We start from the raw sequence: 130,304 nt of genomic DNA on the forward strand, positions 1-130,304 counted from the left end.
CCTCCAGAATGTCAGCCTCCACCCCAGAACTTCCGCTCCCCGCTCGCTGCTGCACGTCTCTCCTCCGTACTCCCTGAGTGTGTACAGCTCAATACGGGCAGCAGGGGGCGCTGCCGGCCTTGGCTGGCGGGCGGTCCCAGAAGGCGGAAGCTCAGCCGCATCCCAAGGCCATGCGCCTCTTCCTGGATTCCCGGCTCTCTCCCAGGAGAAGGCGGGCCGTGCTTATGCCTGAGGTCTCCTCCCTCTCAGTCTGCGTCTCTGCAGGGGAGTTAGCCCTGCCACAGGGGAGTGGCAGTGCAAGGGTAGGAGGCTTCCATGGCCAGGTCCCTGCTGGCGGATGAGCACGCCTCCGCCTCTGCCTGTGGTCTGGCGGTGGTGGCGAGGATGGAGAGTGAAGCGGTTGGTCCCTGATTGAAGAGGGGCTTGTGCTGCCTCCTTCTCCTGTCCCTTTTGTGTGTCTGGAGGCCCCCCTCCCAGCCACACTGCAGTGTTCGCATCATCGGCGGTAGGTTCTTCTCATTGGGGCCGTCTCAGGCACTCTTTCTAGTCCCTTCTTCCTGAGCACAGCTCCACTGGGTGAGCTCCAGGTCACAGTTTTCTGGGTCCTTCACGACAGGCCGAGCGGCTTGTCTTTTTGGTGGTAGAAGAGGATCCCCGGCCCCTGGCCGCCAGCTTCCACAGGCCTGCAGGTAAGGCCCTGAGATCTGCGGGCCAGCAATGCGCCGCTGCACGCAGGCCTTGCCTGGCGCCATGACCAGCCTGTATTCTACCCCACCTTCCCCTTCCCTTTCCCTCCTCCAGGTCTCCATCAGCTTCTGCAGTTGGAAGAGGCTGTGAGTGGGGCTCAGGCTCACTTGGGCGAACAAAGCACGTCCCTCAGGGTGCCCTTGCCACGTGGCCTGAGTCTAGGACCCTCGGGATCGGGGGGCGGGGGGCAGCCCATCACCATATATGGCCTTGTACAGCTCCTGTTCTTGGCCGCCCAAACCCTTACTTCGGAGGCCTTGAGATCTTTGCTGCAGTCACCCAAGACTGGGCATTAGGACCGGGAATGTCCCCATTGACGTCCCCTTTAGCCTGAGCCCTTAAGGACATCAGTCGGTCAGTACCTTCCTGCGACCACCGTCCTCGGAGCGTGCCAATAGTGTATCCCAGTCAAGATCCAAACACCTTGCTTCCTGGGGAGGAAACTTCACTTCCAGAAAGTACTCTGAATTTTTGGTAATTCGTGATTTCCATTGCTGGCTCGGGGGCCCACCTGCTGCCTAGCCCATGTGGCACAACCAGGCGGGGGCCAGTATGGGTCATCTGCCCTGGGTGTCCGGCAACATTGGTCTAGGGTGTAACTTTCTTCCGGACAGGAAATCCAGTAGTTGCTGGTATTTGGGGCCCAAGGCAAAGGCCTGAGAATCACCACCCACACTCCTTTCAGTCCTGTCCTGGGAACTTCATGGTAATTAGTATCTTTGGCAAACTTGAATACAGGGGAGTGTGTTTAGCATGTTGGTGTAACTAGCCAGTGCTGAGCCAGGGAGAGAGTGTAGACAGGGAGGTCGGAGAGAAAGGACAAAGGCCTGGAGGAAGAGGGCCTCAAAGCCCGGTAAGGATTTTAAATTCTAAGTCGGGGAGCGGGGGTAGGTATTAGCTTCCTACTCCTGCTATAACCAATTACCACACACACTGTAGCTTAATATAGCATTTACTCTCCTTAAGTTCTGCGGGCTGAGATCAAAAATCAGTTTCAGGGCTTCCCTGGTGACGCAGTGGTTGAGAGTCCGCCTGCCGATGCAGGGGACACGGGTTCGTGCCCCCGTCCGGGAAGATCCCACATGCCGCGGAGCGGCTGGGCCCGTGAGCCATGGCCGCTGAGCCTGCGTGTCCGGAGCCTGTGCTCCGCAACGGGAGAGGCCGCAGCAGTGAGAGGCCCGTGTACCGCAAAAAAAACAAAAACAAAACAAAACAAACAAAAACAAACAAACAAACAAAATCAGTTTCACTGGGCTGAAGTCAAGGTGTGGGCAGAGCCACGTGCACCCGGAGGCTCTGGGGGAGAATCCTTTTTTTGCCTATTCCAGCTTCAAGAGCTGTATTTCTTGCATCCCTTGGTTCATGGTCTCTTCCTCCATCTTCAAAGCCAACAGTGTAGCATCTTCAAATCTCTTCTCTGTCATCACATCTGTCTCTGCTTCTCTCTTATCAGGACTCTTGTGATTACACGTGGGGCCCACCAGGATAATCTCCCCATCTCTAAATCTTTATCTTAATCACACCTGCAAAGTTCCCGTTGCCCTGTAAGGTCACATCCACAGGTCCCAGGGATTAGAACCTGGATATCTTTGGGGTCCACCATCCAGCCCATCACACAGAAAGTCCTGGTGCGGGGGGCGGGGGTGGCAGTGAGCAAGGGTGTGGCGGGATCTGATGTACCGTAACAAGGGTCCCTCTGGTTCTGTGGACAAGTGACCGGAAGAGGCGGGGGCAGAGCAGGTGACCACACAGGAAGCTCTGCAGTGCCCCAGGGCAGAGACCTCGGAGGGCTAAGTGACCTGAAGGAGGGAGATTCTGGATGTATTTTGAAGACAGAGGGGAGAACATTTGCTAATGGGTTGGAGAGGAGAGTGAGACAAAGGGTTTCTCGGCTGAGCTGGGTGAATATTGTTGCTACTGATGGGAACGTGGGAGGACGGACAGGCCTAAGGGTCCTGCGTGGAAATAAAGATAAAAAAGAAATTTTGGACTTGGGCACATTTTGTCTAAATGAAAAGCAAAATAAAAACAAACAAAAAGCCAAACATCCCAAGCACAGGGTAAAATGAAATTTGCTCAGAAACTCGCCTCCTGAGATTGGCCGGCAGTTCAGTGGAAGTCAATGTAGGGGGCTCTTTCTATGAACACAGGGAGCCCGGGGCTGTGCCTCCTGAGCCCCCCACCATGGAGGGCCTGGTCCTTGATTGACGGGGGCTGCCTCTGGTCCTTGCTCAGGCCTGCAAGACCCAGGCCAAGAAGAGGATCCTTAGTGGGAGATGCCAGTGACTCGAGCCATGCCAAGTTTGGCTTCACACTTGGTCCTGAAACCCTCACAAGGATGAGTCAACCTCTTCCAAGGTCAGCTCTCTCCTTTTATAGCCCCGCCTTCTGTTTCTCCCACCCCAACCGGAACCTCCCAGCTCTGAGCACAGATTCTTCACTCTGTCTCTTTTCTTAGACATTGGAAGCTGGACTACCCACCAGGAAGACCTTGACCTTTCAGAGAGGGGAGCCCCAGACACCAGGATGCAAGGAGATCTTGCTGACCTCATCTGGAGGCTAATGAAGCCCAGTCTTAGAAGTACAGTATCCTGGTTCAACACTTTGGAAGGGGAAACTCTTCCCATTGTTTTCCTGATGAGCCTACAGAGGTAGAAAGAGGAAAAAAGAAAAGAAAAACATCGGTGCAGAGGATAACCTCTCAATAGGTTATGACAGTAGACTCGGTCAGAGGTACTGAGTAACTTCAGGGAGAAGATTGACACCTGTTTTGATGAAGCCCCAAGCACTGTGAGGGTTAAATCCATCAAGAATCTGAAACAGAGCAGCTCTCAACAAAACAGGAAGACAAATCATTTATGAAATTCAGCAGAGAAAACTTGAAGTAACTGATTTGAAGTGGAAGCAGCTTGGGGGCTGAACACTGCACAGTTAGGTTTAGGGAAACAGTAGATTGGCAGCCAGATACCAAATGAAAACAGGTCACATCTTCTTGTGGTTTTTTTTTTTTGCAGTACGTGGGCCTCTCACTGTTGTGGCCTCTCCCATTGCGGAGCACAGGCTCCGGACGCGCAGGCTCAGCGGCCATGGCTCACGGGCCCAGCCGCTCCACAGCATGTGGGATCTTCCCGGACCGGGGCACGAACCCGTGTCCCCTGCATCGGCAGGCGGACTCGCAACCACTGCGCCACCAGGGAAGCCCCCTTGTTGTGGTTTTTAAGCCCCTTTTTCCTGTCTGTTTGTCTCCTGGGTCTGGCAGGACTGTGTGTAATCTGCTACATAGCTACTTATTAGTACCTCTACTCACCAAGATCTGCCACAAATACCAGAAACTAAAGCTGGGACTAATTTTACCTTATGAAAAGCATGAATTCAAGTTAACTCAGTTAAAAGAAGTTATTTGGCAACTTATCCTATAATAAAAGCACATATGAATACTAGATTTGGAAGGCATCAACATGCAGATATGATATAAGCCACTCTTTATAATGGTTGTTGAGGATCTTCTATAGCTTCTATAAGTTATTTGCCCAGTATTCATGGTGCTTGAATTTTTATTTCTATAAGAAAAAGAATGATGCACATTTTGTACAATTTGCAGGAAAAATGTTTTAGAAGCTTCAGAAATAAAATTGACCTTGCAGAAACATAGTGCAGTTTTGTTTGTTTCTTTTTTTCTTTTTCTAATAATTCATTAATGTCAAACGCATCATTGCAGATGTATTTTCCTGGTACAGTACGTCACTGCTGCCCGAGGTCTGATGAGAGTGTGGATTGACATTAAAGAGGTGATAAAATGAATTTCATTTACCACTGATTACATGTGGATGTATATATATTTTTAATTTATTTATCTATTTATTTTTGGCTGCGTTGGGTCTTCGTTGCTGCGCACGGGCTTTCTCTAGATGCGGCGAGCGGGGGCTACTTTTTGTTGCAGCGCATGGGCTTCTCATTGCAGTGGCTTCTCTTGTTGTGGAGCACGGGCTCTAGGCACACGGGCTTCAGTAGTTGTGGCACATGGGCTCAGTAGTTGTGGCTCATGGGCTCAGTAGTTGTGGCTCGCGGGCTCTAGAACACAGGCTCAGTAGTTGTGGCGCACAGGCTTAGTTGCTCCACGGCATGTGGGATCTTCCCGGACCAGGGATTGAACCCGTGTCCCCTGCATTGGCAGGCGGATTCTTAACCACTGCGCCCCCGGCAAAGTCCCATGGATGAATATATTCTTGAAGTAGTAATTGGTTGGTTCTGAACATATGAAAAATTAGTCATATATTAAACTTTAGGGAAAGAACTATGACCCAGGTTACTTTTTAAAGTTAACAGATTGTCATGGACATATCAAGGTCTTCTAGAAGAGATTAATCAGAATGCTCACACTCTAATCTGGGAAGCTGCTTTGCCTTGCTGTATAATACTGTGTTCTAAGAATGTTATGAAAGCATTATACACTTGAAAAATGTTTTTACAAGGATAGAATGAGAATTAAGACCTTCCCCCAACTTTTGTCCATTGTCTAAGATTTAAATATTTTCCTTTATCCTGATTTTAAAAGAAATCAACTTTATTGAGGCATACTTTACATAAAACAAAATGCACACATTTTAAGTATGCAGATTGATCCGTTTTGGACAAATGTATAAACTTGTTTTACTACTACTGTGGTGTTGTTACTGCTGTTATTACTGTGTTCCTCCATCAAGATATAGAACATTTCCATCATTCTGAAAAATTCCATGATGCTCCTTTCTAGTCACTCATCCTCTAGCCAATCAATCTGTTCTGAAAAGAAAATTTAAAAGCAAAGTTTCTTCTTTTCTCATCTATTGCTTTACTCCAACACAATTATGTCTCCTTTTCTTTCTCTTTCATTCTTTTTTTTTTTTTTTTTCTTATTTTTTTTGCGGTACGCAGGACTCTCGCTGTTGTGGCCTCTCCCGTTGCGGAGCACAGGCTCCGGACGCGCAGGCTCAGTGGCCATGGCTCACGGGCCCAGCCGCTCCGTGGCATATGGGATCCTCCTGGACGGGGGCACGAACCCGTGTCCCCTGCATCGGCAGGCGGACTCTCAACCACTGCGCCACCAGGGAAGCCCTTCTTTCATTCTTGTTGCTCTAGCAGCCTGGCATTTTGTTGAATTAAAGCACTGAGCTGATTATTGGCTCTACTGACTAAGGAGAGAGAAACATGCCTTATTATTTTTCTATTTTTTCTCAGTGACCTTTTCACTCTTCATCCTCTGAAATCTGCATCCATCCATCCATCCCCCCCACCCACCTATCCATCCATCCATCCATCTATCCATCCATCCATCCATTTGTCCATCCATTCATCACCCACCTATTCATCCATCCTTCCATCCATCCATCCATTCATCCATTCCATTCATCTACCAATTCACCCACCCACCTGTCCATCCATCCAACTTTTTTTGAATGTCTGCTCTGAGCCAAAGGCCACCAGGAATCCCATCTCCACTTGATTTATGTTCTAACAGCGAAGACAGACAATTTAACAATTATGCTAAAAAGGCAATGCATACTACAACAGGGAAGTATGGGACACAATGGGTGACATAGCAGGAGTAGCTGGGAGGGATTCTCAGGGGAAGTGACATTAATGGTGGAGACGTAGGACAAATATCAATGAGTCGGCTAATTATTTCAGGAACATTTATTGAGCACTGCAGGCTGGGCACAGTGGTAGCTGCTAGTGATTCAGACAGAGGTGAGTAGGGCAGACATGGGACGTTTCTCATGGTATACACATCATCGTGGAGTTAGCCCAGGCGGGGCTGGGGCAGTGGGATGTTTTAGGGAACATCTCAGTGGAGCACAGGGAAGACAGAACAGAGTGAGTTAGAAACACTGCAAATTCCACATGACCAGAATATGAATGTCAGCCAGGAGGGGCGTTCTTGATAGCCTTGCAAGATACAGCTGTGAGCAGGGGCTACAGTAAGCTGTGAGCGGCTTGGCTGTCAGTCGCTGTATAGAATGGTCATCCGATCCCTAATCAGAATCTTGAAAGAAGGAGAAACGGTGCATGTAGGGACCGCATCTCAGTCACTTCCAAATAATCTTCTCTGGCTTTCATAAACGTAGTCATGATTAAAATGACCTTTCACGAACAGCGGGAGGGAGTGCTGAAGAAAGTGAGATATGTGAGAATAAAATCCATCTACCTGATTGCCGTGTAACTTTTGGTGAGTCACGAGAGTGAGAATTTCAGATGTGAATTAAAGATTGCCAAGCGTGGCGGCATACTTGAAAAAAAGTTCCCTACATGTCCTACTTTAGAATCAGAAGACACGAGAATTGGAGAAGAAAAAAATGTATTTCTTATTATATCCTAACTTCTTCTCAGATAATTTTAAGGTAAATTCTTTATGTAATTTCCATCTGAATTGTTGACCTTTAGATGAACTTTACTTGATAGGCACTTAATGCAAATATTCCACAGGATTCTTTAAATGCTGTAAAATATGACGTACCCCAACTGCCGATGCACTTTTGATCATAACATGCCTGTATAGTATATTTAATCCTTTGCAATGAACATTTGAGAAAATCTATTTAGTTGGTAGTGAGTTCTGTACAATTTCCCCTAAAATTAAAGCTCTCCAAAAACCCACATCTCCTGCGGGCACTAATTCTCACAAGATTCTGGACATGAAAAAAATCCTAAATGCTTGCTGACTGCAAGTCAATGTTTATAGCCCGAGTATTAATAGCCACACGAAATGTATACTTCTCTCATCATTTACCTCCCTTTGCTTGGATGTAGCATACATTGAGGGGCTGATTTTCTTTTCTTGGATGGATGGCTCCAAGCTACTTATCATCAGATGAGAAATATAGTCTATGAAAATCTCTTTAAGGAACACAACCAATCAATGGCAAAGGATGCGTCCCGTGTGATTCTGCCTGTCTGTGTCTGTCGTTCTGCATTTTACTGAGCCCTCTCGCTAGCAGGGCTAGCGAGATGCTTGAGTCCCGGGCACTCAAGCATGCGTGATTTGGGGCCCTTCATAATCATCGGCCAGGTAACCAGACTGTGAGCATTATTGGCTTTGGAATTTCAGGTGAGGCTGTACCTGCCACAGAACCACTCATCAGACATCGTCCATCAGGAGTGAGGCTGTTTGTTGACTTGTGATTTCTACTCTAGGGTCTGACGGCTTCCCGGGCAGTGGGACCAGCCACCTGTATTTCCCCAGTGGTGTAAGGGGAACTGTTGGAAATCTGCATTAACTGACACAATTCGACTTTATTCCAGGGTTATTAATGGTATGTTTTGTTTTGCCACATCGCGTGGCTTGTGGGATCTCAGTTGCCCCACCAGGGATTGAACCTGGGCCCCGGCAGTGAAAGCCCGGAATCCTAACCACTAGGCCGCCAGGGAACTCCCTCCAGGGTTATTTATGAAACAGGATCCTGGACCAGCACACTTCCCAATTCAGTTCTGCTCTGCAGGGGCTCCTAGTTATTCAACATGATGACAAATAACAGCCCTTCCCCCCACCCCCGTGGTTAATTAGTGAATCTCCTCAACAATCAGATTGTTGGAAATGTGGTGGAAATGTGGATTTTCCAACATGTTTAAACCTCAAACGTATATGAATTTAAAATATGCAAATGCTGTTGGGGAATGACAGAATGAGGCTGCTTGTACAAGGAAAACAGAGGAGCAAGTGAATTTTCATGGAAAAATGCCTGATGCCTATCTCGATGAAGATTAACAACATTTGCTCTAGTTCGGCAAATAAACATGGGGTTGTTTAGGCCTTTGGGGGCTGGCCGGGAGTTCACCACCATTTGTAATAAGAGTTCCAGGTGAGATTCAAAGAGGAGGCTTACAGACAGATTTTCTGAACATAACTGGCCTTTGTAACTTAGAATCTTCCATGGGCATCTTTTCTAACAGGAAAGAAAACTCCTTAAATGAACAATCAGAGAGATTGTCGTTTAGTGGGTCTGCTGGCGAAAAGGGTTTTCATCAGAGTATCCTCTCCCTGAACAAAGGAAAGACTCAGACTTCTGATTTCAGTTTTCTCCATTTTCCCCTTTCCTAGGTGATGCAGCATTAGTGTGGTTGACCCTCTGTGAATCACAGCAAGGATCTGGGAGTTTCCAAACTCAAACTGATGAAGGGATGCGTCCTTCTGAGACTGCAGAATTCAAAGGGTGCACAGGTTGACAATTAGAAATAAAATGACAAACCAGGTAACTTTTCCGTAAAGAGCATATTGTGTTGATTTATTATAGAATGCAGTTAAAAAAAATATCTTGAGGTTAGCCTCTCCAGTTTAAAAGCACTTAACTAGGGACACTTGAACAGCTATGCAATGGTCTCTCCCTCATCTGCCCCGACCCCCCACCAAGTACTGTAAACAGGGTTTTGAGAACATTCAGTCAATGTCTTGATAGGAACAGCCACATACCTTTGCTTCTTAAAGAAAACCATCTTCCACATTTCCAAAGCATGCATTGTTACTTGGCATTAGGTATTTCAAAAGGACAAACCTTGTTATGGTATTGTAAGGCCAAAATAGAATACCTATTGACCAGACACACACATGACAACTAGAAAAAAATTACAAACATTTAACCTAGTGTGACAATTCCGTCAGGAATGAATGGGGAAAGGCACTGCATCCTTCTCATACCACCACGCATCTACTGTCCACTTCACATGCTTTGAATTCAGGTCCTGTCAAATAGCTGAAAGGCATTTTCTATAACATACGATTCACAGGGAGGTTAATACATCTTACACTAGTCTTCCACGGCCGTATTTCTCACCCAAGGGCACAACAGGTATGAATATATGCTATCAGCTTTATTTACAAGTTTATCTTGATGTTTCAGTGGGGTTAAAAAAAAATCAATGATCTCAACTGAAAGTTCCCCCCAAAAAGGGTTTTGGCTGTGATTCATATGTATAAACCACCACGTAAAAGAAATAAATGAAACCCATTTATTGTCTGACCTAAAACATCTACACTAAAATTTCTCACCCACTAAAAGTTGGCAGTGAAACTGCTCTTTTCTGAGTTTTATAAGCGAAACGCTATGTAGGAATTTCAGATCGACTTCTTTTGCAAAAGCACAAGCTCTAGGTCGCATCAAATAGGATGCTGAGTGGGTGTATTACCGGTAGAATCCCCCTGTGTGTGCTGTTGCAAAGACAGTCATTGAATCTGGAAAGGTGACAGATTTTGCAAACGCTTTCCTATCTTCCCCAAAGATGTAAAACAACAATGGCATAACTCTATATACGACCAAAGGTTAGTTCTGAAAATCAGTAATACACATGCACAAACATTAGAACGTGAGGGGGAAAAATGAGACACTACAGTTTCCACATTGCGTTGCTGTCTTCACAACCTTTCTGCACCAGACACCTTATGGCTTCACGTGGTACCTTTTCCTACCGGGAGAGAGAGTCTACCTTGTAGGCTGGTTAGAAACAGAAGGCTCTCCCTGGACCCACTGATCAATCTACCCCTGGCAAAAACAGAACCTACCAGAAAAGAACAAGTACAAAACACTATCGTTATTGGTTTTCTCGAGACGTTCCCAGAAGTCCTTGTGCAATCACCCCAAACGCAGTGATTGGCTCAGGACATTCCCAGGAGCCATGAACATTGACTGATGCGCAGCGTTAGAACCAGAAGACAAAGCCTCGATTCTCTTCTGAGCAACATGGAATTTCTGCCACAGCGGTCACAGGCTGCCGTCTCCAAAGTTGTGACTGGGCCGCTTCCACAGTAAAAGATTCCTTCTCGTGAGTATGATTCAGAACACTTCGTCCGGGTGCCAGTTCAGCTTAAGTGGACGGGCGAGTACTCCGGCCTCCTGGTCTGGATAATTTTGGGTTTGGGTCTCTTCATTCTTTCCACCTCGTCTTCTTCCTCGTTCTCCTGGTCGCTCTCACACACGTGGACCACCACACTGGGAGTGGTGTCGGTCGCTGCGTGCAATTCATACTTTTCCCCTAGGGAAAGAAAATAATTGCAGGGTAACTCAGGCAAGGACCCGAGGGTCAAAGAGCAAAAGAGCAAACGGATGCGCACGTAGGGGTCAGCTCGGCCAGGCTTCCGTGGGCATCCGATGGGGACTGAGGGCCACAGGCAGCCACACTCTGGATTGGTGTTTCTTTGGTGCCTCATTCTATATCTCACCACCGTAAATGACTCAGCTTTCAATCAAACACTCTGAGTCCAGGCATATGGAAGGTATGGAAGGAGTGTATTTTTTAATTATACTTAGCATGTTCACCAGGCCCTCTGAGCTACCCAGAGGACTTCCCCGGTGTGGCGCAAGGAGCACCCGTTCAGGAAAAGACGGTGCATGAATAAAGGCGTTAGGAAAGGACCTCTTGAGCCCACGATAGGGACAGGAAGCGTGGGGAGGCCCTGCACAGCCCTGCACAGGTGTGCTGGTTGAAACAGGTGTTCTGAAAACACTTTTGACCACACCATATCCTTTTTCACACAACTATCAACCCCTTGAACCAGGAGTGTCCTGCTGCTCTCCGTCAGCCTGACTTTTATCAGGTTCAGTCAAGACGCTTTTACTCATAAAAAAGGTGTTGCCTCTTCCCTACCCCACGCGTGAGACTGGAATGCTATTGTAACTGCGGCTGGAAGAGCCTCAGCGTTCTCGGGGTGGGGGGAACTAAGGTGGAGGGCCAGGGAGATCGCTCAACATGTGGGTGACGATCCCCTTTACAAACCCCTGTCTACCCGCTGAGGAGTCACAATCCAGAAAGCACGGGGACAGGATCATATTTGCAAAACCTTTGCAATCTTTCAACTGTTGAAAGAAAGACTATTCAAGGTCATAAGCCCTAAGTAAACGAAGGGCAAATTGATCTTATGGCTATTTTCCAGAAGGGTTTCTCAAACAAGCCGTCTGTAAAGAAGTGGTAGGTTCTAGAGTGTGAAGAATGCTCGCTAGCATCACTTCCTGCCTCTGGAGCAGTTTGACGCCTCTCCCCAGGTGGACGTCCCCTTCCTCCCTTCTCTAACATCCCAGGAGGTTTCAGCCCTCTGCTACCTAATACACCTTGACCTGGAGCTGCCAGGAGGAGCGCTGGCCACTTCCGTCTTGACCTTCATGCCACGATGACCAGTAAGTAATGTGATTCTTGCTTTCTACCACAGGGGGATTTTCCGTCAGAGCGATGTTTACAGAGATGTCACCTTTTCCATGTGAAACGGCTAATGGTCCAAGAAAATAAAACCGTCCCCTCAGAGGAACACCAGATTGCTGGTCAAGGGGAAAGCCGATGGCCTCAGAATTTATTGCATTTGCTCCACGAATAAGGCAGAAGGGGGGCTCAAACCTCTTTACCCCCAAGAACCCCGCTTGCACCTGCCAGCTCACCCAAACCCTATCAGGTAGGACAGGGACCTCCAACATGGTACTGTTTCCAGAAAACATGTTTTGAGTGCTGCCCACAAGCTAGGCACTATATGAAGTGCTTTTCACACGATGATCTCGTTTACTACTCCACCCAGTAATACCCATTTTCTGGATGAGAAGCCTGAGGCCAGAGTACCTTTCTTCCTAAATGCTCACACCTTTGTTCCTTCTGAGGACCAGAACCTCTTCTTTCCCTGGCAAGCTCACTAGGGGAGCACCCCTCCCTATTGGGCTTCATGACTGGGGCTCTTTCTCCACTATGATCTATGGGTCTCTGTTCCCTCACACATTCAAAAGGTCAGGGGAGAAGGAGATCAATAGATGAAATTACTTTAACTAAAAATGAAATGTCTAAAAGTGGGGAAAGCCTGTTTTCCCTTTCCAAAATCCAATCACTCATCCCCGCCTGGAGCAACAGGACGTGAGGCCGGGTCTTGAGTCCCTCACACCGGCTGTGCTCAGCGGGTGAGCGGATGGATTCACATGATGCGGCCCAGAGGGGTCATGGTACTTGGTCCCCTGGACCAGCGTGCATGCTTTCCTAATGGATGAAGTAAGAGGCAGGCGTGCACGCTCCCACCCCGGGGCATGGGTTACTTCGATTCAGAAGAAAGCAAATAGAGACAGTTCACAACACACACTGGCACTGATCACGTGAGAAGTGGAAAGAGCAATGGGGTCGCAGCCACTCCTGCTGCAGGCGTGTCTCTGCCTTGACCACAATCTCTCCACGTCTCCTTGCCCCCTCTCCACCCGAGGACACTGCTTACCTGGCCCCAGCTTGGAGATAGCATATAAAAGGTCATAATTTATGACGGGAGTAGCGTCTTCCACTTGTTTCCAACCGACCGGCGGCGAGGCAGGAGGAGAGATCAGAAACTGCTTGTCTGGGTTTGGTGGAGCCAGGTGTGAACTTCCTATGTGTAAAGTCTGAGGAGAGAGATAAATGCAGGTGGGTGTTCCTCGGGGGAAGAACTGAAGCAGCAATCGCACTTAATAGCAGCCTACGGAAGACAGGTGTGAAGGACAAACCCATGTCCAGACAGCTGAACAGGTGCAGCCCAAGGGTGAATGGCAATACGGTTTCTAAGGGCGGGGAAGGGAACTTGGATTATGGTGCAAACATGATTAGAGACCCCTCTCAGGACAGGGACTCACAGGCACTGGGACTGCAAGTAATTATGCTTGAATTAGACCGATAGAAAATATACAGAGATAATTTTAGTAAACATGGGAAAAGTAAAGCACTGTCCCTGAGGTCAAGAGGGATCTCAGCATCAATTGCTTCCAGCTCCTCATATTACGGTGGCATCACATCATATCACAGAAGCTCCAAAGGCTAAGCAACATCTCTAAGATGACCCAGGACTCCTGCCCACCACGCTCTCAGGCTTCCCTCCCTCTGGGGCTCTGAAGCAGATGCCAAAAGTGAGGAAGGAAAAATACATCTACCTTCCAGGATACATATTTAAAACAATAATGATAAGGAACAATGACCAAGATCCTAGTTTGGGCTTAAAAATTATACCAGTGCTTAGAGGGCTGTTTGGAGACATCTTACATCAAAATGTTACCAGTTTGGATTTTCTTTGTTCTTTAGTATCCTCCCCCCCCCCCCAGAAAAATCACAATGAACATGCATTTACTTTAACAAACTAGAAAAAGTCTTGGAGAGACCAAGTAATTACTTATATAGAAGGGAATTTGCCCCTAAGGATCCAAGGTTGAAGCCTGCGCCTCGCACTTACCACCATGGGGCAGGGTATCCCGGCTCTCATTTACCCTGGAAGGGCAAGTTCACCTTCGCGCAAGGTCAGGAAGCCCCTCTACAGGACCTGCTCCTGTACTGGCAAGGGGAACTCAGGGCCCCAATGGGGGTCTCTTTCACCAGGGAGAAGCGTCCGAAGAGCCCCTGCCCCGCCCCCTGCCAAGCTGTTAGACTCCGGTAACATCATCAAATGGAACTTTGTGAGCTACCTAGAAGGCAGTTGCTGGGGGACGCAGGAAGGGTGATGCAGGAGAAACAGCAAACCCGCCGCACAGCTCCCGGGAATGCCCTGGGGCCGGGACCCCCGCTTACCAGAAGTATTTCTTAGCATTTGCTACCTGCCTGGCGAACCCATTTTTTTTCCTTGCAGGCCGGGTCTGGCAGCCCCGTGCTGATGCGCAGGGCGGGCTTGCAGATACCAGCTCTCCAGGAGTGAGCGGGCTGCGGGGACCCAGCGCAGAGCCGAACCGCTCTGGCCCGGGGGGTGGGGGTGGGGGTGCGGGGGTGGGTCAAGGGTAGCCACGCCCACGACCCTGCGGTCCTCCACCTTCCTGAGTCAGGAAAGGCTCTCTTTCTCCCCTCATCACTCAACTCAAGAAGGTCATCTCTGAGGGCACTTTCAAATACACCCCGATGTCTTCTTAAAATAGGTGACATGAAAAATTTCGAGTATGAATCTTGTCCTTCTCAAGATGATTTCTTGGAGTTTTAAATCAACCTATACGTAATGCATGTCTAAGCTACTTTTAAGGGTGGGAGGGAGGAGGGAGAAGGATGGGTATCAATGAACTCGATTCACCTGAGCAAAATATAATTTCATTTCCTTTCCAAGAAATTCCGTCTTATGTAGCTGGAGTCTGGCATCTGCTGCAGATAATGGGTTGCTGAAGTTTATTCTGACTCGTTTGAAGCTCTTAAAATACTGAAAGGTGATATCTTTGTCATATGTCCTAAAGAGGGATTCAAATTTGGCCTGAAAAGTAAAAATAAAAGGAGTTGAAATTTACCTGCATATGACCTTTGACTGGATGACTTCATTACATTTCTTATGGAGGAACCAAATTATTAATCATGTCAAGAACTTCCAACTTTTTTCTTAGAGAAGAAAGAGAACCCACCTTTCTCCTCTGGGGAGATTCTGCCCTTTTAATTTAATATACGTGATTTTATACAAAAGTAAGAATGTACGATTTACTAAATTCATTTAATCAGCTGAAAAATTACCAATACTTCAACACTTCTTACAGTCACGGAAACATTCTTTTTAAAAGTAGAAGGAACATTTTCATTTGGTCATTTGTCACCCTTCTGGCCTGCCAGACCCTATTGTCCTGTGACCTCCCCCAATCTAGTGAGCTCCAATCCCACCACACAGCTCAGGGCATTGCTTTGTCCATCAGATATTGCTTTTGGACTTAAAAGCACTGGAGATAATTTCAAAAAAAAAAAAAAACCACATTATTATTGAATTGGTAACTAATGAAGTTAATGAAAAGGCTTGCATTTCTTAATGTAAAGGAAGCAGTTTTTAAAAAATTCCCATTATTATTTTCCCATTCAATCTGTTACGTTTTAACTCTCTAAAATAGTAGTGGTTTCAAAAATTAACATTCTGCCAATGAACCCATTTCTGCACTCTGGCTTTAATATATGTACAGATCTAGCTCTAGTGTTGAAAGAGCTAGTGAACACTATGAAACAGCATGAGCTCTTAGAATTGAAATGCCCAAGTTCAAGGACTAAAAGCCTAGATTCACGAGAGCGTTCATCAGCTCCTGGGAATAGCTCTAGGGAGCGACCCCTGGCGGGGTCCTGGGTGCGGGTGCCCTTGGGGGGACCTGGGAGGCCACTGAAACCTTTCTGACCAGAGAGGGAGGTGATGGACAGTCTTGAAACTTCCAGGAAGATTATGCAGGGACTTTTAGTCACCGAACTTTCTGAATCTTTTTTCAGACTAAACTGTGAGGATGGTGAGAGGCAGATGGGGGTGGGATGGCAGACGGTGAGAGCCCAGATGGGGCAGCATGCCCTCCACCCAGGTGACTGGTGAGAAGGGGAGGCCCTGGAGCCCACAAGTACCCTGGAGACCTATGCAGAGCACGGTGCTTCTGCAGAGGGGAGAGAGGATTCCCAACAAGAAGGGAGAACATCTTCGAGGATATTCATGGCTAGAAAGCGGGGGAGGGGAGGGGCCCTCCTGTCGGTCAGTGCCTGGTCCCCAGGGCAGGGCTGTAGGCAGGTCCTGCATTCCCTGCTGGCTGGTGTCTCCACCAGGCAGGTGGCTCAGGGGGAGTGGGAACAGCTCACAACCGTTCTCTCTTCGAATTCGCCAGCTTCTCTTTAGTTGATGGAAATGTCTGTGACTTTCCCACGAGGGGTGTTGCAGAGGCAAAGAATGAGAAAGAATGCACAGCAGATGTTTCAGCTGCGATTTCATCTGGCTGCACGTGGCTTGTTCTCCACCCCTCCCGAGCACGGGGCAAGTCTGGGGCGTAAGGGTGTCTGCGCAGATCTGGAATTTCACAGGACCTCATCCATAGGCACTGTGACCAACTGCTTAGTTTTAAAGTTATCATTCATAATTTAAGAGAGATGACTTTGCTGAATATTTTTAGAATACAAGTCAGGGCTTAGGACCAGAACCCAAGAGAACCCACACTATCTTGTTAATTTCATATTGCTATTATGTTATTAGTATTCTCTTATAAAATAATCTTATTTGTTCCAATAACCAATAGCTAGTAATTATAGTTATTGGATGGCATCTCTACTTAATTAAGTAAATCAGTGATTTCACTCATATAAGGCTAACATTAAATACATAGACTTTGTAGTACTTTTACACGTAGAACATGCTCTAATATCTAGTTCAAAAACTAGTCCCAGCTTGCAAGCATTGTACACAGTTATGGAGTTAAATTTGATTAGAAAAAAAAAAAGAAACCTTCTGATGTCTCAGTAGGGCTTTGGGTATAAAGGTATAACGTGATCACCGCCCCCCAAACAGAACATACAGAAGTCATTCATATATAATATTGTTAGAGATCAATTAGATAGCTTCGTAGCTACTGATGAAAATCTTACATTTTAATCAAATGAAGAAGAAAAGCATAGTAATTAAAATTACTAATTATATTAATAACCATCAATGAGAGCTGCTTCCCAGGAGGTATACTCATCCCACACTTAAGTTATGTATCCAGTTTTATTATTTATTTGCTATGGCTGCATTTTCTCCAGCTAGAGAAATCTGGAAACTTGAAGACAGGCCCTTGTAATTCCTGCAAACATTCAAATATCTTTCCAGTATTGATTTCCTGAGATAAAAATCAATGTATCCTGAACTCTAAATGTCAAAGTGAAACATTCTGTTCACTGTCAGAAAAGTCCTCCCTCCAAAAGTTTACTTATTGATAGAACCCACACAGAATGAAAAAACACCACGCCAAACCCTCCCTTACTAACTGGTCAAGGGACACAGATGCTTTTAAATATTGAGAGCTTTAAAAATTCCTTCACAGTTAATTCCTCAGGCAACACCTTTTGATTTTAAGGCTCAAAGCATTCTGGATGTATTTCAAAACCCCCAAACCCACAAGACAGCCACATACCCCACCAAGTATTTCAGCTAATAGTCCCAATTAACATAATAGTTTCAAAACTCTCAAAAATCACATTATATCAGAAGCCTTACCCTGGTTTCACTTTCGCTGAAGATCTCACTGTTTGCCACACAGGCAATCAGGGAGCTAAAACTGTAGTTAAAGTTTCTAAAGTGCATCTTGCTTCTTTACAGAGAAAGCTGCAATTCCCGCGGTCAAGCCCCAAGTAAGGTTCCTTTACCAGAGGCTGTAGGTTCTTTCTCGAGCCCTCACTTATAAAGCGCCGAGGTCCAGCCCCCACCGGGAAAAAAAGCACCGCTTCCAGAGCATCCTGTTTGGACACCAAATTCCTGAGTCAAGTCCTACTTGCTCACAGGCAGGCAGAGACAGAGTGTAAGTTTCTACTGGAAAGAGGTGACGTCAACACCTTAGTCATTTTCCCTATGTTAATTAACTTTGCTTGGGGAGGATGGAAAAAACTGCCGAGGTTTGCTGTGCAGCTGCTTTATCTACCCCTCTTGCAGCATAGTTTCCACTGGTAGTAATTCCATTCAGCCACTCGGTCACCAGGCTCCTCGGCTGAATGGGACGACCCTTCTTAAGATGGAAAATGTGACAGAGGAACAGGAGGAAGGTCTACAGCAGTAAACAGTAATTAGCCTCCAGGGAACTCTCAAGGCTTGGAGAAACCTGGAAACCGAAGTCTTGGCAAGTCGTTTGATCCCTGTAATTTCCTGAACACTTAAATCAAAGTTTCAGATGCTGGGGTATTAGAGAAAACATTTTGAAATCAGTCTTGGTCAATGAACCCTGCTTTTAAAGAAAAAGTGGACTTCATTTTGAAATGAAGTCTTTTTTTTTTTTCTAATTAAACTTTATTGGAGGAATGTCCTAATTCCCACTTGTATTTCACAGTGAGAATGGGAGAAGAGATCCTAGGATTTTCACTGGAAAACTTTATTATTGTAATTTGAGAACCAGGAATATGCAGCACGTTGATCATTTTCTAATAGCTGCTAAATTCGGGAAAAGATACAAAAATATTTTAGAGGATCTAGCCTCTGAAGCTGAGAAAAGAAACATTCAGAGGTTGTCTGCTTAGAGACTCATAGACTGAAGGTTTTTGTTTTTGCTTTAATTAGGAAAGGAAGAAGAAATAGAAAGAATGTACACTACAATTGAAAAGTTAGTTCAGTTGGCGTTTTTTCAGGTAAGATGTCGGGTCTTGGAGAAGCACACTGGGTGTCAGGATGCCAGTTCTGTGAAAAGGCTGCAACTCTTTTTTTGCAACTTTTTACTTTATTACTTTTTAAATTGAAGTATAGTTGATTTACAATGTTGTGTTAGTTTCAGGTGTACAGCAAAGTGATTTAGTTATACATATCTATATCTATTCTTTTTCAGATTCCTTTCCCTTATTGGTTATTACAAGATATTGAGTGTAGTTCTCTGTGCTAAACAGTAGGTCCTTGTTGGTTCTCTCTTATATATAGTCGTATGTATTTGTTAATCCCATTAAAAGGCTGCAAGTCTTTGAACTTCCAAGTACTTTGCTAGTTTAGGTCCCTATGGCAGTGTGAGTCCTAGGTCCTTCCTACTCAGTATCACCTAAATGCAGTCTCATTATTTATAAAAACATTCTCTAGTCTAGAGGCGGACACCTCTTAAGCTTCCAAAAATTAAGTGGAATCCTGCTATTCACATTTAAAAATTAACTACAAAGAAGCATTAAAGTCAGCCAATAATAAAAAGAATATATGCAATGGGAAAGAACAAACCAGAGCATTTATCCCTCCATAAAAGGAAATGCGAAGTCTTCTTGCATGAGTGAGCACTGCTTAATCTCCATGGATGGTGCCCTGCTGCCAGCTGTAGGGTTATGCAAGAGACCAGTTATGGTGTTTGCTTTGCCAAATTACCCGTAACTGCCAACCCAAGAGATCTAAGTGCATGTGTTCTAGAAGAGTTTCGAACGCTGTGAGATAGTATGGCATGCATCAAACGCCAAGAGGAAGTGGTCCATTGGGTGGTGCTTGGTTCCGGGAACTCTGCCCTGGGATTGGCTGCATTTCCGTGCACAGCCTGCAGCGTACCCTGGAGGCACATGCAGGCTTTGGTGGTGGCCTGGGGGTGGCAGTGGGGGTATGGGAGGCCAAGGGGAAAGGCACGGGAGGTAGAAGGCACAGAAGTGCATTCCACTCCTCTGGAGCGGCTGTCCCTCCTTTTCTCTTTCTCCTGGAGTCCACCTTGGCGAATAAGGGTTAAAAGGAGATCAGACGAGGAAGAGGAGGTTAATTTCACCATCTCCTCATCCTAGTAAAACTCATGACATGAAGCTCCAACTCAGTCGTGTGGGCAAATCTGGAACATTTCTGTTCATCTGAGACAACAGCACTGACCTCACCCAAATTTACAATTGTGGTTTCATTAATGCGGATGGGATAAAAAAAAAAGATGGTTCAGCTGTCTTTGCTCCTAGAAATAAATGATAAATGATAGATCTTTCATTAGGCTGTCCAGAAAGCCTCCCAAAACATGCAATTCTGTACGTGCCTTTGAATTGATGGTAAGCTCTATCTGAATATTTAGGGAACTTGAGTGCTTCCATTTCTAGATCAGAGAAAGGGGCTCAAAGTTGTGGCCGACTGTCGGGAGGCTGGATTGGAGGCTGGCAAAAACCACCGGGTCACAAAGTGTACCCGAGAGAGATGGCACCTAGGGTCCAATAACACAGGCTACCCGCAGCGTGAGAGGTACGGAGCATGGACCCTTCGTGGTGCTCCAAAGCCCCGGCTGGCCAAGGGGACAGACACCTGTCCCTGAACCCAGAGGGCCTTCCTTTTATCGGCTCACCTGACAGTTCTTGCTAGGAATGTCCACTCTTCGACTGCACGTCTATTAGACATGAACTTGCACTTCTAAACGTCCTATGGTATTTGTCTATCCCTTGTGGTTTGAAAGGCAAGTACTTTTTTGATTCTTGTTTGCAAGTTGGATGTGAGTGATTTGAAGAAAGCAGGGCCCACAGCAACGTCTCATTAGAACTCTTGAAAAGCATACTAAAAATTGCACTTAAAATAGTAAAACAGGGGCTTCCCTGGTGGCGTGGTGGTTGGGAGTCCGCCTGCCGATGCGGGGGACGCGGGTTCGTGCCCCGGTCCGGGAAGATCCCACATGCCGCGGAGCAGCTAGGCCCGTGAGCCATGGCCGCTGAGCCTGCGCGTCTGGAGCCTGCGCTCCGCAATGGGAGAGGCCACAGCGGTGAGAGGCCCGCGTACCGCAAAAAAAAAAAAAAAAGTGAAACAGAAACCGGAAGTTAGAGAAGAAATGAAATGCTTGAGTCCGCTGAAAGCTTTAGATGTTTTGCATTTCTTCCATTCGCGCCATTAAACATCTTAAATGAATCTCTTCAACCTGCATTTGCTTCCTGTGGTTCCAAGCAGTGAGAGCAAATGTTCATTAAGAAGTTTCTATTCTCAGTGAGGAACAATTGAGGTTGATGTCGAAATCCATCATTCCCATCACAGCGCTCTTAAAGCATAGAGAGGATGACCTCAGCACGCCCATTATAAACCCCAAGGAGTTTACAGCTACGCCAAGAACGTGCCACCAGTGAAGCCTTCTACAGAATGACCACAGAGAGAAACCGAGTTCTGACTTTGCTGTGCAAATCAAAGCTGAGCGAAGAAGAAATCTGCAGATCTCCTGGGAGGGAAAATGGCACACCCGACTGAGATCAAAGGTATCAGAGAGTTTATCTTGAATGCCAATTAAGCTTGTGTTTTAACGGAGCTTTTAGCTTCTGAGATAATGGGATAGCTTTACTGTTATTTAATATTCGTAACCCTTCCCTTTATAATGTGGAGCATTGTTCCCCCAACCTAAGTTACTGTACACAGGGGCCTCTGAGTCATCTTTATCACTTCCCAGTCTAAAAGGTGTTATTAACTGAGGGGACACTTCTTGTTCTCACTTGGAAACCAGGTTAATATCAACTTCCCAGTTGCAGTGAAGATTGAACAATCTGACATAGGCAGAGTGCCCAGTATAGTGCTTGAAACACAATCCGTGGTTGATGCATGTTAGTTGTGTTTCTAGTTCCCATTTCGTCGGTAAGGATACTGAGGTTCAGAGGGCCTCACTGGGTTGAGGAGTCAGGACTCACCCCGATCCTTTGACTGCAGATTCCATGGAACTATGCTTGCCTCGCAGCAGTGCCCTTTGGTACTTCCCCATCTCCATTCTCTCAGTCCCTCTGGCATCCTGGATGGCTTCCTCTCCTACGTGCCCCACTGGTCAATAGAGGGGTCTCTAGGTTCTCTGTAGCATCCTCCACCTGGCACTCCTGCACACCATCTCAGGCAGCTGTGGCCAATTTCTTACTGCTCCAAAATAGTGCGTAATTCCCACAACATAAAACTTCCCGAAGCTGAGCTTGATCACGTTCCTCTCCTACTGTAAAGATTTCAGTGACTTCCCATTGCTCTGTAGGTTAAAGGGGAAGATTTTCACTTGGTATTCATCCATGTGTCGATCCATGCATCTATCTACCCATTTGTTCTTTCACCCAAGCACAGTTCCAGGTGTTGGGGGTTCAGAGATGAAGACAGACACAACCCTCTGCCCTCATGGAGCTTACATTCTAGATGGGAAAAAGGAAAAAGAAATGAGATAAGTGGGTAAAACATATAGTGTGTTTAGATAGTGGTAAGTGCTGGGAATAAGGCAGAGATGAGGGATAGGAAAAGCTGGGAAAAGGAGAAAGAGAGAAAGACAGAGAGAGAGAGAGAAGAAAAAGGAAGGAAGGAAGGAAGACTAGCCAGGGAAGGCGTCCCTGAGAAGATGACAGGTGGGTACATCAAGACCCGAAGGAAGTGGCGGAGTGAACCGTGAGATGCTCGGAACAGCATCTCAGGCCAGGGATCAGAAGGCACAAAGGCCCCTGGCATGTCCAGGCCCAGCAGGAGGCTCAGAATGGCTGTAGAGGAAGGACGTGGAGAAAGTGGTTGGGAGCAGGGCCACGCGAGACCTTGAGCCATTGGAAGGTCTCTGGCTTGCATGCTGGTATCAGAGGGTTTTGAGCAGAGGAGAGGCATGAACTAACTTCCATGCAACAGAACCACTCCAGTGTCTGGGTTCAGAAAAGAGGGAAGGGACAGGCTGGGGGCATGGCACCCCTGAGGCACGAGACCTTCTCTGACTACGGAGCCCATGACTCCTCTAGGCAGCCCTCAGCTCTGCCTGCTTTCCTCAGTTGTCAGCCAGCTCCTCCCTAGTCTCTGCCTGCCAAACTTCTATTCATCCTTCAAAGCCCATCACCAAACATCCGTTCTCCAGGAGGCACCCCTCCGGACTTTATGTTCTCTCCCTCCTTTAACCCCTGTGACCTCCCCCCACCCCCCCACCCCCCAGCTCTCAGTGCAGTCTGCCTGGCATCCTAGTTATATTCTTGCCTTGCAATCTCCCTACTACAGTGAGAGCTGCTTGAGGGTACCACTGCCACTCCCTGGAGATGCGGATAAATGCTTGTGCAGTTCAGGGACTACACCAGGGAGGGTCCATCTCAGACGGGCCAAGAGCCAGCATCCACCAGCCATCAAAGGGTCAAGGCCATCTGTGTTCCTAACTGGAGGGTTTCCAGTGCCTCTGGTTTGAACAAAGACCTCCTTATCATTGCAGGGGGTGGTAAAGGTACAAGTTTGCTCAGCGGGTGCTGGTCCCATTCCAGGGTGTACTTCCTCTGTCCTTGCTGCATGGTGGCTCGCAGGATGTCCAGGCATGGGACTGCACCACCAGCTCCAGACTCTGAGGCCTCACCCCCCCAGACCCTCCCAGAGGCCTTGTGACTCTCCTTAGGGGTCTACGGCCGGGGTCTCGACAGCCCTTTGTCGTTTGGGCAGAACGTGTTTAATTTAATATATGTTCACTTGTCTTTTTTAAATGCCTGTTTTTTAGGGTGCGTTTTATAAGGTGCACAGTAGGGAGTAGAATTTGTATAGAAGTTACAAATAAAATGCTTTTATTGGCAGATGTACCAAAAATCTTTCATCCATGAGGTTCATGATCAAAAATGTTTGAAGGCCTATTGTCTCCGCAGTAGGGTGATTAAATTCCCAATTTTCTGCTTTTTTGTGACGATCATGTGTAAGAAAGAGAACAGGAAGATATTCCTCTTTCTGATTTCTAAAGGCGTTTCCATTTTTGTTCTCTCTGAAGGGTAATCAGGGAATGGGCTGGGGAGCGGGGCAGAGCCAGATGTGGGCTCGGGAATTTACTGCTCATAGAATTGCTTTATTACTGGTAAGATCTGCTCGGCCACAGAGAGGGGCCTTGTAGGAAAGAAAATGTAAAACAAAGCTGATAACCTTTTTTTGTGGGACTTGGAAGGTTCTAACCAGAACTCCTTAGACAAGAGAGTGCCCTTGTCTCCCACGACAGAAGGTGATGCCTATGAATTCTAAATCTGAGCTGAGAAAACCATCTTTAATGAAAATCACCTTTATGTTTAATAACCATTAATCTTCTGAATCTGTAGGATAACACAAAAGAAGTGATATTAATACTAAACTTCAGCCTGGGTCATTTTTGATACTTTGGGGAAAAAAAATGGAAAAGCCTGAAATATCATTTGATACTTTACACAGAATAGTACAAGATAGTATACAAATAATTTCTATTTCTGAGATAATGTGGAACTTCCTATTACTTAATTTTTTTTTTAAGTGGCTTGTTGGGCTTCCCTGGTGGCACAGTGGTTGAGAGTCCGCCTGCCGATGCAGGGGACACAGGTTCGTGCCCCGGTCCGGGGAGATCCCACATGCTGCGTAGCGGCTGGGCCCGTGAGCCATGGCCGCTGAGCCTGTGCGTCCGGAGCCTGTGCTCCGCAACGGGAGAGGCCACAACAGTGAGAGGCCCGCGTACCGCTAAAAAAAAAAAAAAAAAAGTGGCTTATTGACACCAGTGCCACAAATGATGGAAGCAGTGGTGAAAATGCTAAACGCGTTTTAGTAGAATGGCAATCATGCTCTGTTAAAGCTTGTGGTGGAAATGAAGGAAAACTGCAATCACCCTCAAAAAAAAAAAGAAAGAAAGAAAGAAATGACATAAAGTAAAATAAAACAACCAACTGATTGGGGAAAAGTAGGGAGGAAAGCATGTTCAAATCGATACCTTAGAAGAGAGGTCACAGTTCATCCAAGATTTCATCTTGTTTGTTAAATTCCGTGTGCACTTGAAATCCCATTAACTCTTTTTTTTAAATTTATTTTCATTTATTTATTTTTTAACCTTTTTATTTATTTATTTTTTTTACATCTTTATTGGAGTATAATTGCTTTACAATGGTGTGTTAGTTTCTGCTTTATAACAAAGTGAATCTGTTCTACAAATACATATGTTCCCATATCTCTTCCCTCTTGTGTCTCCCTCCCTCGCACCCTCCCCATCCCAGCCCTTTCCTTATTATCTCAATCTTTCCCTAGTACATGAAGGTTAACCGCCCCCTCTGTCACTTCTTGGAAATGCACTATTTGCAATGCTTAAGATGGAGAAATAGCCATAGGCAAATCAAAACTATACTTCATGACTTGAAGACCAGCAGCCCCGGATTAAGGGAGGTAACATTTATTTAAAGCCAGCTGGGGCCAAAGCCCCCCTAATAATCCATCCTCAATTGTTCTCTTTATTCCTTTCCAGACCCACTTGGCTTTAATGATTGATTTTCACTTCTGCTTTGAAGCTGTTCTGAAGCCAGGGCCCAATCCTGCAGTGACAAAAACGTGGACAAGAACACTGGTGCAGGGGCTTGGCTTCCCTGGTGGCGCAATGGTTAAGAATCCGCCTGCCAATGCAGGGGACACGGGTTTGAGCCCTGATCCGGGAAGATCCCACATGCCGCGGAGCAACCGAGCCCACGTGCCACAACTACTGAGCCTGCGAGCCACAACTACTGAAGCCCGTGTGCCACAGCTGCTGAAGCCCACACGCCTAGAGCTTGTGCTCCGCAACAAGAGAAGCCCCTGCAATGAGAGGCCCGCTCACACCAACAAAGAGTAGCCCCCGGTCGCCACAACTAGAGAAAGCCCGCATGCGGCAACGAAGACCCAACGCAATCAAAAATAAATAAGTAAAATAAATAAATTTATTAAAAAAAGAAAATAAAACACAGTAATGCTAAAGAAACAGAATGTTGGGGGAGACTATGGTCTAATAAAACTCAACTTTAAATAAAAAAAAAGAACACTCGCGCAGGGGTGGGCTGGTGACAGGCTGCTCTTGTGTTCCTCAATCACCAGGACCTGGTTATCTTCCATTCCAGCTACAAACAGCTTTCACAACCCCAGACCGATTCATTCCCACCCAGTAAATCCCTTTACATTCAAAGGATGAGTTCGACACTGTTGTGTGAACGCTGACAGAAAAGTCCTGTTCCTCTCATTCTATGTTCCATACTCATCTCAGAAGAACGGACACAACTAAAACCCTGGGGGGCATATGTGCTGCCTTGAGGCAGGCCCGGATCCTGTTCCGGTTCTGGTAGGTTCTCCCAGGGAACCTGGCACAGCGCTGGGGGCACGCAGACACCCCCTCAATACCAGGTGAGTGACTGGCCAGACCAGAGTCGAAGGTCAAAAAAGAGGAAGGGGAAAAGAATGAGGTCAAACCGAACTCTGTAAACCTTTAGCACCAGGTGTGAAACCCAGTTTTCCATAACTTGGCTACGAAGAGTTTGTATCCACACCCAGTTTTCAATCTCATGATCTCAGCTCAGAAATCGTTGTTTTGCCAAGTTTGGGAGAAGAGAAAAGTATTACGTGTTCTTACCTACTCTTTCCATTACCACCCCCAGGCCCCATTTCCATGTCTGTTGTTGGGAAGTTACTGACAGCACCACTGCATATGCTGTCTTTTCACACTGACATTGCCTTCATTGAGGATTATTTAAAAGTCTGATATAAGTCGCCTGAGGAACTATCTCCTGTCACCTCCATGCGGGTAACACAGTGATTCAAAACATACTTAACAAACAATAAACTCTAAACACAGGACAAACAAGGTATCACCACAAATTGGATATCATGCTTTTCACCATGAAAAGCAAGAACAATCATGCCAACTTTGTTCATGAGGAAAATTGGGGTGTTTATGGCAAGTGACTTAAAATTTGCACACCCATCTTTGCACCAGAGCATCTGAAAAGTGAGAGCTGCCTCCTTTGCATCAAGTCTAGAATGGCCAGGTTAGTTTACTGGTTGTGAACTGGCAGCCCCCCTCCCCTCAAATAAAAATATTAGTTTTCAACATTTAAACATTGGGAGGTTTCACATAGAAATAGAATTTCTGGTTTCTTTGGGATTAAAAAAAAAAAAAGGCAATAATGGGCCCAGAGGTCTGTTGGGCAACGGCTGAACCCTTGGCTAAGCCCCTGCTTTTCGAATACCAGTGGCCCTGTCGCTCCTGACCCCAAAAGCATCTGAGTTTTTGGCCTCTAGCTTAATTTAGTAAGTCATCAAAAATAGATTAGTCACCTGCTTTGAGCCAGATACTGAGAGGTAGGGGTACGCACAAAGCAGCTTACCCATCCATATCCCCGTGGCTCAAAATGTTCTGTGTCACATAATCTACTCCAAATAATACATTGAGAGAGTGTGTCCCTCGCTCCTCACACAGCAATTCTTTATTTTTTTTCTGGCTCAACACATTTCTACGGGTGACTACCCGGGCATTTGCAGGATGTTCTCTCTACTCCTGAAATTATACTCTCATGCAAGTGAATGGTGGGGACGTTATTATAGGGCTGACCTAGATTCCGCTCAAACCACAGTTGGTTTCTTTAGCAATCATTAGGGCGACATGACTGTGCCATACCAGGGAGGCACACAGCACGACTGAGAATCAGAACTTAACGTATTTCTATAAAACTGGCTTACGATGAATGAAGACAGAAGGGTTTTGTTACGACCAGTATTCAATGACACGGTTGGAAAGATGATCTAAAAGTAGACTGAGATACAGGTATTCTCAGGGTGTGCCTGTTAAGATAGTTTTTCAAAAGATCATTTTGAGAAGATAGCATTTTAAACTGCTCTTGTAAGACTCTAGGATACAGTTTGATCAATATTCTTATGTTGAACTAACTGTCGGAAGACGGAGGCTGACTTCACCCTTGAGTCTGAGCTGCCCTGGCGCTTCCATCCCGAGGGAGGTCGTGGTGGCACTATTCACCCTGTGGAGGAGAAATTACGTGGCACATACAGTGATCAACTGTCAGGGTCTGCTGAGCCCCACTTCTGCTCTTACAACCCCCCCACCAACCAAAAACCGAACAGTTATCCTCTGAGACAGAGCTTCTTGTGCAGGAAGTTTATTAGGGGGTTCTTCTGGGATCAACACCCAGGGAATGAGAGGAAAGCGGAGGGGAGGGAGGGGAGGGGAGAAAAAGAGGCTGGGTAGAGGGAGAGTAGGGCTATCATGTGGTCCCACTGGCAGCCTCGCTGGTTGGTCCTGTGGGGTGTTCTGAAGACAGGATGACTCTCATTGGAGCAGAAGGGGTGGGCCTTGATACCCCACATTGGTCAGCTCTGGGATGGGGGCGGTACCTTGAGAAGGAGGGGACTTAGCAGGGTGGCTCTCAGCTGAAGTCATCCCCAAAGGGGGCAAGTGACAGGGCAGCTGGGGGACAAATCCAGTATTCTTGAAGGGACCTGGGTGTGTCACTGTGTCCCTCAACCAACCAACCAATGAACCAATGAAACAGACCCAAAGTCAACGAACCAAAAAGACCCGAATTCAAAGATCTGCACCCTAAGTTAATCATCTGAAATTTCTGACAAATACGACAGACTTTAAACTGGACACCATGAAAATACGACTGATTCCACTCCAAATCATTAGCCCATCTCCCCAGGTAAGGAACTTCTAAAGGAATATGGTAGTGAACTGTAGTACACTCGATAGTTTAAACTTTCAGTGTAAACCAGGTCAACTAAAACCTTGAATAATGACTCAACCGTTTCCCTCCTAGGAGTTTATTCTAAGGAAATCCTCAGGGCTGTGGGCAAAGATTTAGATGCAAATACCTTCCCTGTTATTTGCATATTCTTTATGCAAATTAGAACAAGCTAACATTAGAACAAGCTAACCATCCTATCAGTGACCAGCTAATAAGTATGCTGAATCAATGACTATAAAGCCACTCACACCTCACAGGAAGGAAGTGAAAACTACTTAACGACATAAAACGATGTTCACAACTTGCTGTTAAGAAAAGAAATGCAGGTTTCAAAGCAGTGTTTACTGTTGTGACTCCAATCTGGTGAAAAGAAAAAGCATGCACGTTAGTATTAAATAAGATTGCAGCGTTTTCCTTCTTCGCGTCTTTGGACTTACTAGAATTTCTACAACGCACATTTATTACTTTTGCAATAACCAAACGGCTTTTCTCTTTCCCGTCCCCCCACTATATGTTCTATATCAATGGTCAAGGAAACCATGGTTAACAGATACACTAAGTAAGGTGGAACGTCAGTCAGAGAGGAAATCTACTCCTTTCTTTGCATAGCAGTCTGGTGTCATGAATTTTAATTCCTTATGAAACCATTCCCAAACCTGGTATTTTTAACTCATTAATATTTCGGAGTGCCAACTGTTGGAAAAATCCCATGTCTTCCTTAAATACCTGTAAAGACAGGGATTTCACCAGGAAATATTTATTTTGCTTTTCTTTTGATAAGCTCTCCTGCCAGCCATCTTTATCTGGTGAAACGCCCAACTCATCAGCTGTATGTGCTGAAGCAGTCTCCATGGAGTCGAGGTCAAGCACCGGCCAGCACAGGGTCCTGCGATTCCGTCCGGCTCCACAGTGTGGGTCGCTAGGCTGAGCACTGCCTTAGTGTGAGCAGACCTCACACGGCACATTCTGCAGGCTCCAGAGTGTGCTCATCAGAGAATATCTGATCTTGGGGGGAAAATCTCCCATCTGGGTCTTTCAAATGTTCCCAAGGGTGATGCCTTCTCAGAGCAAAACTATCAAGTTCTTTCCTGTCACTGCCATGTCACCACATCTACTGCTTCCTCATCTGTGTTTTTTTCCTCTGTTCTTCTGTCCCAGAATCACATCCAGGTCTTTTTTTTTTCCTCTCCCTGGGACAGTCCTGCCCTCTGCATCTCCCTTCTAACAAGACTGGAACGTACCTAATGAACTTTTCACCGTGACTGCGTTAATGATGACAGCTATTTAATGTATAAGACCTCCCAGAGAATTTGTATTTAATCAGCAACTTCTGGAGATCAAAGTCTCAGCCCCAATGGAAAGCATCACTAAGGGGAAAGTTCCACGCAGCAAGTCAGTTATAGGGAAGAATTCCTTGGACAGGTGGGCTCTTCTGGGGCCGGGTGTTGCCTACCTGGAAAGGAGACACACATTTTTTGAGCATCTACATTGAGCAGATTCTTGTCTGGGCTGTTTGGAGTTAAGAACAGACTTCCATGCGTAAAGAAAATCACTCATTTTTTTCTTGTTCAACCACCATTTAACAAGGATCTACTCCGTGCCTTCTCGAACTCCACCGCTCCGTCAAATTACACCTATTACATATTCTCATAACACTGGGGACCTCTAGTTCTTAGTACTTATCATATTTTAACTGGTTTCCTCCACTAAACTAAGGGCAGACCAAGTCATGGACCCTGGAACACTTAGGACCCCCCATAAATATTTGTTGAACCAAGCATGCAGCTAAGTACCTGACTCTTCACTGCAGACACAGAGAAGAGAAGGGCATGACTCTTCCTTCAAGAACTCACAGTCAAATCAATCGTGAAATTCTTACTAAGCCGTTACCAGGTGTCCCGTACTCTACGAGGGGGTTCGAAAGCCTAAGCCACAGCGCCTGACCTTACAGGGGCTTAAGATTGAAGCTTGGGAGATAAGACTGCCACTCCAGTAACGTGGTAACATGCATGACCCCATCTGTGTTGCAGGCAGTGAGAGCTCAGGATACTGGAGGTGGAGGGCGGTGATCAGTGATGATCCTATCTCAATACCCCATTAGTCCAGTTACAGAAAGTCCTGTGGATTAAGGCCTTGAGAATAGGGTTAGATTTTAAATAGGTGGGGAAAGGATATATTCCTGTATTTTCTCATTACTGCTTGAATAAAAGGTATTAGGAAAGTTAACATTTTCTTCCTCCACTATTGTGCAGAATCAAATAAGGAGCTGCTTTTATTAAAAGACATATACACACTAACAAACGTAGTAAGGTAGATAGCTAGTGGGAAGCAGCCGCATGGCACAGGGATATTGGCTGGGTGCTTTGTGACAGCCTGGAGGGGTGGGATAGGGAGGGTGGGAGGGAGGGAGATGCAAGAGGGAAGACATATGGGAACATATGTTTATGTATGACTGATTCACTTTGTTATAAAGCAGAAACTAACACACCATTGTAAAGCAATTATACCCCAATAAAGATGTTAAAAAAAAAAAAGACATATACAGTTTGTTCATTTTGAACAAATTTCTTTGAGTGCCTGCATTTGGTGCGGCACTGGTTAAGTGTTGGTATTTGTTAATCTCATGTCCTGGATTTCTTGGGAAATCCTACTTTTGTTACTTTGATTTATTCCTAAAATACAAACGATTCGTGCAATACATGTGGCTATGTTTTTAACGTTTTGGTAAAAATATCAAAATAAATGAACATATTAGACAAAAATCTTCTGTTAGTTCACATAGCCAAACTGGGGCTTGGGGAATAATGTATCCATCAGTGTGAGGGCAGAGGAGGATGCAGGGGGCTACTCTAAAGGCAATTCTGGCAGATGGCATTTTCTGAAGACAGCTGCCACAAACCTCCTATCCCACATGCTCTTGTAGAGCCTTGCCATTCCCCCGTCAAGGGGAGGGGTGTGTATCCTCCACCCTTGAATGTGGGAGGGCATGTGTGAGTGTCTCAACAGACACTGTATGGTGGAAATCACACCATATGACTTCCGAGGCTAGGTCATAAAAAGCCGTGCACTTCCGCCTTGTTCTCTTGGAATCTGGTCACCATGTTTGTGGGAAGCCCAGGCAGCCCGTGGAGGGGCCCACGTGGAGAGGAACTGAGGCCCCTGGCCCAAAGCCCTGGCTGAGCTCCCAACCGACCTGCCAGCCATGTGAGTGTGACATCTTGAGAGTGGGTTCCCTGGCGTCCAGTTAAGCAGATGCCACGTGGAGGAGGGAAGACCCATCTCCGCACAAACTGCAGATTTATGACCAAAATAAAGGATTGTTGCCGTTTTAAGCCTTTAAGTTCTGGGTGGTTTCTTTCCCAGCAATAGTAACTGGAACGACATTTCAGAGATGGCAGAAGTGACAAGGCCTCTGTAACTGATTAGACTTGGAAAGCAAGGAAGGAAAGACCAACGTGACTGACCGCTTTCCCACCCAGAGTAGGATCCTTAACAGGCAGAGTGGGAGTTAGAGGAAGGGTAGGTGAGGGGTTGAGGCTGGGACGGTGACTTTGGCTTCTTGCCATTTATATAAAGTGGCCTGCTTTTCACCTGTCCATCGACGAGAGGTACATAGAGTGTAGACTCTGGAGGCAGCCTGTCTGGGTTGGAGCCCTGGCATTGCCGTTTCTTAGCTGTGTGACCTTGGGCAAGGTTCTGAACTCCCACGTGCTTCAGTTTCTCTGTTTGTAAAAGGAGGATCACGATAACAGGACCTACCTCATAGGGTGGTTGTGACATTAATGACCTAATGTCTAAAAAGGGCTTGGCACAGAGGAAGTTCTAGGAAAATGTCTGCCGTTGTGATCCGCAGAAATGTGGGTTGAAGAACGGCCTTACATGGTGAGGTGGGGTGAAGAACAGCCTCTCAGACATCCATGTCCTAACCCCTGGAACTTCGAACATGTGACCTCACATGGCAGAGGGGACTTGGCAGGCACAGGGTCCTTAAGGACCCTGAGATGGGAGACGATCCTGGATTGTCTGGGGGCAGGTCCTTATAAGAAGGAGGCAGGAGGGTCATCAGGGGTGGACCCAGACATGATGTTGGAAGCAGAGATCATGGTGATATGGGGCTGTGAAGCAACGCTGTAGCCTCTGGAACCTGGAGAAAGGCAAGGAAACAGATTCTTGAGTTTAGCCCACTGAGACTGATTTTGGAGTTCTGACCTCCAGCACTGTAAGCTAATAAACCTGTGTGGTTTCAGGCACTAAATCTGTGGTACTTTGCTACAGCGGCAATAGGAAACTAATCCCGATTTTAACCTTGAGGAAGGTGGCTTTATAGAACACGGAGCAGATAGAATGAAAAGAAGATGGTTTTGGAATCAATAAAACATCTCTTTATTCCTCGTCTCCTGACTTAGCCTTGGTGGGACATTTTCTCTTTAATCTTAGCTTGCGGAGTAGCTGAAGCCCTGGCTCTGCTGTGAGCACTGACTCCAGCCCTTGCTTGCTGGGAATCCATCAGTGGGTGCGAGCCAGCAAGACCGCAGTGGTTCTACACGGTCAGAATCTGGCCTGATTGGCTTGACATCCCTCCTGATTGGTTGGCGCCCACAAGCTAACCAGTTGCTATGAATTTCAAATATTACTACCTCTAGGCTTAAAACTCTGAGTGTCTTCTTCTGTAAATTAGGCGCAATCGAAGTCAAAGGTGGTGGAATTAGTGTAGGTAAGTAGTTCTCACAATGTGATTTCCAAAGCAGCAGCATCTCATTACCTGGGAATGTGTTAGACGTGCAAAATGTTGCCTCACCTACTGTAGCTGGTAGAATTCTAAAATGGCCCATTCCCCTCCTTCCCCGGGGGACACGGCAGGCAGGACCATGGCCATGACGGATTTTACCCATGATTAGGTTATGTTACACAGCACAGTGTTTTGTTTTAACTTTTTTTGGGGGGGGGGGAGGAGGTGCTGCATCGTGCGGGATCTTTGTTCCCCGACCAGGGATCGAACCCATGCCCCCTGCATTGGGAGCAAGGAGTCTTGACCACTGGACCGCCAGGGAAGTCCCACAAAGTCCCTTTGTGAAAGGGAGATTAGCTAGGCTGAGCCCTTCAAAGCTACCAGGCTCCTTCTGAAGGCAGAGATTTGACGTGTGAGAGGAGAGATCCCTTGTCGCTGGCTTGAAGGAGGAGGGGGCCAAGTGGCAAGGACGTGAGTGGCCTCTCGGAGGGAGGGTAGTCCCGGAAGGAAACAGGGATCTGTTCCCAGAAGCAGATTCTTCCCCAGACCTCCGGAAAGGAAGGCAGCCCAGCCTATGGCTCAATTCTAGCCTTGTGTGACCCAGAGCAGAGAAGGCAACCACACCACACCCTGAGTCCCGACTACAGACCTGTCAGCTAATAGCTAATAAGCGGGTGTGGTGTTAAGCCACTCAATTTGTGGTATTTCATTATGCAGCTAAGAATTTACTCACTGAATCAGAAGCTCTGTGTTTTAGCAAGCCCTGCAGGTGACGGCGAGGCACACTCAAGTTTGAGCACCTCTGGCGTCCGTAAAGGGCCCACACAGCAGGGCCTGGCGCCGTTAGGTAGCGTGAGCAACAGCTGCGGTTGTCCTATCATATATTCTAAGGATCTTTCCGCTCCTTAGTTGCATTTGAAAACGTTTTAAAAAGCACGAACGCACAAAATCTTCCAGATGTGCCCTTTTCAGGTGTAAGATCAGACTGATCCCAGGACATTCTGCAAACACCAGACAAGGGGTCCATGCAAACTTCCCTTCTCCCCTTCAACCTAAGAGTCCAGGGCAGCTGGAGCTAATAGCCATAAAGCAGCGGCAGAAGGAAAGGTTGAAGGCAAGTGGGCCAGGGAAGGCAGGACCACATCCCATCTTCTGAGAAGCTGCAAGCAGGGGCAGGTTGACCAGAGTCTCTGAAACTATAAAAGCAGGACCTACCTCCTTGGGTGGTTATGAAGCTGTAAAGCCATGAGCGGGACTCAGCACAGGGCCTGGCACAGGGATGGGGGGGTCAGGGGAACTGGTCCTGCCTTTGTCCCCTTTATCATCTTCCTCCATTTCATCCTTCTGCATCCTTCTCACTTCTCCCAGCTTTTTTTTTACTCTTTTTTTTTTTTTGCGGTACGCGGGCCTCTCACTGCTGTGGCCTCTCCTGTTGCGGAGCACAGGCTCCGGACGCGCAGGCTCAGCGGCCAGGGCTCACGGGCCCAGCCGCTCCGCGGCATGTGGGATCTTCCCGGACCAGGGCACGAACCCATATCCCCTGCATTGGCAGGCGGACTCTCAACCACTGCGCCACCAGGGAAGCCTTTTGACTCTTTTTTTGATTAGTGTTAGCATGGTTTATTTTTTCTACCCACTTATTTTTAATCTATATGTACCTTTATATTTAAAGTGGGTTTCTTATGGACAATATATGGTTGGCCTTGTTTTTTGATCCACTCTCACATCTCTGTCTTTTAATTGGTGTATTTGACTATTGACGTTCAAAGTGCTTACTGATTTAGCTGGATTCGTATCTGACATATTTGTTAGGATTTCTCTCTCCTTTTAAAATCCTTGCCAGTTTCTTACCCTGCATCATTCTTTCCAGCTCTCTGGTTGGTTCCTGTGTCATCCCCCTCCCCCCACCCCCTCTACTCCTGTGAGGACTCCTTCACAGTGGGCTCTCCTGAGGGTCCTGGTGCAGGGTAACACGTGGGGATGGCCAAGGACGCTTTTGCGTGAGCTCAGGGAAGCCTGTTTATCTGAAGGCATGGCTGGAAGCTCCACCCGATTCTCTGCAGGATGGTCCACAGACAGGACCTGGAGCACAGAGAGGAGGACGCATCTTGGGAAGGATGCTGGAAAGTGAGCCTCAGAAAACGCACTGCAACGTCCTCTCCTCTGAGACGTTCCCAACTTGGGTGTTAGAAATGGCCTGTCCTTCTCTCCGTCAGCCCTTCTATGGCCTCCATTTGCTTTCAGGAGAAAACCTGGCATCATGACCACAAGTGGCTCTTGCTGCCTCTTGGTGCAGGTCCCGCCCTCGACACAGTCCAGCTCCGGCCACTGTCCTGGTTCATCGATGCTGCCCAGGCTGGTCTTCAGGTCTCAGAACCTTTATCCGGGCTGTCGTCTACCTAGAGCATCTCCCAGGCATCTGCTATGGGCTGAGTCCTACTTGAATAACAATATAAACATCACTCCTCAGAGAAGCTGCCCCTGGCCCCACAGACACGGGGAAGCCCTCTACTAAGTACTCCTTTTCCTTCCCGGCACATATGACAACGGTAATTGGTCTGGGGTTTAGGGCTGGAAAATGACCTTCCTGCTGCTTGCCACACTGCCACATCTTGCCCGGGTCCCGGCTCAGCAACTCTCTGTTGACTGAGTGACCGAATGAATTAATGACCACGCTCTCTGTCAACTCCAAAATACTGATCTAAAAAGAGGAATTTAGAAAAAAGAAAAGAAAAAGATATCTGGTAGTGCTTTTAAAAAAAAATATTTATTTTTGGCTCGTTGGGTCTTCCCGCTGTGCGCGGGCTGTGGACCCCCTCCAATCACAGCGAGCGGGGACCCCTCTTGCGGCAGAGCACAGGTTACAGGTGCGCAGGCCCCGGCGGCTGCGGCACACGGGCTCAGCAGTTGTGGCTCGTGGACTCCAGAGCACAGGCCCAGCAGTTGTGGCGCATGGGCCCCGCTGCTCCGCGGCACGTGGGATCCTCCCGGACCAGGGCTCGAACCCATGTCCCCTGCACTGGCAGGCGGACTCCCAACCACTGCGCCACCAGGGAAGTCCCTGGTAGCTTTGAAGACCTGTAAATGAGTGAGTGACGGAAAATCTGATTTGGGGATTCCTTTCCTTAGTCATTCAACAAGCATCTTTCTGAGCATCTTCCCTGTCCAAGGAGCCGAGCTGGTCTCCGAGAGAGAGCAGGTGAAGCAACACCGCCTTGCTCTCGGGAAGCACCCGCTTTAGGTCAGAGTAAAAGGTCGGTACTCGGAACTACCCTTTAAGTCTTAGCAAACAGCAGTATGAGTGATGCGTGCGGAAGAAAGGGAGCCCAGGGTACCACTGGGTGCAGGTCGGGAAGCCTCGTAAGGCTGTGCTACACGAACTCCAAGACCCATCCTTGAAGGCCAGTGGGCAGTCCGATAGATGGAGGCATTTGATATGTGGACGAAGCTGCTTCTCCAGCGCTGTCAGCCGTGTGAGAGCCACTGGGACCACCTTTCCGGTGCTCTGTGCCTGCAGTTGGGGGTGGGCTTACTGGCCGTCTGGGTCAGCAACCCCGGCGACTTCTCAGTGGGATGTGAGCTAAACCAGGAGGCGAGAGCAAAGCAGACTCACAAGAGCAGCCCCCCTCTACCCTGGCCTTGTTTCCATGTCATGTCACTTCAAGTTTGCTTCTCGCTCCGGTCGGGAGACTACAGCATCACACAATGGGAAGTGTGGGCTGGTCCGCACGTGCCACTCACCCTTCCAAGACCCAGCCGGAGGACAATCTGAACCCCGACTTGACATTTTCCAACAAAAGTTTGTACCAGTGACGTACAGTGGATCCCCACTGAAAGCTGATCTGAGCCATGACTAAGAAGGTCATTTTGGAAATGAGGAAGCGTATTTTGGGCTCCTTGTGGTTTCTGATGAAAGTTGCTGCAATGTGGGACACGGGTGGAAGAAAATTGAGAAAAGAGATGAGTTCGCTCGGCCTGTCCCTGTGAAGAACGGGGGAGATGAATGAATGGGAAGATCCTTTATGTCCTAAGAGTCTGTGAGCCTATGGCTTGTCTCAGCGTTTCTCAACGCTTACACTCACGACATTTTAGACAAAACAGATTTTCCTGTGGGGTCCTGTCCTTTGCATTCTAGACTGTTTCAGTGACCCCCTCCCAGATGCCAGCAGCTCTCCCCCAGTCGCTGCTGCAACCCCAGCGTCACCCACGGATCTGCAAACGTCCCTGGGAGGAGGATTTTAGAACTCTGGGATCTAAAATCAAGCAGGTTTGTTCTAACATCCTAAGAACAGCCCCAGCGCGCCAAACACATTCACTTAACGTCTTGTTCAACAGGAACGAATGACCTCTTTTAATATAGAGCTCCTCTGAAACGTGTCATTTCAACTGGGTCCAAAGGAGATACTGTCCGAGTCTCAACTGCTCAGCTGAACACATGGAAAAATGTTGGGAGAGTTCAGTGCATCTTGAATAAGAGGAAATCCCTCAGAGATATGACATGCTCTTTGATCATTAGAACGATGGTAAAAGAAAGTGATTTACAGAAATAAAATGGATAACGAACATTTTGGTGACTCAGAAAATGCCTAGAAATCACATCAGGCCAAAGTTCACTTTTTCCATTAAAACAACCCCAAAACTCTGCCTAATAACAACGTCCCACTCCAAACATTTGCCAGCAGGCTGAGAACTTACTACATTTTGGCTCTAAGAGGAAATGACGTAAAAATACTGACTCGATTCCTTGTTCACAGTTTCTTCCTTTCCGTTAGGTTTTGTTTTAAATGTAAAAAACATTTTCTTTGTTTCAAACTAAGCAGGTTTTAACTTAAAATCATTTACTGGGATAATAGAGCATTAAATTATTTGAAAAATCCCAATAATGCTGCTATTATATTGTCAACAGGTGTGTAACTACTATTTATTTTAGAAGCAGATACAAAGAAGGTGCTACACCTATGAACATGAAAGAAAAATCGCCGTAGCTTGAAACTGTCTTTGTAGTTTGAAGGTAAACACAGTGTTCTCAAATACTAAGTTATTGTAACTCTCCAGCTCAGAAAGTAGAAGTCAGAAGGCATTCACCGCACCAGGAACTGAAGAATAGGAGGAAGCGTGTTCAAAATAGCAATGGGTTTTTCCCTGAGATGTATATTTTACAAGAAATGTTCAATTCCATTTTAGATATGGAAACAGTGTGTTTTCCCCACTAAAAGGGGAAACAGGAAGGGTATAAGTAGCTTCTCCCATTACTGTATCCTATCTGGAAAATTTAAAAGGTGGAGAAATGATTAGTCATAAGTGCATGACTTGTTAAAAATGACTTTCTGGATAACAGGGACATACCTGCATGAATGAACATTTCCCACAACCTCTATATTGGGATCCTTACTTTGGAAAGGCTTACGTGGTAAGCAAGAGAGTGGATTTTGGTGGCGGTGTTTTGTTTGGAACCCAAAGGGTCACGGAAAGATTTCCACCAGGCTGCAGCCATGCCACCCCCAGAACCAAGGGGCAGTGGTGTCAGGGAAGGACTAGGGTCCCCAGCACCCGGGCATCTCAGGACCTGAGCCCAGGCATGGGGACTCTCCCAGCACACCTGAGAGATCGGGGTATTTCCAGTGGAGCCAAGAGAAGAGCTTTCATGGGTGATCTATTATCTCCACAGTTCTCTCCTCACCTTTTCCCTACCATGTAGGCAAATACCCTCTAGGAGATAGAAAATTTGGAAACAATGGTCCCAGCAGAAAAAGTAAAAACCTGTCATGAAGGGGCCAGGAGAATGAGAGAAACTAAGTACCTCTCCCACTGCTATGGACTGAATTGGGTCCCCCCAAGTTCATATGTTGAAGCCCAAACTCCCAATGTGATGGTACTAGGAAGTGGGGCCTTCAGGAGGTGATTAGGTTTAGATGAGGTCATGAGGGTAGAGACTGCACGATGGAAACTAGGATCCTCACCAGAAGAGGGAGAAAGACCAGAGTTCACTCTCTCTTTGCCACATGAGGACACAGCAAGAAGACAGCCATCTTCAAGCCTCACCAGCAAGGTGAAGAGAGTTCTCACCAGAACCTGTGTCGTGCGTGTACCTGATCTCAGACTTTCCGGAGTCCAGAACTGTGAGAAATACACGTTTATTGTTCAAGCCACCCAGACTATGGAGTTTCGTTACGGCAGCCCGAACTAAGAAGACTCACCATCACTCAGCTTTGGAACAGGACTGTGAACCAAAGTCTATGGATTCTAAGCTCATGTTCTTAAGAACTGCACTTTTATCACTTTGTGAGAAACACTGAATTAAGACATTCAGTATGTTTTAATTACAGGGTGCTGTTTGCTTTCAAAGCTATATATGAAACTTGTTTTGCATGGTTAGATACGTGCTGGATGACTCAGATTTCTGAAACATACAACAGTTGAATCAGTTTTCTTAATAAAATGACATCTCTCTGATTTCTGCAAAAGCTCTTTAATGACCTCTTAAACTGGGAAAGCTGAGTTTTCATATTTAAACTTGGGGAAGTGCAGATTTCAAAAGGGTAAAAGTGATCCTGCTCAGGATTTAAATTCTCTGCAATATTGAAATGTGTGAAATATATGAGCATAGAACTTTTTTTAAAAAAATTGAAGTGTAATTGCTATACAATATTATGTAAGTTACAGGTGTATATATAGTGATTCACAATTTTAAAGGTTATACTTCATTTATAGTTATTATAAAATATTGGTTGTATTCCCTGTGTTTTACAATATAACCTTATAGCTTATTTTATACTAATAGTTTGTACCTTTTAATCCCCTACCCCTATCTTGCCCCTCCCCCCTTCCCTCTCCCCACTGGTAACCACTCGTTTGTTCTCTATATCAGAGAGTTGAGCATAGTACTTCGGTACGTGGGCCTCTTACTGTCGTGGCCTCTCCCATTGCGGAGCACAGGCTCCGGACGTGCAGGCTCAGCGGCCATGGCTCACGGGCCCAGCCGCTCCGCGGCACGTGGATCCTCCCAGACCGGGGCACGAACCCGTGTCCCCTGCATCGGCAGGCGGACTCTCAACCACTGCGCCACCAGGGAAGCCCGAGCATAGAACTTTTAAAATAGCTTTATGGAGATATAATTTAAATATCATTACGGTTTTTTTTTTTAAACTTATTTATTTGGTTTTTAAAAAATTTTTGGCTGTGTTGGGTCTTCGTTGCTGTGCGCGGGCTTTCTCTAGTTGCGGCAAGCGGGGGCTACTCTTCATTGAGGTGCACAGGCTTCTCATCGTCGTAGCTTCTCTTGTTGCGGAGCACGGGCTCTAGGCAGGCACGTGGGCTCAGTAGCTGTGGCGCACGGGCTTAGTTGCTCTGCAGCACGTGCGATCTTCCCGGACCAGAGATCGAACCCGTTTTCCCCTGCATTGGCAGGCGGATCCTTAACCACTGCGTCACCAGGGAAGCCCACCATACGGTATTTTTTATATCTTTGTCTTTATGTTGTGATAAAACTGATATTTTGCTTAACATCACGAGAAATAATGCTTTAACTGAAAAACATTATTCATGATCATTTAAAAGGCTCTTATGAATGTCTACATCTCTCAGTAAATCTACTCATGTCTAGTGCAAAACGGGCTGGCAGAAGAATGTCAAATTCTGTTTTGGTGCCACCTAAAGAAAACTTTCTTCCCAGCTGATATTGTAAGACTATCACGGTACAAAGCAATTACAAAGAAAGGCACGCTTTTCCTCTCTGCGCTTATTCCGTATGCTGGCTTCTTATTTTGTGTAGGTTCCATGATGTTGCTGACTCGCGCTGCCAACAAACCGTCTTGTGGTCAACAACCAGGAGAGGGACCGTGAGATTCCGTTTGCCGGATGCCGGGATACGACCAAATAGTCGTGTCTGAAGCTCGCCTTCACTTGCCTTCCGTTGCTTCTGCTCTTTCCTGTCTCCCTCCTACATGATGAAAGGCAGCCATGTGTCTTTGGCCAATGACTAAGGCGCCGTGCCCATGCCTGCTCTGTCTGGGTCCTGGCGTCTTCTGACTCAGGCTGTCAGTGGCTCTCAAAGGTACCGGGGGAAAGTCGAGAGTCAGATGGCCAGCAGCCATGGTTACAGCTGCCTGCGTTCAAAAAGGCCAAATCTGCCCGAAGGCACTTTCTAGGACAGCCTATAACTCTGTATAATTATTATTTTTATTTCTTCATAGCAGTGGTCATTTTTGCACCTGGTGGTTTATGTGAGTTTGAAGATGCAGCTACTACATGATGTGCTGTGGTTGCTCGAAATCAGTATTAGTGGTGGGCGCCTAAGACCCCAAAAGGACCGATTATGGAGGTAAACTTGGAAAATTAATACTCTCTCCCGGCCAAGGTGGTGTTGGTGCCCCTCCCGTCCAGGTTAAACCCTCACTGCACAATACCGCCTTGCTTCCAATATACCTAAAAGCAAAAAGATGAGGGTTAACTCTACTAGTGGGATCTATAGCAGCAGCCCCTAAAGGGGCTGCACAGGGTGGAGAAAATGACAGGGGACGGGAGGTCAGTAGCCTTGATGGCTGACATGCTTCTGAAATTCATCCATTCGTTGAATATCTACCACAGGCCAGGCATGGCCTAGGCCAGGTGCTGGGGCCCAGATATGACTCTACTGTGGTTCCTTGAGGAGCCGGGAGGCCCACAGGGCAGACCTGGCCACCCAATCTGACCCCAGGAGCTACGGAACACAGAATCCAGGTGTATTTCTGAGGGCCTGCCCCCAGATGCTCTTCAGGTACAGGACTGCCCCTGAGTGGCGAGGTCGGCAAGTGAGAACAGGAGAAGCACGGCCAAGACTCCCAGGTGGTAGGGGTCCACGCTGTTACCTTTAGAGTATCCTAGATGTCCTCCCAAATCCATCTTCTCCCACAGTGAAAGCCTCTCAGTGGCCGGAAATACCACTTAGAGAATGATGTTGCTGTTGCGATTCTTACTTCCACAGTAAAATTCCAGATCTGCCATCTCTCTGCTAAGATGGTGACAGAACCATTCTTGAAAAGAAATGGAAGGACTGCAAAATAATCCAAGCCTAGGAAATAATTTTGCAATTTCAAAGTGGTTTCTATGACCTTAGTTATAGGCTGAACTGCGTCCCCTCCCAAATTCCTATGTTGAAGCCCTAAACCCCCTAGAACCTCAGAATGTGACTGTTTTTGGAGATGGGGCCTTCAAAGAGGTGATGAAGGTTAAATAAGGCTGTTAGGGTGGGCTCCCATCCTATAAGACTGTGTCCTTATAAGAAGAGGAAATGTGGACACACAGCAGGACACCAGGGTGCACAAGACAGAGGAAGGACCACGTGAGAACAAAGTGAGAAAGCAGCCACCAGTAAGCCAAGGAGAGAGGCCTCGGAAGAAATCAACCCTGCTGACACCTTGATCTTGGACTTCCAGCCTCCAGAGCTGTAAGAAAATGAATTTCTGTTGGACAAGCCACGCGGTTTGTGGTATTTTGTTACAGCAGCTATAGCCTAGCAAACTAATACGACCTCCAGCTTAAGAGTATATAACCATATAAACGATGCCCATGTTGAACTACCACTCTTACTAAAAATCCTCATATGAGGTCTCTGCAGAAGCACAAATTCATATCTACGGTTTGCCTGAATGTTTTCAAGGAAAAGTGTCTGGAAGAAAACGATTAGACAGAGATGTCAGCACTGGAACGCGCACCCAGCTACCCCCAGACACAATTAGTGGCGCGCGCAGAGATTTGCCATGTATCTGATGGAATTCACATTCTGCCACCATCCAGTACCAAGCTGTAAGTCAGTCATTCATGTATGCAAAACCACAGAACTCTCTGATGTTAATAAAGTAAGACAGGCAACTCTATGACAATGATTAAACTCGCCTTTGCAAACGCCACATTTTTGGCAATAATTTGGAATGGAGCTTTTTTTTTTTTTTTTAACTAAACAAAGACCCAAGGAAAATAGCAGAAAGGCGTTCAAAGGCACCCATTACACCAAGGAAGCCATCCACGAGGATGCACGCATGCCAAGAGTGCATCCTACATTCCGAACACTGTTTCTTTTCAAATGGGCTGTGTGAAAGGTTGCTGGCTGGCTTCTAACTGGAAAAGTCACAGAAATTTACCCTTGCAGAAAATATCTATAATTGTTTCTTCCTTGGAAAAAATAATGACAAGCCCTGAATCATATTTCCTAGGATCTTAAAATAATGATGTTGATTTGCTGGTTTATTTGAAAATTCCATGGTAATAAAATAAAATAACCAATTAAAGATTTAACCTATTTCCATAGGAGCAGTCAAGGGAAAAGGAGGCGGCAGAAAGCAGCTGACACTCGGCTTAACGACTTTTCGGCGAGTCCAAAACCCACGTTCCGACAATGGGTAGTTCTGAAATACAGCAATTGCTGGAAGTGCCTAGGCTGGGATCCTCCCTGAAGACCATTCTTTCCTCTTTCTTTCATTAAATCAGCCTTAAGGAATTCTTAAACCTCTCAAATCTTCACTTGTAGAACTTCTAGCATTTCTCCATTGGCCACCGAAGTTGAAATCCTTTCTTGTCCTTCTGAGCCCAGCACATTGGAGGCTGAGGACAAGTGGGCGGTGATAAAAATCTTAGAATTAAGATTAAGAGTAGGGCTCGTGGGTCCCATGAGAAGACTTAGATGACCAACAGTTCTAGAAATTTTCTTCATACTAAGAAACAGTCCAGTCAGTGGAGAAAAGGAAGGAATGATCAGATCTTTACAAGGCAGAGTCCGGGGCAGACAACTGTGCATGTGCTCAGAGCATGAAGTATATAGTAAGAGATGTTAGGTGAAGAGGCCAGCAGGGGAGTCCTGCCAGGTGCCTATGAGGGTCCCTCCACCCTGGGGTGTTTCCCAATCCTGCTGGGGAGAGGTATGAATGTCATGTATAGAGACTCGAGGTTGTGGACATACAGAGCTCTGCAGGTATTAGCATCAGGTGGTGACACCCTTTAGGGTTGGGATTTTTGCTAACTCTGCAGATACAGTTTGTTTATGCAGCTCTGGCCTGGATGGTCTAGATACTCACAGGGCAGCCCTGAGCCAGTAGTCCTGGCCTCACCTGTGAACTTGTAAGAAATGCAGAACATCGGGCCCCACCTGAGATCCACTGAAGCAGAGTCTGCATTTTCACACGATTCCCAGGTGATGCCCACACATGCTATCAGTCTGTTCGGGTGCTAAAACAGACTAAGACTGGGCAGCTTATAAACAACAGTTGTTTATTTCTGTCGGTTCTGGGGGCTGGGAAGTCCAAGATCAAGGTGCCAGCAGGTTTGGTGTCTGGTGACGGCCCAATTCTTGGTTCATAGAGGGCTAACTTCTCATGGTGTCTTCACATGGCAGAAGGGGCAGGGAGCTCTCTGGGGTCTCTTTTATAAGGGCACTAATCCCATTCGTGAGGGCTCTGCTGTCTGACCTAATCACCTCCCAAAGGCCCCATCTCCTAATATTATCACACTGGGGGTTAGGATTTTAATGTGTGAATTTCAGGGGAGACCAGCATTCATCTGTGGCATACAGTGAGGTCTAGGCTGGAAGGGGAGGAAGAACACGCCCACTGTTACCATCTGATTGCTCAGTGATACCATGTGACAAGGACATGAAACCATCCTGGGTTAACTTGGGGACAGATGATTCTCTACACCTTGCCAGATGGCCACACATGGCAAACAAGGCAAATCTGGTTGGCAGGATTCTTCCAGAGGGATGTTTACCAGGTTGCCAAGGGCATCAGAGTCAACTGGACTTTCACTGTTGTTCAATGGAAAGTTGGGAATTCACATGCAGGCTTCATTCTTCATTGAATTGTTCCATTAGATATGCTGGTTAAAATATACATGCTATATTTCTATACATATATCTCTATCTCTCTCTATATCTATATGTATATATCTCTATATACATCTATCTCCCAAGCTGTAATTAGTGAATGCTATGTGTACCTATGAAGTCTAACAGACAGGGAAGAGGTGGCTTGATTACTTGATTATCTTTAACTGACTTCTATTGCCAATAAAACAACAAACTTATTTCCCTCCATGTTTAGTTTTAGTGGTTGATTATATTTTCAACATTTTCCCCTAGCAATGTAGCTTTATGAAACTTATATGATCCAAACTTTTAATCCACTCCATTTCCCCAAGGTTCTCTTTTCTCTTTAACAGGATGATAGAAGGCCAGATCACACTGCCTCCTTCTCAACTTCAGAGCACCCTTCTAAAACACACGGGCTTCCCTGGTGGCGCAGTGGTTGAGAGTCCGCCTGCCGATGCAGGGGACGCAGGTTCGTGCCCCGGTCCGGGAAGATCCCACATGCCACGGAGCGGCTGGGCCCGTGAGCCATGGCTGCTGAGCCTGCGCGTCCGGAGCCTGTGCTCCACAACGGGAGAGGCCACAACAGTGAGAGGCCCCCGCGTACCGCAAAAGATAAAATAAAATTAAATAAATAAATAAATAAATAAATAAAACACAGCACAACACAGGGAGAAGCAACTGTCTTGCAGACTGTAAATGACATTGCCTTATAAGCAGCAACACCAGGAGTATGAAAAAAGGTATTAGAAACAAAAGGACAGATGCCACCCCTTTGCAGCAGCACCTCTGTCAAGACCAGCTGCTTTTCCGACTTGACCTAGCAGCCTCAATGGGCTTTCGGGTGAATGTCCGTATCCCCCATGGAGTGGGAGTGGAGTGGAAATGCATTCGAGTTGACAGCAGGGATCCACAAGTACTGAAAGGGCTGTGCTTTCACTCCATGGTACTTTTCAATTTTACCTCAAAACTTATGATTGAAAAAAAAAAAAAAAGACTCCAGGTGTCTGGAGCGTTCTGCCACATGATTTGCAGTACATAAAATCATGGAAAGTCACACCACTTCCTGATAGCGCACAGCTCATGCTGGCCACCGAAACCTTTCTTCTGACTAATTCATTCCATGCTGTAGTTTTCCAAGGCTGACTCATAACCATATCCTACTTTTCTCATTTCCTGAAATGATTCTGATGAAGGTTATTCCACATAAAACGTGGAATGATATATAAAATCCAGAAACCTAGGTACAATTTTAAAATCTTAACTCTAAGTCCCAAATAAACTTTTGTCAGAAATTCATCAGATGGACCCATGTTTCTGGGTTTCACGAGGACATCACACACTCCAGCAGATGAGGCTATAACACAGTACTGGGCTCGCAATCAAAATTACTGAACTCAATTCAGAAGCAGATCTACTTTTAATGAAACAAATAGGCTATAAAGCAAAAATATTTTCAGGGCTTCCCTGGTGGCGCAGTGGTTGAGAGTCCGCCTGCCGATGCAGGGGACACGGGTTCATGCCCCGGTCCGGGAAGATCCCACATGCCGCGGAGCGGCTGGGCCCGTGAGCCATGGCCGCTGAGCCTGTGCGTCCGGAGCCTGTGCTCCGCAACGGGAGAGGCCACAACAGTGAGAGGTCCGCATACCGCAAACCACACCCCCCCAAAAAAATATTTTCAGACCACAAAGGGGTCTGAAGTCGGGATAAAGTACGATGAGGATGCAAAAGGGATTAGAAGCCGTATAGAGCCTTCTGTTTTATAAGATGGGATCATCATCAAGCTTTATTTAAAAGAACATTTCACTAGTTAATCCCCAAATTTTTTACATTATTACCAAAAGGAGCATGGAATACTTTATTTTAGTTTTTATTCTTTTAACATTGAGTACTCTAAATTGCCTTGATTTGCCCGTGTTTTAAGGAAGATAAATGCTTTAAAATTACTTTTGTTCTCTAAAAAAACAAAATCCCTTAGAAGCAATACACATTTCGACTCTTTAGTCAGAGTTTCTGGGAAAAGAGTAAACAAGCCAACTCTTTACTAATTATTTCTCATACTCATCTTCTATCTTTGAGACTTAGAATTACTTTTATTTTTCTAGTTAACATCCTGAAAAGTATGTGTTTCAATATAATAAAAATGTGAAAGCATTTTGAATCATGCAATCATTATCTTATCAGAATCACTCAGCATTTCTAATACCCACTAAGGAACATTTTTGGAAAATCTTTCAAAATGAGTTACTCATTGGGTGCTGAACCCCTAATGAAATGATGATTCCGGAGGCCAGGGTCAAGAATGGCAACTAAAACCATCAGGTGAAAAGCAGACAGGGAATTTTATCAGCTGGATCAGATTGACCACAGTTCAACTCGGAGATGGACTGATCTGACACACAAAAGGGGAGACAACCAGACATTATGCACCTCTCGATGGACGGCAGTAACAGGACATCTCACGTAAACAAAAACAAAACTAACAAAACACTGATTTGACCACTTTCCCAGACCTATGGGTTTACAATAAATAGAGGGATAAAGGAATGTGCTAACAGGGTGCAATTGCCAGGAAATGTCTAAAAAGGGACTTTCTACCAGACAAATGACCCAGTCTTCAAATACAAATGACTATGGATGGGGAACCCAGACATTAACAGACAGAAGAGATATATCAACCAAGGGCAATCGGTGCATCTTATTTGAACTCTGACCCAAACATGCTAAGGACAAAAATAGATTCATGAGTCAATTTGGGAAATTGGAACATGGAATCGGTATTTGATATTAAGAAAGTACTTTTATGTCTTTTTTTAAAGAAAAGAGTCCTTATCTGTTAGAGATGCATACCTTTGAAATGATATGATGTCTGGGGGGTATCGTTAAAATTACCCCATGGTGTGAGGATGGGAAGGGGAAATTCCATGTGGTGATCAATGCTGAGACTGGGTGATGAGTTGAGTCCATGTTGAGTTCATTAGACTATTCACTCTACTTTTGTAAGTGTTTGAAAACCTCCGTAAACAAAGTTATTTTTAAAAAGTAGTGAAGAATTGATAGGGGATTTAAGATAAGGTCAGCACTACCTGTACTAATGTTAAACAGACATGGTATAAGATGGCTTTCCTAATAAAATGTATAATTCACAAAAGCTGAAAGTATGTAATTTTTAAGTTTTAGCAATTTTTCAAGAGAGCGAGGTCTCTGATGAAAACTGTCATACCCTGACACAAAGTATACAACAGAACTCTCTTGGACATGGCTTATTTTTTTGCAAGTATTGTCCTACAGACAACAGGGAAAATATTTAGAACAACTCTCAAGATGCTGGAAAATAGGTACAAAGAAACATCTCAGTCCACCTTTCAGATGAGGACCCAGTAGTATCGAAGTTTTTGTTTCTTACTGTGTAACAGACCCGGGTCAGGTCAGTCACATGACTAAGGTCTAAGGACCATGCTGAAAAGGGTGCTCTAACTACACGGTTGATGAAACACTGGATGCTTTATGGTTCTTTAAAGCTGTGAGGACCACACTGGAGCCATGGGTAAGGGTAACGTCCACTCGACCGGATACGCCACGGGGACGCCTCATGCCCGCATGGCTCACTCCAGCCACCCATTGCAGAGGCACTAACTCATAACTCCCACGACAATCCAGTGAGGTGTGGAGGTGGCAACTGTCTGTTTCTATTTCATCTATGAAAAGACTGATGCAGATCACATGATCGCCCAAGTCAGAGAAAGACTCAAGAGGAGGGCCGGAAATAAAACCCAAGCCAACACTTGGAAAGCCCAGCATGTAGTGTTAACCATCACGATCTACTTTGTTCCAAGCCTGGGGAAGACGCTGAACTGAGTGACATATTCAGATGCATATTAGCACATATCAGGTGGCGGGTTTTTAAATTTCCAGATAATTTTTTAAAAGAAGAAACATTACAACAACTTTCATATTGAACCCACTTAGAAGATGAGAAAGGTGGTGTCCATTTTTCACAGGAGAAGATGACGTTAATAGCCTCGGCAGCCAACAATGGTAACGATGAAGAGGAGGGGAAGCAGTAGCTCTCAAATTGGCACCTACCAGGTTCGGGGGCGGGTACGTGGCATCTGTTCTCTCTCTTCCTCCTTAAACTTCTCTGTGAGAGAGGCGCTATTGCTTTTTCACAGCCGAGGAACTGTCTGCGAATTAGGCTAACTGAATTAGGCTACAGGTCATGCCGAATCCTCCTGGATGTTTGACTTGGAATCAGAATCTGAAGCAAAGTGACAATGAAACTGTACCCGGCCGAACACAAATTCTTAAAATGGTGAAGAATGATCCATCATACCTGGTGGCCAACTATGTTGACAAGATCAAGCCGTCAAGGAGATGCCTGTGGTCCCATGACCTACTAATGGAAAAAGCTTAATTCTCTTAATGCTGCTGACACTTCACGAGACATTTGGCCACTCCAGGGAAGATGCTACCCCACGTGGGCATCCTGCACTGACAGGCGGACAAAGGAACACGCTAGAGAAAGACAAAGATGAAAAGGTTTGCGAGGCCAGCGACCTTCTGTAAGAAAGCAGGCCTCAGGCTCAGGCCCTGTTCCTTACCTTATACACCACACCACCTCCACGTACAGCAAAACACAGTGACTGAGGCTCGGAGTGATTGATGAGGTGGAATCACCTAGGAAAGGCATTATCAAGGATTACCAAGAAAGGAAATTCTCAGGAAAAATCCTTTCAGCCCTATTTAAGATTAAGGCAGGGTTGGACTGTCCATTTTAGACACTGATCCCCAAACAGTTAAACATTAAACTTCTAATGATCAGAACATTATATCCTTTTTCTACAGAAAACCTGGCTATCTAAGGATTTTGAAGAGCAGAGGTTTTACGCTGGTTTCCCAAGAAGCTATGGCATCTTAGGACACTGGTCCAGGGGTCAGTTTTGGTCTTTAGCCCCAGCTTTGGCAAAAACAAGTTGTGCTGTGCTGGGCTGAACATTTCACCTCCCTGGATCTGTCTCATCTGTTGCAAAATCAATGGTAAAGGAGCTCCAAAAGGATGATAGCAGGGAGAGGAAAGATCATAATCACCTACAACATAATTCAGCTTATATAATGGAACAAATTGTGGGAAAGCAAGGCAGAGATATTAACACTCATGTATTCATATCTACGCTAATGGAGTACTATAAACCCATTTCACCTGAATACTAAAAATAGGCTTCTGAGTAATCATAATAATTTTTTTAAAAAAACCATAAATTACTGTCATCCTAGCTGCATGAAATTTCTGTTGGAATCACTGGAAATTGTGAGAATACAAAGATAGATAAATGTAGCCTACTTATTCCAGGAATCGTTGGAAAATTCATACAAGGTCAGGATAAGGGGGGAAAAAAAAGAAAGAAAACTTGCCTGAAAAATTAAGTAGTGTCAGGAAGCTTAATATAATCTGTGTTTGATTCACAGCACAGGATGCTTTCTGTAAGAACTCTTATCTAACCCTGTTTGTTCTGGACAGTGGCTGGTCCGCTTGTGAATGATGAGTTCAGACAAGTTCAAGTTAATGAGCTCCATGAAGAATCCTATTATGTAGGCGTTTCTATAACTTTCATAGGCAAGGGAGAAGATAAAGAACTTGTTTGTAAGGTGAACAAACGTCCTGCTGGCAATGGTCTAATCAGCCTAATAACGCTTTAGATGCTGTGCTCTCAAAGATCCCCTTGTTCCATGGATTAAGTCAGTCAAAAATCCAGAACCGGGTCCCACAGAAGGTACTGACGATCTTCTGAGAACGTACCTCCCATTTTCCTGTTTATTACGCAGGCTCTGAATAATAATATTTTTAAGTTACATTCAACCTACACTGTGCAGTTTACAAGTCTTTTCACGTGTACTAACTCATTTGAGTTTCCGGAAATTCTCTGGAGGATATAGGGAAGGCATTCTCATCCTTACCTTTGAGAAATGAGGCTCGGTGAGCTCAGATCACTTGCCCAAGGTCATGTAGCTCCTACTGGCAACATCTACATGCATGTTCATGCCTTCTGACTGTTTATTACCCAGAATGGCTGTACCCAAATACACCTTCTTGTAAATCCTTAAGACAGTACCAAAAAAGGCATAGTTGGGGTATACACACATGCCCTCAGATTTCTGTGGTGAGTCAGTAAACATGACTTTAAAGGGAACACTGATTTGTGAGCTCATTCACGTCTTAGGCTCTGAACTGAGATAGGGTTAACTGACCGGTACAAATTTTTTTCCCCCAATTAATCTTTTAATCCAAGAAGTAAGGTTCTAGGCATTCTTGAGCACTCTAGCACAAACCCAAATCTGCCTAAACTATTAACAGAGGTGCGTGATTTATGACTCTGACAAGCATGCTTTAGTCTGAAGGTGTGGGCTGATCAAAGGCACATGCTGGCACAGATGCAAGCAACCCATGAAGGGGCATAGGAAGGAAGCACCCACACTGAAAGGGGCTGGAAGTTTCTGTGAGAAGCTTAGTTTTAGAACTCCTCTGTGGAGAAATGCAAATCAAAACTACAATGAGGTATAACCTCACACTGGTCAGAATGGCTATCATCAAAAAGTCTACAAATAATAAATGCTGGAGAGGGTGTGGAGAAAAAAAGAATCCTCCTACACTGCTGGTGAGAATGTAAATTGGTGCAGCCACTATGGAGAACAGTATGGAGGTTCCTTAAAAAAACTAAAAATAGTGTTACCATATGATCCAGCAATCCCACTCCTGGGCATATATCTGGAGAAAACTCTAATTCGAAGAGATAAATGCACCCCAACGTTCATAGCAGCACTATTTACAATAGCCAGGATATGGAAACAACCTAAATGTCCATCAACAGAGGAGTGGATAAAGAAGATGTGGTACATATATACAATGGAATATTACTCAGCCATAAAAAAGAATGAAATAATGCCGTTTGCAGCAACAAAGATGGACCTAGAGATTATCATACTAAGTGAGGTAAGTCAGACAAAGACAAATATCATATGATATCACTTATACATGGAATCTTAAAAAATGATACAAATGAACTTATTTACAAAACAGAAATTGACTCACAGACATAGAATACAAACTTATGGTTACCAAAGGGGAAAGGGAGGGGTGGGATAAATTAGGAGTTTGTGATTAAAATATACACACTACTATATATAAAACAGATAACCAACAAGGACCTACTGTACAGCACAGGGAACTCTACTCAATACTCTGTAATAACCTAAATGGAAAAAGAATTTGAAAAAGAATGGATACATGTATATGTATAACTGAATCACTTTGCTGTACACCTGAAACTAACACAACATTATTAATCAACTATACTCCAGTATAAAATAAAAATTAAAAGATAACCAACAAGGACCTACTGTATAGCACAGGAAACTATACTCAGTATCTTGTAGTAACCTACAATGGAAAAGAATCTAAAAAAGAACATATATATATATATGTATATGTGTGTGTATATATGTATGTGTGTGTGTGTGTGTGTGTATATATATATATATATATATATATATATATATATATGAATCACTTTGCTGTATACCGGAAACTACACAATACTGTAAATCAACTATATTTCTTTTAAAAACTCCTCTGTGAATAAAAATCTTTTAAAAACTCCTCTGTGAATTGCTCCATATAAGAATATCAACCTAGACTTCTGTAAGAACTTAACAAGCAGGATCTTCCTTTACTATTTTTCCATCTTTTACATTTAGAAGAGACAGGTAATAGCATAAGACTAAAAACTGATGAAAAAGAACAGCCGCAGACAATGAAGGTCCATATTGATATTCATCTCAAGGTGGTTTTTTTTTGTGGGGCAGCCATTTACTGGAAAATATCTGTCCAAAAGGAGGGTTGTTATACAATTTTAAATAATGAAAATAGGGTTTTATAATGGAAACTATTTTGCAATTCTTTAATAATTTTAATACTTAATACGATAATTTGAAATGTACCAGAAGAAAATTTGGTTAAAGTGACAACAAAAACAGAGTGTCAAAAATTGTAAACATTGACATAATTTCACAAAGACATCAGGAGAATGATACATCTGTTTAAGGAGCACAATGAGAGACTGGGGGAAGCTACATGGAGAATTAATGGCGAAATAAAGAAAGAAAAAAAGAGTAATATCCAGCAAAGACTCTCTGAGAATACTTCAAAACTAATGCTGTGCTGAAATCGTGATCGGTGTAAACACAAGATAAAAGCTCCCAATCTACGCCACTTTCTATGCACCAAAAAACTTTTTGTTAAGTGGTTACTTTAAAACTTTTATTTTTAGTACAGAAAAACTCCCCAAAGTATACTCGTAAGCCGTGGTTGGACGATTTTTGATGTTGAAAATAGTGATCTAGGGAGTGCCCTGGCGGCCCAGTGGTTAAGACTCTGTGCTTCCCAGCAATCCCACTACTGGGCATATACCCTGAGAAAACCATAATTCGAAAAGAGTCATGTACCAAAATGTTCATTGCAGCTCTATTTACAATAGCCCGGAGATGGAAACAACCTAAGGGCCCATCATCGGATGAATGGATAAAGAAGATGTGGCACATATATACAATGGAATATTACTCAGCCATAAAAAGAAACAAAATTGAGCTATTTGTAATGAGGTGGATAGATCTAGAGTCTGTCATAGAGTCTGTCATACAGAGTGAAGTAAGTCAGAAAGAGAAAGACAAATACTGTATGCTAACACATATATATGGAATTTAAGAAAAAAAAATGTCATGAAGAACCTAGGGGTAAGACAGGAATAAAGACACAAACCTACTGGAGAACAGACTTGAGGATATGGGGAGGGGGAAGGGTGAGCTGTGACAAAGCGATAAAGAGGCATGGACATATATACACTACCAAACGTAAGGTAGACAGCTAGTGGGAAGCAGCCGCATAGCACAGGGAGATCAGCTCAGTGCTTTGTGACCACCTGGAGGGGTGGGATAGGGAGGGTGGGAGGGAGGGAGATGCAAGAGGGAAGAGATATGGGAACATATGTATATGTATAACTGAGTCACTTTGTTATAAAGCAGAAACTAACACACCATTGTAAAGCAATTATACCCCAATAAAGATGTTAAAAAAAATAAAATAATATAAAATTGGAATTAAAAAAAAAAAAAAGACTGTGCTTCCACTGCGGGGTGGGGGGGGGGGTGAGGGTTCGATCCCTGGTGGGGGAACTAAGATCCCACATGCCACCCGGCCAAAAAAAAAATCAACAACAACAACAAAAAACTAAAAAAAAAAAAAGGAAAAGAAAATAGTGACTTGCCTGCATATCCTCTTTACTTTAAATACCATTCTGATGCTCTCTATGTAAACAAAAATACATCTGAATACTTTTCTTTTCCTCCAAGAGTTAAAAATATTGTTGTTAGTTCTACTTGGCTTGTTTGAATAGTTGACAGCAGAACTGCAAGGACGAGCTCTCTCTGGAAAATGTTTCCCTCTTTATGGATTAGATTACATAAAAGTTAGTTACCTGAGTCATCTGTTTATGAAAAGAAGCCAAAAAGGAATTCGTACACGGTGTCAACAGCAATAAAACCTGAATTTTAACTCAGAACTGTTCTGTCAATATTGTCCCATGTCAGGGCACCACAATGGTCCTGCTGTTCAAATAGCTGATGCACCCTGGGCTGGCTCCTGGCCCACCGAATTTTCCACAGGCGCATAGGATTCGGGATCTGGCTCCTTCAAAGGCTCAAGATCCTATCTTTTCCAATTCAGGGAACTACCCAGAAAATTCCACGTCGTGCGTGACGCCAGTGCAACACTCCATTACATTCTCTTAAATGTGACTGCATTAACTAAAGCGGGCCACTCCCAAATCGGCCTCATATTTTCTGTGATTTCAGGCAGAACAAGCGCTTCAAGAAAATCTCACCGAGTGCCCTGTGAATTCCATTATGAGGGCACATAAAATAATCATCTTGCTCAATTTCCCTCAGGGGTAATCTCCGAAGGTCACGTTTTGGCTGTAAATCAATAAAGACTTCCTGGAGCCCTGATTTCATCTGCAGCAATCAGTTTGGGAACATATTCTCATGCTCCTGAAAAATCAGATTACTCTATATTCCATAATGATCCCCAAATATTCTGAATATTTGGTCATCACTGGTTGAATACCTACTACAAGCCAGGCGCTCCCAGGAAGGCATATTTTCTGGGCGGGGGCGGGGGGCAGACACACAGGGGGCACAGGAAGAAAGGCACGTGGCAACGCCCTGGGGAGGCCCCGCAAAGGGCAGAGGGATTACACCAGTGGGAGAACAGGAGGGAGGGAAGGCGGGGCCAAGGAGCCGGCATCCTCCCACTGCCTTCTTATACCTGAAGTGTCTAGGACAGCAACGTCAATATACTTAACACTGCTGAACTGTACTTAAAAAAAAAAACAAAAAAAACCCAAAGATACGAGAACCGAATCTAATCACGAGGGAACATCCGCAGAACCCAGACTGATGGCCATTCTATGAAATGACAGGTCTGGTACCCTTCAAAAGTGTCCGGGTCCTGAGAGTTCAGGAAAGACGGAGGGGCTGTTCTAAAAGGAAGGACACTCAAGGGATCAGACAGCCACTCGCCACTCGTGAGCCTCAAAGGGATCCTTTTACTCCAAAGGGTGCCACTGGGACAAATGGAGAACTTTGAACGAAGTTTCAGGATTACATGGCCGTAATGTGTCAGTGCTTACGTCCTGATCCCGATAGCTGTATTGTGATTATTTGGCAGTGTGTCCTTGTTTTAGGGGATGTGCTACTGTATTCAGGGGTGGTGGGCGCGCCTGGCAACTACTTTCAAATGGCTCAGAAAAAAAGTTACTTGTATTGAACTTGCGACTTTTCTATACCAACCACCGCAAAAAGAGAACTATAAGGGAGGCAAATGTAGAAGTTCAGCACGGTGCTGTCACAGGGTGGTGTCAGGGCTCCGGGCCGCCCAGGATTGAACCCCAGCTTCACTCTGTGCACTGTGTACCCGCCACTTCGGGCAAGTTATCTCACCTCTGTGGGCTTTAGTGTCTCATCAGTAAAAAGGGATAAGAACACCCGGGTGTTAGCTCATACCGTTGTGGAGGGGATTCAACAGGAAACATGTAAAGTGCTCACCGTGCTGGTCCTATTAAAACAAGCACATGTGTTAATTAGATATCCTTACCCCAAATAATCAAAGATGCTGCTGGTGGCGCAACCACGTCAACCTTCCGCCACTAGCATGCCTGGCTATCCTTGTCACTCTTCAGCTCCACCTTTGCTGGGCACATCAGGAGGGACATCTTCCTTCAACAAACCTTTTATCTTAACTTCTACTCACCTCAGCGTCAGGCTGGGTGTCATCACCACTGTCGTCATCATGTATTGATTAGGTGTCCACTGTTTTCAGGGAAAAAGAATGTTGGAAGACAGGCCCTTGCCTTTGCAGAACTAACATCCAAAGCAGAAAGCCAATTCGTTTGACATTAGCTGTTACAAACCTAAGAACTCACTGTACACTCTAGTGTGAAACTTATCTTGGAGCCAATATTGGCACCATATTTCTGAGTTGAAATTCATGATTTATTGCTGTTGACACTGGAAAGTGGCTCAGCCTTTCTGGAAAACAAGTCGGCAATGTGCAACCATGTTTATAAGGTCCATAATCTTGGACTCTATGATTCCATTTGGGAGAATTAATTCCTATATCAAAAAAAAGACAAATAGTCTAAAGATGCTTAAGTCAGTGCTGTTTATGATAGAAAAATATCTGGGGAAATGCAGCAAAATGGGAAGCTTGTTATCTGCAAGAACTAACCGCTAGCATTCACTGAGTGCTGGGTGCAGAGAGCTGGTTTATTAGGGCCACAGCCCGGGAAGTGTGAAAAGGCAGGGACCTTCCAGGACCACAAGGAACTCAGCGTGGCTGAGCACACGTGGTGTGGTGGGAAGGATGGTGGTGTGGGAAATAAGAAATGAAGTCAGAGAGGCAAGCAGGGTCCAGGCCAGACCTTAGAAGGCTGTAGGCGCTGTACTATGAGACCTGTGAGCCCACTGGAAGGAACGAGATGGGGTTTGTGACTTAGGAAGACCGCTCTGGGCACCTTGTAGAGTTTGACTTGAACGCAGAACAGAGGGGAGAGGGGAGAACAGTGTGGAGGTTGGAGCAGTGACCAGGCGGGAGGTGAGGAGGGCTGGGACCCAGGCAGTGGCGCCGGAGATGCACACCTGAGAAAAGGGCCAGTGAACAAAAGCAGAATAGGGACCTCCCTGGTGGTCCAGTGGTTAAGACTCCGAATTCCCAATGCAGGGGGCCCGGGTTCGATCCCTGGTCAGGGAGCTAGGTCCCACACGCTGCAACTAAGACCCTGTGCAGCCTAAATAATTAAATAAATAAATATTTCAAAATAAAAAAGCAGAATAAACACCCAGTTAAGGATCACAACTATGTAACATGCGTGTTTGTTCACTGGAAAAGATTTAAACATAAATTTTAAAGTAATGCAAATTGAATATGATGTTCATTGATTTTCTTTTTTCTAGAAAGTCTATGAAAACCTTGCAATGATACACACACATATTTATAATTTTAAGTTAAGTCCAAGATTTGACCCCTACTGTCATTTAGGGTAATGCTACCTGAGTGTGGTCTGTGGACAGCGGCCAGTCTGCAATGAGGTCAGAACAGAAACTCGGAGTGTTTAGAAACTTTCAAAGCAGTTTATCAGAAAAATTGCGTGTCTGTTGCATCTAATAATAAAACATTAAGGCTTGTGCTCTGTACGTCTTCCTGTTCCACTTCATTCTTCTAGTCATTTATTTTTATTATATTGTATTTATCAGTTGGCAAGAGACTGGAAATGGAAACAAAGCAGGTCATCCTGGCCGATAGTTTGAGAAATGCTGATTGAAACACACTCACAGCTGGGGGCTCTCAGAGGCTGGCCCGGTCCACACAGGGCTGCCTGCTCCAATTGGCCGCTAGCAGTGCCTCTTAGCCCCTGCCCCCAAATCTGGGCTGCTGCACCCTTTACATGGTGGTTGGGATGGTGAGGACTCAGGTCTGGGGAAGAGGTCCATACACACCTTGGAAGTGGATTTGGGTCATTTGGGGAGGGAACTGCGGGGTCCTGTACCCTGAATGTGGCGTTCATGGAAGGGTGCAGGGTCTGAGTGACATGTCTCCTTAGGGCCATGTGGGTGTGGACACAGGAGGGCTAACGTGGGGAAGCACTGGGTCCTGGGCTGGTGCCCATTGCCAGGGTCTACTGAGCTCTTGATTACAAGACAAACACCGCCAGGTTCCCTCCCCACCCCACCCCCAAAAGTACACAGTTCCTTTGTCCTCTAGCTTCTCGGTTACAAGGAACCAAACTCTCCTTGCCTCTTCTTCCCTGATGCTTTTCCTTTCTCCCTTCCCAATGCGCACACCGACACATGCGCACAAGGCGTACACGGACACGTGCACAAGGCACACGGACACGTGCACAAAGCGCACACGGACACGTGCACAAGGCGCACACGGACACCTGCACACATGCGCATCCCGGTTGCGCACGTGCATGAGCTCACACACGCAGGTCTGGACCAATCACTGCTCCCCGGGTGGAGCAGGATGGGGTCAGAGCACCTCCGACCCGGAGGGGACACACAGGGCCAGTGAGCCTCATTCTTACCTGGAGAAGGGGCCAAGGAGAGGTCAGAATCACGCCAAGCACTCTCACTTCAGCGTTCTTTACCTGAAGGCTTTAAACTACAAATCTGATAGATGATATCGCTTTGCCTTCCTCCCACCCCAGGCCGCCCCCAAACCCCATTACGATTCTGCGTGTTTCTACAGTTTGAGGTGGTGTAGCCACAAACCACATGCTTTCAAGTAAAAGGAAACCCTGAATACTTAAAAGATTGAGAACACAAGCTCCAAGAGTATCCCTCTGTTAGATAAAGGTAACCAGCCATTCAGACTAATCTCAAATCAACTCTGAAACTGAAAACCTCAGCCCAGTTACCGACAGGGAAAATGTTTAGGGAAATCTTTGTGAGGTTTAAACCTACAACAAAGACATCTCTAGCAAGGACAGCCTTCATTGGAATTTCCTACTCCTTGCTGTTGCTGGTGTAATGAAATAGTAACATAACAGGAAAAAGCGGGGAGGAAGCATGTCCCTCTCTTGCCATTTATATTCCAGAGTTCTGTCTGCTTCGTGGACAGAAGATAATCAGGGTGAAACAGATACTGTCCAATGTCTCTTGTGCATTTGGGTGGTTCTGCCTAAAAGCGTCTTAGCCCTGAGAACGGGGGAGGTGTTGACAGACCTGTGTGGCAATGCACTTAAAGCAGCGTACACGGGGACGTGAGCCTTCCACTCAGGACCCGAGCTCCAGCGTTGAAAGCACACCATGGTCCTATTAACGGAAGTTTGATATGCACACTGCAAGCTGACTCCTACTTCAGCACTTCCGCTGGCTGCTGACGCTTAGCTAACGCCTCATCGCCCTCCACCCCCAAAGTCAGAATTCCGTCTTGAAAGGTAGACACTTTTCTGTGCTCCCATTAGGCAGGAGAAAGGGCGAATAAAGGCACGCTATATCTGATGCAATTCCTCCCTCACCAAACCCATCAAAAGACCGTTTTAACATAATCAGATTGGCTGTTAGGAGCTTGACCTTGAGTAGAGGATGTTTTAACTTTTCAATTAACTTTGAGAATTCTGTTTTCCATCTTCACAAGGATGTGAAGTTGCAACTGAGTCTAAAATGTGCATTTGCTGGTGGGGAATGGCAGCAATGCCAGGGATCGAAGGTGTGTTGTTGTCACCTTAGTTCCTTGATGTCTACAGTACATGGGGCTCCTTAGATGGGTCTCCTTACATCAGTGGGAGGAATCCCATGCTGACTGCTTAAGGGTGAGAGGCTCTAAGCAGAAGGGAGCTTTGCTTCTCTAAGTTACTGTGCTCATGGACTGCTGAGGTGGAACCCACGGAATAGTCATGTTTGGACCTGCGTTTCCAGGGGCACATGGGAAAATGCCTTCCGAGTCCCAAATGGCAGGTTCACAAGAGAATTTTTTGAAATAAAACTTATTTGAGGGGACTTCCATGGTGATCCAGTGTTAAAACTCTGTGCTCCCAGTGCAGGGGGCCCGGGTTCGATCCCTGGTCGGGGAACTAGATCCCGCACGCTGCAACTGAGACCCGGCACAGACAAATAAACAAATAAATAACTTCTTTTTCGAAGTTGGGAGAATTGCTGTATAGGAATTGCCATAAATCCTGAAAGACTGAAACTCAAAGAAGAGCCCATTTCCCTTCAGTCATTTTAAAATAATTTAATACAAATACTAAAAAACGAATGCTACCTTTATTTTGTGGTGATTCTTTGCACGTTAGCATATCTTAGACTAGAAACCCAACCTGACTATGATCTGGTGGGAAAGAACTTCCAGAGCTTCAGACAGAAGGCAGGTGCCTCTCGTTCCCTCCACCCTGAGAAGTGGAGCCTTTCCTGCTGTGTGTGCCCTCTAGGCACTGCTTGGGCTGGGGGTGATGTCCCAAGGCAGAGCTTCTAGGATGGAATAAGTGAGGGGGTGGAAGTGGAGGGATAGCTGGAGAGAAAAGGAGAGAAAAGGAAGGGAAAGCAACTAACAATTTAAGCACATCCTACGTGCCAGCAACTGTGCGTAGGTGCTCATATATATTATCTTTTAAAATTTCTCATCTTGATACGTGTTATTTCCATTTACAGAAAAGGAAGCAATCTCAAAGAGGTTAAGGCCTTGTCTGAGTTCATCAGTTAATTCCTTTCTGGAGCCAAAGATCACTGGGCTCAGGGCAAGTTATCTCAGGGAGGGGAGAGGCCTTGGAGGAGACCGGAGGCAGCAGGGGGGAAGGCGGGGGTGTTCCCATTGTTTCCCATTGTTCCCATTGTTTCACTGTGCAACCACAGACTGAAGCTGAGGAACAGGGGACAGGGAAGGGGAGGGCCTGTGACTACAGCCGCCAGGCCCCGCATGAGAACCCCAGGCCCTCGTATGAACTGAGTCTTCAGTAAGTACGCTGCCTGTAGAGATTGTAAAGAAAACCCATCAATCTAGAAGATCCCAGACAATGAAAAAGGCCTTTTCCTCTCTAAAACTGAAGAGTTTAAAAAAAAAAAAATTGGTATAGGTAAAATATGCTCTGGAGAAAATAAAAAAGAACAAATCAAGTAAATGAATAATAACCGAAAAAAGAAACAAGAAAGAGGAAGAAGAAAGAGAAAAAGAAGAAAGGAGGAAAGAAAGGCGGGGGAGGGAGGGAAGGAAATCGAGCAAGCTTTTTTTTGTTTGTTTTTTTGTTTTTGTTTTTGCGGTACGCGGGCCTCTCACTGCTGTGACCTCTCCCGTTGCGGAGCACAGGCCCCGGACGTGCAGGCTCAGCGGCCATGGCTCATGGGCCCAGCCGCTCCACAGCATGTGGGATCTTCCCGGACCGGGGCACGAACCCGTGTCCCCTGCATCGGCAGGCGGACTCTCAACCACTGCGCCACCAGGGAAGCCCGAGCAAGCTTTTTTGCCTCAAGTTCTCCAGAAAGTGAGCTGATTTGCTTCTGCATTTAACTTCCATGAATTTAAGTACCAGTGGTGTAAGAGGCCTCGTGAATATGGAAAAAACTCCCAAGAACAGGATGTAAATGACAATTTCTTAGGCAAGAAGGTAACAGGGAAGAGCCAGATCTGACTACATGTTGCATCTGTTTCTTTTACTTTAACCTTTGCTTCCCATTGCTTTTGTTCACTAAAAGGACACTTGTCTATACACTAATAGGATACTGTCTATACACAATGGCCTGCCTCGGGAACCCTGCCCCTCTGCCTGAATGTTACACCAAAGTGCCTTTGTTCAGGGAAACATCCTGACCCTGTCCACATGTGGATGGCTGCAAGAAAGAAGAAATTAACAAATCCCCAGGGGACATTTACAAATCTTATGGCCTTTTTACTTTACTTCCTCATCTCCTCCCTCTCTCTGTGCTATAAAAGAAACTGGCACCCAAACCCCAAGAAGATGTGTTTTGGAGGCGTTAGTCTGCCATCTTCTCAGTCTGCCGGCTGGCTTTCCGAATACACTCGTACTCCCTGCCGCAACACCTCTGTCTCCGATTTACCGGCCTGTCGTGAGGGGAGCAGAGTGAGCTTGGCCTTGGTAACAATAAGAGTTTAGGCTATAGAGCAGCCTGGCTGGAGTCTTGAATTAGCACTCCACCACTGAAATATATAAAGCATGTAGTCCAAGTACTTCGTGCTTCATGGCTCAAAAGTCTTTTGGAAGTCACGTTCCATATTGCCTATATCATCTATAACACATTTTCTGTATTATCTATAGCACATCTTTCTGATGATACATCTCTGTCCTTTGATGATGGCGGATCTGGTTTCTTTTCTTTCTTTTTTATTTTTTTTTGAAAACTTGAAACCGAAATTTTGGTACATGAAGTACATTGTCAACCTAGTAACACTATTATAAGCCAGAAATAGCATGTGATCATAACCCCCATCTAATTTTCTCAGGTACTTAGTGAACTTGCTCCAAACAATTTGAAAAGAAGACCTACAAATTACTTTCAGTACAGCACAAGAAAACGCTCGTTTTTAGAGATTTACATGATTTTGTATAAAAAAATATATATTTTCAGAAACCCTTCCCCAATCACAGACTCAAGCACGTTGCAAACTTTAACAAAGACCCACAAAAACTAATCATGATTTTGAAGAGTTCTCAGAGGGAAGTTGTTTTCTAAATGACTGGAACATGTTTAAATATGCCTAAGCATAGTTTGATTTTCTGACAAAATTCTCCTGAAAAAATAAAAAAATCACCACTTAAAACTTAAGCTAACATCTACCTCTTAAAAATAAGCATTATGTCAAAACACAAATGCACTTTTAATTAATGAAATCACATTTCCCTAATAATGCCAATCAATTCATTTTAAATTAAAACTATACAGAGGATACAGATACAATTTTAAAATGACTTTACAATTAATTAAGACACTTTATTTAATTTGGTAAATTACAACAAACTGCTTTTACTTGCATGCCTATCAAAGACCATTCCTAATTTAATGATCACTAACATACCAGGAAAAGGCAGAGAATGATCACCATATTGCAAGAAGAGCCCTATTTGTCATGAAGGAAACATGGTACCCAGCAGCGCCAAGGACAGTAGGCTGGAAAATCTTCATAATGAACTTGCAGTTTATCTGAAGGGCACATACGCATCTGTGGGACCAGAACACGAGCAGTTAACTCCCCTATGACCGAGGGATTTCATAAGAGGCTAAGGTAAAAAAGCCTAGGATTAAAACTCTCCTGAGATATCCCCTTTCATGCCGACGGAGGCTAGAATGTCAAAGGTCTGGATTTATCCACAGCTCTTTCGGGTCCAGAACCTGATGCTTCTCGGTGGCAGGGAGACAGTACAAGAGAACACAACACAGGGGGTCTGGGTGCAGTTCTGACCTCTCCTGCCCTCTTTTGGCCTCAGTTTCATCGATTATAAAGTAAGGGGAGGGGATTCCCTGGTGGCGCAGTGGTTAAGAATCTGCCTGCGAATGCAGGAGAGGCAGGTTTGAGCCCTGGTCCGGGAAGATCCCACAGGCCGCGGAGCGGCTGGGCCCGTGAGCCATGGCCGCTGAGCTTGCGTGTCTGGAACCTGTGCTCCGTAACAGGAGAGGCCACAACAGTGAGGGGCCCACGTACAGCAAAAAAAAAAAAAAAAAAAGTAAGGGGAAATCCTGTGGGTCTGTGGTGATGATGCAGGGCAGACCCCTGCTCCACAAGGGGGCAGCTGCACTTCACTCTATGGGTTGGGTTCCATCGAAGAGTTCATTTAAAAAAGGTATTTCAGGGCTTCCCTGGTGGCGCAGTGGTTGACAGTCCGCCTACTGATGCAGGGGACACGGGTTCGTGCCCCGGTCTGGGAAGATCCCACGTGCCGCGGAGCGGCTGGGCCCCTGAGCCATGGCCGCTGAGCCTGCGCTTCCAGAGCCTGTGCTCCGCAACGGGAGAGGCCACAACAGTGAGAGGCCCACGTACCGCAAAAAAAAAAAAAAAAAAAAAGGTATTTCATTAACAACACCACCACCCCAAATGAGACCATTTCAAAAGCATTGAGCTGGACCTCTAAACAGCTTCAACGTTCTAAAGTCCACGAAAGTGGGTGAAGTTGGCTTATCTGGACCACGCCCCTAGATCCAAGCTGGAAATTCTGTGAGCGAGCAGAAATGACTGGTTTTATGATGGTGACCCAAGGATCATGTTTGGACACGGACTTGATGTAAATGGAAAGATTGTAGCAGAGACCCTCAAATCTGGGGACCGAAAGCTCCCAGCTTCCTCTTGGTCTCAGTTCTTCCTGGGACACCCTTTGGCATGGTGACGGTGATCAAGGGAGAGGGGAAGGACACTGAGTCCCCGACTTGGATAAAGTCAAGATTACTGAGCTCATTTCTCGCATTAACATCACTGATGGAAATATTTTGCCTCGGTTGAGTCCTCTCATCCGTGTCCTGTTACCATGCTTGCCGTCAAATTTCAATCCCCCTCCTGCTCGCGGCCCCTAAATATTGGACGTTACAAAACCTGGCCAACCGGTCCCACTACAAATACATCTTGTGTATGTCAGATGGGTCTTCAGGGCTTCTGGGTCAAACTTCCATTCACCATCTGTTGCTTCAGCAGATGTTTCATCCCTTTTCATACCCTCCAGTCTTCAGTCTAAGTAGAGGACCTCACCTTCTACTTTATAAGATTATCAAGGCCCCGAAACTTGAGTCAACATCTCCCCTCTGTACTATAACATTATTCTGTATCTTAACTTGACTCCTTGACTATCTTGTCAATAAGAAGCATCTCTCCTCCTTCCCAAAGATAAAGCCTTCATTTGCTCCCTCAATTCAGTTCCCTCCTGCCTCCCCCAAGGCCTGAATCCGTCTTGTAATTACTCCTACTTGTAATTTTTGTTGTTGCTGTTACAATATACATTATACAATATACAAGCTTCTCTAATTAGTAGAAAAATGCCAGAATTACCCGTGTCATAAAAACACAAAGACAGAAATTATGAGATATAGATGAACAATTTAGGAGACCCAACATTCAACTCCTAGGATTCCAGAAAGAAGAGAAATAAATGAAGGGGAAGAGATGAGGAATGCTTAAAAAAAAAAAAAAATTCCTCAGGTCTCAAGGAGATGAGTCTTCAGATGGAAAGAACTTACCAAATGAAGACTACCTCTTACAAAGACCTACACACGGAAACATGAGTAGAGCATCTCAGAATATCAAAGACGAAGAGAGATGTTTGAAAAGAAAAAAGAAAGCAGTTACCTACAAAAGTGTATAAGTCAGAGTGACGTCAGCCAAACTAGACCCTAGGAGACACTGAACTTTCCCTAAAAGTTCTGGAGAAAACAATGTTCACTAAAGAATTCTACACGCAGAGAAACTAGCACTCAGCTGCAATGTTTAAAAAAAAATACACATATTTCAAGATATCTTCAAGATATCAGACAACTTACTTTTTATTGTCTCTTTAGGGAAGGGGAGAAGTTAATGTGACTGAAGTCCAGCAAAATGAAGGCGTAAACCACACAAGAGAAAGCAGGGAAGGAGTGACGAAAACTCCCCGGGGGTGGCAGGTAAACCTCAGATCTCGAGAAGAGTCAGTCCAGAAGGCAAAACGAGAAAAACAGAATGTCTGTCATCATTGTGCAGATGTAGATGCAAGACTCTTGCAAACTCAAGACTGTGATGAAGCAGCGTGACACTTAAAAACGAACAAACAAACGTAACGGGAACTCTAAGAAAAATAAAAGTCTATCAAGAAAGTCAGGTCCAAATATGAAGTAAAGCATAGCATGACATGATTTTAAATTGGCAGCTTTCTGAGTGTATAAAAGGAGTTTGCATTTGCCTTTGACGCTAAATACATTCTCTTCAAGTGCCTCCGGGTCATGAAGTTGGACCTGCTTAGAAGGAAATGTAACCCTAACCAACTGCCTGGCCCAGCACTGAAGAATATTTTTATAGCTATAATAGCGTAAACCCTACTTACTGATGTACAGGTTTTAGAATCCAGTTATGAATAAAACACGGGCAAATGTTAACCACCTAAAAGTAAAAGTATGACTGCTAGAAGGTGGAAATAGACAGGCAGAGAGAATTGAGAAGGAGTGATGGGAAAAGGAAGGTGGAAACTCGTGATTCCAGAACTTGAGGGCATCTGCTAAAACTGGCCAATTTCTATCCAAAGAGTTTTCCAACAGCAGCATGGATCATTTGTTACCAAAATCGGTGGTGGGGCTTTGCAGAGATGCGGTCAGTGTGAGCCACTCTCTGTAACATGGACCTGGCCCCTCGTTGCCACCATGCCTGGGTGGCTCCAAATGGCCGAGGCCCACCTCAGCACGGATGGCAATACTCCACAGGAAAGCAAACACGAGCTCTGCACCTCGTCCCTGCCTGGGACCACCCGCTCAACTTGCTAGTGACATACCTTCCTTCTTCCCTCCTTTGCCCTCCTCTCCCTCCCTCACCTTCTCCTCTCTGATCATGGAGCTTCTTTTCTCTGACAAACATTGTGGCCGAGATGGTCTTGCTCTCAAGGTGGGTTCATCTTAAATAAGGTCACACCTAGAGCCTGAAGACTCTATGCCTGGAGGTGACAGAGAGGAAGATGTAAAGTTGAAGTATTTTCTAAAAGGCATTTAACATAGAAAGAGCAGTGTTAGGACTTCCTAAGCATAATTCCACTAACCAAGGACATGCATAAAAATTCACCAGCTGAAACCCAGAAGAGTAGATGAAACGGCAGTCACTTTGTGACCCTCAAACTCACCAGCTCAGGGCTTCCCTGGTGGCACAGTGGTTAAGAATCCGCCTGCCAATGCAGGGGACATAGGTTCGAGCCCTGGTCCGGGAAGATCCCACATACCGTGGAGCAACTGAGCCCATGCGCCACAACTGCTGAGCCCACGTGCCACAACTACTGAGCCCGCAAGCCACAGCTACTGAAGCCCACTCGCCTAGAGCCCATGCTCTGCAACAAGAGAAGCCACTGCAATGAGAAGCCCACACACTGCAATGAAGACCCAATGCAGCCAAAACTAAGTAGATTAATAAATAAATTTTAACAAAAACAAAAACACACCAGCTCATTAATCCCTGGGACAACTCTGAGGTGTATTTTACTGATGAGGAAACAAACTCAAAGGACTTGAGTAGGCCCCAACCAGGCCTGTATAGCACCAGAGCTGGGGTTCTCTCCACCACGCTGTCTGGGATGGTTAAGTCTCGCTTACTTACTCTGAGTGAGTGAGAGAGTGCATGAGTGAGCGGACCAGGGCCCTCCAGATGTTTCCAAAATGCTGCATCCCCTCGGGGATGACTAGAGGAGAAGAAAAGACAATGTGTGGGGAAGCTTGAGGGAGATTTTGATTTGCATCCAACAACTCAGCAATGTAGGTGGTCTCTGGGAACCACTCAAAGACAAAACTCCACGATTCTATCAATGTACGTGGCCCCCAGGTTCCTCCTTCCGTTGCCCAGCCCAGGATTGCTCTGTACCGTCGTTGTCAGAGCAGGTCAGTGACCAAGTCCACGAGCTCCACAGCCTCACACCTGCACCCCCCAGCCTCAGCTGAGTCCTCTCCCTGACCTGTTCTTTCCAGCAATGAGAACTGCGGCCTCTCCAAGGGCAGGGCTCTGGCCGCCTTCCAGACAAGTCTGTGACAAGGAGACAAGAGCCCCTGGGCCACCATCCAACTCAGAACAGGCGAGCAGCGGGTGGGCAGCTGTGAGGGGTTCAGCCTTTTTACTTTAAATCACTCCCTGACTGTCTTGTGTGCTCTGAAACTCAGGCTTCCTTTTTAAGGAAGAAGGATGAATTTTATTAAAAACAAAACCCAAACCAGCCAGCAAGGATCGTCTTTAGAAGAAGCGAATTACAGCGGGTTGAGAATAACGCACACACACTGGAGAAATGTGCACATTTTGGTAAATGCGTGTGGATGTTTCAAAGTTTAAACTGGGCAGATTTCCAGCGGGTCTAATTGCTGCTCGGCAGGAAATCTACTGCAGTCAGATGAATTTTATCATACACATGAGGGAGCAGGTGGGAGAAGACGCAAAGATGCTTAATGAATTATGCTTTCCCCTTTGGGTCAATTCTATGACTTGGTTTTTAAATGACTTGCTAACTCATTCATTCATTCACCAAACACTTGTTAATAATAAAGGACATGGCAAGCAACTGTGCTAGGCACTGGCAATACTAGACAGTTTCTTTGTTTCTTCATTTGAGAAGATTAGAAGTTAACTGGGAGGAGAAAGGCTACTTGGGAGGAACAGGCAGAGCACAGAGGTTTTTCAGGGCAGTGAAACTACTTTGTATGATACTATCATGGTGGATACATGTCTTCACCCATTTGTCCAAACTTATAGAACGTACAACACCAAGAGTGAACCCTTAAGTCAGCCAGAGAAAGACAAATATCCCATGATATCTCTTTTATGTGAAATGTAAAAAAAGGATACAAATGAACTTATTCACAAAATAGAAATGGACTTACAGACTTAGAAAACAAACTCATGGTTACCAAAGGGGGAAGGTGCGGGGGAGGGATAAATTAGGAGGCTGGGATTAACATACACACACGACTACATATAAAATAATCAACAAGGACCTATTGTACAGAACAGGGAACCCTACTCGACACTCTGTGACAACCTATATGGGAACTAGAATCTGAAAAGGAATAGATATATGGATAACTGAAGCACTTTGCCATACACCTGAAACTAACACAGCACTGTAGATCAAGTATACTCCAGTATGAAATAAAAATTTAAAAAAAAAAGAGTGAACCCTAACGCGAACTGTGGACTCTGTGATTATGATGTGTCAATGTCGGTTCATCGAGTATAAGAAATGCACCATCCTGGTGCGGGATGCTGATAATGGAGGAGGCTTAGGCACGTGTGGAGATGGGGTACACGGGAAAGCCCTCTACCTTCCACTGAATTTTGCTGTGAACATGAAACTGTTCTAAAACAAAGTCTGTTTGTTTTTTAAATTAAAGGCTATCAGAAGGACTGGAAAGGGTCTGCTCAATGCGGAAGGGGAGTGAGGTAATCCAGGTGGAGTCAACGTCAGTTTCCAGCACACAGCGCGCTGTGTTCTGGGGACCCCTGGTGGTTCTGCACCCCTGCCTTGATGAGATGTGTTCGGGAACTGCAAGAACAGGGCAGAGGCACGAGCAGGGGCAGACAAAAGGCCGTATTTGCAAAGTAAGGATTTTGAACGTTACCTTATAGACCAGGGGGATAAGTGTGGAAGAGTGTTAAAAGCAGTGTAGTGATGAGGGAATAGGTCTTAGAAAGATCCCTCAGGAGCAGGCTAGAGGTGGACTGGAGGTCACCGGACCAGAACAGGAGGGCCAGGTAGGAGGCTGATGCAGTAACTAAGGCAAGAGGTATTGTGAGAACTGAGGCACTTACAGAGAGGATGGGAAAGTGGAAACATATGGAAAGCATGTTCAGATGTGAAATCTACAAAACTTTTGGCTGATTAAATGAGGATGAGAGAGAAGGTGGCTGCATCTTCCCTGTTTCTGGCACAAACAACTGAGTGGATGGGAGGGAACAAAAGAGGGATGGCAAGTTCAGGGGTAAAGACAACGGCCAGTGTTCCGGCACACAGAGCTTGAAACGCCTGCCAGCGTCCGAGTGGAGGGTCCCCTAGGAAGGTGGCTAGCTGGTTCCACAGCCCTGCAGAGGGGTCCGGATGTGTCAGTCAGCAGAATACCGGGAGTGGTAACAGGAGGAGGAAGCCAAGGCAGCTACGGTTAGAGTCCTGAGGACAAACCAACATGGAGGTGATGATTCAAAAAGGCAGAAGGGTAAGACGCGTGTGGCGGAGATTTAACTATCAGGAAATCTAACAGAAAAGGCTGGGTGTCTGACTTCTCTTGATGATATGGTGACTTGCATTCCTGCATGGCGACAGTAGACTGGAGCTGACAAGTTGCCCTCTGTAGACGGGGCATGTGCTCCTTAGTTCCCAAGATACGTGCTCATGGTTGGCTTCACCCATTTGCATGCAAGCCTGTCACCTGTAGACATTTGAATTTGCAACTTCTAAAAGACAGCTGTAAACACATTTCTCTGCTTTTGATTTCCTACTCTTATTACTTGAATGGGCAATGTTTTTACAATCGAATGGGAGTTAAAAGTGTGGCTTTTGGGTAGGGTTGTTTGCATCATTAGAGAGATGCAACTCTCAAATGTTAGAGTAGGAGGAAGCCTTAGCAGCTATTCAGTCAGCCGTTCATTCTGCGGATGGAGAATGTAAGATCCAGAGAGGCAGGGGCAGAGGCTAGCTCAGAGCTGGCAGTAAGTTCACACCATGGGTAAGGATGGAATTCAGGTCATATGGTTCCTAGACCTTGGAATCTTTAGTTATTAACATATACTGACATGTTTGCTCTTAACTGAACAGAAAAGTTTGTATTTATATCTGAATGGGAATAAAGAAATAGAGACACCACATACACAAAGACGTGTGCAGTGGAAATAGATGATTTTACATTGCCCTTGCCCCTGTATCTCTCTGATTACTTACCTCATGATCCCCCGACACACACCAATAGGCATAATTTAGGTAAGCCAATGAGGACATCATACTGGAATCCATGTTAAATGAGTACCAAGGGTGGGTACAATATGGAAAATTTCTACCTATTTGATCTCGAAATAAGTTAGAATATTAGATTGAGAAACTCCAGGAAGGGGGAGGGATGGAAGAGAAACATCAGGATTATCTTGCAGGAGGAAATTAACAAATGTATTACATCCTAGGTTAGTAGTTCTCCTACTCCCAGTAGCAATTAGCCAGACCCCCTGGAAATCTGAGACAGGCCAAACTACACACTCTTATCACCTCTCCACTGAGCCAAATAAGTAATTAGATAGCCGGTGCCCCGGCCGAAGCCTACTGGACAATCATTTTTACATGGGCCACTTCAAGTACTAGGGATGTAATGTACAATGTGATTAACATAATTAACACTGCCGTATGTTATCTATGAAAGTTATCAAGAGAGTAAATCCTAGGAGTTCTCATCGCAAGGAAAAAATTTTTTTCTTTGACTCTGTATCTATGTGAGATGATGATGGCCACTAAACTTACCGTGGTGGTCATTTCAGGAGGTATCTGAGTCAAATCATTATGCTGTACACCTGAAACTTAGACGGTGCTGTATGTCAATTATATCTCAACAAAACTGGGGGAAAAAGTGGTTTGGGTTTCTTTTCTTTTTTAGAATAAAAGTTTTTAATAAAATTAAATGGGCCATATAACTGAAGGCACTGACAGGTGAAGTTCACTGTCTACAACAACTGAACCGGTTGTGTAACAGCAGGATTCCCAGGGAGGGTGCTGTCGCAGGGCAGAAGGTAGATTGGACAGACCAGCTGTATTCCAGGGCCGAGCCCTGGCACCTGCTCCGGTCTTGGTGGGTCCAATCTGTGCCCTGGGGAGGTGGGCTTGTGCAGAGACGGAGACAGCTTTCTAGACACTCCCACAAGCAATGCTTCCAAAGCGTCGGGGTAGAATCTCCTGAACTTCGTAGGTCCTCTGAGAGGTCCATCCTGGCCAGAGCGACTTTTGCAGGAGCCTGGGGCACACGTCACCAGGTGTGCAGACGGCGTCTTGCCCACCAGCCTCTGCTGGCCACGCTGTCGAGCTACGTTCACACTGATGCCCTGGGAAGAGCAGAACTGGGTTTCCAGTCCCAACTCTGACACTTGACTAGTCGTGTGACCCCTAGGCAAGGTCACTGAGCCTCTGGGCCCTGGGTTCCTCACCCCAAGAACAACAAAAACAATAAGCAGACAAACAAATTAAAAAAAACAAGCAGATGAGAAACAGAAAGATTTGTATTTAGTGATTCTCAAATGTGGGTCCTTTAGAGACTTTTAGGCTGGCTATTTAGGAAGCACTTGGGGAGCTCGTCAGAAATGCAATGCTAAAGACAGAGGCCAGGTCATTGACCCGGGGCCTGAAGTAGTTCTGGGGCACCTGTATTTTAGATAAGCTCTCTAGGTGATTCTGATAAACAGCCCAGTTTGGGAGCCACTGGGTTAAATGATTACTAAGTTCCTCCCAGCTCTTACACCATATGATTCAATGCATGTATTTAATAAATGCTCACGACCAGTTCCATAACCGTGACCCCAAACCTAACCCAGTGTGCTTGCATCACTCAGACATCACCTATGCTTGCTGATGAATAACTCTTTGCTTTACAGAAAACAGAATAAAACGAAATTAGTCAGGGGTCCTAAAATAGACCCGTGTCTCATTTCCCTTGAATAAATTTTCTAAAACTGAAACAGAATCAGCAACCAACGTCCCTGAGCTCAGAGGAGGGAGGGGCAGGGTTGGCAGGTCCAGGGCCGTGAACTCTGATTCCACTTGGGCCACTGGTTTTTCAGAGATATTCCCGAGCAGAATAATTTTTCTTTCTTTCTTTCTTTTTTTTTAAAATTGCCTTTCTACTCTGTAAACTAGAAATAACAACCTCCAATCTGTCTCCCAGGGCTCTTGGGAAGAATCCATATGGACTTTTCTATCAATCTCACTCTTTACAACTAACACCAGGGAACACAGGGGAGAATGTCATATTGCATTACTTTCAGACTCAAAGCATCTGCACTGCAATTACGTCGACAGCTCAAAATAAGAGAACCCGACCAAGAATTCCCAAGGAGAATTCGTTTTGCTTTCCCAGGCAAGGCGAGTCCAGCTTTAGAACAACGAGAGGCAGCTTATCTCTCCCCAAGTGTGCTGGAAAGGGAGGCCGGTCTGCATGACCCGGTCAGCAGTTGCAACTTCCTTTGGCCAAACGTGCTGGCATTCACCCCGATAGCAAGCAGGGTCAGCAGGGATGGAAAGAATGACAGTGTGTCCTTGCATCTTCTTGAGGCTCCAGCTGATATGGAAACCGGCTGGCGCAGGCAGCAGTGGAAAGTATGAATCCATTCTTGCCTGGGGTTGAATGACTGAAGCATAATCAGATCGGGGCTCGTGTTCAAATATCAGTGCAGCTCACTTGACAGGCTATATCATCCAGGCACGTCCTTTGGGGCTGCAGGAATTATGGGCTGGGACTCGAGGCAGCTGGAGGGACAGCACTTGCAAAAGCAGGAGGAGGGGGATGGGCTCCGGACAACCGAGGTGGGGAGGTGACGGGGCGGGGGGGGGGGGGGTGGCCGCCTGCACTCCTCACCCTCCAAGTGCCCGGCAGGGCTCTGGAAGCTTCTCCAAGGCCGCTCGTGTGGGTGGGAGCCTCATCGTGATCCTAAGAGGTGTGCGGTATTCGCCCTGCTCTACGGATGATGGAATCGAACCCCACAGACATTAAAGGACCTGACTGATGTTGCATAGAGCAGGGACCCCACGCCCGGGCCCTTCGGGTCTGAAGCCTGAGACCTGGGAGCTTCCCACCACTCTGCTTGTGTCCCATTCACATGGGTATGAAAGATCATTGTGAGTCAAGGCAAAGCAGAGAAAGGCCAGCGACACAGGGGAGGCTTGGGAACAGGACAGGTAAGGAGGACAGGGTGGGGTTTTAGGCCAAAACTTCAAATATGGCCTTCATTTTTTAATTTTATTTTTTTAAAATTTTTATTGGAGTCGCTTTACAATGTTGTGTTAGTTTCTACTGTACAGCAAAGTGAATCAGCTATATGTATACATATATCCCCTCTTGTTTGGATTTCCTTCTCCTTCAGGTCACCACAGAGTATTGAGGAGAGTTCCCTGTGCTATACAGTAGGTCCTCATTAGTTACCTATTTTATACATAGTAGTGTATATATACTAATCCCAATCTCCCAATGCATCCCACTCTCCCCAAATATGGCCTTTATACAAGCACAAGAAGAACCACAAAAAAACAAAAGCACTGAGCAGTGAGTTTGGAGTTCTAGGCCCTTCTAGAGCTGGGCCCAGAGTCGCCCCAGATTTGCCTTCCTCTCTGTGGGAAAGAGCAACCGGACATGCATGCAAGCTGGAGAGTTTAGGTAACCAACGTGTTTGAGCCTCCCTCATCATTTCGTCAGAGTGTCTTAGAATTGAAAGATGCTGTTTCCAACATCCCAGTCAAATCAAGACGCTGTTTCTAGGGTCCTGCCCGCCTCTGCTCAGATACCTCGGAACGGGGCAGAGCAAGGAAGGAGAGTGTAAAGCCTTCTGAAATGCAGAGCAGCACAAACATGAACACCTCCAAGACTCACAAAATGAATCGGGGCTTCCCTGGTGGCGCAGTGGTTGAGAGTCCGCCTGCCGATGCAGGGAACACGGGTTCGTGCCCCGGTCTGGGAGGATCCCACATGCCGCGGAGTGGCTGGGCCCGTGAGCCAACGGGAGAGGCCACAACAGTGAGAGGCCCTCGTACCGCAAAAAAAAAAAAAAAAAAGATCTTGTCAGTCTGAGAAAGTCTTATTCATACCCCCTCTTTCCTCTTACATGAAAAGTTCCCTTGAACAGAAGAAGAAAAATAAGAGGAAGAAGGGGGAGGAGGAAGAGGAAATTCAGGAAATTCCCTCCCCTGCAAGCCCCCAACTCTCCTGGTACCATTTGCTAAATTCTGATCTTGGAAGCCAAGAGCCCCAAAGGAAAAGAGCGGTTATTCCCAGATGGCAATCCCATCATCTGTGACAAAACTCACTGGAAATGAAAAGTCCCTACTGCTTATAGGACCTGAAAAATTTAAACCCAATCAGGATACCTTGCATGACAGTTCCAATAGGGTACTAATAAAAAAAAAGTTAGGAAGATGGGGATGTGGCCGGCATGCCAGCTGAGCGTGCATTCTGGGTGGTTCCTGGTGGGGGGGGGGGAACTTGCTTCATTCCTACAAAGCAGGTGCCTCTCCACTGAGCCCCAGAATTAGGGACCAGACTGTCTGTGACCTCCCAGCTCTGAATTTGTTATCAAAATGCCAACAGGCCTGCTCTCCTTCAAGCCAGAGGGGTCACTACTCTTGCAGGTAATTTCTCAACGAATTGGCCCAGGCCCAGTGGAGTCTGGGTGGAAGCTTTCTCCCTGTGACCACTTTGGACCAGAGGGGCGGTCTGCTCACGGGCAAAGGCACTCTGCCTTCTCGGCCTTTGACCAAAGTTTCCCATGAGCCCCAGAATTTCAGTTGTGATTTCCCACCCATTCATTAGCAGGCGCTGTTCCGGGTGGTGGGATCTAGGGGTCAACAGGACGGAAGCCTCCGGGAGGTCTACAGTCCAGCACAGACAGGAAATACGCCATTATGTACCCAGATGTGGCGGTGGAGGGACGGGGAGCCACAAGGGCTCTGAAGACAGCTGTGAGTACATACGGGAGGGGCGGGGTGCGGGACAGTGCGCTAGTTTAGCCGGGGGCTCAAGGAAGATCTCAGAGGATGTTACACCTGGGCAGAGACCTAGAAGACAGGAAGTATACCATGTGTGCAGATTGGGAAGAACATTCCAGGATTCCAGGCCTCTGGGGCAGGGACCACACTTGGCGCGTTGGAGAAATAACGCGCCAGTGTGGTGGGTGCATGACCGAAGCAGAGACCAGGAGGAGAGGCAGACAGGGGCCAGTTTATGGACAACTTTATAGGCCCAGGAAAGCATTCTGGAGTTTGCACTAAATGTGCTGGGATGCAGCTGGGGAATTCTGAGCAAGGGCGTGACCGGATTTGATTTATGTTTTAAAAACACCACTGGCGGGGTTTCCCTGGTGGCGCAGTGGTTGAGAGCCCGCCTGCCGATGCAGGGGACACGGCTTTGTGCCCCGGTCCGGGAGCGTCCGGAGCCTGTGCTCCGCGGCGAGAGAGGCCACGACGGTGAGAGGCCCGCGTACCGCAAAAAACAAAAACAAAAACAAAAAACACCACTGGCTGCTACGTGGAGAGCCAGAGTTCCAGCAGGGGCAAGGATGGAGGACAGGATTAGGAGGCCATTGCAATAATCCAGGCAACCCATGATGCTGGCTTAGATGGTGGAGAGGGAGGTGGAGCTGAAAAGTAGGTGAACTCAGAACATCTTCTGATGAGACACCCAAAGACCTTGCACCTGGGCTGGATGTGAGGTGTGGGGGAAGCAGCTGAGGATCAAAGACAGAACACCTATTGCTTGTTTTAGGAATAACAGTGCTAATAAATTCCTGCGGATGCTTTTATTTTCTCCAGCTTTATTGAGGTCTGATTGACAATAAATATTGTATATATCTACGGCGTACAACGTGATGAACTGATATACACATACAGTGTGAAATGACTACTGTGATTAAGCTAATTAACACATCCATCATTTCACATAGTTAACCCCTTTTTTCGTGTGCACGGTGAGATCTACTTTCTTAGCACATTTTCAAGTATACACTACAGGGGTATCAACTACAGCCACTGTGCTGTACACTGGGTCCCCAGAACTTCTACATCTTGTACTGCCATAAGTTATAAGACCAACTTATAACTTATAAGACATTGACCAACATCTCCCCATTTCCCCCACATCCCCCAAGTCCTGATAACCCCCATTCTACACTCTGTTTCAGCTGGAGAGCTAAGATTACACTAATAGTGTTATGGGCTGAATTGTGACACACCCCCCAAAATTCACATGTTGAAACCCTAACCCCCAGTACCTCAGAGTATGACTATATTTGGAGATAGGGCCTTTAAAGAGGTGATTACGGTAAAATGAGGCCTTTGGGGTGGGCCCTAATCCAATCTGACTGGTGTCCTTACAAGAAGAGGAAATTAGGACACAGACATGCACAGGGCAAAGGCACAGCAAGAAGCAGCCGTCTACAAGGCCAAGGAGAAAAGTCTCAGGAGAAACCACGCCTGCCGACACCTTGATCTTGGACTTACAGTCTCCAGAGCTGTGAGAAAATAAATGTATGTTGTTTAAGCTGCCCAGTCTGTGGTACTTGGATATGGCCGCCCTGGCAAATTAATACCAAGAGCCTCTATGTTGTTTTGAATATCTGTAGGTTGATAAACTTAACCACACTTTATAGAGATCCCGTGACCAGATCAGCCACTGTAGAGACCTGAAGGCTGACCATTAAAAAACCAAACTACGTGGGGCTTCCCTGGTGGCGCAGTGGTTGAGAATCTGCCTGCTAATGCAGGGGACACGGGTTCGAGCCCTGGTCTGGGAGGATCCCACATGCTGCGGAGCAACTAGGCCCGTGAGCCACAACTACTGAGCCCGCGTGTCTGGAGCCTGTGCTCCACAACAAGAGAGGCCGCGATGGTGAGAGGCCCGCGCACCGCGATGAAGAGTGGCCCCCACTTGCCACAACTAGAGAAAGCCCTCACACAGAAACGAAGACCCAACACAGCAAAAATAAATAAATAAATTGATAAACTCCTACTCCCAACATCTTCTTGAAAAAGAAAAAGAAAAAAAAAAACTACACACACACACACACACACACACACACACACGCACGCATGCACAGGCACGCGAAGTTAAACAGATTAAGAAGTCTAACCAAGAGCTACCTGTTTATTCCCAACTACCTAAGAACAACTTTTCTTTGAACTTCCTGCTGAAGGGCACAGTGGCTCCGGCTCCTGTACGGATTCCCAAGGACAGGGCTGGCCAGAGACAGCTTACAAGAGCCCTCTGGAATGCCCGGCCCGCTGCCTGCCATCAGGCAACGATTTGCTGAGTTTCACCTTTGCCCGAATTCTAGATGCAGAAAAGTCACACCTATTTCAAGAAATCTCTATTCATATCCCATCCCGGCTCTCAGAGGACATTAAGAACCCGAGGGAAATCAGAAACTCAGTTAGCCCGAAGTGTCCAAAATGTCTCTCTCATTCATGATGAATGCAGCAAACAACGTCACAGCAAAATAATGATGAAAAACAAGCCTTCCAACACCAAAAGTATTTCTCTTTCCTAGTGTTTCTACCAAATCTAAGAAAACAGACATTACCATGGTGAAAAAAAAAAAAAATTGGTCTCGGTAAAAATAAAACTTCATAATTATAGTGTGTTCTTGTGAAAAACTCCTCAAATACATCCTTCTGGCAAAAGGTTTTCTTTCACCAACCTCCTCTTCTTTCATCGCTGACTGCAGTGGAAAAATTACATTCCCCTACGAAATATAATCCTGTTGATATTAACACCTACTAAGATTTTCATCAAATTGCTAGGTGAGCTGGCATAATTAGGGACAGCCGGAGGGAAAATTACAAAGGATGCAGAGGGCATCACTCCAAAGGAGGTAAATACTGAGAAGATCCTAAGTTGTTTTTAACTTTGGATCATGTGCTTACAAATTTTAAAAAATGCTCGCAGGCCAGACTTCTTCAAACCACCGCAGAAGCAAGTAACTGCTTGCCTCCTGGGAATAGTCTCTTTGAAAAGAAACCTCTATGTTTCCTAAGTCTGACTTTCACCAGAGGATTCATAAGAGCATCCTGAATGCAGATGACAAAAATTAAATGCACACTACGCACTACTCCCTCCAGCCTCACGTAAATGTGTGACATTAGGTACTAAAGACAAGAATTATCTGTTATCTGAGGGTCATGCTTTGATGTGCATTTAGTGGATACCAGTTCCGCAAGCTGAAGGGGCAATGGTTTAAAGTTTTATATAGTTGTTTGAAGACAGCTGTGAGGACAGATGGGAAGGGATAGGGGGACGGCGCGGCGCTTTAGCTAGAGATTCAAGGAAGCTCTCTGAGGAACTGACATCTGAGTAAGGCTATCTATACCGATATCTACAAATATGCAAATTAGCTTCGCTTCTATACGTACATAGGCACATAGATACATACAGATACAGGCGGACCTCGTTTTATTGCACTTCGAAGATGCTGCGTCTTTTTCACGAATCGAAGGTTTGTGGTAACATTTTCATTATGATTACATTTGTTACAGTATCTGTGATTGGTGATCTTTGATGTAACAGCTATGACTCACGGAAGGCTCAGATGATGATTAGCATTTTTTAGCAATAAAGTATTTTTTAATTAAGGTATGTACATTGTTTTTTTAGACACAATGCTAGTGCACACTTAATGGACTACAGTGTAGTGTGAACATTACTTTTATGTGCTCTGGGAAACCAAAAAGTTCGTGTGACTTGCTTTATTGCAATCATTTGCTTTCTAGGGGGCTCTGGAACCGGATCCACACTGTGTCTGAGGTCTGCCTGTAGATACAGATCTCTCCTCTGAGCTCTGCTTCTCTGGAGAACGCTGACTAATACAGAAGGCCAGCAAACACTTTTCAATACTTACCCATTTTCCCTTTGTTCCCTACTTCCTGCTCACACTGACTTCTTGGGTGAATGCCCTGCACTCTTTCTGCTGAGGCCTCCGCACCAGCCATCCCCCCGCCTGGACCTTACCTGCCTCTTTGCACCCCTCAGATCTCCTCAGAGAAACTTGTGGGCCCCCACGAAATCCCTCCTGTTACTGCTCCTCGCAGCTCCCCATTGGCTTTACTTGCAGCAGTATTTAAAATTTTTAAAAATTATCTGTCTCTGCCATGAAAATGTACATTCCCTGATGGCAAAGGCATGGCTCGGTTTTCCCCTGGGTCTCAGGACATTGCCAGAAGAGTTCAGTAAATATTGGTTGGACGAACAAGTGAATGAATAAATGAATGTCTGATGAGCACGCCTCACAGGATATCAACCTCAGGACTCTGACCTAAAAGGGGATGAGAAAGGAAACCTAAGGAAAAACGTTCTGAATTCCCTTTCTAAATTGCATTCTTCAACAGAGTCTTTTCTCCACATTACCCTGACACACAGTTTTTCAGGTTAACGAACCTCCCCCCCTCAGCCACTGAAGATCCCAGGAAGATCCCATATGCCGCGAAGCATAAGCCCGTGCGCCACAACTACTGAGCCTGTGCTTTAGAGCCCGCGAGCCACAACTACTGAGCCCGCGTGCTGCAACTACTGAAGCCCGCGCGCCTAGTGCCCATGGTCCGCAACAAGAGAAGCCATCGCAATGAGAAGTCCGCGCACCACAACGAAGAGTAGCCCCCACTCACCGCAACTAGAGAAAGCCCGCGCGCAGCAGCAAAGACCCAACGCGGCCAGAAATAAATAAGTAAAATAAATTAAAAATAAGTAAGACAAGTGGGATGTCACGTGGGGATAAGTGGCACAAAGGAAAACAAAGCCGGGGTGGGGGCGGACAGAAGGTGCAGGGGAAGGGGGTACAGTTGAAATAGGATTGCCAGGTGACATTTGGTGAGATGGTGACATTTGAGCCAAGATCCAGAGGGGTGAGGAAGCCAGCTATGGCTTTCTGTAAGAAAACTACTCCAGGAGGAGGGAAGAGCAAGCACAAAGGCCTGGGGACACATGGAGGCAGTGGAGAGGGACCAGCCACTGCAGGGATGCCGCTGGACTCCGGGGACAAGGGAAACCCTGGAGGGTATGAATAAAGCGACGGAAGTTAAAGCTGAGCTTCAAACACAACTACTTTGAGACTAAACAGAGTTTAAGTCATTTAAATGCCACTGCATCCCAATTCGGTTAATTGATCTACCTAAAGGTTCGCGATCCCCACAAGCTGGATCTTATGATTGTCAGGCTAATACCCGAAGGGCCATCAGTTTCCAGGAGGTGGCCGGAAGAGCCGTCATCTAACCCGACCCATCCCCTCTCCCCACCTCCAGTACAACGCAGCTGGTTACACAGCAGCTGCAGCAAGCCCAGCCGGAAAGATGCCATCAAAAGTGGTGAAAAGCGGTGCTCTCCCACCCCCTTGCACCCTGCTAGGCTTTCAGAGCCCACCGTCTGTACCAAATCTTCCTCTCTACATAGATGAAAAAAAACGACGGGGAGCCAAAAAACCTGAGAAAACAAACCCGATTCACCCAAATATCTGAAGTTTCATTCTGGAGAGAAGGTCTGCTTGGGGCGGGGGGAAAGTGGGAAACGCCCAGCCTCGCAGCGCACTTGGGGTCAAGAAGAGCCAGGACGCCCCCTGCCGGGCTGGGGCCTACTCCGCAAATAGCCCCGCCTTCCTTATTTCAGGGTGACAGCACCCAAGCACATGGCCACACCCAGCTGGCACTGTCCCTGACTGATTGGCTAAAAACAGATTTGATAAAACCCAAGGATCGGTATTTAGGCTGCTGCTCTGAATACAACATCCGTCAGGTGATTAAAGTTGGGGGTGGGAGAGGGGGAGTCCCATTTTCCCAGCACCAGGATTAGCTGGCAAGTCAACTCAGTGGGACAGTTTGTTCCCACACACACCCATCAAACCCCAGACCTCCTTTTCTATCCGAGCCACCTTTCTGGGGCCGTCGAGGGGCCTGTCATTGTCCTACACTGGGACCCACAGCCTACAGGAGCACAACCATGTATCAAGGACCACGTTGATTTGTGTGGCCTACGAAAGCACACAGGACCCAGTCGTCTGTTCCTTGTGATTTCTGATTCCAAGAAGAAACATTGCTTGGCTCAGGCCGTCTTGTCCCTGACCAGATTTTCCTATGACTTCTACTCACTTAGTGATTTATAGGAGACGTCACACTACAACCACAGGAAAACCTCGATGGCCTGACTTAATTTGGAGAGCCGGGAGGACCTGGGAAGGGGACACGGCACTGATCATTTTAAGCGCATCTGGGAGCGTGAAGACAGGATCGGGCCCTGAGCTCTAAGCAGTCACAGGGGCTTCGATACACCGAGGGCCCACGAGCCCAGTCACGCGCTAGCGCTGGACAGGATCCCAAACACATGTTGGTTGGCCTTCTCCCCAAGATGAGCTAAATCTTCCCTCACCTAGATTACAATAAAACTTAACCTGAGCGTATATAGACTGGGACTTCATATGATGACCTCAATCCTGCTCTAGTTGTGGAGAAGTTCACCATGAGATGGTCTTACACGAGAAACCTGATCACAGAGGGAGGCATGAGAGTGAAGTGCCAGTATTTGTAGGTCAAAAGTACTCAGATCTTGGCAATTTCATGTGTTTCGGTATAATACTAATTAGCCCTCCCACCCGACAGCCAGGTGCTTACAGAGCGCCTATCGCTGCTGGACAAGGCACAGCGTATTTTTACCACGTGCAAAGCTCAGCCTTGCTGGGCCGATCCCCAGATGTATCATCACAAATTGTAAAACAATTAAACTGTTAGGAATTCAATTTGGCTTGTGACATGGGCTGAGGTCCCAAGCTCACCCCACCCCGAATCACAAGCTTCCTTTTAGGGAAGTTACGAAGGGATGCTAAGTTAGCTAGTATATCTGCTGTCTAGTCTCTTGGATTTACTAAGGATGTGAAGCATTCTCATGCATGAACCCACTCGGTTTCTCTCTTAGGCAGGGGAGGGGAGCGAGAGGCGGCCTGAATTGGAATAACTGTGTAGGTTTTATAGTCACGGACACAGAGCCTCCCAGAGATTGGGGAACCGGGCCTCAGTGAGTTCTATGATGGGCTAAGGGGCCCTCTGGCTGCGGAGCCAACTGGTACATGGAGAAAAGGTATGCATGGTTTTCAGAACAGGAAATAGGTTCAGGAAATACACATATGGGGAAATGTCTGGAAAACTAAGAAGAAAACTGCTGTGGGCATGCGAAGTTCTGGGCCAGCTTGTTTTCCTGAGTCTTCCTGTTGAATGCATCTGAGCTGCCCACAGCCATTCCTTTTGACAGACACTTGTGGAAGTTTCCTGCACTTCAGGCCCCAGGTTGGGGTGCAGGGTGAACTAGGCACAGCCCCGCCCTCAAGGAATGGGGTGTACAGATCAGAGGACTGGCTTGTGCCCTGGACGACCACTGCCCCAGACAGATATATGCGTCTACAATATATGCAGGGAAAAGACTGCCAGTTTACACTTGGTTTATTTTATTTTTAATTAATTAACTAATTTATTTTATTTTTGCCTGCATTGGGTCTTTGTTGCTGCGTGCGGGCTTTCTCTAGTTGCGGCGAGCGGGGCTACTCTTCCTTGCGGTGCATGGGCTTCTCATTGCAGTGGCTTCTCTTGTTGCGGAGCACAGGCTCTAGGCACACGGGCTCAGTAGTTGTGGCTCGCGGGCTCTAGGGCACAGGCTCAGTAGTTGTGGCGCAGGGGCTTAGTTGCTCCGCGGCATGTGGGATCTTCCCGGACCAGGGCTCAAACCCATGTCCCCTGCATTGGCAGGTGGATTCTTAACCACCGAGCCACCAGGGAAGCCCCTACACTTGGTTTTTATTGTGAGGCTGGATGGAGAGCTGGGGGATGAACAAGGTCTACGTTCTCATTCCCTTATTCAGCATTAGGGGCACGTGATTATTTTCAGGGTCGTCGCAGGACAGAAAAGGGACAAAGATGTTATATATCGATTGATGAACTCAGAGGAATTTCTGTCCTGACCCTTCAGCGGGACAGTGGAGCTGCCTAAAATAAACAGTCCATCAGCTGAAGAGGCAAAGGATATGAGCCGTCCAGAGGAAATAAGCTAGAGGAAACAGAACCAGTCAACACGCATGTGGGAAGGCAGAACAGCAGAAAAAACAAAGAATACGAGAATGTTCCATAGAGAAGGAGCAGAGACGTGCCCCCTTTAGGGGAGCCTGGAGACCCCTGAAGTCAGTTGGTTGTACTTGACAGGCAATGGGAGGAGGCGGTGAGGCCAAGTCCAGGGGCTGGGATGGTAATGCCGGAGAGGCTGCCAGGCACCTGGGGAGGAGTCAGGGCCTCGGGTGTGGCGTCTGAACCCTAGGCAGGCCACAGGCCACGAACTCTCCAGGCCTCCGCGTCTTCATGCAACAAGTGTGTACCTCCCCGGGATGCTGGCTTCAAACAAAGTGAGGGACCAGAGTGGAGAGGCAGTGGGGTGGCGGCAGTTAGCGGTTAAGAACACAGACTCTGGGATAAGACAGGCTGGCTTCAAATCCTGCTGCCACAACTCAGCTGTGCAACAATGAGCAGGTCCCTTTGCCTCAGTTACTCCAGCCATCCAATGGGGACAATAGCAGCATCTCCCTCCCAGGGTTCGTGTGAGGATTGAATCCGTCCACGTTCCTAAGCACATACGACAGCGCCTGGCACAGAACAAACACCATACACGCGTTTACTTCACTCATGCACATGAGCCCCCCGCTATGGGGACCGGCACACAGTAGGTGCTGAGGAGATGGTGGGGAAAGTCACCACAGCCACTTCCCTTCTCTGGGTATGCCGGGAGACAGGGAAAGAGGATCACCAGAGAGGCAGGAAAAATTACCCAGTTTTTTTTTGTTTGTTTGTTTGTTTGCGGTACGCAGGCCTCTCACTGTTGTGGCCTCTCCCGTTGTGGAACACAGGCTCTGGACGCGCAGGCTCAGTGGCCATGGCTCACGGTCCTAGCCGCTCCGCGGCATGTGGGATCTTCCCGGACTGGGGCACGAACTCCTGTCCCCTGCATCGGCAGGCGGACTCTCAACCACTGCGCCACCAGGGAAGCCCTACCCAGTTTTAAAGAAAGTTCTCCAAGACTTTTCCCTGAGCATGAAAAAAGAAAATGGAGCAACGTCCGCAAGAAGGAATGGAATCCTAGAAATGTTGTGTTCTGATCAAGCCGAGTTTGACCTCTTAGCAAATTACACAACCCACGGATTCATCACCAATTCCAGCATCCGGGGTCCCGGCTCTGCAGGTGGGTGCTGTCATTGGAGCCACCGTGGAAGCCCGGGCTGAGAAAGAGAAACACAGGGGCTGTGATCAGTCTCCCGGGGGGTCGGTCCTGTCCACCTGAGGAGCTGACGTCTTCACTGGCAAAAAGGTTCAGACGCGCGTGCGCCTGCGCTGGCCGCTTCACTGGCATGGCTGCCAACACCAACATGCTACCTGATGAGCCTCGAGCCAGCATCCCGACAGCTCCAACGGGGTCACTGGGGCTGGACCAGCTGCCCCAAGGGGCCTGGGACCCTGCTGTCAGATACACCAGCTGCCACTCTGCCGAGCCGGGACATTCGTGTGATGCAGCCAGGAAAAGGGACTCTCTGGGGCCATGGGTATAGCCATCTGCACGCACCCAGGCAGGGCTCCCCAAACCCACCTGTATCGAGAGCTCCGACGGAGGGGCAGGGGGACACCGAGCCTGGAGGTCACCTGCCCTCAGGGCAGGGAGAGCCATCACCTCTCCCGTGGGAAGAATGACCCTCTGTGGAGCTGTGCCCTCTGAACACTCTCCACCTATGGACTCACGTACTCTTCACCGGAGCCCTGGGTGGCGGGGGGGGGGGGGGCGTGATTATGCCCCCCCAACTTCCAGGCAGGCAAGCTGAGGCACAGAGTGGGTGGTGAGTCGCCCAGCCACGTGGAAGGGGCAGCAGAGCTGGGCTGGACCCCAGGCGGTCCAGCACTCTTCACCGCTAAGTGCTGACCAATGACCTTCAGACGCGAAGGTAGGGTCTTCCTATTGGCCGGAAAACGTGAAGAGTTCCTTCCAGGTTGGGTCACTCCTGCTTCCCTTCCAGCCAACTAGTGGCTGGGAAGGACAGCTAAGGAGGATACCGGCAGTGAGCCTGAGTGACTGACCAGGGACTCCCGAGGAAAAGAGAAGGCTGGCGGAGGCAGGAAGATTCTAAATGCCTCGAGAGCAAGGCTGTGCGTGCTTCGTTACTGAGAGGCCCTCCTTCTCCGCTGCGGCCCCCGTCCGAGGGCCTTCTCAAAGGCTCTCCTTCCTTCTTCCTCCTCTCTGACTCCCTAACTCGCTGGACATGAATTCTCTTAAGGTTTAGATTAGTCACAGGGGCGAGAAGCAACACCCCGCTGTCTTGCTGGAAGCGTGGATGCCTGCAATCTTTGAAGAAAAAGACGAGAAAATACATGTGAACTGAAAGGGCACAGAACTAATCTTCCTGAGGATGCTGGAATACGGTGCCTAATGATGCTTTAATCCCACCAGCAGAGAGGCCAGACGCAGAACCTGGACCAACAGCCGTGCGGCTTGGCCTCCCAGGCCCGCTGCACCTGTCCTTCCCGCGAGCGAGCCTTTGCCCTGCAGTGCGAGAAGACGCAGCTGAAAACTCTACATCTGAACCAGCCCGGGGGTCAACCCAGACACGGTGGAGAAGTCAGTGGGGTGAGACACGTTTACTGAAGGTGTATAGGTCCGTACACACCTGGACTTTGGTTGTCATTTAAAGAAGGAACGTGGGAAGAGCCCGAGACAAGAACAAGGAGCCTGGCTTCTTACTTCAGTTTAATCATGGGCTTGCTGTGTGATCTGGGGCCAATCTCAACCTCTCTGAGCACAGGGAGCAGCCACTGTGTAGGTCCTTTCTATGCTCACGTCCTATCCTTTATTGATATGATTGAGGCACTGGTGCTGCCTGATTCTGGAGCTAAGAGTCACATGTGGCTGTTTCAATTAAATTAAACTTACACAAAATTAAAAACTCAGTTCCTCAGTAGCACTAGCCGCATTTTAAGTGCTCAATAGCTGGTCATGATTTAATTAAAATGAAATAAAATGTAAAATTCAGCTTCACAATGGAATACTACTCAGCCATAAAAAAGAATGAAATTTTGCCATTTGCAACAACATGGATGGACCTGGAGGGCATAATCTTAAGTGAACTAAGTCAGACGGAGAAATACTGTATGATATCACTTATATGTGGAACCTAAAAGTTACAACAAATGAGTGAATATCACAAAAAGGAAACATCGCAGATATAGAGAACAAACTAATGCTTACCAGTGGGGAGAGGGAAAAGGGGCAGGAGCAAGAAAGTGTAGGGGATTAAGAGGTACAAACTATTATGTGTACAATAAATAAGCTACAAGGATATATTGTACAACACGGGGAATACAGCCAATATTTTATAATAACTAACTGGAGTATAACCTTTAAAAATTGTGAATCATGGGCTTCCCTGGTGGCGCAGTGGTTGAGAGTCCGCCTGCCGATGCAGGGGACACGGGTTCGTGCCCCGGTCCGGGAAGATCCCACATGCCGTGGAGCGACTGGGCCCGTGAGCCATGGCCGCTGAGCCTGCGCGTCCGGAGCCTGTGCTCCGCAACGGGAGAGGCCACGACAGTGAGAGGCCCGTGTACCGCCAAAAAAAAAAAAAAAAAAATTGTGAATCACTACGTTGTACATCTGTAACGTATAATACTGTACATCAACTATACTTCAATTAAAAAATTATTTTCGTGTTCTTGAAGTCACTTCTTTTTCTTTGTTTTTTTATAGTCCAGAGGTCTTTTATTTTTTTTTACACCTATCATGCCATGAATTCACAGGGAATGGGTTCCAGCAGCTCAGGCTCCTTTCCATTGGTTTGTGTTATACAAAGCACGTTCCTCTGGGTGGAACAGGCTGGCGCTTCAGTTGAACCCAAGTCCCTTTCTCTTTGGCTTCCTTCTTTTTCTGATCATTTTCCTTCGCGAGTTTCAGGAAGCTATCTTGGCTCTTAGAGTGCTTAATATGCTCAATGTGGACATTAATTGCCTTGGCAAGGATCATGCCCTTGTTTGTTTACGACAATGCCAACAGCATGCCAGGTCACACTGTAGACTCCTCCAGTCTTGCCATGGGAACACTGGGGGCACATGCCACTTTGAACGGTGCCCATTCCCTTGATGTCTACAATATCACCTTTCTTGCAGATTCACATGTATGTGGCCCAAGGAACAGCTCCATGCTTTCTAGGAGGCCTAGAGAACCTAGAGCAGGTGCCTCTCCTCTTTCCCTTTGTGTTGGTCATTTTGATGAATTACTGGAAGATGACGGCTCTTGCCGAAAGGCTGAAGCCGCTTCTTTAAAAGGAGGATTGAGTGCTAGGTAAGAGCCTACAAAAGAGCAATGAGAGAGCTGATGTGTCTGTTGTGTGTAACCAGGTCTAGGACAGGAAAGTATTTGTCAAAGATACCGGAAGGAAGGTGAGTTAAAATGCCACACTGCCACGCCAAGGTTAAGGTTAATGGTAGGACACTAGCACGTTTCCCTTAAAAGCTGGGTATAAGACAAGGATGCCATATGCCAACGCCATGATCAACTGTCAAAGTGCCATGTGGATTAGACAATAAAACAGGTATTGTAAAGAAGATGGCAAAATCGTCACTATTTGCAGACGATATGATTCAATACCTGCAAAATGCAGAAGGATGAACTGTAACATTATTAGCAACAGTAAGAGGCTTTAGTATGGCAGATGGTTACAAAGTTACTATGCAGGAAACAATTTCCTTTATATAAAAGTAAAAGTAAGTATAATGGAAAAGAGAGCTCATATTTTAATACATTTCTTAAGCTTACATAAAAATATTTATACTGAAATATCTAAAACAAACTAAAATATATAGGCGATCTATGTGAAGAATATATATATGTATACGGAAAGCGTCAATCCTGTACAGGTGGCATAAAAGATCGCTTAAATGAGTAGAACAACATTATAAGAACATAATATTTAAAGATGTCAATTCCCCTGAAGTAACTGTAAACCCGGAGCAATCTCACTCAAAATACCAACAGGTTTGGTTGTTGCCTCTTGTTTTCCTTCTCTGTGGGGGGTAGAGGATACTTAGAAATGACAGAATGATTCTTAAGGTTTGCAAAGGAGATAAGGAAAGGAAACGGGCCTGGAAAATAAATTCTGAAAGAGAGAATGGGGGAGAATCAGCTCCATTGTAAATAATACGAAACTGGCTCAGAAATGGACAAAAAGATGAACAGAAGAGCCCTGATTCAAGAACACGTGACCATTTAGCTGGTATGTCAAATCTGTAGGATTGGGAACCTGCAAGTAACATGCAAAAAAGCAAATCAGAAACTGAATTTACTCCTTACACCAAAATATCCAGGGAATTAAAGGCAAACATCACAAATAAAAACGTAAAAGTACTGGAAGAAAACATACGCCTACACATCTTGGCCCAGAAAAGGACTCTCTAGGTATAAGAGCCCAGAACACAGGAAGGCAAAATTTCTACATCAGAACTACAAATAAAAAGGACAAAAATGTCTATGGGGTAAAAACACCACAGTCAAATGGCAAACTGGGGGAAATATTGGTAATATACGTGATTAAGTAACAATTTCCTTAATATACAACAAAACTCTGAAAAATTCACAAATACAGATGAAAACTTACCACAAAAATAGCAAAAGATATAAACAATCAATTTACAGGAAAACAACAATGACCAATATGAATAAAAGATGGTCAACCTTAAGCAAATGAAAACAAAGAGATACTATTTTTCATTTATCAAAGATTGTGGCAATGATCCCAAATGATTTATAATCCCTTGTATTGACAAGAATGTGGGGAAAGGGGAACTGTTATGCCGTGCAGGTGGTAATATAAATTGGCATAAACATTCAGGATAGCAAATTCACAGTATCTATCAAAATGCAGAACAGCCATACCCTTGACTCAGATATTTCACTTCTAGGAATGTATCTTGCAAGCATTTTTACACAAGTAAACAAAGATATATGCAGAGTGGGCCCTCTGGATCCTCGGGTTCCACACCTGCAGATTCAACTAACAATGGATCAAAAACATTTGGAAGAAAAAGATTCCAGAAAGTTCTGAAAAGTAAAACTTGAATTTGCTGTTCTCCAGCAACTATTTACATAGCATTTACAGCTATTTACAGAGCATTTACACTGCATAGGTTATATGCAAATATTATGTCATTTACTATAAGGGACTTGAGCATCTGCAGATTTTGGTATCTACAGGTCATGGAACTGGTCCCCCATGGATACCTGGGGAGGCGTGTATAAGGATGCTGCTTGCGACATTGTTTACAATAGGAAAAAAAAAAACCACAACCTAGAAACAAACTAAATGTCCATCAGTAGGAATTGCTGGTTAAATTATGTTACATTCTTATAATGAAATGCCAGGCAGTCATCAAAAGAACAGACTCCATTGAGTCTGTTGGAAGATGTCCACAATATTTTAAGAAGGCAAGTAGCAAAAGAGTGTATGTAATATGATATTTATAAATATATACACATGGCATATATAGAATATGCGTGAAAGAGTACACATAAAACTTAGAGGTTATTTCTAAGAAACAGGTTGAGAGAAAAGGATGAGGAATTTTTAGTTAACATTTTAACAATCAAATATAAATTTTACAATGAATTACTCTTCAAAGCACACAGCAATCTAGACAAATGTAATCACCTATAGTTGGTACTCAGCAAATAATACTCATTTTGAGTTGTGATCTTCAGAAAGTTTTCCCCAGTGACATAATATACCCTTACCCCAGCACAGTGTAGACGTAATACAGTGGTGGGTGACGTCTTGCTAAAGTCAGCACGTCATGGCTGTACTCTCTGGCTAGAAGGCTGGATAAGGGCTGAGTTATCCTGGACCAAAAGCACAGAGAAATGGCTCCAAGAACGATGAGCCCAGATCACACCATGCTAAAGCCCCTTGATCCAATCTTCAGTCCCCACTGGTGCCACCCTATGATGTAACCATCTGGAATGTCTGACCTGGGGACAGACTGTGAGTGCCATGCTGCTTTGGGGATAAGACTCGAGTTTTTAAAGATTGGTTCATTTAATTAAAAGCACAGTAGGCCGCTGAGTACTAAGCAGACAGCATGTGTTTCATTCAGGAAGGTCACCTCTCCTGGTACAACGTAGTGGAAAACAGGGCAGCATTCAGAGATAAGAAGATCACAGGTTGATTTTGCCCTCTTAGGATGAGATTTGGCAAAGAATGACCAGCCTCCTTCTATCAAGGGTGCTAGAGGCTGGCTGGTAGATGGGATTTAGCAGATGACAATGAATTTCTGAAAAGATCTGTGTATTCCCTAAAAGTCATTCTAAGAACAACAAGAGAGAATGGAAAGAGGGAAAGCAAAGAGAGAGAGAGAATAGGGAGGCAGGGAGGGGAAAACCTCACCAGCAAACATGACATTTATTTCTCAATTATAGATTTTTTTAAAAAAATTGTGCTTGGGAAGCCTAGGATTTCTTACCACCATAAATAATGATTTTATGCTTCAGAGCAACTTTATGTAAAAACCATTATCTTATTGAGTTTTATTTTTTAAATTTATTTATTTTATTTAGTTATTCTTGGCTGCGTTGGGTCTTCATTGCTGCGCACGGGCTTTCTCTAGTTGTGGCGAGCGGGGGCTACTCTCCGTTGCGGCACGCGGGCTTCTCATTGCGGTGGCTTCTCTTGTTGCGGAGCACGGGCTCTAGGCACACGGGCTCAGTAGTTGTGGCTCGCGGGCTCTAGAGCGCAGGCTCAGTAGTTGTGGCGCAGGGGCTTAGTTGCTCCGTGGCATGTGGGATCTTCCCGGACCAGGGCTCAAACCCGTGTCCCCTGCATTGGCAGGCGGTTCTTAACCACTGTGCCACAGGGAAGCCCGAGATTTATTTTTTAAAGGGTTTAGGTTTTTAATTTGTTTTCAACTTTGTAGCAACGCTCATTCATGTTAAGACATGATTTTCTAAGCATTACAGGCGATAACAAGCCATGCTAGTCTTCTGGTATAATACAGCTCTAAATGCATTCTAAATGCTCAGCAACATCTCAGCCTGTTTATTTCGTGCACACACACACACACACACACAATCGCTGCCATGATTTTAAAGCTGCAGAGCCTTCTAGCCTGAGATAGTTTATGCAACTTCTGGAAGTGCCTAAAACTACTCCTGGGAAAATAAGGCTTAATATTTAATGAACTTAAAAGAGCAAGACTTTTATTTTTATGTTAGTGTTTTACTTCCACTGCTGCACAAATATTGAAGTGCCTACTATGTGGCAGGCACTCTCCTAGGCACAGGATTATAGCAGTAAGCAATACAGATGCTGTAGGCCTTGCATTTTAATAATCATTTAAATAAAATTGCTAACAGTTACAAAATACTTACTACAAGCCTGGTATTATCCTTAGCCCTTTATTTATATGTTGTCTTTTCATCTTCACAACCCCATGAGGTAGGTACTTTTATTACCCCATTTTACAAAGAGACTGAAATACAGAGAAGTTAAGTTACTTGCCCAAGGTCACACAGCTAGTTGCTGGCAGAGCTGGGATTTGAATTCAGACTGACTTGGTTCAGGGGTCCACCCTCCTAACTACTGCATCTTACTGCCTTTTTAACATGCACAACTCCAAAGAAAGGTAGGTATTTGTCCACAAAGAAGGTGGGCACTCACAGGTAATATGTGCATATTCTCTTATACATTTTCACTCTCAGCTAAGCCATAAAAATGAGATAAGTAGCAAGCAAGAAGAAAACCTACAAGTAGGTTGATCTTGCCAATGTAGTCCCTGTGCGGAGAAAACAAAGGAGGAAAAGAAAGGAAATGAAATGAACAAAAATTAAATGGCTACTCAATATAAAATCTCTAGTCATATAGTCAATGACATTAAAACGAAGTCCTTGATTAAGACTAAATAAATCATTTCAGGGCATCTCCTGCCTTCAGCTTCTATCACAAACACTGTCCTGCTGTATTTAATGTCACAGGCATCCTAGTAAGGTGAAGGACCGCCCAGCCCTTGTTTTATGATATAAGATAAAGAATGTGCTCAGAATCTCAGCCATGGCCCAGCTGCTACTGCTTCATTCCAGGCCACGAATTGAAGCACGAATCTCCATTCTGCCCTCTGCACAACTACCTCCCAACAAACGCAGGAAGTCATCCCCTCAGCCTACAACCTCTCTATCCCCATCCACCTAACCTGTGCCACCGTCTCAGGCAGGCTCGTGGTGCTGAGGACCAGGTCATTATCCTGAACATGTTGTAAATAACTGAAATACTCCGAATGTGGAGGTTACAAAGTCTCTGAAGATCCATTAATGGTATTTCCCAAATATATGTCAAGGAGATAACTGAATAACAGAGCACATTAGGGGCACTTATGAATCACTTCGAAGAAATACACAAATTCAGAACTGATTTTAAAAATGAAATCCACTCTGGAAATGCTGTGTCAGGGTCAAACAGGTGGTTGAGTTTGAAAGATATATCTTGGACTGGGCTGTTCCGGAAAGAGAGATACAGATACAAACCAACCCTGATGTTGCCAAACGTTTGCAAGGGTCTCCAGGCCAGTTCATGAACTGTTTGTAACCCAGTGAGTTTTGCTGATGAGTGGTCTGTTTTTAGTAGTTTATAGACTGCTGACCCAGACCTGAGGGTTCTCCATCACCATCCAAGATCTGCAGCTTAGGCGCAAAAGTGGTTATGAGAGCAGAGCTGAGATCTACCCGAATTCCCCCAAATCCTGACTCCAGCCCAGAAGAATACTGTCACTACATGGCTTGGGCGGCAGGTAATTCATCCGAGGACAGGGTCCACCACGCGGGGCTGACAACCTCTGCAGCAGCACAAGCTTTGCCTTTTAAAAGTAATCACCATAGCAACCTAATAGCTGAAGACAGCTCAGAAAACTCCCCTTATCTCTGAAGTGAAGTGTTTGTTTCATCTGAGTGAGCTCTCTCTTTTTCTTCCTTTCTCTCTTTCTTTCCCACACCTCTTGGCTTGTGGGATCTTAGTTCCCTGACCAGGGATTGAACCCGGGCCCCCTGGCGGTGGAAGCACTGACTCCTAACCACTGGCCTGCCTAACCACTGGAAGCACTGACTCCTGAATTCCCTCTTTACATTTCTTTATGCTGATCATTTGAGTCATAGTCCGAGTAAGTCACAAAAAATCAGAGCACGGGGCAGAGAATGTCCCAAATGTGTACTAGGCACAGTGAAAGAGGGTCACTCTCTGAGGCGAGCACAGCGTCCCTGTTTCCTGTTCTAACCAAAGGGGGTCCCATTGCCCAGCAGCAGGGAGAGTCCCCTCCCTTGGCTTTCTGCTGGGAGAATGGAAGAGAGGGGGTGTGTCTCCGGTTTAAAGTTCCAGCTACACACTTATCATTATAATAGCTTCTTCTGCAGCACAAGGAGTGACATCTCCCTCCGAAAACGCACGCTCTGTCTGTGATGCCTGAAATAAAGTCGAAGGCAACCACCAGACTCCATCGCAGAACTTATGTGAGGTGACCTCCCCCTGGTGGCAGGCGCTGGTGTTTGAACAGCCCTGGACTAGCTCTCACACAGCCTCCTCTGCCCTTCCACCAGGAAGGACCATAGGTACCCTGCTCTCCAGCAGCCCCCTAACAGTGGCACAGGAGACAGTTCTGCCTGTTTCAGCTGCCGGGGCTCTAGCTGTCCTCCTCATTGCCTCATGCTCCGGATTCTTTGCACGGGGTGGGAGGTGTGGCAGGCGAGGACATCATTTCACAGGAAATTAGATGAGCAATGTAACCAGCGGGTCGGGAGAAAATTCTAGTTGTGCCAATATCTAGTGAGCTCCCCTGAGGAAATGTGGCCACTGCTCTGAGATTCCTCCTTGGAGAAGTTGAAGGCTTGAGCCTGAGGTCCTCTCTGCCACGGTTCTGTAGCTGCGCCCAGAGTCTGACGCCCAGCTGCCATGGGATTCTACGTGCTGATGAGTTTTGCAAAGGGAGCAGAAGCCTTCCACATCTATAAAATGGGCAAATATAGCATTTATCTTAGAAAGCTGTAAGAAGGATGAAATGAAATGATGTGCATAAAATATTTGACAAACAGTATGTGCTAAGTAAACAGGGTGCTTCTCATGAATTGTTTTTCTTAAATTTATTAATTTTTGGCTGTGTTGGGTCTTCGTTGCTGCGCGCGACCTTTCTCTAGTTGTGGCGAGCGGCGGCTACTCTTCGTTGCAGTGCGTGGGCTTCTCATTGCAGTGGCTTCTCTTGCTGCAGAGCACGGGCTCTAGGTGCACGGGCTTCAGTAGTTGTGGCGCGCGGGCTCAGTAGTTGTGCCTCCCGGGCTCTAGAGCGCAGGCTCAGTAGTTGTGGTGTACGTACGGGCTTAGTTGCCCAACGGCATGTGGGGATCTTCCCCGACCAGGGCTCGAACCCATGTCCCCTGCACTGGAAGGTGGATTCTTAACCTCTGCGCCACCAGGGAAGTCCCTGAATTGTTTAATTACTAACTACATATATAATTGATGACCCAAACCTAAGAGTGAAGGAGGGGACTACTAGTAACCTTCCCGGGACAACAGGCATGAACCAGATGGACAAACTGGGACATACTGTCACCGTATCAATAAGAAATAGCTGTCAGGCGATTGGGAAAAGTTCCCAATAATGGAAAAACTTAAGGAAAAAAAAGTTTCACTCAACTGTTCTGGCTTTGTAGGGTCATATATTTGGCAAACCCTCAAATGGCAACTGGACAGAATCGGCGCTGGCCTCAGTTAGATGGTCTCTGACACAGGTTCCTCTCCGATGGGTGAAATTTCCAAGACCAATTGCAGACACAAGTGTAAGTGACTGAAATTTACCTCCTTTCTCCCACAAACCAGCAGACAGGCCTCCCACGGACCAGTGCAGGAAAAGGCATGAGAGTGGGGATGGCGGAAACCAGAATGTCACCCCCCAAATATGCCTCTCTGACATAAAAGGTATTTGAAGCTGAATGCAATTCTGAAGCACATATGCAAAAAAGCTCTATCTTGTCCCTCTTTTCTGCTTATAGGTGGGATATAAATGCCCCTTTTAATGGAGATGACTCCAGACTCTTACAGAGGAATCTGCAAACGCACCCATCAGTTTCCTCCCACGTATTTACTTCCCCACAGTGTGCTGCCATGTGGAAGCCTGAAACTGCTTTCCTCCCTCCTGCCATTTCTCTATCAATTTATTCTTTGCTGAAGAGGCTACATAAGCCAAGTTCTAAGCCTCCACGTCATGATGAGGGTTCTCCCACCTGACCTGTACTGCACGCATTAATGACTTCTGTTTTTCTCTTGTGACCCACCTTTTCGTTAAAGAGCCACAGCTGAAAACCTAGAACGGACAGAGGTAAAGTTCTGTCTCCCCTGCAGGTAGGAGCTGGGAAGCTGGATGGAAGAGAACTGGAGTCACGCTAGGAAAGATTCTCTCCTTGAGTCAATTCCTACTGGAAAAGGTCTGTAGGGGAGCAAGCGCTCCACTGACAGAAGAGCTGGAAGTGACCTCGCTGAGATGATCCGGGCTGAACCCGGTCACTTCATAGATGAAGCAACTGAGGTCTGGGTGAATATCTTGCCCAAGGATGTGTGGTTTGTTATGGATCTGTTAAGCTCTTTGGTTATATTTACATAACACACACAATTTAAAAAGTGTGTGTCCTCCCTGCTGGCCTGTGAGCCTCACAAAGGGAGAGACGTGCCTGTCATTCACCAAGGGCGCCGCAGCCCCCTCACACTGACCTCACCGTGACTGTGGGGTAGGGCTTATTGTCCTCCTTCTGCAATGGGGGAGACCAAGCCTGGGGAGGTTGACTGACTCACCTGGGGTCCCACAGCTGGCCTTGCAACCAGCACGGTGCTCAGAACACAGGAGGCCCTCAAAAATACTTGTTGAATGAATGAATGAATGAGTGAAGTGATGGAGCTACGATTCAAATCCGGGTCTGCCTGACTCCAGCGCCCAGGCACTGCCTTCCGCTTGAATTCGAGAATATCATCAGGGCTGCCACGGATGTACAAAACGCACTCAAATAGATCTGTTAAATATAAATAAATGGCTTAGAGAATAACAGAGTTATAACTCCTATGAACCTCAGTTTCCTGTGGATAAAAGCACTTTCTTCATAGAGATATCCTAGGGTTTAAATAAGCTGTGAAAGATATGAAAAATTCATGTGCATTACTGCATACAAGATGATTCCAGCACAGGTTCTGTAGTTGGCTAAAACCAGGTTTGAATCATAGGGCCAGCACTTACTGGCTATGTGATCTGGGACAGGTTACTTGGCCTCCTCTGGCCTCAGTTTCCATGTCCACAGAATGGGAATAATAGTACCTATTTCATAGAGTTCTTATAAAAAGATGAAATGATAAATGTTACACATAAAGCACTTCGCATTAATGACTATTTTATTATTAAAGACTATTTTATTATCTGTAAAGTAAAGCAGAAAAGTTAACAAAAATTATAAAAGTAATAAAGTAAAACAAGCTATTGTTATGTCGCATGAAAAAAATCCAAAATTAGCTTTCTGAATCAAATAACATTTGTCTTTTAATTTGTCTTTTAATTCTGAATTCAGGCCAACCTCAAACACCTCTTCCTATGGTGTTAATTATGATTACACGTGGGAACTTCACATTGCACCTGCTGAAATTAGTAATGAAAGGAAAAGTACTGAACCTTCTCAACATAAAAAAGCTTTAGTTTCCTGAGCTCTTGGTTCAGAAGTGTAGTGGCTGACAGCTTTTGCTATGAACCTAGCTATAAACCTATCAATGAGGTATTTTATGTTAAGTAGTCGAGTCTAAAACTGTATTCTTTATAGAGCTGAAGCTAAAAAAATCAGATGAGAAAATACCTTCATAAAGATTTCTGAACATTAACTGCTCCAAGAAGTCAGAAAAGTTTACAAGGAAGAAAATGTCCTAATAAATAGTAACGGTCGGTGGTCGGCAGCCTGTAAGATGGGCTCAGCGATCTCCACTTACCAGGACTCACGCCCTGGTGTAAGCCCCCCACCCCCCTGAGTGGGAGCTGCACTTACTGCTTCACTTCTAATGAAGAGAATCCAGTAAAAGTGGTGGGATATCACTCTGAGATTATTAGGTCACAAGAAGACTGTGAACTGCATTCCATCTTGCATGCCCTTTCTCCCTTGCTCTGATGGAAGCCAGAGGTCTGTGTGGCTATGAATTGAGGGGGGCCTCTAGCCAACAGCCACTGAGGAACTGGGGCTCTCAGTCCAACAACCCACCAGAAATGCAATCCTGCCAAAGACCACGTGAGTCAATCTGGGAGCAGACGCTCCTTCAGTTGAGCCGTCAGATGAGACTGCAGCTGGTACTTTGTTGCAGATGTTGAGGCAGAGGCACCAGGATAAGCCATCCCTGGATTCCTGACCCACAGAAACTGTGAGATAATAAATGTTTATTGTTTTGAACTACTAAGTCTTGAGTTAGTTTGTTACACAGCAGTAGATAATACACAACTTACATTATGTGTTTACTATGTCCTAGTCCCTGGGACAAGCATTTTATGTGCATCATAAGGTGTTAGTACTACTGGCACCTCCATTTTACAGGTAGGGAAGTGAAGGCACGGTAGGGTAAATAGCTTCCCCAGGGTCACACTGGTGTTAGTGGTAAAGGTGTGCTTCAGATTCATACCCTTAACTATCGTGCTGCATTGCCTCCGCACGGACACACTTCAAAGGGGAATGTGAGCATTTTAAACCCAAGGAAATCTTTAGAGGTTAAAAATATAAACAAAAACACTCGACACCAACTAAATCAAATAAAGGATTTCTACAGTGACTGAAATCTACATAACACGAAGCCAACCCTTTCTTCCACGTCAAAGTTTGAATTAAGGGAGTTAATATTTTCCTGATGTTCAAGTTTGAAAATGTTTCTGTTCTGCCCAAGAAGGGTAGAAGAGCTATTTTTACTTCCTACGGCCATGGTATAGCCCATCACTGCTCAGAGAATAGAGCAGAGTCACTTACTGTCTCATTAACTGTCACCGTCCCCATGTTTGGACAGTGATTCATATTTACAAAGGAAAAGATTCTGTCACAATTGAATTGTATTTCAAATGACCGGCACTCCCCCTCAGCCCTTGAAATGGGTCCTAACAATTGTGCACAGAAAACGCACACGGAGGAGTCCCCTCCCTGCTCCTACCCTCAACACACACACTGATGGGTGCACAACTGCAATCACTGTAACAGGAGTGATGCCTTCACAGAACAGGGCAAATAGGCCCCTCAGTGGCACGTATGCAAAAGAGGAGACTGTGCCATCTGATGACATTTTTAGAAAGGAAAGAAGGAAAGAATAGAGCCTGAAATATAAACACTGGAATCAAACAGCCTCTGCTTTAGCTATTCTATCACAAAGCCTATTTTTTTTTTCTTTTTCTTTTTTTGGCTCCCTTATGTAATTGTCTTGGGAGTTGCTGGCAATAACGTTGAAAGCTATTGCTACTGAAGAAGAAATGCTTTGAGCAATGGAGGGTGCTGAAAAGGGGACCAAACCCTTGTTAGGGAGGGAAGTGGAGAGGAGAGATCAAAAGAACCTCACGGACGTTAAAAATATATATATACATATGTAGATAGATAGATTTAAGAGTCAGAAATTCTAAAATTAGGGAAATAGTGGATAACTTCTAAAGTAAACTTTGCACATATATAATATGCAGGTTTTTGTTTTTTTAAACTTACAACATTCTGAACTTTCCCAAATAAATGAAACCATACCATATTGGGTTTAACCTCCTCCACACTTGAGGAGGTTTCAGGGGACATTTTATGCTTAATTTAAGTCTCAGAAACCACATGCCTGTGACAATAGGATGAAAAGTGAAAATGGCCTAGGAAGGCGGGGATGTTACACTGTAATAGAATCCCCAACTGTCACCATCCTGCTGGAATGTCACATTTTACAACACACTGTGATGGGAACAAGCATACATGGCCAAGCATATACAACCATACAGGCAGAAACTATGCATCTCAGCTGTGCCACCTTGGAGCTTCAAACATTTCGATCATCAAATTGCTAATGAGTGATATCTTGTCTACCGAAATACACGCTTTGGGGGGACGAGCCCGGGATCTGACGTCTGGTGGAGAGCAAGCAGCAGCACGAGAGGATGTGTACAAAAGCCCCGAGGCGACCCCACGTTCAGGTATGTGTTCTTATCTCGTGTGTCACCCGCCCAAAGGCTGGGCTCTCAGGCTGACAGCCGGTCATTCTGCTTTCCAGCCACAAGGTCAAACGGCACTTAGGAGAAGGGAGGCTCCCGACTAGGGGCCTGACTCCCATTTTGGACTAGAGGAAATCAAGGCACAGATCTGGCTGAAAGCGGAACCAATGATCAATTATTCAATAATCCTTTCATGATACAACAATGACTCTGGTCAGGCTAGACCCCTTCTGGCTAGACAATGGTCCGCAACCTTGGCTCCCAATCAGACTCACCCTGGGGAGCGTTCCAGGTGGTTCCCAGCCCCTGAGACTGGAATTGGTCTGCAGAGGCCTGGGCATGAGAGTTTCTCAGGGGTCTTCACTGATACAAAGAATTTAAGGACACCCCTCAACCACCTTTCATGCCTTATCAGAATATTTCATGTTTTGAAAAGAAAGTCACGCCAGTATCATAAATCTTATGTGGGCGTTTGTTTTAAGAAAGGTGAGTCACTAGCAGAGCTGTCAATCAAATATACATTCAGGTCTCAGACAACAGAAAAATGGCATTCGTTTCCATTACTCTATGAAATTATATCTACTGCCTGGAAACTAACAATATTATTTGAGAACTCTAACTTTCTGGTTAGCTTGGGGACAACTGAAGGAGCCTTTATTCTAGGGAACCAACGAACCACTGCCAACAATCCAAAGCACATGTAATTACCGGTTCAAAGCACTGCTTTGCTTTCTCAGTAAAAAGAAAAAATGTTCACAAAAAGTACAGTAATGGAATATGCTAAGCAAATATCTGTACAACCAAAAATAACCTTATTTCAATAAAATTTTTCATTCATTTGTAATGGTGTGAATCTCTCTAATAATATTGCTTGAAATTAATGACGATACAGTTTCAGTTATTTTTTGGATAAACATTTAATGAACATGTTAATTATAAATTATTTATAATAATTTGATGATCCAGCTAACAAAAACAAATTTTACATATCAGATCCAACTGTTACAGTTAGAAAACGGGCTTCCAATATAAATTCCCAAATGAATTGGCAGTTCAGGTCAATTTCTTTCTTTACTTTACAATTAAGGTTAGAGACTGGTATGAACACACGTAAAGAACACTGACATAGCCTTTTTCCTTCACACCATCTGCCACCATCTGGATGTTTGTGTTTCCCCCAAATTCATACATTGATGTCCTCACCCCCAAAGGTGATGGTATTAGCTGTTGGGAGGTGATTAGGGATCATGAGGATGAAGCCCTCATGATGGGATTAGCGCACTTATAAAAGAGACCCCATCCCTTCCACCATGGGAGGACACAGCGAGAAGTCTGCAACCCAGAAGAGGGCCCTCACCCAGCCATGCTGGCCACCAGAACTGTGAGAAATAAATTTCTATTTTTATAAGCCACCCAATCTGTGGCATTTTGTTACAGTAGCCCTAACAGGTTAAGACACCATCACTCACCCAGATGATCCTCCAACAGACTGGTTAAAGAGAGGATGTGGCCACACCACCAGCACAGGGACTTTTGTTGGCAATGCAGTCAATGGTCCGCCGACTCAAGGGTCAGATACCACTGACCTGAAGTAGAATCATGTTTTCATTACACCACCCAAAGGTGACACTCCAGCTTTAATAAGAATGGCCTTCAAAATAATAAGGCCGTCAGACTGAAATCTCAGAAGCCACATCTTCCCACCTGGAGGAATGGTTTCACCTAAATGAGAAATTTATCTTTCTACTGGAAGGCTTACCAACGGTCTCTGCAGGACCCTGGAGATGGGCAACCAAGGCACGGAGCTCCCCCTGTCCACATTCTGAGGCTCCTGACCCCCAAATGGAAAGGATAGGCACTGTCTCCCACGTCTCCACCCTAGTCCAGACACCCTCACAGCTCCCCTGACAACCAAAGTCAAGAGCCTCCTAAGGGGCCTCTTTGCTTCCTCTCCTGCCCACCCAACCTCCTTCCCCCAAAGACATTCTCCACCTAGCTTTGCAACTAGAACAGGATCCGAACCCCTCCCAGGGCCTCCAGGCTCCCGTGGAACCGTTCCCCGGCTGCGTCAACCTCGGCCACCACCACTGCCCTCACTGGGCCCTCTGCACACACTCGTTCATCCCTGCACTGGAACTTCTGTATTTGCTATTCCCTCTGCCTGGACACCGGCCACACAAAATCTACATGAGGAGCTTCTTCCTGCCAGGCAAGTCCAAGCTGTGCAGAGTGGCCTTCCGGGGCCACTCAGTCTAAAGCGGCCGCATGCTGACCCTCTCCGCACGTCCTCTTTACCTGCACTGATCCCAGAGCCATTCTCTGCTCTCTCCACTCTTCTCTGGGCCCTGGAAGGCTGACCCACCTACGGACTGCATTGGTTGGACTCCCTGGCCTCCTGGCTGCCAGCTGGGCTCTGCCAACGAGATCAGAAAGCTGGGGCAAGCTGGGGTATTTCTTACCTGCAACTCGCGGCTTCAGCATCTCAATTCCATCCCTCCACGTCTGTAGCTCCTGCCAAGAGGCTCCTCTCCTAGGGTTCCAGCAATACGACTTCCTCCCAACACTCCCTCTGACTCCCTCAGTCCTGCCCCAGTTAACCAGTTCTTGGTTACCATAGGGTCCCTGTTAGGCCCTTACTGATACCGTAGGGTCCCTGTTAGGCCCTTACTGATACCATAGGGTCCCTGTTAGGCCCTGACGATATCACTGGGTTCCTGTTAGGCCCTGACTGATACCACCCAGTCCCTCTCCTCTCCCTGGTCACTCCCGATCACATCATCCTGGGTATGTCCTGCACTGCACTGACCACCATCTGAAATCACCTTGTTCACTTACTTTTTTTGACTGTCTATCTCTTCCTCAACTGCTAGTACATAATCAGGAAGCTCACTGTGTTCACCACTCTATCCACTGGGCCTAAAACAGTACCTGGAACATAGTAAGCATTCGATAAACAGCAAAAGAATAAATGAAAGAGTGAATGAGTGAATGAACGCTAGCCCATTGTCTCTGCTCAAAACAGCACCTTGTAAGCCTGTCCCTGATCATTTTATGTAAAACAGCAATCTTCCCCTTCCCCCCCATCTTCCAAGGCCAACTTTTTCCTATAGCACCAACACCTCTTAACAAATCTGCTATCTATTTGTTTACTGTCTATTTCCCCCAACAAAAATGCCAGCCCTGAAAGCAGGAATGCTATTTTATTCACTGCTGTGCCCTCAGAGCCTAGAACAGTGCCCGGCTCACAGCAGAATCTCCACACATATTTGTTAACATGAAGAGCTACCAAAGGGGGCAACATTTCAGACAAAGCAATTTCAGGATGGTCCTCAACACTGGGAAGACCCTAAAACTATGAATTGCTAGGCAAACAAGCAGCATCTTACATGATCTGATCTTGTTTCTTTAGCATGAGAGCCTAGGACCCTTAAGAAAGAGACTTGATATGCTGTTAGACCTTAGCCTCAAGAAGAGAAAAGGCTGGAGAGTAAAATGAGTGAGACCCTGTATTTGTGCCAATAGTTCTTTTAGAAAGCACACATGGAACCTCATCTAAGCACACAGCCCCTGTAAATCCTGAGAGTAGATGAGCCTATACATTATAAATAAATGGGTCTTAAGCACACCATTCTCTGTTCCACAGTGGTGTTCCTCTTGGCAGCCACCCTGACTACAGTTCATTGACAGTATGCAGACTCAGAGCCAAGCACTGAAAGCAGCACTTTCTTTGACAGCTGCTCTCCTAATGGGGCATCTCTCTCAAAGACAGGCTTTATTCTGCAACGCCTACGTTGTCCAAATTTTATTCTGCACACTAATTGCAGATTCCAAATAAATTCCTCCTTCCCACCGCCCTTGGTTAGTCATACCTGCCCCCTCTCTCTCCAACATGTCTAAACCCTGGGGATGTAGAGGAAAAAAAAAAAAAATCCAACTCTCCCTGTACTGAGTGTCTCCTGTCACCCCTTCAGGGAGCAAGATTCCAGACTAAATATCCTAAAGGCCTACAAAATGGGCCCCTTCCCCCCAACACCATTCCACCAAAACTGGCCAAGTGCAAGATAATGAGCAACCGCGGATCCTCACCCAAACATTGGCTTTGCTTTCAGGCGTGCAGATTGAGAATGCCGAGACGCCGTCCTGTTTGTAACACTGAGTCACGTCGCCGCTCAACGTCTGTTTCCTCCTCCCCATGAATGAGGCGACCCCCTCCTCAAAGGAGTAAGTGCCCGGCACGGTCCAAGCCCCCAGGTGACGATACGAGCTCCCCGGCCGCTCGGGGAGCTAATTCATCCTCCGATTGTCTCCTACTACGTCGCCCCCCTCCCCACCCGAGTTAACACCCGGGGACTGGAGCGTCGCTAGGAGGGGGTTACTAGCCCAGGTGAAAAGCTAGCCCCTGGGCGCGCAGCGCGCGGCCCGGCAGGTGCTGGGGACCTGGGACCTCGGGGAGCGCGCCCCCACCCCAACCGGGACAGAGGGGACCGCGGCAGGGCGGCCGGGGACGTCGCCGCGTCCCCGGGGGTGGCCTCCCGCCCCGCCGGCGGCCCGGCTGGAGAGGCTGCCCCGGGCCGGCAGGACCTCGGCGCTGCCTCCTCCCGGCAACAAGTGTCCGCCCTCCGCCCGACGGTCGCCCCGCCCGGCCCTCACCCGGCACAGGCCGTCCACGAACACGCGCGGGTCCAGGTGGCAGGCGATGGTGGCGCTGGGTAGGTCCTGCAGGTCCACCTCCTCCATCTCGCAGTCGATGAAGCTCCAGTCGCCGCCGCCCTCGTCTGCCTCGGCAGCCCCCGAGAACGGCGCGAAGGGCCGCAGCGTCACCCCGGGCTGCGCTCGCGCCTCGGCCGCCGCCCCGAGCCGGGGCCCGGCCAAACCGTCCTCCATCCCCGCGGCCGTGCGCCCCCGCCGGCTGTGCTGGGCTCGCGCGGGATCCTCGCGCTCTCCTGTCCGCCGACTGGGCGGTTAACCTCCTCGGGCTTGCGTCGCAGCGGGCTGCGGTCACCACGGCTCCCGGAGACGCGGCCTCGGAGTGCCGGCCCCGCCCGCCGCCGTTCCGCTCCGCGCCCGGCCCGCCCGGCAACGAGGGCGGAGCTCCGGCGGAATTAGACATGGGCCCTTTAAGGCCGGCCCACGTGGGTCATCTTCCCCCGCCGTCCGGAAGAGAAAGCGAATAGAGGATCGGGATTCTTCTCACATGATCCTCATTCTGCCGCCCTCAGCCTGAGGCCTCAGGGCGGCCATGTTGGTTAGGGGCAAAGGTCTCTTCAGCCAGTTCCGCTTTTCTGACATCCGATGCCAGCTGAAGGCGCCAGGCAGTGTCTTGGGCGCAGGGTTAATAGCTGGAGAATCAGCGCTTCTGTGGTTCCCATGGGTGACGCTTTTGAGGCACATAGGCCAACTTTGGGGGATTTAAACGAGATATAGTCCTGGCTATGGCCTTTGGCAAGTGGTTAGATACTTACCGTATATTGTCAGATATAGCCGCAATAGTGAATTGAACGAGACCGTGGTTAACAATAGCTTACTTTTTTAATTTTTAAATTAATTTTTATTGGAGTATAGTCGCTTTACAATGTTGTGTTAGTTTCTGCTGTACAGCAGAGTGAATCAGTTATATGTATACGTACATCCACTCTTTTTTAGATTCTTTTCCCATGTAGGTCATTACGGAGTATTGAGTAAAGTTCCCTGAGCTATACAGTAGGTTCTCATTAGTTATCTATTTTATATATAGTAGTGTATATATGTCAATCCCAATCTCCCAATTCATCCCACCCCCCTGCGACAATACCTTAATTTTAGATTTTAGCTTATTAGTCATTATATCATTGTTCAAATTTTATATAATCAGAAATACTTTTTTTGAGTTACTACTATGTACTGTGAACAATATGAGCTAACGAAAGAAGTAAAACCTTGGTGCTTTCTTTTGGGGAGTTTATAGATAGAAAACGGAGGTCCTCTGATAAGTGTCTCTCTCTCTCCCTCTCCCCCTCCCACCTTTCCTGCAAAATAGAATTCCTTCACTGTGAAGGGCAATGTGGTTCAGTGAAAATCTGAGTCTAAATTTCCGCTTTGCTGTTAATTACTTGGACAAGTAAGCTGAATCTCAGTTTCCTCCTCTGAAAAATTACGTCATATATGGTAAGAATACAGTAAGGGCCCAATAAACGGCAGTACTGTTTATGTGTAGGTGTCTTTGGAAGACGTGAAATTAGACCTGTATTTTCTCCTAACGTAGGCCTCTACGTAGGAGCTGTAGTGATTATAATAAAAAGTTTATCCAACTAACAGCTGAGATTTACTCAGAACCTGCCGTGTGCTGTGGTTGCTATTCTGACAATCTCAGTGCAGTTCATGCACTTCAGGAGTTTAAATCCAAGGCGAGTTGTGGTATGCATGCAGAGATAACTCATGAAAGAGAATGTGCTACAAGGATCTTGAGAAATTGGAACCATCACCTATTGCTGGTGAGAATGTAAGACTGTGCAGCCACTTCAGAAAAACAGTTTGGCCATTCCTCAGAAAGTTAAACACATAGAGAGTTGTCGCATGACCCAGCAATTCCTCTCCTGGGTATCTACCCAAGAGAAATGAAAGCATATGTCCACACAAAAGTCTATGTAGGGGCTTCCCTGGTGGCGCAGTGGTTGAGAGTCCGCCTGCTGATGCAGGGGACACGGGTTCGTGCCCCGGTCCGGGAGGTTCCCACATGCCGCGGAGCGGCTGGACCCGTGAGCCATGGCCGCTGAGCCTGCGCGTCTGGAGCCTGTTGCTCCGCAACGGGAGAGGCCACAACAGTGAGAGGCCCGTGTACCGCAAAAAATAAAATAAAATGAAGTCTATGTAGGAAGGTTAATAGCCCCGTTATTCACAGTAGCCAAAAAAGTAGAAATAACCCAAAAGTTCATCAACTGATGAATGGGTAAACCAGATATAGATCCATACAATGGAATATTATTCAACCATAAAAAGGAACGAAGTACTGATACCTGCTGCAACATGAACGAACGCTGAAAATGATGGTAAGTGAAAGAAGCCAGTCCAAAAGGCCACCTACGGTATGTTTCCATGAATATGAAATGTCCAGAGTAGGCAAATTCAGAGACAGGAGGTAGGTAGTGGTTGCCAGGGACTGGGGGGATAAAGAAGGGGGGATGAGAAATGGAATATTTCCTGCCATATCAGTAAACAAAGGATGGCACCGTCATCAGCGATTGCAGCTCTCCAACGTGAGCTGGTAAACCCTGAGGAAACTCAGCAAGGAAAGAATACCTGCCATCTGACAGCCATCAGACTGCAGCCACTCCCTACGGTGAGTCCTGAGGAAACTCAGGATGTGAAAACAGAGGATACTGGCCCCAGATAGGATGAGGTGCATGTCAAAGGAAAGATTTCAGTGAGCCCAGACTCTTGCATCTTCCCGTACTTAGAAAAGCACTAAATTCCTTAATTTGGATTGTGGTGATGTGTGTATAACTCCGTGAATATACTACCCGTCACTGAGTTGCACTTTAAAGGCGGAATTTTATGGTATGTGAACTGTATCTCAATAAAGCTGGTATTTACGGAAAAGAGAATGTAATAAAGGCCGTCAGGAGTTAGATGAAGTGTGGCAGAGTGGGTGACATCACAGAATATAAAACTCTCTGAAAGCTCAGCCAGACATTCTGAAAAAGCTAACAAAGGGGATGAGGCATCACTTTTTCTTTTCTTTTCTTTTCTTTTTTTTTTTGCGGTACGTGGGCCTCTCACTGTTGTGGCCTCTCCCGTTGCGGAGCACAGGCTCCGGACGCGCAGGCTCAGCGGCCATGGCTGACGGCCCAGCTGCTCTGCGGCATGTGGGATCTTCCCGGACCGGGGTACGAACCCGCGTCCCCTGCATCGGCAGGCGGACTCTCAAGCACTGCGCCACCAGGGAAGCCCCTCAGGCACCACTTTTGAAAAGTAACACCCAGCCAAACCATGGCCGGGTTGGTCTGTGTTGTCATCACCCTTAGGACAGCAAGCTCTTTCAATCCCGGCTTTCCCTAGACCACTGACGCAAGCGGACTGGGCCTGGTGGACAAAAAGTACAAAGGAAAGAAACTGAGCTAAGAGAGGAAAGAGCAAGTTCCACTTCAGGCAAGTGACGAAGACAAAGTTACCTGTGATTGACTTTGGAACGCTATGAGTCATCACTAAGACACAAAGTGTTCACACATTCCTTCAGTGACTTCGGAGTCCCACGTTTCTCTCTCTCCTCTCCCTCCGCAGGCAGCAAAGAAGGTAATATTGTGTAGTTGTTCGTATGTCTGCAGTAATAACATCAATTTTATTTGGGTGGCTCTTAAATAGTTAATGGGGGTACACCTCGTTCTCACAAACAGTTAATATGACTCCAGATCCTTAGAACTGAGGCTCCAGGAAATGGAGTGACCTCCCCATAAGCAAACACACAGCAAATGGCGAAGCAGGACACCAGCTTTCTTCCTCTCATCCCGGCACTGCCTCTGCCCTTTGAGACTATAGGAAACAGAAAACGGGAAGGAACCAAAGCAAAATAGTGGAGGAGAGGGAAAATAAAGCAGAGACAAAGAAGGGGAAAGGGAGAGGTAAGGGGATTGAGAGCAGAAAGTAAGAGGTTCAGGCAGTTCAAAGTGATGATGCCTGGAAGAGCCGGCCAGGCAGGGCCCACTCTCACACATGCAGGGCCAGTGCTGCGTGAGCTGTTTGAGACAGAGAGAGCTCTCAAACTATCAGAGCGAAATGAGGGAAGCTCTTGTCTACTGAAAAAATAATGCGCAACCTGAAAGTTGAGAATTGTGTTTTATTCGGTGGACATACTGAGGACTTAAGCCAGGGATTTGCTCTGAGGGACAGTTCCAAAGAGGTAAGGGAGGATCCAGGATATAAAGGAGTCTTTGCAAAAAAGACCAGGTAGTTGGAACATCAAAAGATTATTCTTAACTCAAGAAAACCAGACGTGTCAAGTTCAAGAACTGATCACTTTTCTCTATGTGGGAAGATGCAAGAGTCTGGGCTCAGTGCAATCATTCCTTTGATATGCACCTTAGCTATCTGGGGCCAGTATACTGTGCTTTCTCATAGTGAGTCTCCTCAGGGGGCGCTGTCGGGGGTGGCTGCAGCCTGATGGCTTGATGGTGGGCATCCTATTTCTATTATGCGTTCCCTCAGGGGTCACCTTTGGGGAGGCTGTAATGTGATGGCTCGATGGCTGCAACATTCTTTGTTTACTGATACGACAGGCAACCTTTTTCCACTGACACTCAATAAATAGGATTAGCATCATGCCTTCCACATCTGGGTGCCCAAGGTTCTTGCCCTACCGCAGAAGACACCTTTAGTAATAAAATGTCAGATTCTCCTTTCCATCTAGAAAATAAAATTTTATAGTAACTTCTGTCTTTAAGAAAAGCAGACGGTGTGTCTTATGCCTTCACCCACTGACTCTAACAATTAACATCAGCAATCAGTGGTCTCTCCCAAGGAGGAAAAAACAGAAAATACGAGCTGTCAACAGCACAGGCAGAAACGAAGCAAAACATGCTACTTAAGTATGAGTGTAGACATTTCTATTTTTTCTTCTAGGGTTTTTCTTTTTGGCCACACCTCTTTGCGTGTGGGGATCTTAGTTCCCCAACCAGGGATCAAACCTGCGCCCCCTGCAATGGGAGCTCGTGGTCTTAACCACTGGTCCGACAGGGAATTCCCAAGTGCAGACATTTTTAAGGATGAAATCAGTTAAACTTGAGAGGGTAATCTCTTAAGAGCTATTTCACCGTAACACAGATACAAAATTCCTGAAGCATCCTTTGGGAATTCTTAGCTGACCCTCTTCTTCTAACAGTGGCAGTGGAATCTAAGATTTATCCTTGCTTCCTGCTCTGGCCTCTATCCAGCGAGCCTTTCCTCCTCATTGGCTTGAAGGAGCAGATTTGATCCACATCTTTAGATACCCAGAAAAGAAGGGAACCCAACATGGGTAAAGAGCTGCTCTCAGTGATTCTGGTTTTTTTTTTTTTTGAAATGGGGGAAGGGATGCACATTTCAATTAGTGTATATCCTACTACCGCCTCCCATTCATGTTCCTCCCCTCACACTTCCTTCGTGTCAGCCATCACAAATACAGAATGCAGAAGGCGAAGAGGTGCTGAGAAAGCCACATTTGGTTATTTCTGTTCTCAGCACCTGTCTCTTGCATCTAACGCAGCCCAGTTATGCAAACATGCCTGTGTGAAGATAAACCAGTCTATTCATTTGCCAGGTGGGAAAGTTTCGCTGTTGGACACTTTCAATCTCTTCCTATTTTCTTCTGGAAATGGGAGGGGGCTGTGTGCAGGAGGCACCCGCTGAATGCTTATTAAATGAACCAAAGGCATTTCTGCACATTCCAGGAAATTATAGACATTTAAAAACTTAAGATAGAAGGCAAATAGCTGCCTTTGAGTGTTTGCTTTTACAAAGAATAAACTTTTCCAAAGACTGCTCAAACCAGTAAACCCTTTAAATAACCCAACTGAAAATTTCCATTTTATTACCTCCTGTCAAATGAATGAAAATATGTCCTATGTTGTTGCTGTTTTCGTTTGTTTTAGAGAAAGGAATGATTTTCCCTACTCAAGTTTCATTCTTACAATCCTCTCCTAAAAATCCCTGTAATTTTTTAAATGATTGGTTACATACCTTGGGTTGTACAATATATCCATGTAGCTTATTTTATACAGAAGAGTTTGTACCTCCAATCCCCTAAAAATCCCTGTTATTTTTAATGGTCTTCTGGTGCTTTTTAAATCAGAAAGCCAGAATTATAAATTAGGTTTGGGGGGAAATATTGGAATTTGTTTACTTTGCCTTTCCGAGTTTAGAAAGAAAATTCACTGACTTTTGCATTACTCTAAGTTCTCTTTCAAAATTGCTGACACTTGTGTGGCTTTTACTTGAGTTAGGATTCTTCTGGTTGCAAGTAACCAAAACCCCTGGAGCTGGTTTAAATTAAAGATGTCAGGCATCTCATGGTAGCCAAAGGCAGGAATGCAGCCAGGCCTTGGGAAGGTCCTAGAAACCAGACCTCAACGGCTGTCCAGAAGCCAGGCTGTCATTTGGAGCATCTTGAGGCCATGGGAGATGGGGGATGGGTGCGTATGCAAATGGGTGTCCATTTCTGAAAGTTCGTAGCCCGTGCATTTTCAGTGAGCGCTTATGGTTCAAAATGTCTCCCGTGTTTTGACATAAAATGATCATTCCTGTGATAGTATCGAACAATCTCCTGTATAGCTCCAGCAGCCAGGTAGATCTGGTCTAAATTCCAGTTCTGTCCTTTATTTATTATCTCTGTGGCCTTGGGGAACACTTGACCTGTCGGAGTCTCCAAATGCTCTCGTATAGATAGGTGATGGAAATATAGCTTCCTTTCAGAAGTGTTGCCGGGGTTAGAAACCTTGTCGAGCCACTTTCTGGCACAGAGGAGGGGCTCAGAATTGGAATTCTACTTGTGGTCTTCCACTTGGACCCCCTTCTCCTCTATGTTAAAGTCTTTTAACATAGGAATAACAGGTAAATCGATCTTGCCCTCTGGCCAGCTTCTAGGGAATGAAACCAGGGCAGGGGCTGGGTCTAGGGACCAGTTACTTATTGTGATTGTTATGAGTTCTTCTTTAGACTGTGAGATGGATGGTACATTAATGATTTGTCCTGCTTCACACCCAGTCTATTGACGGTCTGTCCTTGGAAGCCACCTGTGTGTGCTGGGCGAGCCTGTCCTGAGATCTAGCTGATGTCATCATTATTCGTTTTAGGGGTCAGGGTAGGACATCATTGGTGACTCTCCCAGTGCCCTTCCTCAGGGATGGTTTTAACCACTGCGATGGGTTCCTTCTTTGATTTTACCCTATAGCGTAGGAGCCACATGTGACTTGCCTGTGACACCTAACAGTGCCTGGTGTTTTGCATAATGCGACTTGGTGCTGGAGAACTCACCAGGAGCAGGGCTAAAGTGACAACACCAAGCCAGCCGCATTCAAGCCCAAACCCACCCTGGCTCTGACTCTGGGGACTCCCCTTCTCATTGGAATACTAGGGATATGGTGGTACACAAAACAGACAGAAACCCCCACCCTCATGAAATGTACTTGGGTGATTGCTGGGGGTGGATGGGTGGGGGGGGGCAATAAAGAAGATGAATAAAGACAACGTGTAGTTGTTGGTTATAAATAAATATGACATGTAGATGTACATTGATAAGTACTGAGGAGCAAAAAATAAAGCGGGGAAGAGTGATTGGAAATGTGTGTGGGGGGTGGGAGAGGGATGTCAGCTAGGTCAGCCAGGGAAGACCATGAGTAAATACCTGAGGAAGGGAGAGGGTAACATGCCCACTTCTAGGAAACAGCATTCCAGGGAGAGGAGCAAGTGCAAAGGCCCTGAGGCAGCACCTGCTTAGCCTGTTGAAGGGATCATTTGAAGGCCAGCATGGCTGGGGTGAGTGATCAGGGCATGAGTAATGGTGAGGTCAGAGAGGTGGTAGGATCTGATCTTAAAGGGCTTTGTAGGGTGCAGTGAACACTTTAGCTTTCACCCCCATTGAGACGGGGAGCCAACGGAAGGTCTGATCAGAAAACAACTAACATGCTGTGACTTTTTATGACTATCAGGAGGGCTCGCTCAGGAGCTATGTGCCCAGTTCTCTGCGTGGGGACAAGGGTGGAAGCTGGGGACCAGTCAGGAGGCTACTGCAATAATCCAGGTGAGAAGTGATGGGGATTCAGATCAGGATGGAAGACCTGAAGTGGTGAGAAAGTGCTAAGAGTCTCTCTATATTTTGAAGGTCAGCCAACAGGATTTCCTTAGTGTATTCTTTTCCTATTGATGCTGCAACAAAACACCACAAATTTAGCGGTTTAAACAACACCCCCAAATTATTTTATTGTTCTGGAGGTCGGAAGTCTAAAATGGGTCAGCAGAGCTGTGCTCCTGTGTGTCACTCCAACCTCTGAATCCACCGTCACATCTCCTGCTCTGACCTTGACCCTTTCATCTCTCTCTTATAAGGACCCTTGGGATTACATCGTGGTGTCCACCTGGATGATCTAGATCCTCTCCCAATTATCCAGATTCTTACCTTAATCACATCAACAAAGTCCTGTCGCCTGAAAGGTAGCATAGTCACAGATTCCAGGTTTTTGCATGTGGGAATCTTCTGGGGGGACCGTTATTGTATATGTCACACTAAGAGAAAGATGGGGGCCAAGGTTAACTACAAGGCTTGTGATCTGTGCAGCTGCCAGGAAGAAGCTGCCTCTAACCTTGGAGAGGAGCACGTGGGGAGACAGCATTTATCAAGAGCTCACAGAGAGTCAACTTAGCCTTGAGAGACCACTTAGACCTGAAAGGGGAGCTGTCAGGGAGGCCACTGGATAGTGAATCTGGAGTTCAGGGGAGAAGGCTGGGATCACGCATTGGGGGATGCAGCTCTAGGTGGGATTTAAAGGCATGAGGCTGTCGAGAGGGATTCCCTTGGAGGGATTGAGGAGTGTAAGCTCAGTCAGCAGGTGACTGGGCAGGTGGGGTGTCCTAGAAGCCAAGCCAGAGGGCTTCACGGAAGAGAGAAAGGTCCTCTGTGTCCAATGCTGCTGAAAGGCTGGCTTTGAGGACCCTTGGAAAGTGAGTTTTGGATTTCACAGTTTGGAAGTCATTACTGACCTCGGCAAGAGAAATTTTGGAGAAATAGTGGGAGGTAAATGCGCCACTGGGATAAGAATTGGAGACGATGATTTTAAGTGACTGAAGAAGTTGTGCTGTAGAAGGGCACAGAGAAATGGGACAGTAGCTGGAAGAAGTGGGAGGAAGGGAAGAGTTTTGTAGGTTTTGGGGTTTTTTTTTTGGTGTTTACAGACAGGAGAAGAAACCCCAGGTTTGCACGCTGATGAGGATGACCCAGTAGAGAGGGAAAGCCTGATGACTGGGTGGGGTGGGGGTGATTTCTGGAGCCATCTCTTTGCAGATAGGAGGGGAGGGCACCTGGTACATGAGTGGAGAGGCGGGCCCCAGATAGAAGACTGGCATCCATTCACTGTCATGGAAAGAAGGTAGCAAGTTCAGCACAGGTGCTGGTGGCTGGGTGATGGGATAGCGAGGCGGGGATAGTGACGGGTGCCTGTGGCTTCTTCGATCTCCTCAGTGAAATAGGAAGCAACGCTGTCAGCTGAGGGTGAGGATGAGAGGCAGGGCATTGAGAGTTTAAGGCGTGTTAAGAAAATGTGAAGAAGTCCTCCAAGAATGCGGGAGAGTGAATGGTGAATGGACTAGGAAAATGTAGGGTTATATATACACACAAATGTAGTGTAACGTATGTAAATTACAATACGTAAATGCATGTATATAATTATAATATATACATATATTAATAGGTATAAACAAATACAATATTTATGTATATGTATAACACATACTACAAAATAATTATCGATAGTATCTAATACATATGCATTTAATATGGTATATGAATATATGTTCATCCATCATATGTGCATATAGAAATACATGCAGATAATGTATGTAATAGCACATTAGGAAGCTGTGTATATTATATACAATTAAACATTTATTTGTGAGTTATCTGTCTCCCCAGTTCTATTCAGAATACATGTGATGCATATTGTAACACATACACAGAAATAGAAAATTTTAAAGAGTAAGGAAAGAGAAATAAACACAAATTTAAATGTTTATTGTGTGTTTAAAAATTTTTTTATTTTTAAATTTTTTTATTGAGGTATAGTTGTCTTACAATGTTGTGTTCGTTTCTACTGTACAGTGAAGTGAATCAGCCATGTGCATACATATATCCCCTCTTTTGTGCATTTCCTTTCCATTTAGGTCACCCCAGAGCAATATGTAGAGTTCCTTGTGCTATACAGCAGGTTCTCTTTAGTTATCTGTTTTATACATAGTAGTGTTTATATGTCAATCCCAATTTCCCCATTCAGCTGTGTTTTTATCTTCATCTCCTCTAGTTTGGAAGATCAATGAAGGCAAAGTCTTTACCAACAATCAAAAACATTCTGTTTTCTCAAAAATCTTCTGTTACTCTCAGTTACTTTTAACAATGTCTTAGTGAGAGTGATGTGATTGAACTTGTTTCATCCTTTTGGAAAAATCATAGTGGGTATTGTGTGCACTGCTTATTAAATCAGAATGCTCATTTTTCAGTCCCGTCTGCCAAATATGCAAAGGTGTATTATAAGTTATTGTTATTATTGTTGAGTTGCAGTTAGTACATTTCCATGCTCCTTTCCATGTCAGAGAGTGGTTCCTGAAAATTAATTGGAAGTTATTTGTTTTTATATGTTTCACAAATGAGTTTTAAACCCCAGAGAATCCCTTGGAAGCTTTTTAATGGGTTAGAAAATGGTGTTTCCAAGTTTTAAAATGTGAGCTATGAGATTCACACGTCATTTGTTGGCAATAACATCACTTAATGATAGAAACCTTTCCAAACTTCTGTTTTCAAAATGTTCTCTCCCTAGCACACGTCCCTGACAGTGGTTACTTTCTCACTCATTGTTAGTTGTTGCCTTGACCATGAAGGTGCAGGTTAAGTTTGTTGATTGATTTATTTAAAACTCCCGCCAAGGCTCAGACTTCATAAATCGGCTGGTTGTTGCTCATACCTGGAGTGGAGAAGTGACAGCCCACCCTGTTCTGGTCCACCTCTGCTTACTTCCTTGGAAATATCTTCATGCCATTGTGTAGTGGGCACCTTTGTCCATTTTCACGAGGATTTGTTTAGTTAAAAACTAGATGAGATAGTCTGCAAATTCTTTTAATGGGAATTTGGGATCTTCAATAACAGCAAAATTCTGGAACAAGGAAGGTGTGAGGAGTGGCATCAACCCATGCCACCTGGAGCCCCAGATGTCCCATCGGGGTGCCTGGTGCACCCCCATGACACCTGCCATTCTGGTTCCTGCAGTGAGAGCGAGCTGGGTCAACCCCCATAGCAGATCGACAGACCATAATTTCCTTTCTTTCTTCCTTCCTTTTTCCTTCCTTCCTTCCTTCCTTCCATCCTTCCCTCCTTCCTTCCTTCCTTCCTCTCTTTCTTTCTTGATAGAAACTAATAAAACAGAAGTCCTAATATTTTTCACACACCCCAGTGAGTGCCTTGAACCAGAAGGGCAAATAAACAGAAATGGACAAGACTCACCCAGGACAGCTCTCTCCACCTGGACTCTCTCTCTTTGACCCAGGATTGTGACCTTTGACCATGGGGCTTACTGGGCTTTACTGAGTTCTTCCCCCTTCACCCTCCCAGCTCATCACTGGGGTCCGAAACACAGGTTAGTATCCAAAGATCACTTCAAATTCAAAAGGCCAAAATAGAAGTCCTCACCTTTCTCAACGAACCTGCTCATCCTACTCTGCTCTCTTTTAATTTGTACCCTGCAGTCTGCCCGGTCAGCAGGGAAGAAACCAGGAATCCCACAGACTGCTCCCTCTGCCTTACACACGCACACACACACACACACACACACACCCCAACTGACCCGTCCCCCACTCCAGACCACCAATCACCAAGTCCTGTCCACTCTTCTGCTGAATCGTCATGCCGTATGATTAAAGTATTATGAACTTTAGTTAATAATAATGCATCAATATTGACTCATCAGTAGTAACAAATGTACCTCACCAGCACAAGATGTTAGCAAGGGGGGAAACTGTGTTGTTGGAGGGGCTGGGGTGATGAAGTGATAAAAGGGAACTGTCTGTACTTTCTGCTCAACTTTTCCGTAAACCTAAAACTCGTCTGAAAAAATATTAATTAAAAAAATGCCTAATAATATGGCCACAAAACACCTGATTTAAAGCAAGAAAGCCAAGTAAACTTGACAGAACACAAGTTGCAAATTGTACCTCTCTGGGATAATATTGGAGAACATACGTCAAAGGAATGATTCGGTCTTAGAGTAGCTAATGGTGAGGGGGTTTCTCCCTCCTTAAACCGTGAGAGAACAAATTCCTCTGTCTATGGGGGCCGCTCCTAGCAAGTTGCAGGGTAAGGGAGGGGCAGCAAGCCGTGGAAACACTGCCACCTAGTGCTAGAAGACAGACTTTCAAAAACTTGGATTATGGCTTCGCACTGGTCAGACTCTGTGATGTTATCACTAACACTGGGAAAGGGCCCACATCGCTTTATAAAAGCTGGGAGAGAGAAGAAATGAGAGAAGGGCAAAAGAACATGAGAAGGAGAGGGAGGGATGGGATGCCCACGTGGTCAGATCCCTAGCATTTTCCATCAAACAGACTGACATTGGCAGAAGGATCAGATCTGGAGAACCCAGAAGGCTCCTACACAGATAAGAGTGATGGCAAAGGCACTGCAGAATCTGTCTGCTTAAAAACATCTCTGCCACATAATGTTGCCCATATGCTCCTATCGATGTCGATTCCCACAGGATGCAGAAGGTACAGCCAAAAGGCATGGCTACCCTTCATTCAGTGGGTCTCTAGTGAGCACCTTGTGCACCAGGCAATCCTGGGGGCGCTTGGGGGTATGTTATACCCAGAGACTTCCCATGTCATCTGGAAATAGGCAGCCTTCTAGCCCTCCTTCCTGGGTACCAAGAGATGTTTCCCTTTGACTTTAAAAGGGGGAGCAGGAATGGAGACTTTTGTGGGAGGTTCTGTAGCTCGAGGAGGGGACCCCAGGGCTCCTGGCTGAGAGAAAGTGCAGAGCGACGCCAATTACCAGGTGCAGGAGAGACCCGCGGAGTAAGAAGCAGGGAGGCTGCGAAGACAAGCGTTAGCCACGCCCTGACTTTGCTTCGGGCTGCCAGCAGCCCCTGGTGAAACATTTTAGCTGGTGAATGGGTGGCCCATTCTAGGCCGCTTGGCTTTAACGGAGGAAACTTCCTATGATGAAGGCACTCCAGGCAGTGTTTCAGCCTCTGATGCTCCTTCCCAGATTATCCCGTATATCAGTTTCCGAGGGCTGCTGAAATAAGATACCACCTACTGGTAGGCTTACAAAGTCACAGATGTACTTTCTCACAGTTCTGGAGGCCAGAAATCAAGGTGTCAGCAGGGCCGTGCTCCTTCTGAAAGCTCTAGGGGAACATTGCCTCTTCCAGCTTCTGGTGACTCCAGGCATTCCTTGGCTTGTGGCATCATCACTCCAATCTCCGTCTCCATCTTTACATGGCCTTCCCTTCTGTGTGTCTCTGTCTCTAAATCTCCCTCTCCTACAAACACACCAGTCATTTGATGAGGGGCCACTAATCCAATACTCCCTCACCTTAACTTGATTACATCTGCAAAGACCCTGTTTCCAAATAGGGTCACATTCACAGGGACTGAGACTTAGGACTTCAACATGCATTTTTGGGAGGGGGAGGTCGCCCAAAACACCCTGCCTGAGTTGCTTTATAGAATAATCCACCAGGACCGACATCCTTTCCCTTTGTGCCAGAGCTGCCTTTGGTTTGGTGTGTCTGTGACTTTGGGCTCCTTTTTGTTTAGGGGGATCTCTGCTCTGCTGTTTCTGCCCCAATAAAGGGCCAGCTGTTGGAAGTCTGCTTGTCTGCAGCCTGTTCTATAGCTTTCCTGATACATCATTGATAACCAGAATGTCTATCCCCCTCAGTCTGGGGAAAAAAGAGAAGGCTGGGTCACCCTATCTGAATCTAGAAGATTAGGACTCTACTCTTATGACCTCATTTTACTTTATCTCCTAAAAGACCTATCTTCAAACGCAGTCACCTTGCAGGTAAGGGCTTCAATATATGAATTTTGGGGTGGGACACAGTTCAGTCCAGAGCATAGACTGTAAGCTTTTTGAGGGCTGGGACTGTGCCTCATTCATCACTGAGCTCCTGGTACAATAAATGGCAATAAATACTGACTGATGTACTTACTTACTGAATGAATGAGTGAATGAAATGAGGAGAATGTCAGATGGTGCTGGCTAGATTCCTCCTAACGCCTCTGTGAGGTGGTGTGGCTGTTGTGATAGACCTCATTCATCCATTCCAACCTGCTTCCACTGGGTTTTCCTTTTCTGCAGAGGCTGGAGAGGCTAAAACTGAATTTGCCAGCCTGCCTTGCAAACAAGGCTCCAGACATGATTCCGGAGCTGCAGAGGAGCTGCAGCCAGGAGAGACTTGAATTTGGAATGGAATTAAACGCACAGAGAGACACAGTCGGGAGCACCTATTTATTTCTCTCTTTATTTGCCCGTGCAGATCTAATAGGTGTGGAGGGACCACTTCAGGTGTTCTGTCACTGCAAGCAGAGGTTCCCGGGCTGTGCAGCCTCCTGATTCCGGAGCTTTCTGCCGGATGTTGAAGAGGCAGCTCCCCTGGCGGGTTAGTTCTCTGAGTCATTCCTGGGAGCCTCATCTGCCGCCTGCTTCTCCGGCCCTTCTGAAGGTTTTGTAAGCACATAAATCTGATATTAGATCTATTTCTGCTTACAATAACTAGACTGGTTCCTACAGCTGCAAGGGGATGCTGAAAGAGATGGGAACACTCACACCCCTTCCACAGGTGAGACCTGGAAAGATGAACAGCTATACAAGGCTTAGAGGTTGTAAGGGCCTCCCCTGGTGTCTGAACCCAGGTATGACCCCAGTGAAGAAGAGGCAGGACAGTGTAGGGGAGCATGTTTACACAGTGCTGTGGTCCCTGAAGACACAGTAGACGGGAGGATAAGTCAGTGAAGGGAAGACAACAGCATGAGGATGAGAAACCGTCAGAGGATAAGTGACCACAGGGCCTTTCAGGTTAGCAAGCTGACTTAGTAGGGATGGAATGTGAGGGCTTGCAGTATCACAGGCACCAGGACTTGGAATGAAGTGTCCCTCTGGGCCAAGCAGAGGCCTTGGGTTTTGGTGAGAGGCCTGGTGACATTTGCTCTGGCTTTCAGTTGGAATACTGGTGTAAAGGTTTTTTGTGTTTCTGAGTTTCCCCAGGAGCTGGTGGGTGGGAGTGGTATGATCTTGCTGGAATACGGGGCCTGGCAGCCCTCTTTCAGAGACACACAGCTTGGAAATTCCCAGAGGCCTGCAGCTGTGGGCTGAAGAGCACTGACCCCTACCCAGACCTTGGAAGAATTCACGGTGCTCTACCTGCAGGTTCAAGGACATAGAGAATGGATTCTGAAGCAGAACATTCAAACCACCAGCACCAACTGGGAGCTGATGTAATAGGTCACAACACCTGAGGGCAGGTGTACTTGACTGTTCCCCTGATGGGGGAAGCTCAGGAGTTTTGTCACCCTCTGATGGCCCTAGGCCAGAAACCTCAGTTGCAGCTGCAACAGAACTCAAATGACCCTGAGTGTGAGAAGGGAGATGACCCCGGTTATGGTGCATCAGTGATTGGTGAAGGTAACCTCCTACAACACTCTGTTGAGTTACTGGGGCCACCATGAGATTTCCAAGACTATGGTGATCATAGCGTTAACGCTGATGAAACTGGTGTTGTGATGCAAGTTTGAAAAAAATGAAGTAATAGCTTTTGACAAAACACAATTTCTTCCCATCAGAAAATGAGTACCTAAGACAGGACTTATTGAATTGGATCCAGTGACCACATATGCCTGACTTACTGGACATACATGCTAAACACTCTGACTCCTGGGCTTAACCGGACTTACTGAGTTGGACTTTCTGGGGATATGCATTTATAAGAATCTAAGATGATTTGAATCACACTAAAATCTGGAAGTCACCAGTCTTAGGCATTCTGGTCATCAGAATAATACGATGACCAGATATTTTAATACCTGTCTCAAGCTGTTTTCCAAGGGATCTGAGGAATGATGGAATGGGCCCGGGCAGTCTTAACTAACTGTTTCCTCCAGGTTCTCCAGTGGGTCAGCTGTGTAGGACAGGAAGCACATCGGTCCTTACAGCCACACACCTGTCCACGAGCAACAGTACACCTTACGCTATCAGAGATCTTAGGGGAGGTACGTATGCATGTACTTATACCCCACCTTATTCCAATGGGATTTAAGATGTTGGGTTTATCACAGTAGATTGTATAAACTTCATTTAAACAGAATAAAATCTCTGACCTACTTTTCTTTCCTTCTTTTTTCTCCCGATACCTTCATTTTGGATTTCTAGCTCCAGAATTCTGAGAAAATAAATTTCTGTGTTTCTTTTAACAGCAGTCACATATACCTAATATTTATCATTTTAACCATGGGTAAGTATACAGTCCGCTGACAGTAAGTGCTTGCACAATCATCACCATCATCTACAACTAAGTCTTTTCCCTCATCCCCAGCGTAAACTCTGTTACCATTAAACAATAAATCTCTCTCTCCCTCTTCCCCCAGCCCCTGATAACAGCTATTGTCCTTCCTGTCTCTGTGAATTTGACTATTCTAGATACTTCATATAAGTGGAATCCCATAATATTTCCAGCTGAAGCAACCAGGCACAATTCCTCCTTCCTCCACCTTCTGTTCTGTTCAGGCCCTCAGCGGATTGGGAGACATCCGCCCACACTGGGGAGAGCCATTTTCGTTAAGAGTCCACCAATTCAAACGCTAAGCATCTGGAAAGCCCCTCACAGACACACCCAGAAATAACATTTAATCTGGGCAGCCCATGGCGAGTCTACCCACACATAAGATTAACCATCACAAGGACTCAAATTCTCCAACACGTAAAAAAATTTTTTTTTTATTGAAGTATAGTTGATTTACAATGTTTCAGGTGTAGAGCAAAGTGATTCAGTTATATATACATACATATATATTCTTTTCCATGATCAGTTATTACAAGATACTAAATATAGTTCCCTGTGCTATACAGTAGGTCTTTGTTGTTTATCTCTTTTATATACAGTAGTGTGTATCTGTTAATCCCAAATCCTTGACTGTCACATCCAATCCATTGCTCTGTCCTGCCAATCCTTCCTTTGTCTGATTCCTTCCCACTGAGAGCACGCATTATTTAAGTCTGTGTAAGGTGGTTACTATAGGTAGCCTGGATGCTGGGGGTGACAATCACTCTTGGGGGTCTACATTGTAAACTCACCACGTAACAGATGAGGGGGCTGTCTGTAGGTCCTCTATGGGGACAGGATCACTTCCCTCTTGAGACCTGTGTAAACCTTGGGGCTTCAGAACTTAAGAGAAAGCTGTGTAATATTTAAAACAGTCATAGAAAGAGACTGTGACCAGTATGGAGTCTAGGGGAAAAAAGAGAGGTGGTCAGGAATTGGAAGGTGCAAGCGTCTCGGCACCCAGGGCTGTGCAGCCAATGCCATGTCATCAGATGCCCCTCACGACCCGTGATAAACGCCTGTCTGTGCTCTGGTCCATGTTCACCAAGCAACCTGCTGATTCCTAGTCAGCACCCCAAGTACCTGGGTGGAAGAAAAGCGGCACCTTGAATTGTAGCCTGGAGTGTCCCAGGATGCTGCTGCAAAAGTCCATTGCTGAGATGATGATTCGAGATAAAAAGGCACCCCGAGGACTGGAGAGTGGATGTGGGACTTGCAGCAGGGTGTGGTCCCTGCCCACGATGGGCAGAGCTCGTTGATGCGACCCCAAAGCCATCAGCCACCTGCCTGCTCGGCCACCATATCACCCACATGGCGATATTTGATGACGCGAATCCCCACTTGCCCTGCATCAGGTCCTGATTCCTCACAAAGTCCAAGGGCCTCCAAGCCTCGGCCTGAACTGGGATTGAACCCAAAGACCCACAGACCTGAACTTAGTATTAAAGTCACAGAATCAACGATCTTTCTGTCTCTGTTGCAAGTCTTGGGAGTCAGAGGCAGTCACTAGGGCCACTGGCCTTGGGTCTTTCCCTGCCCTCACCCCTTACCCCCATCTTCCCTCAGCTGAGGCTGCCTATTCGCCTTGCCTGTGAGTGCAGTTTCCTGGGCAACCCAGAGGGGTCCTCAAACTTACTGACCCCTTGGTTGGTCCCTAGCTGGGAGGGAGCCCTGGGGTAGAGCCCATCACCTGTGCTGCAGGAAATGGACGTGGCTGGCTGCACAAGGAAACACAAATGGTGCAATGACACCTCAACTGTAGTCCGGAGAGCCCAGAGCCCTCAGGCCCATTCTGGGCGGGGATCTGCAGGGGCGGCAGGGATCTGCAGTGGCGGCAGGGTGTTGGTGGAGGCTGAAGGCCATGGTGAGTGAGGAGTTTCAGAAAAAACTCCAGCAATGGAAGATGAAGGCCTGGAAAGGCAGGTGGATGGACAACAGGAGGCCTGAGGTTGAGGGCTTTGGACTTCCTTCTGCAGGCGCAGAGAGGAGCTGGGCAGATCTCCGAGGGGGAGGCGCTGAGTGCGGCTCCCCCAGCTCTGAACCGTGGTCTCTGCTGTGGTTGTTTCTTCCCCATCTCATCTCCCAGCTGCCTCTTGAATTTGTTTTGTTGTGAAATGTATCTTAGACACGAGAGAGCATAAAATATCTATGTCTGGATTCATGAGTAATCAAACAAGTATCCATGTAGCTACCACCCAAGCTAGAAGCTTAGAAGCTCCAGGGTACCCTCCTGTGTGTACCCACCTCCTACCCCAGGGGTGACCTCTATTCACAAGGCATAGACAGGGGGTGGGGACTGGACAGCATGGGGGAGGGTGGGGGCGTGTGTAGCTAAAGGCCATCCTAGGAAAAGGATGACTTTCTTTCAGGCTTTTTGCTGATGGTCCCAGCATAAACCTGGCCGGGCACACCAAAACCTTCGGCCCCTGGGTGCTCACTTGTCCGGGGTGGCAGGTGTGGGAGGTGTGTTCTGTGCCTGCCCCGCACAGGTCAGTGGAAAAGAAGAGCCACCAATGGATGATTTCAAGACTTCAGGGGGGACAGGAATAGGAAGCAGAGTGCCCTGTGTCAGGATGCTCTTGGCCGTAAATAACAGAAAGCCCAACGCAGACTGGCTTAGACAAGTGGCTTATTTACTGGCTCACCTAACTGCAAGTCAGACCTCCATGTCCCATGGTTCCCTTGGTTCTGCCCTTCTGTGCGATGGATGCCATGTTCTAGGTCTCACCTCCAGGCACAACAGCATTCGGAGGACCAGAAGGGCGTTTCCTCCTGTGGTTTTTTTCTAAGAGCAAAGGAATTTCCCCAGAGGCACCCCCCTTCCCCCAGCAAAATGGGTCTAATGGGTCCACCGCTGAACTAATCTTTGGTGCTTGAGTTCCAGAATTCAACTTTAATGGGGGGATGGGACCACCATGACCAGCTTAGATGAATGAGACTCTGCCTTGGACTGGAGGCCGCCATAACCATAGCCTGACTGTTACCCCTGGGAATTTATCCAGATGTTGGTGAGCACACTGGACTTCCCTTCGGACGCAAGATAGGGGGTTCAGGTCCATTTTAGGTTGCAAATGCTACTACAAAAGAATTGTGCATACATTCATTTATTTATCCTCGAAGACCATTTCCGTGGAGGAGCTTATAAAACCTCCCAAGCAAACAGAGCTGGTTGATAGGACAGATCAACCTCTCATACCCTCTCCTTTGAAGAGCTCTTCCTGTGATAGTTTGATAATACTCAAAGGAAAGCATCACGTTACCGTGATATCCATAACTAGATGGTTGCCCTAGGTGTTGGAATCCAGAGATAATGGTCAAAGTACACTACCACTAAGAAATTCAGGGGTTTAGAAATAGACTAGGAAAAGAGGAATCTCTTGGGGAATCCTAGAAGTCCTCTCCTCACTTGCAGGTCTCGCCCAGCGTGAGGAACAGGTGTTATCTATTGATAAATATGAGTGTATTTTACTATTTTCTCCCTCTTGCTTTTTTCATTTAATATGATTTTCTGGAAATCACCCCATAGCGGTATAGGAACTATTCCTCTTTCATTTCCACATCGTGTACCTGGGCTCCAGTTTATTCAACCAGTTTCTAACTTATTCAACCACTTCCCTATCGATGGACATTCGGGTTGTTTCCAGCCTTTTGCTCTTAAAAGCAATGCTTCTGTGAATGGCTGTGTGCATGTATCTCAGTTGCATTTTGTCAGTATACCTTTGGGAAGGATTCCTAGAAGTGGGATTGCTGGGCATATATATGCATATATATATTTGTATATATAAATTTGCTAGGTAATGCCAAATCCTCCTCTGTAGAGTTAGACCATTTGAATCACATGGTTTTATCTCTCTCTCTCCCTTGTGCTGTTAAACCATGTTGAAGCTCTATGTTGAACTTATTGTCAAAGTGTCCCACTGAGTTAGAAAAACAAAACAACCCATCTCCTCCCTGCCCTGCCCCCTTCCCCCCCAATGTGTCTCCTTTACTTTCACACAGAACACGTCACTTCTGACACTTCTGCTCACCAAGTAGGTGGGTTTTTTCTCCCACACCAAGCATTTCTGTGACGCCAGCTGTGTCCTACACTTGAACTCAGTCTTGACACTACTGGAGAGAGTGTCAGACCCCACAGATTAGGGGCTCAGTCCCACAAAACTCCCCTCCGCCCACTTCAGATGCCAATAGCAAGACCACGTTGTCACCTGCACTAGTGACCTAGCGGCTATGAATCAGAGGTTCCCATGACCACCTCCTCGGGTTCACTTAATTTGTTAGAGCAGCTCACAGAACTCAGGAAACCAGTTTACTTATGTTTACTGATTTATTATAAAAGGATATGATAAAGGACACAGATGAGCATCCGGAGGGAAGAGATGTGTAGGGCCAGGTGTTGGGGGAGGGGCACAGAGCTTCCACCCCTCTCCCTGGCACCCCCACACGCTCGCCAGCTCGGAAGCTCTCCGAACCCCTTACTGCTGGGACTTTATGGAGGCTTCATCATGTGGGCATGATTAACCATTAACTCCATTTTCAGCCCTTCTCCCTTCTGAAGAGAATGGAAGGCGGGGCTGAAAATTCCAAGCGTCTCATCATGGCTTGTTCTTTGTGGTGGCCAGCCCCCATCCAGGAGCTGTCCAGGAGCCCACCTATAGTTGCTTCCTTAGAACAAAAGACACTCTTATTACCCAGGAAATGACAAGGGTTTCAGGAGCTCTGAGCCAGGAGACCAGTATGTATATATACAGGTAATTTTTCCCCTATTACCTCACACCCACTTAAGAAAAAAATTACATTGACAGAACTAAGCTTTTAGTTCCCATTACAGGTTCTATTCAATGTGTCTGTGTATTGGAGTCTTTATTAAGCATGAAAACAAGCCAATTTGGCTACTTAGTGATTAGGCACTTGCAAAGGTACCCTAATGCCCTATTTCCAGTATTGATGGCTGTCTATTTCAGCATCATTAAAACTATCGCACTTTGAAATTATTTCAATGAGAAAAGTTCATGCTGTCTGCTGGGGGAAGGATTCTGGTGTTAGAGTATCCCCTGATGGCATTACATGTCCCTCAGGTCTTCTAGAAAAGGGAAACTCCCTCTTGCACCAGACGTTGAATCTCCTTCTGCAGCAAGTCCACTTTTTGTTTACTCCCATGGGTCCAGCCAGGACTCTGGATCCTCTTTGCCTCACAACACCTCCAAAGAGAGCCGGCCGAGGTGCAGCCCCTGGAAATGTGGGAAGGGTTTTGATTCCATTTATCTGGGCGTGGTGGAGGCATGCCAGCCTGTCTGATAACAGACAGGTGCGTCATAAATTCCATGGGCTGACCCCCTAATTTGGGGAATTTGGGCCCCATGATCTGGGGCTTTTGGTAGCAAGTCGAGGCTTCAAATTCCTTTGAAGATTGATCACCTGCCAAAAATCCCCTTACAAGTGAACGTGTCCCAAAAGGAGGGCTTGCACACCTCAGATACATGATCCACCTTCTTCATGAGCCGGTGGCCTCTAAAAAGGCTTGTGAAGGGATGGGGTGGCAGCAGTGGAAGAAAACAGGAACCTTGAGCTCTCAGAGCCTATGGGTACCAGGGAGGGATCAGGTGATTGAGTCATTCAAAAGCTTCCCTGTAGAAATAAACGCAGGTCAGTTCTGGAACAAAACAAGATTCACTGAAACCAGACCACTGTTTGGCTTCAGGAAAGATTAAAGGGAAGGTTGAGCCTTTTCAAAGAAATAGGGTGCACATCTGCTGTGTAAATTTCACAGGAAGGGAGTAACAGCCCGTGTGATGTTTTGAGAAAGATGCCACTGATTTATTAAGAAGAAAGGTCATCAGAAAAATCCAGCCTTTGCAAATAAAGTTCAGAAAGGATAGACATTTGGAAATCTGAATTGCTAAGCTCTTTTAAAAATAATTAATTAAATATTAGTTTTAAAGTGGCAACAATAATTTTTAATATTATCAGTTTTAAACATAATAAATTGAATGCAGAGGAATCAATGGTCAAAGCCATACTAAGAAAGTATTCAGAGAAACGACTCACTCCCACCCTCACTCCCTCCCCTAGTAACTATATATTGTTATTTTTCCTGCCTTGAGACTACAGCCAACCCTGGGAATGTGGGAAAGGAAAGAAGAGAAGGGCCTGATGAACAGACAATCCTTTGCAGCTCTGGCCAGGAGGCGGCACCTTTAATCTGGGCTCCTTTCCCCTCAGAGGGGGCAGAGGGGTCCCCTTAATTAAGTGCAGAGCAGAGCCTCCAGGCAAAGCAGAGGGCGGCCCTGGGACCGAGATGGAGCCAGACCCAGGCCAACTGTTGAAAACCAACCTCATTTGTACACTTGCTTCAAGTCCACATTTGCTGAAAAAGTTCCTAAGGGAAGAAGTTCAATTTGGGGAGGGTAGAAACCTTTGGTCTAAAAAAAACTTTAATGCGTCGGAAGAAAATAAGCAACCTCCCAAATCATCCCATTTCAGAGCGCACACTATCAGATGGGCTATCGCCAAATCCAACAGTTTTTGATCGAACAGCCCCTGTTAGCGCAAAACAAGTTTTTTGAGCCTGTACTCCCGATATCCTAATTTATGTAAATATATTAATTTAAAAATTTAACCACAAATTTGTATATTTATTTTATTCATAGATTTTATATATTAGTTACAGAATGTTACATTATAAGACATACACAAAAAGCAGGTATTAAGGGAATTCCCTGGCGGTCCAGTGGTTAGGACTTGGGGCTTTCATTTTGGAAGGCTCAGGTTCAATCCCTGGTCAGAGAACTAAGATCCCTGCAAGCCGGAAGAGTGTTAATATCCAAAAAAAGTCTCAATATGTGCTTGTATTTACTTCCTTCACCTCTAGGGTGTGGACACCCCACCCCCTTTGGGACCCCTTGACCCCGGAGGTGGGGGGATGGTGAGACGCACCTTCATCTCTCTGTTCCAGACTCACAGGGAGGAGGGAGAAGCGGGGACAGGGCTTATGTTGATTGACAGTCTATCATGAGTCAGCACATCATCAACTCATTTTTATCCTGGATCCAGGGATTAGTGTCTCACTTATCAGACGAGGCTCCCAGGTGGGTGCTGTGTCATGCAGCCTCCACAGGCTGGACCAGGGTGTGACCCCTGAGCAAACCTACTCCAGGGAGTCAGGAAGCTGAAACCAGGACTTAGAGTCCAGCACAGGGACATGCTAACTTCTTTTATTTTGTTTATTTTTCTGCTGGGAAATTCTTTAAAGCATTGTTTTATTTCTTTTGCTTTTTGAAGGTAGCCACTTCAGAGAGCGATATTCCTCCATCTTCATCCCACGGGACACTTGTTGTGAATTGTTCGCAAGTTGCTTTGTTCGGGTCATCTGTTTAGCACAGGGTTTCCCATCGTGAGCACTGCTGGCATTTGGGGCTGGATCAGTCTTTGATGTAGGGGCTCTTGTTCCTTGTAGGATGTTCAGCTGCATCCCTGGTCTCTACCCACTAGATGACAGTGGTACCCCCCCAAGCTGGGACAACCAAAAATGCCTCCAGATTTGACCAAATGTCCCCCTCAGTTGAGAACTACTGGTGGAAAATCAGCCCCACAATTGGGTTGTTCCTTTCCAGAAACCCCTACCCCGCTACCCTTTGTTATGGAGCCCAGTGCAACCGTCCTACCCTTCGAGATTGGAGCCCCCACTTTCCAAGAAGCAGTTGCATGAGATCTGAGAGAGTGGTGGCCAGTGCCCTCTCCTGGGCCACAGCCACGTCCTCCTAACTCACCTCCTGCAAGTGCTTGCTCCAGATGCATAGCAGTTCTTATCACCCCTCAGTGGACAACGCTTTGGGGAGTCTCAGTGCTCTTCAGATAGCCCAGACTTTCTGACTGGCTCATGGGGTTCTTCTACGCTTGGTCTTTGCCTGCACCTCAAGGGAGATCCCCCTTTACAGCCCGCCTCCCTGAGCCCGTCCACGCTTTGCTCCATCCTCCCTGAGATGACTTTTTCCTGACATAGTTCTTGCCCTGGGATTTTTCCATGCTCTTTCATCTGCTGAATGCTATCTCCCACCTTTTTACTTTTTTTTTTTCTCTCTCCTTTCCTTTCCTTTCCTTTTTGCCAGCTAAACTTTATTCTTTTTTCAGGTGTTCCTTAGACCTGACCAAGACTCACTCCACATCTATCCAGCCCCATGTCAGGGCAGGGCGCTGCTCCTATGTGTTCCTAGCAGGCGGCCCTCTCCTAACAGAACATTTGCTGTCCCCGTGTTGTAATTGCTTGGCTAATTGTTTGAGGACTCCTGGGAGTGCGGCTCCATTAGGGCAAAGGCTATGTGCCTTTGTCACCCCTGTATCCCCGTGCCCAGCACAGTGGCTGGCACACCAGCAGGTCTTAGGGCATGCATGCACTGGACGGTGGCTGGCACCAGGTCCATGCCTCCCAAATATTAGGAAGGGTTAAGTTCATAGGATTAAGTTTACAGACTCTGGAGCCAGGCTGTCTAGGTGCGTCGCTGGACTGCGCTGTTTTCCAACTGGGTGCCCTTGGGCAAAGTACTTACCCTCTCTATTCCACAGCGCCTTCGTCTTTCGTGTAGGGTGGTAATAACAGTATTTACCTTAAGAATTATTATAAGCACCATATGAGTTAATATAAGTTATATGCTTAAAACAGTGTCTGGCAGAACTTCAGCGCTAAATAAGAGTTTGCTGTTAGAGTTTCTGAACACTTACTATAAGTCACCCACACTAAAGGGATAAGAGTTTTGATCTGAGGGAGACGGTAGGTGATTGGGAGGAAGATAGGGGGAGAGACAGGGTAGGCTCTGGAGTCCTCATGTCAGAAAAGGAGGAAACCAAGAGCCTGGAATTCTCAAGAATAACATCAGGACCTCGGAGAGGAGGGAGAAGAGGGGGGAAGGATTCCAGAAACTCACTCATTTTACAAGAATTTATGGTCTGTTAATTTTGGGTCCAGGAAAGAAGACTGAAACCCTCTTTGCTGATTCCTCCCCTGTTTGGCCCTCCCTCCCCCGGACTCACATGAGGAAGCATCTCCGGATACCTAATCACCATTTATCACAATGTTTCCCTGAGAAAAATGCCTCTCAAGTTCCTCCCTTCTGACTTGTCAACACATCCATTAGAAAAGAGGGGGCTGCAGGTTATACAAAACC

At 46.2% G+C, this 130,304-nt stretch overlaps 1 protein-coding gene, 2 long non-coding RNA genes and 1 pseudogene across 4 annotated transcripts; all 4 read right to left on the minus strand.

Annotated features, from left to right (window-relative positions):
- Window positions 1-8,977: 8,977 nt before the first annotated feature.
- RCAN1 (regulator of calcineurin 1) lies at window positions 8,978-104,859 on the minus strand. 2 transcript variants are annotated; one of them, XM_004264539.3, is made up of 4 exons: window positions 104,498-104,859; window positions 14,747-14,920; window positions 12,950-13,109; window positions 8,978-10,746 (listed from the first exon to the last, which is right to left on the minus strand). In XM_004264539.3, exons 1-4 carry the CDS (start codon window positions 104,729-104,731, stop codon window positions 10,574-10,576), a joined length of 741 nt encoding a protein of 246 aa, XP_004264587.1. In that variant the 5' UTR covers window positions 104,732-104,859; the 3' UTR covers window positions 8,978-10,573. The 2 variants fall into 2 exon arrangements, with proteins under 2 accessions (XP_004264587.1, XP_004264588.1); XM_004264540.3 differs by lacking the exon at window positions 104,498-104,859 and adding an exon at window positions 17,642-17,848.
- Window positions 40,038-53,710, minus strand: LOC125964443 (uncharacterized). The gene is made up of 3 exons (XR_007477438.1): window positions 49,664-53,710; window positions 42,076-49,577; window positions 40,038-41,653 (listed from the first exon to the last, which is right to left on the minus strand). It is a non-coding gene; the product is annotated as an uncharacterized LOC125964443 (long non-coding RNA).
- LOC117199276 (60S ribosomal protein L21-like) lies at window positions 84,611-91,474 on the minus strand (annotated as a pseudogene).
- Window positions 100,746-104,491, minus strand: LOC125964442 (uncharacterized). The gene is made up of 2 exons (XR_007477437.1): window positions 103,934-104,491; window positions 100,746-102,775 (listed from the first exon to the last, which is right to left on the minus strand). It is a non-coding gene; the product is annotated as an uncharacterized LOC125964442 (long non-coding RNA).
- Window positions 104,860-130,304: the final 25,445 nt, after the last annotated feature.

This window comes from Orcinus orca, chromosome 5, assembly GCF_937001465.1.
Source record: "Orcinus orca chromosome 5, mOrcOrc1.1, whole genome shotgun sequence".
NCBI lineage: Eukaryota > Metazoa > Chordata > Mammalia > Artiodactyla > Delphinidae > Orcinus > Orcinus orca.

What these genes read in the sequence shown, in the direction of transcription:
- RCAN1 (XM_004264539.3), bottom strand. Translation starts at nt 104,731, where the DNA reads ATGGAGGACGGTTTGGCCGGGCCCCGGCTCGGGGCGGCGGCCGAGGCG. An exon ending in TGAAATTATATTTTGCTCAG is followed by an intron (nt 13,110 to 14,746) that starts GTGAATCGAGTT and finishes CTCTCTCCTCAG; the next exon opens with ACTTTACACATAGGAAGTTC. An exon ending in TATCTCCAAGCTGGGGCCAG is followed by an intron (nt 10,747 to 12,949) that starts GTAAGCAGTGTC and finishes TTCTTTCCCTAG; the next exon opens with GGGAAAAGTATGAATTGCAC.